Below are 144,179 nucleotides of genomic sequence, written 5' to 3' on the forward strand. Positions count from 1 at the left end.
TGGGCCTTCGGGGACCGTGTGCTCTGAAGAAAGGCAGAAGCTGCGTCTTTCTCCTTGCCCAGGGTACAGCGTTAGTCTCAGTGAATCATCTCCCCCTCGGGTTTCTGCAAAGCTGCTCTGTTCATGTTTGTGAACTCTCCAAGTTCTCCTCTGGGATTTGGTTTTGAATTGCCAAATTAAGACAGGCTTTCAAGCTCCTTCTTGGTCTGCGTTCCCTGAAGCCGTGAACCGCAGAGACTGCTGCCTTCTTTACATGAAAGGAAGAGGAAGGGGGCAATACGCAGAAAAATGCTTGATTTTGTGACTGGCTAAAAAGCAATAGAAAATATTGGAGAATGTCCTTTTCTTACTGGATGCTCATTATAAAAAATCATAAATGTGTTTTTACTGCCTAATTGTAGTGTGTAGAATTTTGTCAGGTTTCTGGAGACAAGTTCGAGGGTTGAAGAAGCAGGAAGAAATTTCTGTTTTAATGATTTAGTTTATTTATTTGAAAGACAGAGATACAGAGAGAGGTAGCAACAGAGAGAGAGGTCTTCCACCAGCTGGTTCACTCCCCAGATGGCCGCAGCGGCCGGAGCTGCACCAATCCAAAGCCGGGAGCCAGGAATTTCTTCCAGGTCTCCTATGTGGGTGCAGGGGCTCAAGGACTTGGGCCATTTTCTGCTGTTTTCCCAGGCCATAGCAGAGATCCGGATCGGAAGTGGAGTCTCCAGGTCTCGAACCAGCGCCCATATGGGATGCTGGTGCTTCATGCCAGGGCTTTAACCCGCTGTGCCACAGCGCCAGCCTCAGGAAGAATTTTCTGAAATCTCGAGGACATCATTTTTCTCTGCTTTACAAATTAACAGGAAATCAGGAGAATCCTTTCCAGAGAGAGACTCTATGAGAGAACCAGAAGGGGATGGGTGGCTTATGGGATAGAAAAGGTATGAAATCTGCCTCCTTTGTTGTCACATAAACTACAGGGGAGATATAAGGAACTGACAGAGAATCATGTCAGGGACAAGAGCTTGGGAGGTAGTGCTTCCCAGCGGAGACAAGGTCATTAGACTGAACATGAACTTCAAGGGTTACATGTACCTGCAATAGTCTTTGTGTTTTATTTCCCTTAGCATCTGGTGGGTGAATATGTTTGAAATTTGGAAGAGGTTGATAGACAATCTCCCAGAGACATGATGACTAGCCAAAGGATACAAGAGTTTTTCTTAAGGCACGGAAAGCTGGGACTTGTTTTTTTTTTTCTTTTTCTTTTTTTTTTTATATTTCTCTATTTGAAAGGCAAAGTGACAGAGAAGAGAGAGAGAGAGAGAGAGAGAGAGAGAGAGAGAGAGAGAGAGAGATCTTTTCATATACCTGGAACAGCCTGGGCTCGTCCAGGCCAAACCAGGAGCTCAGAACTCCATCCTGGTCTCTTACATGGGTGGCAGAAACTCAAGAACCTGACCCATCATATTCTGCTTCCCAAATCATTAACAGGAAGCTGGATGGGAAATGTGGAGTAGCTAGGTCTCAAACTAGGCATTCTGATATAGGATGCAGGCATCCCAAGTGGTGGCACAATGTCCATTCTCAGAATTTGGGCTTTTCTGTTGAGGTAGATGTCAAGATAAAAGACAGGGAAGTGTGAAAATCAGAGGAAGCTTTGAGGTGACTTAGTAGCTAGAGAGATAACCAGCACTAAAGATCAACTGTGAACATTCTCCAGTTTAGGTGCACAGTATCTGGGATAGACAGGTTTGGTAAGACCAAGAATCAAGCACCTGTGTGTCTAGAAATTAAACCAGCCCATCTAGTTGTGTGGTTAGATCAAATTTTTTGTTATGGTTAAAAAAATGTGCATTGTAAATAGGGCTGTTTCTATGATTTTGTTACTATTTTTTAAAAAAATTTTTTCCTCTTAGCAGAGAACCTTTTGAAGATTCTAATTTTTTTTAGGAGAGATTGCTTTAAAAATCTCAGGTAATCTCAACTAAACTATGGGAAAAAACTTTTCTCTTTCTTACTTTCTCCTTCTCCAAATTCCCAGACCCCACACTTCAACTTGGAAAACAAAAGTGATCTGAGTGTTCTCAGGGATAGTGTGAGGGCTTCAGCTGCCCCACAGACCAATGGTAGGAAGAAGTGGTAGAGCTAAGGGCACTGAATTAATGACAAGTTATGCTCAATGCTGGTTGTGCTGTTCTTAAACTGAGCACTCTAGAATGTCCTGGAAGGGAGAAACAGTGGTGGTTGGGTTTCATGAAAAAAATTTTTATCATAGTCTTGATTTGAACTAGACCTTGAAATATGGAAAAGCACTCAGAAATACACGTAGTTATGAGCATGCTGTGTCTATACATACTGGTTTTAGCACTTAATTCACTAAACACAGCACATTCCAGGAGCAGCTTTGGGAAGGCGTGTTTTAACATTCTGGGCTGTCAGGGTTGGCTGTGTGTGAATGAGGAAGGAGGAAAAGTTACTTTCAAAGTTATCACTGTAAAGTGGGTTGATAGTGGATTAAATCAAGATATATGGAATGTTCTACAGAAACTAATTTTTAGGAAATCTGAAAACCTGGATGAATCATGGTTTTAATATCTCCTTATGTGAGTTATGAGATGGAAGATAAATATGAACAGGCAGCAAATTACTGTGCTTTAGCCTATGGTTAGTAGCACTCTGACCTTGTCTTTTACAGCTTTATGAACAGTGGGGCAAAGTGCGAAGATCATTTGATTAGTTTCTTATGCATATGTAAATTTCTGCAGGATTTTAACTAGAGGATTGATCGTTAAACCATAGCTCTAATAACTTTTAGATGCTTGCTATGGGTTGAGAGAGGCTTTCACTCAGAGACTGGCTTCTAGATCTTGTTATATTACCAAGTAGCCATGTGACCTTGGGCTAGGAATTTAAACTATCTAGTATTTCTTCAGTTTGAATCAGAATAAGTCAGGTGTTCTTGATCCTTCTCTGAGTAGGAGCTATTTCCTGGGTCCCCTCTTCCCTAAAAGATTATAAAGGTCTGATAAAAAAATTCCAAATGCTATTTGGTTTCTGAAGAAGGCTAACAACGAGTTGTTGATTTGGTTTCAGAACTTTATGTAACTTGTAAAATTCCATTCCTTCCACCTGTTTCAGGCTTTAGAGTTAGAACAACTTGTGAATAATGAAACCGAGAGTGTAGAAATTATTGTTGTACATAAAATTCCTGAGCAGGATTGAGGAAGGGCATCACTGACTCCTTTTTGAGGGATCTTAGAAAATTACGGAAATGGGCATTTGTTGTCTAAAAAATCTCATCTCATGGACCTTCAACCATTCACATCCCAATGTGCTTCTTTTACAAACTTGGGGCCTATTTATTTTGGACCAGGGACTTCAGCTAATTGCTTTTCTTTCTCAGATTCTGTGATTGTTTCATAGACGGAGATGAAAGTTGGCTCTTAAGAAAGAACTGTAGTCCCCAATATCTCTATTTCCTGCTATTTTGAAACTGAAACCCTTTTCCTTTTAGGTTTTTTCAGCAATCTCATGGTGAGTAAAATCAAGCTAAAAACTTATTCTTTTACCACGGACATGGCTTGTGTTGCCTGTGGCCCTATTCTTATGGCTCCATGTTCTGCATCTCCTCCAGACAGTTCTGGGTATAAACCTGGAACACTCAGGCCTGGAAATTTTCTGCTCTCCCATTCCCTAATGTAGGTTCCAATCATAGGTTTCTGCGGGCCTATGTTAGTCAATGTCCAATATATTAAGATTCTGTATGAAAGTTTAGAAAGATGAATACCTTTAAAAACAACTGCCATCTAAATTTTTAAGCTGGAATGGGAATACAAAGCAGTTAAAATGAGGAACTGCATAAAATGCTCTCATAAGGAGAAATGAAGCCCTCTTTCTGTCTCTTTATCTATTTGAGAGGTGGAGAGACACAAAGTGAGACACAGAGAGATAGACAGAGACCTCCCATCCACTTGACTAGGAATTCAATCTAGGTCTCCCGTATGAGTGGCAGGAACCTAACTGCTTGAGCCATCACCATTGTCTTTCAGGATACACGCTAGCAGGAAGCTGGAATAAGGAGCAGAGCTGGGACTCAAACTGACACTCCATAATGGAATGTCGGCATCCCAGACAACATCCTAACTGCTGCTCCAGTGCCGGCTCCTGAAGCTCTATTTGATTGATGTGAAACATCAATGGCTCATATTTCATTGCATGAATCTTTTCTCAGCACAGAACTTTGTATGAGTCTCAGCACTGGTGAATGGAAGCAGAACTTCTCATTCTGTCTCAGTCCCAACTTTCTCCTTGAGGGATTTTACATGTGCACATATGTAAAATACTGATTCTTTTCTGAGCATAGAACCTGCTAACACAGTGAATCAGTGCTTGCATAAACTGGAAGGAATTTGGTGGGCAAGTTTGGTATTTAGTAACAAGAAGTTCTGGAGTTTTATGTGAAGTAAGGTCTTAGAATTTTTGCCATAGCTTATACTTGAGAAACATTTCTTTGTCCACTAATAAAAACTTTTTTTTTAGTAGATAGAAACATAGTCTGAACTTTTTAAATGAATGTGGTGTTCTATTACATTTTTAATTTTTTTTACCTCACTTTAAAAAGTGTGAGATAAGAGTGCATGGAAATCACTACCTTTGTCCTATTTGATCTTAGCCCTTGAAAATTTTAATCCCTCAGTATAATGATAAATCATAACCTTGATATATTTGTAACAATTGAAGTCACATGATCATTCCAGAATTATTACATATTTATGTTGTACAGATTACATGATATTCATAGTCTCAATTTAATAGCAAACACACAATTTCCATGCTACAAATGGCTATTAAAATCATGGGAACTATGGAAATTAGATTTATTTGTGCTTCTGTGGCTGCCTGAATTCCACAAGATAAATGCCAGATTATTTTTTATTGCCAGACCCCATATTTAAAGAAACCATGAAAAACTTGGAATTTCCTAAATAGCTGTCACAAAGATACAATTCAATTTAGACTCTAAAAATGCATTATTATGCAGTTTCCTCCTCCTGCCTCCAACATGGCTATGTCTTCCTTTGTCTTCAACCTCTAGTACTTCTGTTATGCTACTCATATTTTATTTGCTTCATGATTTTAATAAAATTCTGAAAATATGAAAATTCTGATCATAGCTAGTTTTATGGTTAAATAAAAAGTTTTGGCTAAATTTCATCATTTTAGTAGTTTCATTGTTAGGCCAAAATTCTTAAGGAGGAATTTCAAGCTCACTCTGTCAATTATTATTACCTGTTGTGCGTTCAAAATTGTCCTTACATGTACTCCATAGAATACTATACAGCAATAAGAAACAACAAAACCCGGTCATTTGCAACAAGAAGGAGCAATCTGGAAAACATCATGCTGAGTGAATTAAGCCAGTCCCAAAGAGACAAATATCATTTGTTTTCCCTGATCGGTGACAACAGAGCACCAAAGGGGAAACCTGTTAAGTGAAATGGACACTATAAGAAACAATGACCTGATCAGCTCTTGTCCTGACTCTAGATGTACAATGTAATACTTTATCCTTTTTAGTATTTGTTGTTGTTGTTGTTGTTCTAGTACTAGTGGTTAAATTCTGTAATTAACACACAATTATTCTTAGGTGTTTAAATTTTAACTGAAAAGTGATCCCTGTTAAATTTAAGAGTGGAAAAAGAGAGGGAGGAGATGTACAATTTGGGACATGCTCAATCAGACTTGCCCCAAATGGTGGAGTTAGAAATGTGCCAGGGGATTCCAACACAATCCCATCAAGGTGGCATGTACTAATGCCATCTCACTAGTCCAAGTGATCAATTTCAGCTCACAATTGATGGCTCTGATAGGTCTAAGAGTCAAAGGGATCACACAAACAAGACAAGGGTCTGCTAATACTAACTGATAGAATCAAAAAGGGAGAGAAGGATCCAACATGGGAAGCGGGATACACAGCAGACTCATAGAATGGCAGATGTCCTAAACAACACTCTGGCCTCAGAATCAGCCCTTAAGGCATTCGGATCTGGCTGAAGAGCCCATGAGAGTATTTTAGGCATGGAAAGCCAAGACACTCTGGCAAAAAAAAAAAAGACCTAAATGAAAGATCTCTGTGAGTGAGATCCCAGTGGAAGGAACGGGGCCATCGAAGAAGGAGGTACCTTTCTCTGAAGGGAGGAGAGAACTTCCACTTTGACTATGACCCTATCAGAATAAGATCAAAGTCAGCGAACTCAAAAGGCTTCCATAGCCCTGACAACTCATGACTAGAGCCTAGGGAGATTACTGACGCCATGAACAGGAGTGTCAAATTGTTAAGTCAGCAACAGAAGTCACTGTGTACTTACACCCCATGTGGGATCTGTCCTTAATGTGTTGTCTAATGTGCAGTGATGCTATAACTAGTACTGAAACAGTATTTTTATACTTTGTGTTTCTGTGTGGGTTCAAACTGATGAGGTCTTTACTAATTATATACTGAATTGATCTTCTGTATATAAAGATAATTGGAAATGAAAAAAAAACAACCTGGTGTTAAATTGGAAATGGCATAGAAAATTAATTAATTAAAAAATATATTATGTAGGATCTCTGTCTTTAATGTGCTGTACACTGTTATTTAATGCTATAACTAGTACTCCAATGGTAGTTTTTTCACTTTGTGTTGCCATATGGGGCAAACTGTTGAAATCTTTACCTAATATATACTAAACTGATCTTCTGTATATAAAGAGAATTGAAAATGAATCTTGATGTGAATGGAAGGGGAGAGGGAGTGGGAAAGGGGAGGGTTGTGGGCGGGAGGGAAGTTAGGGGAGGGGGGAAGCAATTGTAACCCCTAAGCTGTACTTTGGAAATTTATATTCATTAAATAAAAGTTTAATAAATGAAAAAAAATGTCCTTAGATTAGTGAGCATATAAACATTTTTATGCATTGCTCTTCCCTTAAAGGCTTTCAGTGACAATTATGAGATGAAGAATGAAGTTAAAAAACAACTTTAGGAGCTTATGGTTGATATATAAATTGTGGGTAACAATGCCTTCTGTTAGTTTAGTATATTTGTGAGAGCAATATTGACCAAGGAATCAGATTTAAACAGATGACTACTAGTGAGTTGTGGGACTTGTTACGGTCAACAGAGATGGAAATGACTCTGGGGTTAAGAGTTCATAGTAAAGTCATAAACTGATTTGTGACTTCATGAATAGAATTCACTATCTCATTGAACCCTGTGGAGGATATATGAATTATAAAAATTATTTGTATAGTGTAAGATGTATGTATGTGTGTCTGTATGCATAGAAACTATACTCATATTCATGTTTATCAGTCCTAAATTAATCCTCTATTTATCTACACATATAATCTGTCCACATTATGCACACATCCCATTAAGTCATTATACAGACTTAATTTAAAGCTTACAATTATCTGGGGGATATTTCTGAAGAAATATTCATATATCCATTAACTTTCTTTCAGTTTTCAGATTAGTGCCCATCTGGCTATGAGTGAATGCTATTCCCTGCAGATTCTCATTTTTTATCCATGTTTATTTCTCTAGAATATGCATGTAGGACTAAGAGATATCAAGGTCTCATTAGTAGGAAATCATAGTTCATATTCATTTCCTTTTTAAATAAAATCCAACCTTCTGATTTATTTTTGGAATTTTTTTTTTACAGTATTAGAGAATTTCAGATTTTAATCCATAAATACTGTGGTAGAATCAAGTCTCTGCTTTTCCTATTATTGATTTATCATGTCCAAACAATAGAGTTTTAGGCTGTATAAGCATTAATTTCTGGTTGACCACTTTCCCAAGGTCATATTATTTTGCTTCAATTAATATTACATTTGAATATTTGCATATCCCATGTGTCTTTGGATTAAATAGAAAACATATGATTAATTCCATTGGTAGCCACATTACTGTTCTTGATACCTTATTAACATATAAATGATTCAGTTGAAAATGGAATGTATTCCCACTGCATTTAGTCAGAATGTGGTAAAAGCCACCTCGTTAGTAATAGTTCCCACATATCTCTCCTCTTTTTCCATCAAACATCCTAACTCTTCTTTTGTTTCTGTTACCTACTATTTTATTTTATTTTATTTTATTTTTTTGACAGGCAGAATTAGACAGTGAGAGAGAGAGAGAGACAGAGAAAGGTCTTCCTTTTCTGTTGGTTCACCTTCCAAATGGCCGCCACAGCCGGTGCGCTGCGCTGATCCGAAGTGAAGCCAGGAGCCAGGTGCTTCTTCCTGGTCTCCCATGTGGGTTCAGGGCCCAAGCACTTGGGCCATCCTCCACTGCCCTCCCGGGCCACAGCAGAGAGCTGGACTGGAAGAGGAGCAACCGGGACAGAATCCAGCGCCCCGACCGGGACTAGAACCCAGGGTACAGACGCCACAGGCGGCGGATTAGCCAAGTGAGCTGTGGCGTCCGCCCATTACCTACTTTTGCAAGAGCTTTCCCATTGTATACTCAAAATTATAGCTTTTACTTTTGTTCATAAGTTTTAAAATAAAACTGGCAATAACTTTATATAAATGTTAGCTTGACTTTTCCTTTGAAGAAACCAAGTCTAGTTGTTAGTTGATTGCCATTAATGTGTATTTCTGAAAAGTTCTCAATTTTGAGTGGTTGTGCTGCTCTGGGGTGAAGGAACTGCAGCAAGTCGAGGTAGTGGAGCAGTCCTATGTCTGCCACATGTGCTCTGGTCCAGAGGGGGGTGTGTGTGTGGGGGGTTTTGGGGGATAGAGAAGATTTCTTAAAGAAATAACTTCTAAAATGGAATCTGAAGAACAAAGTTAGCAAGCGGAAGTGGGAAGTAAGAGAATGACAATAAATGAAAGGAATAGATTTTAAGATCAATCAAAACACCATAAGTCTGACAGTGTTTGAAGGGACTCTACAAGGCTGGAATGAGGGACAAAGGAAGTCTGGCCAGAGAACCAAAGACCAGTTTACAAGTCCTTTACAATTAATTAATTGGGCTGAATTTTATAACAAAAGTTACTGAAGTGAAATCCATGGTCAAGATATCTCTGTGTCTAAATAAAAATTTTATTTTGGTCCTAATCATATGACTGTAATGCTATATTTTCTTTCTATAGCAAACTGATTTTTGTCTTTAACAGCAAACAACTTATAAATTAAAAAAACAATATCATAGATGAAATATAATCTTTTCTAAAAAGATTTTTATTTATTTATTTGAAAGGCACAGTTACAGAGAGACAGAGAAAGATATAGAGATGGAGAGAGAGAGACAGAGAGAGACAGAGAGAGACAGAGAGAGACAGAGAGAGGTCTTCCATCATTTGGTTCACTCCTCAGCTGGCCTCAATGATTGGAGCTGAGCTGATCCAAAGCCAGGATCCTGGAAATTCTTTTGGGTCTCCTACGTGGGTACAGGGGCCTGAGGACTTGGGCCATCTTCTGCTGCTTTCCCAGACACATTAGCAGGGAGCTGGATTGAAAGTGGAGCAGCCAGGACTCAAACTGGCGCCCATATGAGACGCTGACCCTGCGGGCAGTGGCTTTACCTGCTATGCCACAGCCCAGCTTGAATGTTTTAAAAGAGAAACTGCCTCCTAAAAATGACTTTATTTTGACTTTTCTTAACATTATGAATGCAGCACTGGGTCATCTTTCTGCTTTTAAAAAATGTCTAATTTAGTTCTGAGGATGTGACTTGTGTGTTTTAATTCTTGTTAATTGTAATAATTTTTCTGACTATTTAAGGACTCCAAAATGTCTTTTAAGAATACCCCACCCCTTTTTCTGGTACAAGTAGAGAAATCTAAGAAAAAAGAATTTTCATTAAGTATTTTTTATATTTGATATGAAATACCAGTATCCAGGACACTGTCATGCAAACATATCCTCCTCCAAAAATAAGAGGAAACTTAATTATCTAGGGAGTTAGGAAATCTGTTAAAACCCTGGGAGGAAAGTACACATTTACATTTTTATAAAACGTAAGGAATTAGTCACTGCAGAGAGAATCCCTCAGGTGTTTGGCATTCTCAACTGTCTTAAATGATCAGAAACCAGAAATAATTTGAAAAGAAGGCTACTGAACAGGAACATGAAGAAAAAATGACCCCAAAAGTTACCAATGCAAAAATTAGGAGAAGAATAACCTGCATTCACATTAAGTGGTGTGATCTTTCGAAGTCAGGTTTTGTCCATTAAAATGAACTTATAGGAAATACAGGAGAGTATGAGAAAGAAAGGAATAACACGAGCAGAGGAAGGGAGGAAACTGACAGATAAAAGAAATGGCAGCTGAAATTAGAAGCAATGATATCTCTGGCAAAAAAATCAAAGGATGAAGAAGCTGCCTGTATGTGAAATAGGGAAGAAACACTGGCCGGCGCCGTGGCTCAACAGGTTAATCCTCCGCCTAGCGGCGCCAGCACACTGGGTTCTAGTCCTGGTTGGGGCGCCGGATTCTGTCCCGGTTGCCCCTCTTCCAGGCCAGCTCTCTGCTGTGGCCCGGGAGGGCAGTGGAGGATGGCCCAAGTGCTTGGGCCCTGCACCCCATGGGAGACCAGGAGAAGCACCTGGCTCCTGCCTTGGGATCAGCGCCGTGCACCGGCTGCAGCGCGGCGGCCATTGGAGGGTGAACCAATGGCAAAGGAAGACCTTTCTCTCTGTCTCTCTCTCTCACTATCTACTCTGCCTGTTAAAAAAAAAAAGAAAGAAAAAAAAAGAAAGAAACACTGACCTGAAAAATACTGAGCTTGGGAACATCTATAAAAGAGAAAAATCATATGTGCTTCAATAGTTCTGTGCGTGTTATCTTTGCCACAGTTGAATGCTACTGCAGTATGGCATTTGATCAGTGTAGGGATGAATTAAAAAATTCTCTTAATACACAAAAATGTCTAACATTTATAAAATAATTCTAACTCATTGAAAAAACCAGTATGCTCAATTTCTTTAAAAAATAATAGTGAAAGTTATATTTCAGAGGCTTTTTAGTTACAAAATGAAAATGAAAGTTTCAGAAGTTGTATCAAATTCCACATGTCTGAAGCTTTATTTGTCTAAATAAGTCTTTTCTAAGCTCTAACCACTCCACCACTACATTTGCCTCATTGGAGTGTATCAAAACCTATTTGTTTGAATAACCCACCTAACTTTGTTATTTCATTTCATCCATCTCATTTCGTGTGAATAGAATCAGCCTGATTTTGGTTCTCATAACTAAATTACTTCTTTTCTCTATAACTGATTTAATAAAAGACCATTTAAAAAATTGTTCGGAGCAGGATATAATCTCTTGCTTTCTCAACCATAAAAAATTAGAAACCAAGGTTTCAATAATACATTATGTGTTCAACTGGAATCTAGAGCATTCGATGTTAATGAAAATTATAATAGTAATCCCCTGTGCGTTAATATACTGCCTGAAGAACGAAATGAAATAAAATGCAAATGTTGAGACTTTTCTACAGTCAAAGGGTTTGGCCATTTTCCATTTTTATCTGCTCTAACCACACTGCCAAGGGCTGCCTGAATTTCCTTATCTTTAGTTTCATACCTGAGTTGGATGCAGTTAGTTGTTTTTTCCATTTTAAATGTGTGATTCAATTTTGAGAACTTCTTAAAAATAGTCTAGGGATTGTAAAAATCCTTGGAGTGGGGCCAGATTTTCCTGAATTAATATGCACTCTTCTCTGCTCTCAGTTACACATGACTGCCATTGACATTTCTTGTGTACCTTTCCATACCCATTACTAATGTGCCACATGATGCCATTGTACTTTTACAAACACTTCTCAAAATTAGCTCTAAGCAAGTAGAATTCTTATTCATTTAATATGTGATTATCTTAATAGGAATGTGTGCTATAATCCAGCACAATAAACAGAAAATTTGCAAAATCAAATTTTAAAGGTCAGCAGCTTCTTAGTGCTACACGCGCCTTTGCGTTGCTATTGATTGAAATTTGCATGTGTGTTAGCAGAAATTTTCAGTCTTGTTTTTTAATTCTTCTGTTTATTTGTAATCCAGGAGGAATATTCACTTTGGCAGCTTAGTTTTATCTCCAGTGTTTTCTGACACTCATCCTATCCATTTTAGAAAATATTTGAAATCGTTGCTCATTATAATGCACTAATAATCAAAAGATTAAAATATGAATGAAAGAAAATTTCTACTTGTTTTGTCTATTTTTATCTGTGCAAATGTGTATAAATGTTGCAAGAATATTAATAAATGTTCAATAATGATATCTTATGGTCTGCAAATGTGAATCTTTAAAACGCTCTTTTCCTAACATAAAGGCTTAGAATATAATGAAATACCATTTATCTAGTTCTGAGTGTCCAGGAAATATTACGAAGCCTCATTAAGACTTCACAGCTCGGCCGGTGCCATGGCTCAATAGGCTAATAATCCGCCTGCGGCGCCGGCACACCTGGATCTGGTCCCGGTCCCGGTCAGGGTGCCGGATTCTGTCCCGGTTGCCCCTCTTCCAGGCCCAAGAGTGCAGTGGAGGATGGCCAAAGTCCTTGGGCCCTGCACCCGCATGGGAGACCAGGAGAAGCACCTGGCTCCTGGCTTTGGATCAGAAGTGGTGCTCTGGCTGCGGTGCGCTGGCTGCAGCGCGCTGGCCACAGTGGCCATTGCAGGGGGTGGTGAACCAACGGCAAAAGAAGACCTTTCTCTCTGTCTCTCTCTCTCACTGTCCACTCTGCCTGTCAAAAGATTAAAAATTAAAAAAAAAAAAAAGACTTCACAGCTCTATAAGGCCTTCAGCAATCTGATGATCCACCATTTATTTAATGAACAATGGGACACTCATGAGGACCAAATCCTGAATGTAGTACATACGATTTCCCTACCTCAATATAAAAAAATAATTTATGGTAAGCTTAAAAAGTAAATATTTTAAAACAAGCATCTTTTAATCCCATTTCTATGAACTTTAAAGTGTTCTTATTTATTCGTTCATTTTATTTGAAAGTCAGACAGAAACGGAAGACAAGGATCTCCCATCTGCTAGTTCACTACCCAGATACCAGCAACAGCTGGGCCTGAGTCAAACTGATGTCAGGAGCCCACTACTTAATCCTGTTCTCCCACGTGCATGGCAAGGAATCCAAATACTTGAAGCAGATGCAGGACTTAAAACCAGACACTCTGATATGGATGTGTTGTCCCAGGTGGCATCAAATACCCATCCCCCAAAGTAAATATTTCTAACAAATATCCTTATTAATTGCTGGAGATTTGGTGTCTTATCCAATCATATTAATATGTAATTAGCATTAGATATGGAAATATTAATTTCCACAAGACTGTGCTGCTGTTTGAGTTGCTTAAAATTTTCCATTGGAAGACCAGTTTAACTGCACTGCAATATTTTAAATCCTTGATGTGGCTTTGCAAAATTAATGGTTAAGTGCATATACTTTAGGTAGGTAATAATCAATGCCTGAACATGCTGGATTAAGAAGTGAATTTCTCAGTGTGGATTCATATATAGATTTACAATCACGTATGAAATAGAAAATTATCCCTAGATAACCTATTTTTGAAAAGAAGATATTTAGGCCGGTGCCGCGGCTCACTTAGCTAATCCTTCGCCTGTGGCGCCGGCACCCCGGATTCTAGTCCTGGCTGGGGTACCGGATTCTGTCCCGGTTGCCCCTCTTCCAGTCCAGCTCTCTGCTGTGGCCCAGGAGTGCAGTGGAGGATGGCCCAAGTGCTTGGGCCCTGCACCCGCATGGGAGACCAGGAGGAAGCACCTGGCTCCTGGCTTTGGATCGACACAGCGCCGGCTGTAGTGGCCATTTGGGGGGTGAACCAACAGAAGGAAGACCTTTGTCTCTCTGTCTCTCTCTCTCACTGTCTGACTCTGCCTGTTTAAAAAAAAAAAAAAAAGATGTTTGTAGTAGAAGCTGATGCTGTTCCACTCAGAGTCCTCCAAGGTGCAATGTGGGCTTAAAAGCCCAGTTGCTTCCTTTTACAGAAAGTTTCTCTCTCAGCTGTCCTTAGTTGCTGGCCAGGAAATGAATAAAGAGGTACTGTTTTGTACCATCACTCCCTTCCGATCCTTAGCTAAGTGCAAACTGTAACTAACACAGAGGGCTGAAATCTGACCTTGACTTAGACACATGGCTCTTGTGAGCCATTGGTGCCCTAGAGCTCATGTTGAGTTAGGCTGGGCTAGACGTCTACTAAAGCTGCACCTTTTGTTAGCTTCTGTGTCTTGTTTTCTTGCTGCCTTTTACGTTTCTCCTTGGGCAACCCCTCAATAAGTCCCTTGCATGGAAATCCAGTCCTCAAGGCTGTGGTTTAAGGCAACTGGATCTGACAACATCACTTTCACCCTTTTTACCTTAGAAAGCTTATTTAAAAGGTATCTATTGCAGACATTGCACATTCACATAAAAATTTGAGTAAAAATAACTACTGCTTTTTCAGGTACTCCTGGCCTTGTGAGTGAGACACATTACAGTACAATGTGTTATGTGCTATGCTAGAAGAAGGGACAAGAGTCTGACAAGGGGTGGGATCTGGAGACATCAAAAAAAGAGATGACAGTTGAGCTGAATATTGAATGGTAGGGACTTGTTGGGCAATAAAATGGGTGAGAGAGAAGAAATTGTTTTTTCAGAGACACAGAGCATGATGTCTTTGGGAGCCAGAGTAAGCTCAATGTGTTTAGAAAATGCTTCTGAAGGAACAGTGGAAGATGAGACTGACTTCTGTAACAGGACAGACATCATCCACATAGGGCAGTAAGGCTTAATCCTGTAGATAGAAATTGACTTTATCCTCTAGGGTATTGATTTCCGAGGAATGTTAGACATCTGAATGCCATGATCTTATTGAAATTATAAAGGATTAACCATATAACAGTATATAGAGAGAAGGAGGAGCAGCCAGAAGAATGAGGATCATTGAGAGATATTGACAGTAGAGGGAATGGCAGATAGAATTCCTTGAGGATGTGGTAAATGAGAGACAGATTCAAGAGATTTAGAATTTGATGAGAGACAGCAAAAATCTGAGATGAATTCTGGAGATCTGGAGATTATCTCACAGTTTCAGAAAGAATACAGTGGAAGGTGTGTCAATTCTACTATGAGACTTTTATTTTTTTATTTATTTTTTACCCAAAATGTCTTCCAAATATCTAAGGCTTCCTCAATGTACAAATTCACAGGTAGCTTGTAGGCCCCTTTCGAGTTGCTAATGTTACCCTAGTTGGCAAGTGTAACTTTTCTCTCCTCCATCCAACTCTACCTGTTTCTGTCGGTTATAATTTTAAAAATTTAATTCTTTCCATTATTTAAGAGGCAGCAAAATGGAGAGAGAGAGAGAGAGCATCCTCTGGTTCACTCTCCAAATGTCATATTGTTGGGCTGGACTAGGCTGATGCTGGGAGCTGGGAACTCAATTCAGGTCTCCCTGAGTGAGTGGCAGAGATTCAAGCACTCGAGTCATTCCCTGCTACATCCTAGAATCTGCAGCAGCAGGAAGCTGGAATTGGGAGTGGAGGTGGTACTAGAACTCAGGCATTCTGAGAGGGGTTGGGGTCACCTTAGTTGCTAGGCAAACATTCACCCCCATCAGTTGTAAAATTTCACAAACCCCACCATCTGGAAAACTTTGTTTCCTTATCTATTTTTGAAAGTACTAGGTAGTTCTTAAACACAACAAATATTGCTTTTGTTTCCTTTGCCAATATTTCTCTGTTTGAAAGTCTTTTTGCAAGAAAAAAATTTTTTTCACACTTTCAGCATATTCTTAGTTCAAATGGCTTTGACTGAAGATGCTAAAGTAGTAGTTTCTACTAGAATTTTCCCAGAGTTTCTTTAAGTGAGCAGCTGAAATTGAAGTTCCATAAAAATTTTGAGGGACTGGTCATGGAAGAAGCCTGAGTCAAGACATCATAGATACAGAATGCAATCAGAGCCTCCCACACAAGAGCTACAGGACAGTTGCCTTGAACTGTAGGTATGGATTTTCAAGTGAACTGTTGGCTAAGTGGGCAACTCCATGTAACTGAGATGATTCAACATTTGTACCCAGCTAATGATTCTCACAAGGAGCACTAGCGAGTTTTGATAATTCTGAAATGACATATGTAGCTAAATTGAACAAGAAATAAGAATTTATCACTATTATAAAAATATCATAAGAAGTCAACTTTAAGATATATTGTTTAATAATCTTTGATTGTTAACTATAAATTTCCAACAGGGATAGAAAAATTCCCAAAATGCTCAAATTATGATAGGCCAATTTTTTTTTTGCTTATTTGTAACATTTTTATTTGTAATATGTCTTTAACTTAAAATTTATTAATTTAACTGAAGCAATGAAATTTATTATTTATATTCCTTAAATAGATATAAATATCTCTGAAAATAAGTAATATTGATTTAATTTCCCTCTTTTTTTTTTCTTTTAGCACATTATTAAACAATATACCTATGAACAGGTAGTGATTGAATATGTGCATGGTTTAAGACCTTGTGTGACAATAATTATATCCTGGGGGGCCGGTGCCTTGGCTCACTTGGTTAATCCTTCGCTTTCAGCACCGGCATCCCATATGGGTACTGGTTCTAGTCCCGGCTGCTCCTCTTCCAGTCCAGCTCTCTGCTGTGGCCCAGGAGGGCAGTGGAGGATGGCCTAGATGCTTGGGCCCCTGCAACCGCATGGGAGACCAGGAGGAGGCACCTGGCTCCTGGCTTCAGACCAACATAGCTCTGGCCATAGCGGTCATTTGGGGGGTGAACCAATGGAAGGAAGACCTTTCCTCTCTGTCTCGCTCTCTCACTGTCTAACTCTATCTGTCAAATAAGAAAAAACAATAATTTTATCCTGGGAATTAAGATATAATGTAAAAATTTCTAATGATGCCATTTTGGTGATTTAATTTCTAAGTTTTCTTCACATGCAAGCTAATGTGGATTCTTAGGCAACTCTAATTAGATTTGAAAATTCTATCAATTAGTACAACAAAAATATTCTTTCTAGTAATAATTCCATCTCAATATTGGTTCATGAATATGCTTAGCATACAAGGGATACTGGGGCCTGTGCTGTGGCTCACTTGGTTAATCCTCTGCCTTGCGGCGCTGGCATCCCACATGGGCACCGGGTTCTAGTCCTGGTTGCTCCTCTTCCAGTCCAGCTCTCTGCTGTGGCCCGGGAGGGCAGTGGAGGATGGCCCAAGTGCTTGGTGACCGCATGGGTGACCAGGAAGAAGCAGCTGGCTCCTGGCTTCGGATTGGTGCAGTGCTGGCCGTAGCAGCCATTTGGGGAGTGAACCAATGGCAAAGGAAGGCCTTTCTCTCTCTCTCTCTCTCTCTCTCTCTCTCACTATCTATAACTCTACCTGTCAAATAAAAAAAATGTTTAAAAAAAGAATACAAGGGATATTTCAAAAAGTTTGGGGAAAAATAGAATTAAAAGATGTTTATTTTGGTGTAAAAATTTTTGAAATCCAATATTTTTTCATAATACACATTTTTTCCATGAGCCTTTTGAAGTACCTTTGTATGTCATATTTAAATTTGGAAACTATACAACAGGTCAAAGAAGGCTTGGTAAAGAAATACGAAGCAGAAAACAAAGGATTCCACTACTGTTTGATTTGGTGAATTTAGTTACTATGTGATATTGGTATTTAGTAAGGAACTGGTTTACCAAAGGAAATTATTTTTAAACCAAAATACAAAGGAAATGAACATTTTTGCTTTTATGGTATGTTACAAAGGGCATTTCTACTTCACCACAATCAATTTTGCCAACTTGCTAATTCCTTTGACCCTGGTCTTAGGACCTTTTACTTGAACTTGGCCTCCCAAATAAGATAAACATGGTTGTGGTTGTGGTTCTTGGAGGGCAGAGGGACAGGCAGCCTGGGCTTAGCCAGCTGATGCTAAGTGCTATATTATTGAGTAGAAGAAAACATGCCAACTCAAAGATGAAAGAATTTCCTATGTTTCTCTCCTCAAAGCAATCAAAATTATTGAGTTGGCCTCTGAGTACAGAAAAATATTCTAAACTGGAAAGTAATTTGTTTGAAAGGATTTTCCCCCATGGTGAAAGCCCATGAAAATAACTCCTATGTATTATAATATATACCATGAAAGTTGATATCCTATATCTCTAAGTAATATTTTCCTTACATGAGGAAAGTCTCCAGAGTCTTAATAATTAAAACTACCCCATAATACTGGCAAAGTGGATGTAGGTTGAGATTTTCCACCACAGAAGTATTGGCTTAGTTTTATTGCCTGAAAAAAAATGTACTTTTTCATTAGTGAGTTTTCCTACATTTAATATGTGCCAGCTCTAACGTTTATTTTTGTTTTATACAAGTTTCGATTTTTCCTTATATAACTAAATTCAGATTTTTATTGGTTGAAGTTGGTTTCTTGGAAATTTTTATCTTCAGAATGATTCCTGCAAATAACATCTTACTGGTCTTCTTTTGCTTTGAAGGGAAGGTAAAATTTAGAAGAAGAGGAAAAATGAGAAATGAACACTGCTGACAAACAAAATCCCTTTTATCTTGCTGTTCCCTGGAGCCAGAACCTGCTGTGTCTTCAAGCTCATCTCATTCATTGCCCCAGAATTTCTTTCATCAACAAATGCTACAATTTGATTCTCTCTTTCTGTCAGTGATTTATCTCCCTGCTCAACGTTATCCACATTTATCTTTTTTTTTCCTCTGAAACTTTTCACATGCTTTCCTCCTTCTGTCCTTTCTCATCTTTTCTGCTTTCTGTCTGTTCAACTCTCATATGCTCTTCCAGGCTTTGCTGAAATAGACCTCCTAGTTGAGGCTTGCACAGACGAATCCTGGCAAAGAGGGCTCATTATATATTTTATTTCTTTAACTGACTTTAATGATCTATTTTCTTCCCTCCCTTCTCTCCCTCTCTCCCTTGTCCTTCCTCCTCCTCCTCCTCTTCCTCTCTCTCTCTCTCTCAACAACTCATATACATTTATCTATCTGGTCTCTGGATAAATTCCTAGACTTTGGAGTATTATTGCCTAGACTAGACCTTCAGAACCTTTTTTTTCTTGAGATATATAAGCCTAGGCTGCAATATTAATTAGTAGTATGGGTAAATTTATGCATCAAATCATATTGGGGAGATGATTTATTTGTTTTTAGATTGATTCCAAACTTTTTTTTAATTTTTTTATTTTATTTTTGACAGGCAGAGTGGACAGTGAGAGAGAGACAGAGAGAAAGGTCTTCCTTTTGCCGTTGGTTCACCCTCCAAATGGCCGATAAGGCCAGCGCGCTGCACCAATCCGAAGCCAGGAGCCAGGTGCTTCTCCTGGTCTCCCATGGGGTGCAGTGCCCAAGGACTTGGGCCATCCTCCATTGCACTCCCTGGCCACAGCAGAGAGCTGGCCTGGAAGAGGGTCAACCTGGACAGGATCGGTGCCCCGACCGGGACTAGAACCCGGTGTGCCGGTGCCGCAAGGTGGAGGATTAGCCTAGTGAGCCGCGGCGCTGGCCGATTCCAAACTTTTAAGTCAGTATTTTCTTGGGAAAGTCGTCTTTCTTTCTTTCTTTCTTTCTTTCTGTCTTTCTGTCTTTCTTGTCTTGTCTTGTCTTGTCTTGTCTTGTCTTTTCTTTTCTTTTGTTTTCTTTTGTTTTGTTTTGTTTTGTTTTCTTTTCTTTTCTCTTTTCTTTTGACAGGCACTCTCTGTGAGAGAGAGACAGAGACAAAGGTCTTCCTTTTTCCGTTGGTTCACCCTCCAAATGGCCGATAAGGCCAGCGCGCTGCACCAATCCGAAGCCAGGAGCCAGGTGCTTCCTCCTGGTCTCCATGTGGGTGCAGGCCCCAAGCACTTGGTCCATCCTCCATTGCCTTCCTGGGCCACAGCAGAGAGCTGGACTGGAAGAGGAGCAACCGGGACAGAATCTGGTGCCCCAACTAGGACTAGAACCTGGGTTGCCAGTGCCACAAGCAGAGGATTAGCATAGTAAGCCGCGGCGCAGGCTGGAAAGTCTTCTTAGAAATAATATTTGGGGCTGGCAATGTTTCACAGTGTGTTAAGCTGCCATCTGTAGCACCGAAATCCCATATGGGCACCAGTTCAAATCCTAGCTGCTCTGCTTCTTATCTCTCTCCTTGCTAATGTGCCTGGGAAACCAATAGAATATGGCCCAAATGCTTGGGTCCCTGCACCTATGTGTGTGACTTGGATGAAACTCCTGGCTTCTGCTTTCATCCTGGCCCAGCCTTGGCTACTAGGAGAGTGAACCAGTGGGTGGAAGATCTCTCTATCTTGTTGTCTCTTCCTCCCCCTCTCTCTTTCTCTGTAACTTTGGCTTTCAAATAAAAAAACATAAAGAAGAAATAATATTTGAACTAGCTGAGACCTGAAGTTCAATTGGATTTCTGAAAAAAGGACAGTTCTCAACAAGGGAATAGCATAAGGAAAGTTGAGTAACAAGAAAATACAAGATGTGTTTGCACAAACAGTAGTAGATTAGTAAAATACAATTTCTAAAATAGAAATCCATTTAGGCTGCTGGTATCTTACAGTCCTGTTAGTCTACATATACATCTTTTCTTATGTGCTTTAGTTATATGAAATAATGAAAACATAGTTGAGATAATGTGCAGAGCACAAAGCACTTCACAAAACTATTTTCAGAAATGTGAGCAAGCAGATCACTTTGATTCAAAGAATTTTCTGGTTCAGTATATTACATTCCTTCTCTATGTAGTAGTTTGCATATTTCCTTAAAATTTGTGCTTAATAGATTGTGTGAGTGTGTGTGTATGTGTCTTAAGTACACTCAAAAATTATTATGTATTCAACAGAAGCCAAAATAATCTTAGACTTTCTAACATTTATTATAGATGCTTGATATCATATATTTTACAGTTTATCATCAATATTCTAAAAATTTTCACTCTATGCAGATTATGAAGTATCTACCAAAACAACAGATTGACAGGAGGAATTTTAATCCATATACCTTAACCACTCTTGTTTCAGGTTAATATCTTACTTCCAACTTCTTGAACGTTTAACTGATTTGAGAGTATCGACTTTTTAATTTTTTTAAAATTTATTTATTTATTTGAAAGAGTAATACAGAGAGCGAAGGAGAGGCAGAGAGAGAGAGTACGAAAGAGAGAGAGAAAGAGAGAGAGAATGAGAGGTCTTCCATCTACTGGTTCACTCCCCAGTTGGCTGCAACGGCCATAGCTGTGCTGATCTAAGGCCGGAGTCAGGAGCTTTCTCTGACTCTCATGCAGGTGCAGAGGCCCAAGTGCTTAGACCATCGTCTACTGCTTTCCCAGGCTATAGCAGAGAGCTGGATCAGAAGTGGAGCAACCGGGACTTGAATCTGCACCCATATGGGATGCTGGCATGCAGGCTGTGGCTTTTCCTGCTACACCACAGTGTTGGCCTCGAGAGTATTGACTTTTATAGTGTTGAAACAAGATGATGATCATTATCATTCCTTCATTGAGTGAGTGTCTGCTGTGTGTGATAGGCATCCATCTAAATTCTTGTGATACCCCAGTGTGCCCTACAAATCAGTAAACTTGCATTGGTGAAACACATTCGTTTGGTTATGGAAGATGAACAAGAACCTATTTATGATTATAAGCTTGAGCTCAAAAATTGGATGGAATTAGGAGTCAAAAATTTCAGGTATATATTTAAATTCCATAGACAAGTTACTTTTTTCTCAATTTCGGTTTCCTTATCTGAAAGTTAGAGATAATGATAATATCTTTTTTTTAATTTTTTTTTTCTATTTTTTGACAGGCAGAGTGGACAGTGAGAGAGAGACAGAGAGAAAGGTCTTCCTTTTGCCGTTGGTTCACCCTCCAATGGCTGCCGCGGCTGGCGCGCTGCGGCCGGCTCACTGCGCTGATCCGATGGCAGGAGCCAGGTGCTTCTCCTGGTCTCCCATGCGGGTGCAGGGCCCAAGCACTTGGGCCATCCTCCACTGCACTCCCTGGCCACAGCAGAGAGCTGGCCTGGAAGAGGGGCAACCAGGACAGAATCCAGCGCCCCAATCGGGACTAGAACCTGGTGTGCCGGCGCTGCAGGCGGAGGATTAGCCTATTGAGTTGCAGCGCCGGCCGGATAATATCTTCATCATAGGTTTATTGTGGGAATTAAATGAGCTAATGTTCTTGAACAGGATAAAACTAATAATAATCTAGAATTCATTAAGTATAATTTATGTTAAGGTATTAGGATATTATTTATGGCATCTCCTTAAAATAGCATTTTATTACAATGAAAAGTTTAGGAAGCTTCATGGAATGTACTAATCACATTAATTCATTTGGCATTATTAATATTTTATAAACTATATTCTTGTTTTTTTACAAATCTGCAAAATTGTAAAAGTAGTTTATTACTGATTATTGCTATAGTTCTAAAACACAGTTTTGACACTCCACAGCCTTAACTGCTCTCTGATTACAGAAGTATAAGTGTTACATGATGTTTTTACTTATATAGGGTATTATTTAGTAACTATTTCATTATAACAAATGATATCTGACTGGTCTGGAAGAATTGTCAAAAGTTTCAAATGTATACCAGAAGAGAATTATCTAGGACTGAAAAAACTGAACTGTAACATTCACTCTTTTTTATATTTTATTTCTATTTTTAAAAAAAATGATTTATTTATTCATTTAAAAGGAAGAGTTACAGAGAGAGATCTTCCATCTGCTGGTTCACTCTCCAAATATCCACAACATCCAGGGCTGGGCCAGGTGGAAGCCAGGAGCCAGGAGTTTCATCCAGGTTTTCCACGTGAGTGCAGGGACCCAAGCACTTGGGCCATCCTCTGTTGCTCTCCCAGGTGCTTTAGCAGGGAACTAGATTGGAAGAGGAGCAGCCAGGATTCGAACAGGCACCCATATTGGGCACTGGTGCCGCAGGCAGCAGCTTTACCCACTACACTGCAGTGCTGGCCCCTTTATTTCTGCTTTCAATTACGTTGCACCTAAATCAAAAGGTGACATTTATCCGAACAGCTGTTCATTGAATTTATTGCAGGTAATGGGCTTGCTCATTTATTTACTCATTCATTCTTCAATCATTTATTTGCTCATTCACTCATTAGAATTTTTTATATTAAAGCCTGTAAGAGAAGTAAAACATTGACTGAGGAGTTGTCTTAGGAAGAGATGCAATGAACAGACCAGGAAAATAAGGCTGGGAGTGGGAGTTTGAACTCCACTTGGGATGTCTGACTCCTGTATTGGAATGCCTGGGTTCAAGTCAGCTCTCTGCTCCTGATTCCAACTTCCTGTTAATGTTCACCCTGTGAGGCAATAGACGATGGCCCAGGGACTTGGTTTCCTTCCACCCATGTGGGAGGCCTAGATTGAGTTCCTGGCTACTACTGATTAGTGTATGGCCCAGCCCTGAGTGTTGCATACTTTTGTTGGGTAATCCAGTGGATGGCAGATCTGTCTCTCCCTGCCTTTCCAATACATAAAATAAACAAATTTGCAAAAAATAAAAGAAAAGAAAGCCGTAACATTAGTGCAATGCCATAGGAGTAAATATTTTGTGGAGGTCAGAGAATCAGGAAAGGATTCTTGGAGTCAAGAGAGAAAGAAATGAACAACATGGTTGGCTATGAAGCAGTCAGCTATTAAAAGAGTGCATAATTAATGTTTTGTGTTGGGATATTTTATAGTAAGGCTATTTTATGTCCTTGTTGAACAATATCCCCTTCCTTCACATACTAGGGATTAAAGTGCAAATAGCTGAAAGAAACCTTGCCTTTTAGGTATTTTCTCTTAAGTTTTGAAGCTGGTGGCAACTTTTCTTTCTACACTTAAGTTTGCAGTAGGTGAACTTTTCTTTTCCTTGACTTTTTTTTTTTTTAACCTAACCAGTTGGAAAATATGTCAGAACTGAAACACTTTCACATACACACTGCCAACCATGTTAGCAGGGATGGACAATTTTTCCCCAACCCGTGTGGCCTTGAAAATGAGCGTGTGAAGGCAGAAACTGGTCCATGGAGAAGTGTCTCTGACTCTTGGGTGGCTCGTGGTTAGTGTTATTGTTTTGAAGAGCTGATTTTGGCTTCTGTGGTTCATTGACCTGCGTATGGAATCAAAGTAAATGTTTTCCACTCTGTGGGACATTGGGTCAAAGACAAGAGGTTTTGCTCCCTTTCCAGTAACAATCCTTTTTTTATGTATTCTCAGGATGATTCAAAGTCCTCTGTATTGAAGACAGAAGTTCTTTCTTCAAATAAGTATTCCACATTGGGAAGCTAACTTGCAAAGCTCACTGCAAATCAGGGTAAAGCAACCTTTTATTTGATATAATTTTACAGATGTAGGAGGCTGGCTTTCCATATCCAAGAAGCTGCTATTCTCAGCCTTAGCCCTGAAAATTCTGGTTAAGCTGTGTTTCTCCAGAATTCTGCTACTTACTTTCTCCCTGATTTCAACTTTTATAAGCTTGGACACAGATTAGTGTACTAGAGTACCTAGAAAGATGGTGAGGGAATGAACAGCACACACAGTACATTTTATGGGGGAGAGGCAGTGGGTACATTGGGATCATAGTGAGTTGTCCAGTTGTATGGTGGAAAAAAGTAAAGCATTATTTATTGGAGGCATCCTTACAAAGAAGAAAACCGAAAATGAGAAGAGGAAGATAAAAGATGAGGACTTCCTAGTCAAACTCAGACATAACAAATGTGTCTGAGGTTTTTGTTGATTAGGGGAGACTGGAGTTTCCATGCTTACAGGTCAGCTATGTCTAGCTCACTGAAACATTTAGCCTATGAAGGAGCTACTCCAGAAATTGTAAAGGTTAAGACATTGGTGTTAGGGCTGTACTGTACAAAGCTGGAGTAACACAAGTGATTCAACACCTTAATATTCTCATACACAAAAACCTGAAGTTTCCCCTAGAGTTTCAGAAAGGCTGTCTCTTCTTCAGGGTGTGAGCCTTTCAGATGTAGTCTGAGCCTATGGTGCGCTAAGATATGTGTCAAGCCTCTGCCATTGTTTTCCCTGATGGTGGATGCTAGACCAGTGGGATAGTCCTGAGTCTTTGATTTCATCTGCCCATTGCTCTGTGTACCCAGCTTTTGGCCTTTGCAGACACTTCTCAGATATGCCTTCACCCATGTCCCATCTCACATCAGCTCTCGCTCCCATTTCTCTGCCTCACTGCAATTTCTGAGTAAGGTGAATTGTATTAGCTTCAGCTTCAAGCCTATGAGAACTAGAATGAAGTCTCATTCTTGTGTGATCAGGACTTCCTTTCTTTCTTTTTAAGATTTATTTATTAATTTGAAATCTAGAGTTAAGAGAGAGAGAAGGAGACACAAAGAGAGAGAGAGGGATTTTCCATTCATTGGTTCACTCCCCAAATGGCCGCAATGACTAGGGCAGGGCCAGGCTGAAGCCAGGAGCCAGTAGCTTCTTCCAGGTTTCCCACATGAGTGCCGGGAACCAAACACTTGGGTTATCTTCTGCTGTTTTCTCAGGTTCATTAGCAGGGAGCTGGATTGGAAGTGGAGTAGCTGGGACAAGAAATGGCATCCATATGGGATGCTGGCATCACAGGTGGTGGCTTTACCCGCTACACAACAGCACCAACCCCAGGACTGTCTTCACATCTGACTTGGGAGACTGGTGTCACTGACTTCACCTAGGTTTTTCCTTACCAGGTGACCTTGGGATTCAGCCAGTGGTTCATGCTGGGTCTGGATGACATTTTCTTTAAATTTGTGCCTGTATCAACTGGGTTTAGACCTCTCAGAAACTTGGCTTTATAGCTATTTCCCTCTAAGTCAACTGCTAAATAAGATGTTTGTACTGAATTTAAACAATTATTTTTAGCAACAGCTCAGTTTTGAAATATACTAAGGGACTTCAAAAGATTGGTAGAAAAAATGGAATTAGAAGATAAGTTTAGGTGTAAATAAAATTTAAATTTTATGCGTACTTTTTTCATAATGAACATGTCCATCAATTTTTGAGAGACTCCTTGTATCAGTGAGCTACTACAATGCCATGAATACTGATTTTATAGTTTCTCCAAACAAGTCATGCCGGCCATAAACCTTTTGAGAATGTACTCAAAAGAATGCTTTCCCTGCCATGTAGATCTTTCTGTTTTCCTATCTCTTCACATCTTTTAGCTATCTAAGAAGGCTACTTGTAAAAAGTTCACAGGTGTAATGTCATTGAAATGCCAGGATATGCTATTATTTTGCAGGAAAACAGAAAATCTGACTGCAGTTATTAGCTCCAAAGTATATCTGACCTGATGGCATTCACTATCACATATCGCACCACTATATTGTAGGAGAGGCTTGACTCCAATTCAGGAGTTTCAACTTTGCTCATTGTACATTCACTTTTCAGTAATGTTAATTAGCTAATTTGTGAGACACAAATAAGCTATAATTAGCATGGTGCTTTGATATTTTATTTCTAACAACAGGAAGATGATTACCTTCAAAAATAATAAAAGATTTAAATCTGAGTAAGGATCTAAATTACAGTCGTTGGGTTGTGAAGAAAAGTGAATTCAGTTAATCCCTATTTGCATGTGCCAATTAGTTAAGTATTAATCAATTTCCTATATAAATGGAAATGAGGTTACCAGGATTCCGTGGTAAGATAATGTTTCTCATTAACACAAACACAACCTCCTGACATTTCATGAAAAAAATGATACCTTCCACTTTCCATTTTTCTTTTCCAAGTTGCTGTTGATATATTTTTCCATCATTATTGAATCTGTGCAGTTTACATATTCGTGGAGATCTTTTCAGAATTCCTCTTAGAATTTAATGATAAAAAGTGGCTACTGAGAACTTTATTTAAGAAAGTTTCCAATGTCAAAATTTGTTTCTATATTTTAAAGTAGAGATAAAAGTAAGAATGAGTTTAAAAATTTCTGATGCACTATCCCAATGAAATGATCATTTATTTCTCTTTTTAATCTAGATGTGTAGTATGCATTTATATCAGGTTTAAACTATTTATATTGCAAACTGGTATCAGTATTGATGAATCAATTAATTTGGCCATGTATTTTGATAACTGGAAAGGATTCAGTATTTGAAAAGTGAAAGTCACAAATTTCAATGTGTCTATGAAATAATAGAACCACTTGATAAAAAATACTTTTATAGAACTTTTGGCCTTGGAGCCCAATTTTGCAAAATTTACGGCTGACACAGACATGAAAGTCATAGAATCATGGCCATGTCAATTTTCTCTCTTTAGAGTTAGTCCTCTGGGCTGTGTTTGCTGCATGGCAACCTGGCTATGCATCACCATATTGGCATACCCCAAGAATTCAATTAAAAAGTTATTAAGGTGGGAAGTGAAAAACAAAAACAAAAACAATCCAATATATTCCATTGAAATATGGTTAATGGGGGAAATATTATTCAGAAGATGAATAAAGTAGTGATCTGTTCTACTTTAGTTTTAAGTGCCTCTAAGCATCAGATAGCCAGTAGAATCCTAAATTATGTTTTCTTGATTTTTCTACTAGGTTTTTCATCTACCCCTCACAAAAAGTAGTATCAATCAATCAATGTGGTTAGTTAGAAATTTTTTGAGCAATTCACAAACATATAAAGATAATGATGTAGATTACAGAAATATCTGATAGTCTTGAATGTTTTCCTTTCCTTTATTTATTTAATAAACAAACAAAAACTGCCTCTAACTCTAAACCTTAAAAATAAGGAAATAGGTGAATAGTTTTCTATGCCCAGTCCTATTAAAGTCTCAACCCCTAGTGGTAAGTGCAATTAATATTTTAGTGCCTATCTTTGAGATATTTTCTTATTTTTATTAAAAATATCCACACACATGAATATACAAATGTACAGATACTTTCCAAAAATAGAGTCTTATGGATACATAACAGAGTTGATATCTCATAATTTGTTCAACCATTTCTTTATTGGTATATACTTAAGGAATTTTTATTTTTGTATTTTGTTTTCCCCATTACAAATGGTGCTTCAGTGAGAATTCTGGTACAAACATTTATTTCCTTCTGGGTGTCTTGATTTTGTTTGCTTATTTGATTATATCAATGTCCCCAAAGTCTGGAATTCTTTCTGCACTAGCCTGTGAGAGGGCTTGCTTCATTCCGCCCTTATCATCCTTGATTGTCATGATTCTTATTTTTTGTCAGTCTTATGATAGTGATATCAATCAGGCAGAACATCTTTCAAATGCTTGCATATTGTGCATTTGTGTGGCATCTTCCTTGAATTCCCTGTATTTGGTGACATTTTGAACATACACAGAACTGTCATATAAATAAATTTGTGGACAAAATTCAGAACAAAGTTTGAATCCAGATGTATCTCTAGTCATGATAGGTTTAAAAAATTCTCAGGGCCAGTGCTGTGGCGCATCAGATTAAAGTCCCAGCCAGCATCACTGGCATCCCATATGGGCACTGGTTCGAGTCCTGGCTGCTCTGCTTCCAATCTAGCTCTCTGCTATGACCTGGAAAGGCAGTAGAATATGACCCAAGTCCTTGGGTCCCTGCATCCATATGGAAGACTCAGAAGAAGCTCTTGGCTCCTGATTTCAGATCAGTTCAGCTCTGGCCATTGTGGTCATTTGAGGAATAAACCTATGGAATGAAATGCTTTTCTCTTTCTCTGGCTCTACTACTCTCTATAACTCTGTCTTTTAATAAAATGAAATAAATCTTTTAAAAAATTCTCTTTTTAAAAGATTCTCTTTTGGAACCTGCACTGTGGTGTGGTTGGTTAATCCTCCGCCTGCACTTCTGGCATCCCATATGAGCGCTGGTTCAAGTCCCGGCTGCTCCACTTCCAATCCAGCTCTCTTCTGTGGCCTGGGAAAGCAGTAGAAGATGGTCCAAGTCCTTGGGCCCCTGCACCCACATGGGAGACCTGGAAGAAGCTCCTAGCTCCTGGTTTCGGATCTGTGCAGCTCTGGCAGTTGCAGCCATTGGGGTAGTGAACCAACAGATGGAAAACTCTCTCTCCTCTCTCTCTCTCAGCCTCTGCCTCTCTGTGACGCAGCCTTTTAAATAAATAAATAAATCTTTAACATTCTCTTTAAAAATTAAAAAAAAAACTTCCTTAATATTCCTTTTCATTTTAACATCTAAGCTTTTTCTTCATTTGGCAAGAATAAGGACCCAACTGACCCATGTACCTATAAAAGAAATATTTGAAAATATTTTGATTCTGAACTGATGAGAAGGTATATTTTGTAATGATGCAAAGGGCTAAATGCCCTTAGGTCTTGTTCAGTCAATCTTAGAATTAGTGGTTCACTCAATTTCAGAAGTTAGGCCTATGTAATGTTTCACCAGAAAGCTGTCACTTAAGTTGTGATTTATTACCAAAAAATTCTAATTGTAGCTGTCTAGATGAGGATCCGTACATACACACACACACACACACATTGTGCATCCCTGTTCCAGAAATTTGAAATTCAAAATGCTCCATGATCTGAGCACTGACATGATGTCATAAATGGAAAATTTTACATCATAAAACTATGTTTCCTGTACAAAGTTATTTCAAATATTGTTTAAAATTATCTTCAGGCTATGTGTATAAGATGTATATGAAACATAAATAAATTTCATATTTAAACTTAGGTCCCAACCTCAAGATATCTCATTATATATACACAAACATTCTAAAATCTGGAAATATCCAAAATCTAACATATTTTCTGTCACAGCATTTTGGATAAAATGTGTTAAATCTGTATATAATTAATTCTTCACCTTGTAATTAAATACAAAAGATAAACCAAAAAAGTTTCTAGGAGATAAAGCCGTAAAATAATATATTGACTTTCTGGAGAGTTTGTGAAGCAAGAGAAGTGTCACATACCATTGGTGGGGGTATGACTTGGTAAAAGAATTTGGGAAAATTATTTGGCATTCCCTATGATCCAAAAAATTTACTCCTCTATTTAAATAGAAACTTAAACCTGTGTGCACCCAAGCCTATAGCCAGATATGTTTATTGTGGCAGTATAAATAATAACTCTATTACTGTGTACATAATAACTATATTATAACTATATATATATTTATATCTCAATTACAAGTCAAATGTCCATCAACAGTGGAAGCACAATAAACTGTGTTTTGTATATAGACACACAGAAACACACACACAAAGCTACATTTATGTAATGAAATAAAGCAATGAAAAAGAACATTTTAAAACATATTATAACAACGAACAACATTGATAATTTTTGCAGCAAGTTTTGAAAGAAAGTAGAAAAATAAAGCTGCAAAATTAAATCTACATAATTACATTTATGTAAACTTCAAAGATAGGCAAAGTAACTAAAGGTGATAGGAGTCCCAGCAATCGTTACCCTTGAAAGCAGTGACGAGGAGCTGGGCCATGAGGAGCATCTGGCATCTCCTTGATCTATCTTGTGGTTTCTCTGTAAAAATTTAATAAATTGCATGAACTGTTTTCCTCTAGGAATCTGTGCTCTACTTCAACCAGATATTAACATAATTTTGGAATCTTTATGATATGGATTTTTGTTAATGTCAGATCTTTAGTACATATAATGTGACAAAAATCCTCATTAAAATTGAAATATTGACATTCTCTGAATGACATTCCTTTAAGAATTTGTAAAAATTTTATTGCCAATATTTCAAAAATCAACATCTAAAAAATAACCATTCCGTCTTTGGAATAAATGAGAATTTTTGGTTAATATTGTTTTTAAAATGATTTTTTTTTTTTTTACAAGCAGAGTGGATAGTGAGAGAGAGACAGAGAGAAAGGTCTTCCTTTTTGCCGTTGGTTCACCCTCCAATGGCCGCTGCGGCCGGCGCATCACGCTGATCCGAAGCCAGGAGCCAGGTGCTTCTCCTGGTCTCCCATGGGGTGCAGGGCCCAAGGACTTGGGCCATCCTCCACTGCCTTCCCGGGCCATAGCAGAGAGCTGGCCTGGAAGAGGGGCAACTGGGATAGAATCCAGCGCCCCAACTGGGACTAGAACCCGGTGTGCCGGCGCCGCAAGCAGAGGATTAGCCTGTTAAGCCACGGTGCCGGCCTAAAATGATTTTTAAAAATAAAAAATTCTAGGCAGTCTTTTTTTTAAAATCATAAAATTTTTAAAAAAATTCTTTATACATGCATCCATATCCAGAGATACATAGATGAGACAGAAAGGAAGAGAGAGAGAGAGAGAGAGAGAGAGAGAGAGAGAGAGAGAGGCAGCTGCTATCCGATGGTTCATTCCCTGAGTACCTGCAATATCTGGGGCTGGGCCCAGGCTGAAGCTGGGAGCCATGAACTCAATCCAGATGTCCCATGTAAGTGACAGGAACCCAGTTACTTGAGCTATTACCTGTTGCCTCCCTGGGTCTGCATTAGCAAGGGGCTGGAGTCAGGATCCACGGCTGTCAATAGATTAACACAGGTACTCTGATGTGGGATGCAAATGTTCCAACTACTAGGACAAATGCCATCTCCATAAAGAATTTTTAGTTATGACAACGGTATGTTTTTAAAGTATAAAATCTAAAATAGAATTAACTATAGCTCTTTGAGAATACTGAAAGTAAGGAAGTTTGAATGGTTGGAAAGATGGCTTTGATTGTATTGTAATATGGTACTAACATATGCTTTCTTTGTATCATATATACACAGTCAACTCAGTGGCTTAGCTGTTTAGTTGGAACTTTCCTGAGGTATTGATATTTAGACTTTTAAAAGTCTTTCACTGTCATAAACCACTTTATTTAATTCTTTCATCTCAGAAATGAGGATTCTACCACTTTCCTGACATCACAATGACAAAATGATTAATTAGTTAATGTTTGTAAAGTGCTTTGAGGATGTAAAGTGCTAAATAAGTATTAAGGATGGTTAAGTATCACAATCAATCATCATAATGTTACATTGGGCAGAGTCTCCTGCTACTTCAAATTTAGATGATTAATTTAGTTAATGTGAGAGTCCTCATGAAATAAGAACTATAGACAAAATTATTCAAATTTTATGTTTGAAAGATATAACAGTGTTCAGAGGTTTATACTGATTTATTTGTTCAGTTTTAGTTTGTATCCATTATTAATTTCTTCTTTAGTAAAAAATAGAAAAATTTCTTATTTTAACTTGCCATTTTAATCTTATATATTATAAATGCTCCTATAGTAATTTACGCTACAGTCTATTTAGTTGTCTTTAATTCTGAAACAGAATTGTTTCCAAAAACGTCAAAGAATATTTGGAGGCTGGAACCACTATTAATTTGTCCTTGTATCTTCATAAAATCAGATAAATGGCTTTGCATTAGCAAAAACTTTGGCAAGAATATTTTTCAATGTGGATTTTAAGTAACATAAGAAAATTTTATATCTAGTAGACATAGATTAAGAATGACTGAAAAAGACTTGCTATAGTCCAGATATATTGACTTTAAATCCAAATGTACAGAATAATGAAAAGCTAGGAAACATAAATTCCTTTTTCATTTCTTTAAACCCCAGAGGACACTCATATTCTTTGTACAGAAATGAAGCATTAAATCAAGTTTATTTAGCCATATATAATACAGAAATGAGCAAGTGATAACTAGGAAATAACTCATCATTATCAAAAATAGTTAATAAAATATTCTTTAAAAATTCCTGAAACAGATCATTTAAGTTCATGAACATATATCACACTCTTTGTTGTGACATACAATTTCAGCTTTTGGGGCTAGGATTTAAGGCACGTAGTGAACAGAACAGAATGAGTGAGCAAACACAGGTTATCTACAGATTTCCAGTGCCTTTGTAGCCCTAAGGAAATTCCCTTTCTGTTCACGACAGTGCTTGTGTGAGACTATCTGAGAACAGCAAAGGATTTAATTAACTTTGCAAAACCAAACCACACTTTAAAAAATATACAGATCCCAGAATCCTCACTCATTCTGGGAAGTTATTTTCCTGGGTTCCTAGAGATCATCATCTAGTGTAATCTCATAGATGAGAGCACCGGGTTTCCACAAATTCCAGTAACTTGCCTGGGAAGCAGGACTGAGGGAATGGGGGCAGAGGCTGCGACTGCTCAGTCATGTGTTCTTACCCTGGTCATCCTTCCACCGTCTTTGTGGGTGAGTGATTGAGTACAGATTTTGCAATTAGGCAGCCTAAGCCTGGGGCCAACTTCTGGCTTTCCCATTTTCTATTTATGTGACTTTGAACACATCACTTTTCTGAGTCTCATTTTCGTTTCTTACAAAATTGAGAAAGACTGTCTGCTTTTCAGGGTTACTGTAAAGATTACAGATAATGTGCCGTAACTACTCAGTGACATAATGATTGCAAGTTAACTAATAGAATTAACCTATAATCCTTTTATACATATTTATCTCAATTAGAAAAAAATACTAATACTATGTTGGTATGCTCATATACTTGCTTATACTAACCAACTCTATATTTATTCATTTAATTTCACAACAACTGTTAGGTGGGTGTTTTATTTCTATTTTACAAGTTAGAAAACTGATACTCAGGGGCATTAATGGACATATGGAACACAACTGAGACTCATGGAAATTAACCAACCAATCCAAATCCACAAAATTTGTGTCCAGGGACCTGGACTTCTGTCAACTTGGACAGTTTTTCCTTTTGCCTTATACCAATAGTGCCTGCCCTAATGACTTAGCAATGCTCCTAATTATAAGCAGGAGACATCCCCTTAAAAGAGAAGGGTATGAAAAAATGAGAGCAGAAAAAGAAAAAAATAGATAAGAGTAGAAAAATTTTAAATGGGCTAAACAATGCCATTGATGTATATTCTCTTACATTAATTTCATTTTTTTTTAAAAAAAGCACTATTGTTTCTCTTGTGTAAAATTAATTCCAAAAGAATTTGAATATTTTTTCTTGGTCTTAGTATGCTATCAGTTACACAAGGCCCATTTATGCGATATCCTTTCTTTGCCACCAATTTTACAGACTAAAATAAACTAAGTGTAGTATCTGTTACTGACATAGCACTCATTTGTCACTGGTGAATGCACATTATGTCCTCTACTGTGGCAGTGACTTTATCCACGGTTCCTTGGGGAACTAGAGTATATCACTTACAGTGCTTGGTGAGCTCATAAAGCTATTTATAATGTGTAATGCAACCATTAATAGCTTAAATATTTATAACCATATTTAATAGCTATATATCACTGATAGAACAACAAATAATATATATGTAAGGAAAGTGATTTTTTTTTCTCATAGGCAAAACTGATTTCTTTACCTTTAAATGCGTTTGGGGGAAAAACTAGATTAGTATTTGTACAAAAACCAAGCTAAATTTGTCCTGGGAATTCTGTAGCATATCTTTATAGCATTATTATATACATATTTTTGGAGTTTTACTTTTCTTACCATCCTGTATCTCCTTGTCTTGTTAGTTTGTATTGGCTTTGTTTATCCAATGAATAAGTCAAAGTTAAACTATGTAAAACTGACCACCTGATCTGCACACTTCCAAACCTGTGCCCTTGGAATCATCCTTTCCCAGTTGATGACATGTTCCATTCCATTGCTCAGGCCACTGATCTTGAAATCATCATTTACTCTTTTCTCTCCTCTCTCCCTCTGTGTTTTCTCATTAGAAACATGTTCATCAACCTAAGGTATCTTACAGTTTCTGGATGTTCTCATATGACCTAAAGCCTCAAAATTTCTTGGATTTTAAATTAAGAAAGCCCTTTCAAATTTTATAATTAGAACATAAAGAGTTTATGGTAAAATAATACAAAAATAAAGTGATAAAGCATTTCAAAACAATAAATAATAGCCTAATAGAAGGCTCTTTTAATCAAAAGAATATAGCACCATAATTTGTAATTCTTCTTTTCTCTTTCAGTATTGGTAATAAGAAAGCTTTTTTGTGGAAAATCATTCATGAAGGAGCTTAAAGAGTCAGCCCTAGAGACCTCAGTCTGCCTTACGTGATTAAAGAAGGCATATAAATTCAGAATGTGAACAAAGTCAGGGTTTCTGTAACTCATTAGGCACTAAACACAAGAAATTTAGAGCTGCAAGTGTCACCTAACATGTTATGCCAATAACAGACATAAGGTATTAGTTTTACTTTTTGAAAATTCACTAAGAATTCTATTTGCTAAGCTGATCAACTGCAGATCAACTGCATTTGCTTTATACAATTAGAAATTGCACTGTAATCACATAAACTTTGTTGAGTCTGAAAAATCCTTTCCTAAAATTCTAGGAAGTTATTTTTACAGTGATTGTATTTACTAGGGCATACAGAGATGCATCTCAATACTTGTATACAAAGTGTAGTGATCATTTTTTGGTAATTGGTATATCTATCACTTCACAGATTTATTATTTCTTTGGGTTAGGGCATTTATGAGTATTTTGAAATAATCAATTGTTGTGAACCACAGTTATTTTACTGTACTATAGAACATTAGAAGTTACTCCTACCCTACTGCACTCCTTTATCTACTATCTTCTTTCCATCTCTCCTCTTGATCTTCCCAGGCTGTGGTAATCATTAATATATTCTCTGTTTCTTTGGGGTCAGCTTTTTAACTTTCACATGTGGGAGATATTTTTAAAATGTTCATGCAAGGTGCATAGTAAGAAAAAACTCTGAATAAATTTCATATTTTTTGCATCAAAATAAATTTTTATTAACTTGTTTTAACTTGTTTCAAGAGGATTTTGAGGTATTCAGAAAGATAAGTCTAGAATATCAAAAGATGCTCATTATAGCAATTGAATATTTTTTAACTATTTTTTAATTTTTTATTTCATAAATGTGAATTTACAAAGTGCAACTTTTGTATTGTTGTGACTTCCCCCCAACCTCCCTCCCTCCCGTGGCCCTCCCCTCTCCCTCTCCCATCCTGCCCTTTGTCGAGTAGCAATTGAATATTTTTTATAGCTAAATAACATTTATAGCTAAAATTGAAGCTATAACATCAAAATTATGGTGAAACTTGGGTGGAAGAATAATTAAATCATTTATATTTTAGAAGAAGTTTATGAGGACAGTGTTGCAAAGAAATTGGCATTTTGCTATTGGACAACTTTTCACAAAGGGGTAAGATGATATTTAAAAATAAAACTTGCAGCAGCAGACAATTCACACTAATTTGTGAGGAAAAAGATTAATAGTTTTCATGCTCTAATTGAAGAAGACTAATAAATAGAAGGAGAAATAATAGCCAACACCACAGGCATCTAAACTGGTTCAGCTTACACAATTCTTATTGAAAAATTCACATGGAACCCAACAATGGGTCTCCAAACTGTTATACCAAGATCAGCTGCACACAAGAGTAGAGCCTTCAATGGGAATTTTAAACAAATAGGATCAGATCCTGGAGTATTTCTTTGAATAACTGTAGCTAGAGATGAAACATAACTTTACCAGTACAATCTTGCCAACAAAACACAATCAAAGCAATGGCTACCTTGATGGGATTGTATTGGAATTCCCTGGTACTTTTCTAACTCCATCATTTGGTGAAGTAATGATATAGCTAGTACTGAAACAGTATTTTTACACTTTGTGGTTATGTGTGGGTGCAAACTGATGAAATCTTTACTTAGTATATACTGAAGCGATCTTCTGTATATAAAGATAATTGAAAATGAAAAAAACAAAAACAAAAACAAACCTTGGTGTTAAATTGGAAATTACATAGAAAAATAATCAATTTTTTTTATTTTTTTAATTTTATTTTTTTTACATTTAAGTATTTTTTTTTTTCATTTATTAGACTTTTATTTAATGAATACAAATTTCCAAAGTACAGCTTATGGGTTACAATGGCTTCCCCCCTCCCATAACTTCCCTCCCACCCGCAACCCTCCCCTTTCCCGCTCCCTCTCCCCTTCCATTCACATCAAGATTCATTTTCAATTCTCTTTATATACAGAAGATCAGTTTAGTATATATTAGGTAAAGATTTCAACAGTTTTCCCCCATATAGCAACACGAAATGAAAAAAAATACTGTTGGAGTACTAGTTATAGCATTAAATAAGAGTGTACAGCACATTAAAGACAGAGATCCTACATAATATTTTTTTTAAAAAATTAATTAATTTTCTATGCCATTTGCAATTTAACACCAGGTTTTTTTTTTTTTTCATTTCCAATTCTCTTTATATACAGAAGATCGATTCAGTATATATTAAGTAAAGATCTCATCAGTTTGTACCCACACAGAGACACAAAGTGTAAAAATACTGTTTCAGTACTAGTTATAGCATCACTGCACATTAGACAACACATTAAGGACAGATCCCACATGGGGTGTAAGTACACAGTGACTCCTGTTGCTGATTTAACAATTTGACACTCCTCTTCATGGCGTCAGTAATCTCCCTAGGCTCTAGTCATGAGCTGCCAAGGCTATGGAAGCCTTTACAGTTCGCTGACTTTGGTCTTATTCCTATAGGGTCATAGTCAAAGTGGAAGTTCTCTCCTCCCTTCAGAGAAAGGTACCTCCTTCTTTGATGGTCCCGTTCTTTCCACTGGGATCTCACTCACAGAGATCTTTCATTTAGGTCTTCTTCTTTTTTTTCTTTTCCATGGTATCTTGGCTTTCCATGCCTACAATACTCTCATGGGCTCTTCAGCCAGATCCGAATGCCTTAAGGGTTGATTCTGAGGCCAGAGTGTTGTTTAAGGACATCTGCCAATCTATGAGTCTGCTGTGTATCCCGCTTCCCATGTTGGATCCTTCTCTCCCTTTTTGATTCTATCAGTTAGTATTAGCAGACCCTTGTCTTGTTTGTGTGATCCCTTTGACTCTTAGACCTACCAGAGCCATCAGTTGTGAACTGAAATTGATCACTTGGACTAGTGAGATGGCATTGGTACATGCCACCTTGATGGGATTGTATTGGAATCCCCGGCACATTTCTAACTCCACCATTTGGGGCAAGTCTGATTGAGCATGTCCCAAGTTGTACATCTCCTCCCTCTCTTTTTCCACTCTTAAATTTAACAGGGATCACTTTTCAGTTAAAATTTAAACACCTAAGAATAATTGTGTGTTAATTACAGAGTTCAACCACTAGTACTAGAACAACAACTACAACAACAACAACAAATACTAAAAAGGATAAAGTATTACATTGTACATCTAGAGTCAGGACAAGAGCTGATCAGTTCATTGTTTCTTATAGTGTCCATTTCACTTAACCTTGGTGTTAAATTGGAAATTACATAGAAGAATAATCAATCTTTTTAAAAAAATATCATGCAGGATCTCTGTCATTAATGTGATGTACACTGTTATTTAATGCTATAACTAGTACTCCAACAGTATTTTTTCACTTTGTGTTGCTATGTGAGGGCAAACTGTTGAAATCTTTATATATACTAAACTAATTTTCTGTATATAAAGAGAACTGAAAATGAATCTTGATGTGAATGGAAGGGGAGAGCGAGTGGGAAAGGGGAGGGTTGCGGGTGGGAGGGAAGTTATGGGCGGGGGGAGCCTTTGTAATCCATAAGCTGTACTTTGGAAATTTATATTCATTAAATAAAAAGTTAAAAAAAAAGCAATGGCTATCAAAATGTGTCTTGTCAAAGCACATGCAGACTGTTCAAGAGCAAAGGTCTTGGCAGTAGTTTTTTTATGTTTGGATGCTCCAGACCTTTCTTCCTTTTTGCTTTTTGATTGGCTAAGAAATGATAATAACTGCTGATCATGAGAATTTTTAATAAAGTTGATCAAAACTTCAGCAAAAAAATATCTAGGAAAATATTATCAGAGAGTCCTTCTCCATTAAAAGAAAACGCTCCTGCTTATTCATTTCATCAAACAAGAGTGATCGTGTGAGAGTTTTGGTGGCAAATCATGATGCATTCATATTACTATTTTGATTTGACTCCTTCTGACTTCCTTTAGTTTCTTATTAAAAACGTCTTTAGGGGCCGATTCTGTGGCACAAAGGATTAAGCCACTGCCTTCAGTGACAGCATCCCATATGAGTGCAGATTTTAGTCTTGGCTACTCAACTTCCAAACCAGTTCCCTGCTGATGTCCTGGGAAATCAGTGGAGAAGGCCCATGTTCTTGGTCCTTTGCCACATATGTAGGAGACTTGGATGAAACTCTTGGCTTCGGCCTGGCTCAACTCTGGCCATTGCAGCCATTTAGGGAGTGAACTGGTGGATGGAAAAACTCTCTTTATCTGATTCTCCCTCTCTATAACTCTACCTTTCAAATATATAAGTAAATCTTCTTTATTTTTTAGAGACTTATTTATATGAAAGGCAGAGTTTTTGGGTATAGAAGGACTATTCCTCAACACAATCAAGGCAATATATAGCAAACCACAACCAATATCATATTGAATGGAAACAGTTGGAAGCATTTCCATTAAGATTCAGAACCAGATCAGAATGTCCACTTTCGGGGCTGGTGCTGTAGTGCAGCAGATTAACGCCCTGGCCTGAAGTGCCAGCATCCCATATGAGCACAGATTATAGTCCTGGCTGCTCCATTTCTGATCCAGCACTCTGCTGCAGCCTGGGAAAGCAGTAGAAGATGGCTCAAGTCTTTGGGCCCCTGCACCCATGAGGGAGACCCGGAAGAAGCTCCTGGCTCCTGGCTTTGGATTGGAGCAGGTCTGGCTGTTACAGCCAACTGGAGAGTGAAACATTGGATGGATGACCTCTCTCTCTGTCTCTCTCTCTGCCTGTCCTCTGTCTGTGTAACTCTGACTTTTGAATAAATAAATAAATGTTTTTTTAAAAAAAGAACGTCCACTTTCACTATTATTATTATTCCATATAGTTCTAGAAGTTTTAGCCAGAGCCATTAGGCAAGAAAAGTAAATAAAAAAGATAAATATTGGAAAGGAGGAAGTAAATGATATTTGTTTGCAGGTGACATGATTCTATATTTAGGGGAATCAATTCTACTAAGAACTAATGAAACTTATAAGAGAGTTCAGTACAGTTGCAGGATATAAAATCAACACCCAAAATCAATAGACTTTGAATAGACAATGATATGGCTGAGAAAAAGCTTGTAAGATCAGTACCATTTGCAATAATGACAAAATAATTTAAATATGTTTAAATAAATTTAACCAAGGATGTGAAAGATCTGTATTAAAATCACAAAACATTGAAGAAATAAAAGAATAAATGAAAAATGGAAGAATCTTCCATGTTTGTGGATTGAAAGATTTAATATCATCAAAATGTACATATTTTCCAAAGAAATTTACAGATTCAATGCAATAAAAATAAAAAAAAACCAAAGACATTCTTCTGAAATCTAGAAAAAAATGCTAAAATTCATTTGGAAACACAAGAGACACCAACTAGTTAAAGTAATCTCAGACAACAAAAACAATGCTGGAAGCATCAGAATACCATATATAATACAGGGCACTTATAACCAAACAGTCTGCTACTGGTATAAAAACTTACATGTAGACAAATGGAACAGAATAGAAATCCCAGAAATTAATTCATGGAGCTACAACCAACTTATTTTTAACAAAAGAGCTGAAATCAATCCCTGGAGAAATGCAGTCTTTTCATGAAATGGTATTGGAAAATTACAGCTATGTATACAGAAGTGTGAAACAAGACATATACATACAAAAATCACCTCACAACGGATCAAGGATCTGAATCTATAACCCGATATCAAATTGCTAGAGGAAAACATTAGGGAATATTCTGCAAGACATGGACATAGGCAAAGACTTCTTAGAAAAGACCCCAGAAGTACAGGAAATCAAACCAAAAGTAGACAAATGGGATTATATCAAGCTAAGAAATTTCTGCACTACAAAAGAGATAGTCAACAAAGTGACAGAATGGAAGAAAATGATTGCATACTGTGCAACTGATAAAGGATTAATATCCAATATCTACAAAGAGCTCAAGAAAGTCAACAACAGGAATTCAAACAATCCATTTAAGAAATGGGCAAAGGACATAAACAGGCATTTTTCAAAGAATGATATAGAAATCGTTAACATGAAAAAATGCTCAGGATCACTAGAAATCAAGGAAATGCAAATGAAAACCACAATGAGGTTTCATCTCACCTCAGTTAGGATGGCTATCATTGAAATATAAAGACATAATAAATGCTGGTGAAGATGTGGGGAGAAAGATACCTTAATACACTGTGGGGCACTCTGGCCTCAGAATCAGCCCTTAAGGCATTCAAATCTGGCTAAACAGCTCATGAGAATTTCACAGGCATGGAAAGCAAAGACACTGTGGCAAAAAAAAAAAATGACCTAAATGAAAGATCTCTGTGAGTGAGTTCCCAGCAGAAAGAATGGGCCATCAAAGAAGGAGGAACCTTTCTCTGAAGGGAGGAGAGAACTTCCACGTTGACTATGTCTTTGTTTAAATAAGATCAGAGTTGGTGAACTCAAGAGGCTTCCATAGCCTTGGCAGCTCATGACAAGAGCCTTGGGTGATTTATGACTGACGCCATAAACAAGAGTGTCAATTTGTTAAATCAACAACAGGAGTCACTGTGCACTTACTCCCCATGTAGGATCTCTGTCCTTAATGTGTTGTACTATGTGAATTAACAGTAAAACTACTACTAAAACATTACTCTATACTTTGTATGTCTGTGTGGGTGCAGCCTGTTGAAATCTTTACTTTGTAATTACTAAGTTGATCTTCTGTATAGAAAGATAATTGAAAAAGAATGTTGATGAAGAATGGGATGGGAGGGGGAGCGGGAGATGGGATGGCTGCAGGTAGGAGGGAGGTTATGGGGGAAAAAGCTTCTATAATCCAAAAGTTGTACTTTGGAAATTTGTATTTATTAAATAAAAGTAAAAAAAATACACAGTGGGTAGGAAAATAAACTAGTACAACCAATATGAAAAACAACATGGAGATACTTCAGAAAATTAAAAGTAGATTCACCATATGACTCAGCCATCCCACTCCTAGGAACTTACCCAAATGAAATGAAATCAATATATAATAGAGTTATTTGTACCCCAAAGTTTATTGCAGCTTGAATCAGAATAGCAGAGATATTGAGTCAACCCAGATTCCCATCAATTGATGATTGGATTAAGAAAATGTGGTATACATACACCATGGGATACTATCTAGTGATGAAAAAGGATGAAATTCCAAAATGTGGCACTATGGAGTAGCAGGTTAAGACAGCCTGTGGTACAAGTATCCCACATGGATACCGTCACCAGTTTCTTTCCTGGCTGCTCCTTTTGTGATCCAGCTTTCTTCTAATGGCCTGGGAAAGCAGTGAAGGATGGCCCAAGTGTTTGTGCCCCTGCACCCACATGGGAGACCTAGAAGAAGCTCCTGTCACTTGGCTTTGGATCAGCCCAGCTTTTGCTGTTATGGCCATTTGAGGAGTGAAACAGCAAATGGGAGACCTCTCTCCTGGTCTCTTCCTCTGTCTGTAATTCTGCCTTTCAAATAAATAACTAATTCTTTAAAAACATGAAATCATGTCTTCTGCAACAATATGGCTGCAACTGGAAATCATTATGCTCAGTGAAATAAGTCAGTCCCCAAGGCAAATATCTTAAGTTTTACTGAGATGTAGTAGTTAATATAGAACACAAAAAGGTACAGGAATGAGGCAAATATCTTTCCATTTGATTGTTGATTTTAGTCCTTGTTTATACTCCTGTGGAATTATAGTCTCTCATTTTTGTTTGTTGAATATTATGGTTAGTAGTGTATTAAACCTGTGATTATAGAGTGGAATTATGTATTTGGCAAAATTAAAGAAAAGAATGAAAAGAAGGAATGGGGGGAATTAAGGGAGGGAGAGAAGAAAAGAGGGTATTATGGTTATATTCTTAGATTTGTACCTATGAAATACATGAAGTATGTTCTTTTTATATTACTAGAAGTAAAAAAAAAAAAAAAGAAATCAAACTGAAGTCAGAAGCCTGGTGTACCATCCAGATCTCCCATTGGTCGGCAGAAATCCAAGCAGTTGGGCCATTATCTAATGCCTTCCAGCTGCATTAGTAGGAAGCTAGATAACAAGCAGAGGTTGGACTTAATTCAGGCATTCTAATATGGGTTGTGGGCAATGACTGCCCCAGCAATCATAATTTTTTAAAAAGTTTGTAATTTAAGAGATCATTGGATTGTTTAAAGGTTTATTAATTTATTTTGAAAAAGTTGCACAAGAGAGGGAGAGACAGAGAGCAAGAGATCGATCTTCCATCCACTGGTTCACTCTCCAGATAGCTGCGATACCCATCAGTGAGCCAGACTGACAACTGGAGCCAGGAGCTTCTTTTGGGTCTCCTACATGGGTGGCAGGGGCCCAAAACTTGAGCCATCTTATACCGCTCTTCTCAGGTCATTAGCTTTGAACTAGATCAGAAGTGGAGCAGCTGGGGACATGAATTGGTAATCTTGGTGTCTTGGTCAAAAATCAGTTGACTGCATGTTCATGGATTAATTTCTGGTTATCTACTCTGTTCCATGCTGGTAACATGGTTTTTTGGTTATTGTAACTATATAGTATGTTTTGAATTCAGGTTTTATGATACTTCTTGCTTTGTTCTTTTTGCTTAGAATTATTTCAGCTATTTGGGATCTTTTGCGTATTTCCATATGAATTTTATTACTGATTTTTTTTATTTCTATGAAGACTAACATTGGTATTTTGATGAGGGTTTCTCTGGATCTATATAACACTTTTGGTAGTATGAACATCTTAATAATATTTATTCCTCCAATCAATGAATATTAGATGTTTTTTCATTTTTGTGTACATCCCTAATTTTTTTCTATATTATATATTTTTCATTATGGGGTTTTCATTTCTTTTGGTTAATTTTATTCCTCAATTTTTTTTGTAGGTGTTGCATATGGGATTGTTGTGCAATTTATTTTTCAGGAAGTTTGTTATTGGTATATATATATATATATGTATATATATGCTATTGTTTTTGTATTTTTTAAATAGATTTATATTTTTTTAAAGATTTATTTATTTCTTTGAAAGAGTTGCACAGAGAAATAAGGAGAGGCAGAGAGAGAGAGAAAGAGAGAGAGGACTTTCATCTGCAGGTTCACTCTCCAATTGGCCACAACACCCGGAGCTGCACTGAAGCCAGGAGCCAGGAGCTTCTTCTGGGTCTCCCATGTGAGTGCAGGATTTGGGCCATCTTCCACTGCTTTCCCGGGCCACAACAGATAGCTGGATCAGAAGTGGAGCATCTGGGACTCAAGCTGGCACCGATATGGGTTGCCAGCACTGCATCTCTGATGTATGATCATAGCCATGATGCATAATCTTTTTGATATGCTTTTGGATTGTATTTATTTTGCTAGCATTTGGTTAAAGATTTTTGTCTATCAATCAGGGATACTTGTTTATAGTTTTCTTTTTTGTTGCATCTTTGTCTGGTTTTGGTATCAGAGTAATTCTATTCTTATAGAATAAATTTGGCAGGATTCACTCCTTTTCACTTTATTTACAAGAGTTTGTGAAGAATTAGAAGCAGTTATCCTTTAAATGCTTTGTAGAATTTAACAGTGAAGCCATCAGGTCCTCAACTTTTCTTTGATGAGTTAGACATTTTTAAGGTGCTAAAAAATGTTTGTAAAATACTTTGAATCATAAACATCAAAGCCAGATTTGAGAATTTAAAAATAAATATAGTATTTCTACTTAATATTGTAAGTTTATAATCTTTTAAAGAGTTCATTTCATTATATATTAGACACAATGAAGACCTGCTGAGGAGTATTCAACATTGGGCCAGAAAACAACAACAACAAACATTTCTCACTATTTACTGTGCTAGATAATATAATTTATAAGAGAAACACAGGACATCATGTTATTATCATCATTATGATACAGCAAACCATAGGATGAATAAATATTTTACTACTAGTATCTTCTCCTTCATCCTTGACAGTCATTACTTAGTGAAAACTATATACACTTACCAAAACCTGGGAATGACCTCATACTTTGCAATACATAGTCACTTCCAATTGGTCTGAGTTGGCTAATAGGTGAAATTTATTTGCTATTTTCTCTCCGCAGTACAACCAACCTTCTAACAGTTTGTAATCTTGTCTGGCTAAAATTAAGTCTTTTTTTGTTGGAAGGAATTAAACAAAATTTTGTACAACTTTTTTCTCTGGAATTGCCCAGTATACTACTGCTGAATATTACAGGTTTCCCTTAAAAGTGGCCTAGGTTTCCTGGCTACATCTTTCATACTTACAGGGAGTATATCATATAGCATGTCTAACAATTTTCAGGAAGCCTAATTAATTATCACCAGTTCTAAAATTATGAGTACAGAAACTTAGTTTAGGGAATAATTCCAGATGGCATTACTTAAATACGTGAAAGGGCTAAGGGCACATTTAGAAATACCTTTGGTATCCAATATATCAGTGTGTAAATATTTAATGGAGATATATTTTTCTCTTCATTATTTCTGATGTAAATTAAAAGTTTTCTCTAAAGATCAATATGATGAAAAAAGAATCCAAGAGCAAACAGCATGCATATATTTAGTGTAATATTCTTTGCTTTCCTTAACTTGAACCATAAAAGCCTTTCAGGAACTGATGTTAAATTCCTAAAATAGACCGCATTATCTTCAACCATATTATCTATTCCTATATGTCATAAAATGACAAAGTTGCAACCAGAATGCCTGGAAATATACAAAAGGAGACAGTAAGTGGTATTGTTTTTCTAATGTCTTCTTGTAGAGATGCTATATTTGATTATAAATTTTGAATGCAGCCTAACAAAATAGATGAAAAATGTATTTCAGATGCTAAAAGCATCTAAATTAGGGTACACTAAATTAAATATTCTTAGATTTCAAACACTTTAAAGAGGAGAAACAACAGATATGTTTTTCTCACAGAAATTCATTTATTCATTAAATGGGTATTTCAAGTGCCTTCTAGATGCTAGCTGTTCTAGATTGTAACAATGAAAACAAATAAAATAGACATGCTGTTGGTGGCACGTGGGCTTGAAAATGGTTCCCAATGATCTCTGCCTCTTAGTATTCACATCCTGTGTAGTACCTTCCCCTGTTTGTTGTACCTAATAATTCACTTCTTTTTTTTTTTTTAAGATTTATTTATTTATTTGAAAGGCAGCATAACAGAGAGGCAGAGAGAGAGAAAGAGGTCTTCTGTCCACTGGTTCACTCCCCAAATGGCTGCAACAGCTGGAGCTGGGTCGATCCAATCTAATGCCAGGATCCAGGAGCTTCTTTTGGATCTCTCACACAGGTGCAGGGGCCCAAAGGCTTGGTCCATCTTCTACTGCTTTCCCAGGCAGTAGCAAAGAGCTGGATTAGAAGTGGAGCAACCAGTACTTGAACCAGCGCCCATATGGGATGCTGGCACTGCAGAATGTGGCTTTACCCCCTAAACCGCAGTGCCAGCCCCAATAATTCATTTCCAATGAATAAAATATGGTAAAAGTATTCCTGAGATTAGGTTACAAAAAGACCCCTATATCTGTCTTCCTCAAGCCTCCTGCTCTCTTGCTCCCTCTCTCCGGGAGCCATCACTCTGGTTGAACACAGGCTATCTGCTGTGTTGTGAATAGTCCTGGGTGGAGGCCCACATGGCAAGGAATTGATATCTCTTCCTAGAGCCACTGAGGACCTGGGGCATGCCAACAGCCATTGGTGGCCTTTTTTTTTTTGACAGGCAGAGTTGGACAGTGAGAGAGAGAGAGAGAGAGAGAGAGAGAGAGAGAGACTTATAGACAGTGAGAGAGAGAGACAGAGAGAAAGATCTTCCTTCTGTTGGTTCATCCCCAAATGGCCGCTACAGCCGGTGCTGCGCCAATCCGAAGCCAGGAGCCAGGCGCTTCCTCCTGGTCTCCCATGGCCCAATGACTTGGGCCATCCTCCACTGCCTTCCCGGTCCACAGCAGAGAGCTGGACTGGAAGAGGAGCAACCGGGACAGAATCCGGCGCCCCAAATGGGACTAGAACATGGGGTGCCTGCACCACAGGTGGAAGATTAGCCTAGTGAGCCACGGCGCCGGCCCATTGGTGGCCTTTCAAGACTGTCTTCTGAGACTTCCCACCTAGACATAAAAGGGGCTTTAGAAACAGATCCTTCCCTGCTTGAGACTGAGTATAGCACCTACCAATACCTATATCAATACTGACTGCCAATCAGTGTCAGAGACACCCAGCTAAGCTGTGCCCAGTTTCCTGACACACAGAAACTGTGAGTTAATATATTTTTATTGTTTTAAGCTGCAAAGCTTTGTGGATCATTAGATACATAGCCATAGATAACAAACACACTTACCTTCATTATTTCATCATCCAACCTAGGGAGAAAATATTTTGGAGTGTGGTAGATATAAGACCTAACACGAACAGTAGGAATTCCTCAAAATATTAGACAGAATTACTGGATGATCCAATAATTCCACTTGTGGGTGTATATTTTTCAGCTTTTCATTAATTTACCTAAAAAACCCAAGAGGAGTTTCTTGGGAAGGGAAAGGTTTATTTTGGCTTACAGTTTGGAAGTTCAAGTTTCAAGATCAGGCAGCCTTATTTAGTCTGGCATGTGGTGGAGGCCAGTAATGGCAGAGTGAGTGAGGAGGAACAATCGCACAGAGAGCCAGGATGTAGCAAGTGAGTTACCTTCTGAGAGCAAACCCTCAATGACTTCAAGACCTCCCACCAGGTCTACCTCTTAGCTGCCATAAGTAGATTAAGTCTCCAACCATAATCCATCAAGTATTAACATATGACTTTGAGTTTTGAATGTCTGCATCAGCTTGAGGAACCAAGATCTAGTCAATCCACAATAGGATTATATTTAACATAATTAAAACAAGTATTCAAACAGGTATTTGCCCACTTATCTTCCTAGTAGATTATACACAACAACTAAAAGGTAGAAACAACCTAAGTATCCGTAAATGAATAAATGGATAAACAAAATGTATATACATACAATGGAACATTATTCAACCTTAAAAATGAAGGAAAATCAGAGATAAACTGCAACATGAAAGAATCTTGACAATCTTTTGCTAAGTGAAGCAATCATATAATACTGGGTGACTTCACTTATAGGAGATACTCAGAGGAGTCAAATTAACAGATACAGGGCCAGCGCTGTGGTGTAGTGGGTTAGGTCACCGCCTGTAGAGCCGGCATCCCATATGGGTACTGATTTGAGTTCCTATTGCTCCACTTTGCATCCAACTCCCTGCTAATACTCCTGGGAAAGCAGCAGAAGATGGCCCAAATGCTTGTGCCCCTGCACCCATGTGGGAGACCTGGATGAAGCTCCTGGTTCCTGGCTTTGGTCTGGTCTAGCCCTGGCCATTGTGGCAATTTGAGGAGTGAACCAGTTGATGGAAGACTTTTGTCTTTCTGCTTTTCCCTCTCTGTAAATCTGCCTTTCAAATAAATAAATAAATCTTTAAAATATATGTGTATATAAATTAACAGAGACAGACAGTAGAACAGAGTTTGCCATGGGCTGAGCAAGGGGCAAATATGATATTTTTGTTTAATTGTTATGTAGTTTTAGTTTGGAATGATGATAAGAGCTCTGAAACTCTATGATAATGATGGTTATACAATAATATTAACATACTTAATGTTATTGAACTGTACACTTAAAGCAATAACGCTTACGTATATTTTACCACAGTTTAAAAAAACACGCTGAAAAAATAGTGTAAAGGAAAACCATCACCTCACTCATGCAGTTTCCCAAGCTCAGATAATGGAGGCTATCCAAGTCCTTTTCAGAGTTTCAGTTCAGAACAACAGTGGTCAAGGTGCAGTGTCAGTGCTCCTGGTGGAGATGGCAAGTGTTGGCCATGTTTCTCCATCCCACAGAAAATCAAGAAGTGTTGGGATTACTTGAACGTACAACATAATGATAAAATCACAGTAACAGAAAGACACATAGAAAGCAAAAATGAAAGTTTCCAAGTCAGTGTGAGCAGTGTGGAAATCAGATGAGACAAAGTAATACACAGATAGAGAGTGTGTTGTCTGGGAAACATGGCTTAGTTTTTATTTTTCACTGATGTGATGGAGTGTGGAAGTCCAGAGATTATAAAAACACTTCCCTGGACCATAGTATCGGGGAGCTTATGTGGGTGGGTTTTTTGGGGGTTGCATCTATCTAGAAAAAGGTGAATCTATTCTATATTATAAGTAGTAGAGACAGAGCGAATGGGAGGCAAAGCTGTAGGGCCAGATTTGGAAATATATTTAGTCAGAGACCACATGGATACATATTCTGAGTAAATGTATAAGACTTTTGTTTCTATAAACACAGCTAACGTTTAGAGGACAAAGATGACCAAAATGGTATCAGGCTATCAGAAAGGGATTTACAGCCAGGTCCTCCTCCTGCACGGAGAGCAAGAATCTGAAACTGCCTTATCCGATCACAGGGCACACCCAGGGATATTCTCTAACTGTGTAAGTCTAGGGCTAAAAGTCTCTGAGTCTCAGTGCCAATATTGCCCATATTCCAAACTAGAACTTTCAGTTTCTTTAGCATCCAAAAAAAAAAAAAAGTCTGAAAAGGACTTAGTACCACTGAAAGGTTGTATCATGTCTTATTTCTAACTCTGATGCCAAAAGTTGTCTTACTCTGTACTGAGGGCCAAGCAAGACAACGACAGAGCATTTAACAAGAGTCTTCTGACAGAGTGCTCATTGGTAGCTCAGAGGAGGATTGGAGATACTTGGAAACAGGGTATTATAGTTTCCAGAGGGGTAACAAATTAATAAAAAGCTGAGTGGGAGATCCCAGTGGATAGGGCGCAGCAGGCTAGGAAAGTATTGTGTACTTTCTGCCAGTGACCTGCCTCCTTTTATCATTTATGCTTCACATTTGACTGTTATTTATATCATTGAATATTGACATTCCTATTATTAATAAATGTTTGGTTTAGACCAGCATAATTGTGAGGTGAAGTGGATAATAAATTTGCTATCTTCATTTTTTAAATAATATTGGGTTACAGAGAATACTGTCCTTGACTGCAGGGATGGTTCAGGGGAAACTTTTTTTCCTTCAATAGCCTGAAATAAAGGGGAAAGAAATAAACATTTCCCCTGCAACAAAATCTGTAGGATAATTGCGATCTGTGAACAGTGCAGAGAAGAGCAAGTGCATATGGGGGCCAGAGAAGCCGTTCTAGGAAAGGTGAATGTTTCACAGTCTTGAATATCTCTAGCGTGCGAATGTTGTAAGAGAAAATGAGGCAACCATGTATACCTTAATATTGGTATCCTCCTAAATAAGGGCAAGAAAATATCTGGAGACATCAAGAAAAGGATGGGCCCTGCTGGGCCTGTGTGCCTGACTGTGATTCCTGGTAGATGATGCAGCACTAGTGGTAGTAGTGAGATGATCAGGGGCTGGTGTTTTGGTGTAGGGGGTAAAGCCTCTGCCTGCAGTGCCAGCATTCCATATTCGTGCCGGTTCTAGTCCCGACTGCTCCACTGCCGATATGGCTGTCTGCTATGGCCTGGGAAAGCAGTAGAAGAGGGACCAATTCCTTGGACTCCTGCACCCGTGTGAGAGACCTGGAAGAAACTCCTGGCTCCTAGCTTCGGATATGTGCAGCTCCGGCCATTGTGGCCAATTGGGGAGTGAACCAGTGGATGGAAGACCTCTCTCTCTTCTCTCTTTCTCTCTGTGACTCTCCTTCTCTCTGTGTAACTCTTTCAAAATAAATAAATCTTTTAAAAAAAGAAGTGAGATGATCAAATTTATATATTTTTGCAGACAAAAATCATAAAATAAACTTGCTCAAGTATATTTGTAAACAGCATTGATTCCATGGATTATGGACTGTCTGCTTCCACTTTGTCTCTCCTTCCACATTTTGAAAAGGTCCACTGTAATTATTCAGATAGCAATAATCCCCAACTCACCTCATTCCTTTCCCACCCCAGCCCCAACCAGAGGATCATGGCTGAATTTTTGATAGAAAGTTTACACAAATGGTTAATTTACTTGTACATATTCATGTAGTGTCACTATGAGATTAAAAAAATCATTGATTTTCTGAAATCTTTTTTTGAGTGACAAAATTATCATCTGGGTTCCGGGTTTCTATTTTTTCAAATCATTAAAAAGTTAAAAAATGATTTAATTATTTCTTAATTCAGTTTTTAAAAAATATTTATTTGTTTCAAAGGAGGAGTTACAGCCAGAGAGAAAGAGAGAGGGAGGGAGAATGAACGAGATGCGCACGCACACACACACCCACATTAAAAATATTTAGTTGTTTCAAAGGAGGAGTTACAGCCAGAGAGAAAGAGAGAGGGAGGGAGAATGAACGAGATGCGCATGCACGCACACACCCACACACACACACGTTCCATCTTTTGGTTCACTCTGCAAATGGCCACAACAACTAGAACTGGGCCAGGCCAAAGCACTCACATGGATACTGGTGTTGCATGTAATGGCTTAACCTGCTGTGCCACAACACCAGACACTTTGGTCGGCATTTTAAATTCTTTCCCTTTTGCTTTATAATTATATACATTATATTTTTTGTGTTCAACTATTTTTGAAATGGCATCAAGTTAAGGGTGATGTGGTAAAAGTTTTATTTATGAAAAGGTTAGCAGGAGAGATATAGAAGAATGATTTTTTTAAAAGACTTATGTATTTATTTGAAAGTCAGAGTTATGTAGAGAGGAGAGGCAGAGAGAGAGAGAGAGAGAGAGAGAGAGAGAGAGAGGACTTCCATCCGATGGTTCACTACCCAATTGGCCGCAACGGGTCGGAACTGCACCGATCCGAAACCAGGTGCCAGGAGCTTCTTCTGGGTCTCCCACATGGGTGCAGGGGCCCAAGGACTCAGGCCATCCTCCACTGCTTTCCCAGGCCATAGCAGAGAGCTGGATGGCAAGTAGAGCAGCCGGAATTCAAACCGGCACCCATATTGGATGGTGGCGCTTCAGGCCAGGACATTAACCCGCTGTGCCACAGTGCTAGCCCCAAGAATGATATTTTGTAGATAATAGAAAAACAGGTTTTATTTTAAGTATATATTAGATAAATTAGTTTGGCCTTATTAATTGTATAGTATGTATTGAATTAGTGAAAATATATTATAAAATAAAATATTTGCCTGATAAAATGTAGCATAAAGTACAATTGCTATAACACCAAAATTCTGTGCTATAAGTGCAAAAATAATATAATCACCAGGATAAGAACAGGTTGAAATCTTATAAAGATTTTTGTCATGAATAGCCTAAATAATATTAGTTGCAGCTAAATGTTTTTATCAATTTGTTAGACTTTTCTGTCCTTACTTTGGAATAGAGCCCAATAATAATGAGGGTTCAAAAATCACAAGGAAAAGACTGTTCCAAGTGTCTTTCCTAAGTCCAATGAAGAAAGATTTTGCATTATCAATGAATAGCAATAGCAAAACAACAAAGAGCAAGAGATAGAAATAAAATTCTAGTCCTATCTGAGTTGATTTCAGATTGAAGCCTAAGTTTATTTTTTAAGAGAATATGTTTTTCATGTAGGAAATTATGAGTTAGAAAGGATTACTGTCTTCCGTACATTGCTATTGGGTTTTGGATGCTTCTCAGAATAAGTAGGGGCTCTTACAGAGCTTAGAGTTGAATGGAGGACGCCGACCAGAAGACAGTAAATTAGGAAGGAGACAACAATTGGGAAGTTCCATTAGATGTAGTAATGAGGAGTTCATCCAGAAGAGCACATTCTGTAGAGCATTATTGTGATAGTTTGAGAAAAGATGGATAGAGAGATTTCAGACACAGACTAAAGATTTTCAAGTCTGGCTCTGAAAGTTGACAATGGACGGAGTGGCAGCTCGCTAAGGAATTAAGGGTAGAAGGAAGACTTGTATTTTAATATTGAAGAGAGAGAAGCTTGTTCAAGTGCTAAATGAGTGAATCAGAGGAAAGAAAGATGTGGCTGGCATTGTGGCATGGCCAGTAAAACTGTTGCCTGCAACAACGGTATCTTTTACGTGTGCCAGCTTGTTTCCTGGCTGCTCCACATTTGATCCAGCTCCCTTCTGGGTAAAGCAGTGGAAGATGTCCCGAGTAATTGGGCCCTGCAATCAACGTGAGAGATGAGGAAGAAGCTCTTGACTCCTGGCTTCGACCTGGCCCAGCCTTGGCTGTTGCAGCCATCTGGGGTGAAAACCAGCAGATGGAAGATCTTTCTCTGTGCTCTCTCTCTGTAACCCTGCCTTTCAAATAAACAAATAAATATTAAAATAAAAGAAGGGAGATATTGAATATGCTAAAGAGCTAGTCACAATATTTCACAACATGCTTAATTATGAAAATTAACAAAGGAAACCTATGGTGAGGGTAAGGATTAAATATCACTTGGACCTAATGTAAAGAACAGGTTGAGCATCCTTTGGGATTGTATTTGCAGTGAAGACAAACTGAAGTAGAGAGTAGGCCTTCCTCAACACTCTGTTCCTCTTCAGATTGGAAAGATTTCTCCATGCTTCAGATGTGGGAAAAGGAGTTGACGAGGAATCTCTGGGTCTTGAGATTAGCATCACCTACTGTGTGCATTCATTAGCATTGCTGGGGAGCTGCAGGATCTGAGAGTAGGATGATTTGTTTGGTGCTTCGCAGGAGGTGACAAGGACAACTTCAACAGTTTCCTATGACCCTCAAGCGTAGCTTTGAAGCACAGGTAGGTCTGGCTGGGCTGTTTTACAGCTATGATGACCAAAACTGAAGGTCTGATGCCTGGAACTCCTCCAATGTCTTGGTACTGATTGGTTGAGTCACGAAAAGAATTCTGCTCAGTGTGAACTTATAGCTCCAGCTGTGTTATTTATTCTCACTTAGGAGCTTTGAAGAATGAAAAGTAAAGCTCCATGGATACAAGCAGGTAACAAGAAGTGGAGAATCAAAACTGTGTGGATGTTTCTGTCCCCCAAGATTTGTATATCTTTTTTTTTTTTTTTGACAGGTAGAGTTATAGACAGTGAGAGAGACAGAGAGAAAGGTCTTCCTTCTGTTGGTTCACCCCCACCCCCCCAAATGGCCACTGCAGCCGGCGTAGCGTCAATCTGAAGCCAGGAGGCAGGTGCCTCTTCCTGGTCTCCCATGCGGGTTCAGGGCCCAAGCACTTGGGCCATCCTCCACTGCCTTCTGGGGCCACAGTAGAGAGCTGGACTGGAAGAGGAGCCACCAGGACTAGAACCCAGTGCCCATATGGGATGTCGGCACGACAGGCGGAGGATTAACCAAGTGAGGCACAGCACCTGCCCCAATTTGTATATCTTTAACCAAAATATTTATATCAGTGATTTTCACTCTGGACTCTAGTATAGACTTATGATTTTCTAGTACAAAAATTAATTTATACTCCATGTACATGACCAAATTTTTGCATTCTTGCTGCTAAATAAATGAGTCATATGACTTCTTTATAAATAATTTAAAAATTTAGAATATATGTAACATTCATATGCTGCGTCTTGATATGTCTTAGTTGGCTTTTGAGTTTGAGTTTCTCTTTCCCTCTTTGCTTTCTGCTGTCTGTTCTTCTCCCTTTCCCTTGTCTCCATTGCTGATTCTGCCTTCTTTATAAAACAGTAATTTTTTTCTGACAAAAATCCATAATTCTAAGACAACATTTTGAAACAGATTTAGTAATTTATGTGATGACTCAGGGGGTGAGGGGAGGGAGAGGAAAAGAGAGCGAGAAGGAGAGAAAGAGAGAGAGATAAAAGATCTTCCATTTGCTGACTCACTGCCCAAATGGCCACAAGGCCCGATCTGGGCCAAGCCAAAGCCAGGAGCCTGGAACTCCATCCTGGTCAACTGGGTAGTAGCAGCCCCAGCAGTTGGACTACCTTCTGCTGATTTTCTAGTTGCATTAGCAGGGACCTGGATCAGAGGCAGAACATCTAGGACTCAAATAGCTTCTCCAGTACTGGATGCTGGTGTAGCAAGTAGTGGCTTAATCTGCTGTGCCACAATGCAGTTCCCAGCCAGCACTTTTTGTCTCTAGAGTAGTAATATTTCAACAGTATTACTTTTTACAAATGAATTTAGAGTTGTTTTTGGCAATAGCCTTCAGAACCAGTTTATAGACAACATGAGAAGATGAGTATTATTTCATGTCTTGTCACTGCCTGTCTAAAACTGACAGTGAATAAGTCACTGACAATTATCATGAAGTTTGGTACTAGAAAATTCATGTATAAGTTAAAAAACTTTCTTAACAGATGAAAAGTCTGACATTTCAATTGATTTAGGTAATTAAAAAATACTTAAAATGTGAGATCATAGCACTTCAGAACTGAAACAGATCTTTTCAGAGCTAAAACTTATTCAGAGTGAAGGTATTTTTAAGCGGTTTAAGGACAACAAACAGATTATCACACTGGGAACACAAAGCTATTCAAGAAAATGTTCACCCAAAATTTTAGTTTTCTGTCTTTATACTTTCATGAGATATTTAATTCCAAGGCAGAGACTTAATATCTACTACTAAAGTTAATGGAACAGTGAAGACAGATCTCTACTGTATCCCCCGAACCAAAGAAAGGCAATTTTTCTGGCTTAATATAACAATGAAGATTAAGAATTTAATGAAATCCAGATGGGTAAATAATATCTACATTATATCCTTAATAATGTATGTATACTTAAATATGTTTTAATTTAATTTAAAATTTAGGATTTTAGTCATTATTCTTTATTGTTATTTTTATGATGCATAAATATTGCATGTATTATATTGCCCTGTGGTTCAGTTAAGTATTTGTGTTGTTCAACTGTTTTCTAACAGATAATCACTTTAAAAAGCTGTTCATAATGGAAATCTAATTTTGAAAATAAGAACTTGCTACTGAATTTACATTAGGAAAAAAGTTTCAATACTGTAGAGTTGTCCTATTTTACTAATAGGAAAACAAGCAGCATATACACTTGAGTAACAGCTTTTCAATGTTTAGTGCAATATTTTTTTGAAATGTCCTGACATTTTATTTCTCATTTATAGAAGACATTCATTAGGGATATTCTCAAATTTGATAGCAATTTAAATATTTATCATCATTTATGATGAGTTGTGAAATGAGTCTCACTACAGTATACAACACCCTTGAATGAAGGCAAGGATATCAGGTGAGACTAGTGCTATAATTTAATGAGAGCTATATGTTGGAAATGTGAGTAGAGAGAGATGAAATAGAAGATCTTTAACAGAGAGTATTGATTAGACTGGATACAGGCTAAGGAGAAGTTGAAATCAAAATTTCAAGCTGATATGACAAAATGGGGGCAATATCTTGATCAATCAAGGTGTGAGGGGAGAGGGACTGGAAAATTAGATGCCTTGTTTTAGTGTCACTAAATTTGAAATGCAAGTAGAGAATCAAAATGTCTTATTGAAATATAAAAAAGGCCATTTATAAATGTAAATGATAATGCAGAGCTAAATATATATTTTAAAGCATAATCAGTAACATAGGAGTAGTTGGTTATGCTAAGGGAGTAGACTGTGGGAATACACTGAGATTGAGAAACAGAGTTACAATGAACCCTACAAATACAAATGAAGATAGGAAAGGAAACTGGGAATAAACAAGGGAAAGTCAAAGAAGAAAGAAGAGTACCATATGAAAGCAGGAGAGGCAGAGGGGTAGGGAGAATTTTAAGAAGGAGGTATGGAGAGTAGAAGTCTACTCCTAGCAGCTCAGGATTGTTAAGTTTTCAGAAACATTATAGACCAGTTTTAAAACACAGAAACTTAAAATTATAATAAACTTACAATATATAAATGTCCAAATAAATAAAATGTTAAAACAAATGTAATAAATACTCAAAAGCTCACCACTTTCGAACTGCTACCATTTTTACTCTTGTCCGTAGTTTTAAGTTTATGTTGCTATGTACTGTGTATTATGTGGAAATATTAGTTAATGATGTTTTATTGCACATCTCTTCCCAACTCAGCATGCAGTAAAGTCATATTGGCAGCCTAGAAACAGCAGTGGTGGGAATGTTTCCATGATAAAAATGGCAAGTGCGAAAAATTAGAACCAATTTGTAGTTCTGTTAATTATCTAGGCAAAAGGTTGGCAAACTACTTCCTTTGGGCCAAATCCAGCCTATGACTTGTTTATGTATATAAAATTTTATTGGATCATAGACACACCCAATTGTTTACATCTTGTTTATGGCTTTTTTTTACATTACAATAACAGAATGGGGTAATTATAGCAGAGCACATTTGGCCTAGAAAGCCTAGAATATTTACTCTTTTCCACTTTATGAAAAAAATTTTCCTGCTTCTGGTCGAAACATAAGAAAGTGATGAAGAACATATTAGCAATGGATTTTAAACTTAAAATGTTTTGTGTGTACATATGTTCCATTATGAAGACCACAAAAATTTAGAAAACATCATTCCATTATTTGAAAATTACATCTGAATCATCAAAAAAGTTGCTCTTGTCATTGATAGATGTAGAATATTTGGGTGCATGTTTCTATTTTGCCAGTTTTAAACATTTTTTTTTCTTTGAAGAGAGAGAAAGGAAGGAAGGAAGAGAGAGAAAGAAAGACAAAGAAGGAAGAAATGGGAACTGAGAAAGAGACTGACAAAGTGAGCTCCCATCCATTGCTTCACTCTTCAAATGCCCAAGACAGCCAGGGCTGAACGGGTTGAAGCTGAAAATGCAATCCAGTTCTCCCATGTGGGTGGCAGGAACTCTATTACTTGAGCCATCACTGCTTCCTCGCAGAATCTGCATTAGCAAGAAGCCAGAGTCGGAAACTGGAGCCAGGAGTCAAATGCAAGCACTCTGTTGTGGAACATAGGCCTCCTAACTGCTAGGCTAGACCTGCTGTCTGTCATTTTATTGCAATGAATAACATAAAAATTTCAAACTATATCTACAATGGAATTGTATTCACTTGTCAATTTAAAATATAGATTGACTATGCATAAGAGTTCAGGAAAAATCAGCAAAAATATTCAGTGAGAATTAATTGGCTATATGGATTTTTCAATAAAGGTAATCATATAATTTATAATTTATAAATTGTGTGCTGTGTATCCTTTATATCAGTAATTTTTCAGTAAGGATATATTAACACACATGCACACAAACACACATGCACACACAGATGAGAATATTTCAAAATGTTCTTGGAAAAAGGAATTCAAAGATAAATTTATTTTGATGCAAAATATTTTGAAGTCCATGTTTAAAAGGATCTTCACAAATTTCATGGAAAATGCATATTATGAAAGAACTGCGTAAGGTGATAGGTATGGGTCTTGCTTCAAGCTTCTGCACGTGGAAATCCAATTTTCCCAGCACCATTTATTGAATAGACTGTCCTTATTCCAGGGATTAGATTTGGATCTTTGGTCAAATATAAGTTGGCTGTAGATGTTTGGATTGATTTCTGGTGTTTCTATTCTGTTCCATTGGTCTATCCATCTGTTTCTGTACCAGTACCATGCTGTTTTGATAACAACTGCCCTGTAGTATGTCCTAAAATCAGGTATTGTGATGCCTCCGGCTTTGTTTTTGTTGTACAGGATTGCTTTGGCTATTCGAGGTCTTCTGTGTCTCCATATGAATTTCAGCATCGTTTTTTCTAGATCTGAGAAGAAGGTCTTCGGGATCTTAATGGGTATTGCATTGAATGTATAAATTGCTTTTGGGAGAATAGACATTTTGATGATATTGATTCTTCCAATCCATGAGCATGGAAGATTTCTCCATTTTTTGGTATCCTCTTCTATTTCTTTCTTTAAGGTTTTGTAGTTTTCATCGTAGAGATCCTTAACGTCTTTGGTTAAGTTTATTCCAAGGTATTTGATTAGAAACGTGCCAGGGGATTCCAACACAATTCCATCAAGATGGCATGTACCAATGCCATCGCACTAGTCCAAGTGACCAATTTCAGCTCACAATTGATAGCTCTGATAGGTCTAAGACTCAAAGAGATCACACAAACAAGACAAGTATCTGCTAATACTAACTGATAGAATCAAAAAGGGAGAGAAAGATCCAACATGGGAAGTGGGATACACAGCAGACTCATAGGATGGCAGATGTCCTAAACAACACTCTGGCCTCAGAATCAGCCCTCAGGGCATTCGGATCTGGCTGAAGAGCCCATGGGAGTATAGCAGGCATGGAAAGCCAAGATATCATGGGAAAAAAAAAAAAAAAGACCTAAATGAATGATCTCTGTGAGTGAGATCCCAGTGGAAAGAACGGGGCCATCAAAGAAGGAGGTACCCTTCTCCGAAGGGAGGAGAGAACCTCCACTTTGACTATGACCCTATCGGAATAAGATCAAAGTCAGCGAACTCTAAAGGCTTCCATAGCCCTGGCAACTCATGACTAGAGCCTAGGGAGATTACTGACGCCATGAAGAGGAGTGTCAAATTGTTAAATCAGCAACAGGAGTCACTGTGTACTTACACCCCATGTGGGATCTGTCCCTAATGTGTCGTCTAAAGCCAAGTGATGCTACGACTGGTACTGAAACGGTATTTTTATACTTTGCGTTTCTGTGTGGGCGCAGACTGATGAGGTCTTTGCTAATTATATACTGAAGTGATCTTCTGTATATAAAGAGAATTGGAAATGAAAAAAAAAAAATAACCTGGTGTTAAAATGGAAATGGCATAGAAAATTAATTAATTTGAAAAAAAAAAATTCTGTAGGATCTCTGTCTTTAATGTGCTGTACATTGCTATTTAATGCTATAATTAGTAATCCAATGGTAGTTTTTTCACTTGATGTTGCTATATGGGCAAAAAGTTGAAATCTTTACCTAATATATACTAAACTGATCTTCTGTATACAAAGAGAAGTGAAAATGAATCTTTACATGAATGGAAGGGGAAAGGGAGCGGGAAAGGGGAGGGTAGCGGGCGGGAGGGAAGTTATGGGAGGGGGGAAGCCATTGTAACCCATAAGCTATACTTTGGAAATCTATATTCATTAAATAAAAGTTTAATAAAAAAAAAAAAAAAAAAAAAAAAAAAGAAAGAACTGCATGTATTTATAAAAATTTTTGTACCAAAATAAATTTATCCCGTTTGTTGTTTGAATTTCTGTTTATTTGAAAGGCAAAGAGAGACAGAGAGCAATCTTAGTTCTTCTGGTTCACTTCTCAAATGCTTGCAAATGATGGGGCTGCACAGGTTGAAGTCAGTAGTCCAGAACTCAGCCCTGGTCTCCCACCTGGGTAACAGGGACCCAAGTACTTGAACCATTATTTGTTGGCTACTTTGATGTGCAGTTGCAAGAAGCTACGTTGGAAATGAAATCAGAACTTTGAACCAAGGTATTCTGATATGAGAAGTGGGCATTCCAAGCAGTGTCTTAACTGCTATGCAAATGTTCCCTCCAAACTAATCATATTAGAATATCATTTTCCACGAACACTTTACAGTCAGAGAGCAGATTGCTAAACATTTACCAGAACATGGTCATTTATTTAATAAACAATTTCAGAAATGATGAAGTTTTTATAAAAGAAATGCAGAAAAGATTGTTTATTACATACATACATTTATCATTCAGAAAACTATCAATCAGCTAAAAAAGCTTTCAGAACAATTAATTTCATATATTCTTTTTTTTGTTGGACAGATGATTGATTACTCGCTCTGTACTAGGCATTGTACATAGATATACTTTCAAGAATTAAGTATAGGCATAGACTGACTGCTCTGTGGAATTTGTAATCTGATGTAAAATGCAGATGAAAAAGTAGTAAATACATACTAATATATTTACAAAATTATATAGCTGACTACAGAGTTAGAGGTGCAGTGAACTTGACCTCCTTGGTCAGTGTGCCCATGATTGCCTTTCTGAGGAAACACTATTTGAGCTGAGGCAGAGTTTCCAGCTAGGAAGATTGTGCCTGGCAAAGAGAAAAGCTTGTACAAATATCCTGAGGGTTCAACTTTTTTCCTTTTTTTAATTTATTCTCTTGCAATAAAAAGGTAATCACTTTCAACTGCTTCATTAATTATAAAAGAAACTAAATTTTAAATAATATTGCTTGGGATATAGGCAGTTACTTTCCTTTAAAGACCTCAAAGTTAATCATGTGTGGAAGTTAATTTCCCAAGTTTCCTTTTAAAACTATTGTGGAATTCTCTCTGTGTTTACATATGACCTTCATTAAAGCTAAGAATTTCTTCATTTAGGTTTTGGCTTTACCAATGCTAATATTGGTTGTTTCCCAATAGTTTATGTCAGAGGAGGATAATTCTTTTCCTTTCTTCATTTATGTGTTCCTGATTTTCTAAGTCACACTTGCACTCAGAGAGGAAGGCATTCACGCTTGTATTCAGTTTGAAGTTTTTTCTTAATTCATCAGGTTTTCAGAGCCAGCAATTGGCTGCTTTAGTTTCTTGACAATACTGGGTAAGTTCAGTGTTACTGTGGAAATCTACCTTGTGAGAAAAGATTAATTGTGTTTTCTCATTGTCTTCTCTTCTGTTTGTTAGCATGACTAATTTTTTAACAGAAAGATAACTCAGATATAATAACTTGCTCAAGTGATAAAGATCAGAGCTAAGATTTGTGAGTATTTTGAGTCAGCTGAAACCTGCTTACCATTGCTCCCTCTTGCTCCTCTAAACCTCACATCTAACTCTCTTTTCTTGGATCTTGAAATCCTTCTCTTCAGTGCATGCATCAAAAATTGTCATTGGATCATGGTATATACAGAAAACTGAAAACAAAGGAAAATTTAAAAAGGCAACAAATATTTGACTTTTACACTCAGAAATCTCACTTCTTACACAAGCAGGGTGTGTTTATAAGAATATTTTTTATCCAGTTCTGAACTCTCTCCACCCTGGCCAAGAGCTGCTCTGCATACACAGAGTAGCAGAGGAGAGGAAGCAAGACAGACTTGCCTGGGGTTGGCTTCACCTTTTGCTTCTACCTCTTACCCAGGATTTTTTCAGTGCAGGTGGAGGGAGGATTGATCAAAACCCAAGGTAAGTTTGGGTGCCTGAAAATAAAGGCACCCAATTCTGAGATTTTATCAGGCCCTGATCCAGTAGATATCTCCCAGGATCACAAAGGTTAGAGTCCTGATGGCCTTTTGTGGTATTTAACACAAGAAAGTCTTGATAAAAATTTATTGCTTTTATGACTCCAAGGAAGCATGAGAAAACAGCTATAATTTTCTACTGCCTTCAAAGTGGGTGTACAATTGATGGAAAGACAGAACCAACAGGCTAAATTGGTTTCTAAGTTTTGATTGATACTATTATAGACCATGGGATAATGATAGACATGTCTGAGACTGCTAGTGGGAACAGACGCAGGAACACGGGTCAGGAGAGACAGAGGCCATTTCAATAGCTGCAAATGTGGCACTGAGGGCTGTCACAGAACGGATATCCTCTTCAACCTCCCTCACTTCCAGAAATGCTCCTGCAAATTAGTGCCAGGTTGAGGAGAAAGGAAAAGGGAAATTTTTGATGAAATAACTTTAAGCTAAAAATGATAAAGGATAGCAGGAAATGAATGAGATTCTATTTTCTGCCTTTAGGCAAGATGGGACTTACAATCATTTATTCAACATTTCTTTATGGAAAAATTGCTATATATCAAGTGCTATTCTAGATACTTGAGGTATACTAGAAACAGAGGTCTTTGCTGACATTATAGCAAGGTGACAGAAAAAATATGACCGCGAAAACTGTAATATTAGTCAGGTGCTTAAAGAGAATCTCATTTTGACAATAGGGTTAAGCAGAATCTTGACAGAGTTACAAAAGTAAGCCACCTTGGTGTTAGAAGGATGACTATTCTTGGGGAAGGAACAGCCAGAGCGAAAGTCTTAGGGTAGCCGCATTCCAGGATATTTGAGGAAAGGGGATAGGAGTGGTAGAGGGAAAGATCAGAGATAATCAGGACAAATCAATGGGGCTTGGTGCTCATTTTATAAAATTTGGCTTTTACTTTGAGTTCAACATGATTCTATTAGAATACTGAGAAAAGGAGTAAACAGGTCTGATTTGTCTTTTAAAGGGACCTGCTTGCCATGATCAATACGGACCAAAGGGACAAGGGTAATTGCAATGAGTGGAGTTGGGGAATTATTGCTAGAATCAGGCAAGGGATAATAACAGCCATAATGAGACTGAATGCAGTGGTCTGATTCTGAATACATTCCAAAAGTGGAGCCAACAGAATTTCTTTTTTTTTTTTTTTGACAGGCAGAGTGGGTAGTGAGAGAGAGAGAGACAGAGAGAAAGGTCTTCCTTTTTGCCGTTGGTTAACCCTCCAATGGCTGCTGCGGCCGGCGCATCTCGCTGATCCGAAGCCAGGAGCCAGGTGCTTCTCCTGGTCTCCCATGCGGGTGCAGGGCCCAAGGACTTGGGCCATCCTCCACTGCCTTCCCGGGCCATAGCAGAGAGCAGGCCTGGAAGAGGGGCAACCGGGATAGAATCCAGCACCCCAACCGGGACTAGAACCCGGTGTGCTGGCGCCACAAGGCGGAGGATTAGCCTGTTAAGCCACGGCGCTGGCCTCAGAATTTCTTAATGGATTGGCTGAGGGTAAGAGAAGAAGGAAGAGTTAAGAGAACCCTGAAGTTTTGTATTTTCAGTTACTGGAAGGATGTAATTGCGATCTCCCGAGATGGTGAAGCTGCCTGATGAAGAGGCTTGGGATCAGAGGACTGATCTTGGGCATGTAAGCTTGAGATTTCTAGCTGACAGTTCAGATGATGAGGATGCAGGTAGATATATGAGTCTGGATGGAGGTGTTAATTAAGGAGTTTTTGGTATTGATAATACTTAAATTATAGGGCTGAACTGAAGGTTCATTCCTTATTAAAGTGTTTATATACCCTTTTAATATAATAATGTGTAATAAGTAACAGCTATAAATTCTAGATAGATATAATATAAAAAAACAGCTACTGTAAAGTTCTGAGGAGTTAATAAACTAAGCAGATGATAGGGGAAAATTGAAATGTAAAAAGTAAGTGACGTAGTTTCTCATTTTTAACTCTCATTTTTAAACTGAACAATCTTTAGTAGTTTCTGTAAGGAGAGTCTAACATCCACTAGAAAATCTTTAGTTTTTCTGGCCTGAAGAATCAGAACAGTGTGGGGCACCCAAATTTAGTAGAAGATAAATAAGAAAGTGGAAAGTGAGAGAAGCTGACCTCTACTTCCTGTTTATCAACTCAATCAAGTCTCTGGCTGAAAATAATATTCATGTGTGGGAAACACTTTAATCAAAACCATAGAAGGTAAACTGACACCTAAACTACCTCTAGAAAGAAAGAGTTTGCTTTTTTTTTTTTAAGATTTATTTATTTATTTGAAAGAGTGACACAGAGAGAGGAGAGGCAGAGATAGAGAGGTCTTCCATCCTCTGGTTCACTCCTCAATTGGCCACAATGGCAAGAGCTGCGCCAATCCGAAGCCAGGAGCCAGGAGCTTCTTCTGGGTCTTCCTCACGGGTGCAGGGGCCCAAGGACTTGGGCCATTTCTACTGCTTTCCCAGGCCACAGCAGAGAGCTGGATTGGAGTGGAGCAGCTGGATCTTGAAACGACACCCATATGGAATGCTGGTGCTTCAGGCCAGGGCTTCACCCCGCTGTGCCACAGTGCTGGCCCCTAGAGAGAGTTTGCATTTTGAATCCAATTATGTTAACCATCTGATAAAATCAAAATTCCATTTTTTGAAGAAATAAAATAGAATACAGAATTTCTACAACATAACATTTGTAATGTTCAAAATATAAACTGAATTCCTTAACATATGAAGAATCAGGAAAATGTGAATAATTCTTGAGAAATGACAGTTTGTGTAGACTAACCCTGAAATAACTCAGATGTTAGAATTAGCTGAAAAGGATGCTAAAGATACAATTTTAGCTGTAATTAATAAGGAAAAGTAAAGATGTTTATAATGGATTAAAATATTGAAGATCCCAACAGAAAATCAGAGAATATAAAAAAAAAGGACTGCTGACAGTTCAGTCCCTGTCAGTGGTGCAATATCTGAACAAGGGCAAGGTCTGGGGATAAAAGAAAGAGAATTTAATCTGCCAGTGGATGAGGATGGCAGAATTTGAAACCATACAGAATACATCTTTCTTTCCTTTTCATATTCTAAAGAGCCAAAGCTAACTACTGAACTTGTAACTAGAGTGTTAAACAGATAATGCTTGCTTGTGAATTCCAGAAACTGACCTTGAACAAGTCAGCTAAAGTATCAAAGTGAGAAACCTGTCCCTCCCTAAGCAGCATGACCAGAGGACTGAATTTATTCTAACAGAATGTAAAGGGATGCATTCTAAGTGCACAACGAAGGGAGGCTCTATGCTGAGCGAACTTCTTCATGGTTAACGAAACACTGAAATCTCTGAACACAATACTTCATCTCTTTCAGATCCCAGCCAAATAATGTTTTCTAGTGGCTTAGATCTGCAGAACATGCTGCTGTGCTATGCTTTGATAAAGTCAAGCCTTCAGCAAGTGTCTCAGGAAGCTACATTTTTTTTTTAAAGATTTGTTTTATTTATTTGAAAGACAGAGAGTTACAGAGAGAGGTAGAGACAGAGAGAGAGGTCTTCCATCTGCTGGTTCACTCCCCAGATGGCTGCAACAGCTGGAGCTGCGCCGATCCGAAGCCAGGAGCCAGGAGCTTCCTCTGGGTCTCCCATTGTAGGTGCAGGGGCCCAAGGACTTGGGCCATCATCTACTGCTTTCCCAGGCCACAGCAGAGAGCTGGATTGGGAGAGGAGCAGCCAGGACTATAATCAGCGCCCATATGGGATGCTGGCGCTTCAGGCCAGGGCTTTAACCTGCTTCGCCACAGCGCTGGCCCCAAGAAACTACATTAACATCTGAGATTGATAAAATACTCTGTCATAAGACCCAACACTGGCTTCAGCTCTGTACCATCTACTCCTGACTTGCCAACTTGCTACTCCCTCGCAGCCCACCCTCCTTTTTGCACTTCTTTTTTTTTTTTTAAAGTTATATTTATTTATTTGAAAGTCAGAGTTACACACACACACAGAGTCAGAGAAGTCTTCCATCCGATGGTTCACTCCCCAGTTGGCCACAATGGCCGGAGTTGTGCCGATCCAAAGCCAGGATCCAGGTCTCCCACATGGGTGCAGGGGCCCAAGGACTTGGACCATCCTATACTTTTTTCCCAGGCCATAGCAGAGAGTTGGAACAGAAGTGGAGCAGTTGGTTCTTGAACTGCATTTCAGGCCAGGGCATTAACCCACTATGCCACAGCGCCAGGACCCCCTTTTGCACTTCTTAAAAGCCCCAGGCAGCCCTCCCTGAGCAGGCCAGTAGTTCTTGAGACTAACATCCTCATCCACCAACTGTAAACTTTACCTTTTGTTTACCCTCAAACCTTGTCTTCATTATCCTGACTAAGCACTGTTTAGAAGGACTGAACTTTTGGTAACAAAAGAGCCAAATGAAAATTCTAGAACTAAAAGAAACAGTATCTGAAACAAATAATTTCTTAGATGGCCTTAACATTAGAATGGAGATGACAAAAGAAAAGTTTTTGAACTTGAAGAAAAATCAGTAGCAACTAATCTGAAAAAGCAAGAAAATAAAGATTCAGAAATTTGAACAGGGATTTAAAAATTTGTGGACAATATAAAAAGTTCTAATGCAGTTGAACTGGAGTTCAGAAAACAAGTAAGAATGAGTCAGAAAAGCAATTGGAGAAAAAGGATGAAAATTTCTCCAATTCGATGAGACTCTATAGTACAGATTCAAGAAGCTAAGAAAACCCAGATCAAGGTAAATGTAAAACAAATTGTTCCTGATCACATCATGGTTAACCTTCTAAAAACCAAAGGTGAAGAGAACATCTTGAAAACTGCAAGAGAAACATGATGTATTACCTACAGCGTTAGAGTGATTCACAAAGCCATTGACTTCTAATCAAACCAAGACAACAAAAGATGACGGAACAACATTTTAAAACTGTTAACCTAAGTCATGGAACTAGTAGATAAACCACTAAGTACATAGAGAAGAGGGACTGAGGAACTAAGTAAAAGTGATGAGAAATAAAAGGAACTTCAAGAGTGGGAGGAGTCCTTGAAAATGTATCAGAAAGGAGGGGATGACCAACTGTGTCAAATGCTGCTGGCAAGTCAAGGGCAGAGAACTGGCTTTTGGACCTAATAGCCTGCAAGGTAAGTAATAATCTTGACAAGAACAATTTTGGTATTATGGTGAACTTAAAGCTTGGTTGGAGTGCATTTAAGAGAGAAGAGAAGACAGGAATTGGAAACGACATGTAAAGGCAATTTTTTTAAAAAAAAGATTTTATTTATTTATTTGAAAGGCAAATTTATGGTGGGGGGGGGGAGAGAAAGAGACTGATTTTCCATCTGCCCATTAACGCCCCAAATGTCTCCAACTTCTGGGTGTAGGCCATATGGAAGCCAGCAGCAAGGAGCTCCTTCTGGGTCTCCCACATGGGTGCAGGGGAACAGGGATCTGGGCCATCCTCCACTGCTTTTCCAGAGACATTAACAGGGAGCTGGGTCAGAAGTGGAGCAGCAAGGACTTGAACTAGTGCCCATATGGGATGTTGGCACTGCAGGCGGCAGCTTATTCCTCTGTGCCACAGAGCTGAACCCCAAAGGCAACTCTTTCAAAGAGCTTTGCCTAACACAAGGAGAAAAGAAATAGTAGTTTATGCAGAAGATGGGTTCAAGAGGTTTTGCTTTGTTTTGTAGCAGGTTGCTAGCATGCTAATTAGCATTACCCAGAAAACAGCTAAACAGAAGAGAAAATACAGACTACAAATGGAGAGAATTGTCCAATGTTATCAGGTCTCCAGAGTTAAAAATAAGAAAAATAGCCAGTTGAACTAGAGTTTAAAAATTGTATAAACAAATATGTGACTTGAATTCTCACATCCCTTTTATAACATGCAAAGCTGTTTGATCTTCAGACTTAACTATTTATAACTTAGCAATTTCTTCAATGTAATATTTGAAAAATATGTACTCAAAAATTACATAAAATTTTATGATTTTATAGAGCAGTAATTTGGATTTGTTCTTTTTGTATTTTTAATTTTGTGATATTCTCCAAATAATGAAGAGGGTGTGTTTCAAAAATTGATTTTTAGCTTATTTTAAAACTAAGAATAAAATTTTCTACTAAGATTTATGTTATGCTAAGTAGTTTATCCTGACCAGTGCACAAAATTCTATAAAATACCTGAATTGTGTTGCTAATTAGAGAGTCTCAACCATTCATACTTTCACTTCTGTGTTAAAATGTATTCTAATTTTCAACCCAAGATTCTGGAACACATCTCCCATTATGAAGTGGGCGAAGGTGGGGGTGGAAACGCAACCTTCCATTCACACTCTGCACCCTCGTATTACACCAGTGAGGGTGGAATATTAAGACTCTCATGGTTTAAAAGATTGAAGCAATGGGGTAATGGAGATCCTAGACAACTATTTCTCACCAGTGAAAATTAAATGAAGATCCAGGAGTCACTGCAGCCCCCATAGGGATGAGAAGGAAGTTTCAGCAGTTAGAGTGTGGTGGTGAGTTCCTAGTTACATGACTGCTTCTATTTAAGAGTGCGTTAAAGTCTTCCTTGTGTTGTGCATGGTTATGTGTTTGTATGTGTATTTTCACATGTACTGTTTCTTCTGTAATTATTGAAATCTTGTTGGCCTACAAACTCAATATCTAAAAAATGTCAATGAATAAACTTTTATTCAGATCTCTGCTTTTATGATGAGATGAGTGGTGATTAAATGAACTACAAGTAAACATATTTCCGTGTATACAGTTGTTTGTCATATCCACAGTTTCTGCATCTGAGGGTTCAGCCAACTACAGACAAAATATTTGAAACACAATTGTCTGTATTAAACATGTACACAGTTTTTTTATTATAAGTAATCTAGAACTGTTTCAAAGTACAAGACAGGATGCCATAGCTCATATCCAAGCCACATCATTTTAAAGTATTGAGCATTCATGGATTCGAATATCTGTGAAGGTCCTGAAGACAATCTCCCATGGATTCTGAAAGATGACTATCTTTTAAAGTGTATACTGTAGAAGTCTGTTTCCTATTGATTCTGTACCTGCAAGATTGTACAATGAGAAGAGATATATGAGTAATGATGGTACGCAGGCAGGGAATTCTGAATCATCCGTAATTAAGTGATTTTTCAGCATAGGATTACTATTCTTTGTAAATCTTTTGGCATTGACAAATGGTATAATTCTTGGATAAAAGTAACCTTAACCAGAATAGCACCCAATTTTGGGGGTGAAAACTTAGCAATTGCTTCCTTAAGTAGAGAGACATTTATTGAAATAAAATTCTATTTTCTTATAGCTCTTCTGAGTCATTATTATGTTGGTCTCTTTTCACCATGTCCTGCTTATCTTGAAATACAAAGCTGATATTTGTAGATACACATAGTCCTTTCAGAATTAAAGGTACATTTGCCTATTTTGAGATGACATTGAAGGACTTTAAACTTGCTTGAATTTTTTTGTTTTGTTTTGTTTTTATAAATCTCAAATGCACCAGGGAAGCACTTGGGTTCAAAAGGCTTAGAGTCATTGTAATTACAACCCATTAAGAGTGTGAAATGCAGCTAAGTAATTGTCTTGTTTCAAAAGAAATGGGTACACAGATGTATATTTTGAATACTTGTAGAAGTTTAATTGCCTGCCATGAGGTAGTATTTAGGAGCATGAGTAAATGGTTAAGACACATCTATAGAAAGAAACCCTCTAAGAGGGAATAAGAACTTAAGAACACTGCTTCTGAGATTGAATGTAAGATTTAGAGCACTGCACAGATTTTTTTTGAAAGTTACATGTTGCTTATATACACATTGTTAGAAATGACTGAATTGTTCATAGTAGAATTTATGCCGAATCATTGGTATTGTTTCTTAAATAATAAATGCTATTTTAAATCTTCTCACTTTTCAAAAACTGCCCATTTTAAGTATCAATATCTCTTCTCTATAATTGTGTGCTTCTAAGATAAGTTTTAATGCTGTGTGACAAGGAGCTATTTGTTCAATCGGGCCTGTGGGGCTTTCTTAACCTCTTCAAACTTGAGTGCCAATCATTAGGCTGGATAAAATCATAGCTTGGTGTTTTCTTTAAGCTTTAAAGACCAATGAGTGATCTCAAGTATTTAAATAACTGCTTGAATTTCCTTAATTGGTACAGACTCTCTGCAGTAATTCTACATTGTCCAGTATGTCATCTGAATAGCTTTACCTTGGGTTTGTGTACTTAGTTGATAGTGTTCAATGGTACGAGGCATTTTTATGAGCCTTTGTCTTACTGAACTGCATATGAGATAATCATTCTAAGTCATGTAAAGGTAATTCAAAAAGCAGTGGAAAAATGAAATTGAAAGATAACTTTATTTTGGTGCAAAAATTTTGACATCCATGCCATTTTTCATAATATACATTTTCCATGAACATTGTGAAGATCTCTTGTATTTTAAAGTTGTGTACCGACTTCATAAAATAATATGTTGGAATCAGTGTTTGTAGGCTAGGTCAGCAAATTTAGTTTTTTTATCACACTTTGTTAATCGTTTTAAATATACTGAAATTTTACATTAAGTGATTCTTCCTATTTTTTCATATTACAAGATTTTATGTATTCATATTTAGTTTTCAATTAAAATTAAAGTATATGTGAACTATATGAAAATGGTATTGAATTGTTTAATGTTTATTATAAAAAGCATTAAAGACTTATTTTCAGTGTAAAGTTTTATTGGTTTTCCACAGTACAAATATTCAAGACATAGCTGGAACAATAATTGGATTCACAGATGATTTTCCTTAAAAAAATAAGAACATGAGATATATTAAATATTGACCTGAATCACAGGTATATGAATTGTTACAACAGAACTTGTGTAAGTAAAAAGATTTAGAAGCAAAATGAACTTGGAATTTCTCATTGAGAGAATTAACCTTAGTATCCCAGATTCATACTGGATATTTCTGAGTCTGAAGTCTTTTTCTGCGATGTGCCTGCCATGTGCAATTAGGCAAGATTTGAAACTTCTGTGATCACATGTTTCCCCATCTGAAATGTGGGGAAATAATTGCAAAGACTAGACTAATTGTGTCAAATATTCAACGCCTCTTTACAGTTCAATGACACTCATAAGTGCCACCTCATTATCATTCCCACAGATGAAATGTCTTATTGCTTTTTAGTTTCACTTTGACTATAACCAGAATTATGATCCAGATTTGGGTTTAGATGACCTCGAACTCTTTTCCAACACAAAATTATGTCTCCAAAGTATTAAGATCTGACGCTACTAATGCTATTGGTAAGAATATTTGAGAGACTCTGAAGGCAATTCGTTTTTCTGAAAAATAACTACTTGAAAATGTCACATTTGTTTCAATGCATACATTTTGGTATGTTTGGAAATAATGATGATGCTCTATTAGCACTCACATGTTGACATAATTTTTAATCATTTTCTCTTTCTTGGTAAATAGAGAATTATCATTATAATATAATTATATGTAAGGCATTAGATGTCATGAAACTGATCGTTCCCAGATTGATGAGCTATATACTATGATGAATATATTATTTTTTGGTGTTTTTGTTTTATAGCTTTTATTTGGTAAGAAGTTTTTTTGTGCATGTGTGTGTATGTATTTTTAATGGTATTTTTATTAGTATTAGAAATGGAATGCCATAATTATCTTCAAAGCAAATATTTGTTACAATTGTATATGGACATATCACTTTAGGGTTTTGTATGACCAAAAAAGATTTTTTTAAATTGGGGAATTTAATGTATTATATATATATATATATATTTCATACTTTTCAATTAAAAACAAAGCAGAGGCATTTACACATCTCTTCTTCCATTTCTTGTTGGAAGAAATATAAAAGAGCATGAGCCATGGTTAATGAAAACAAAAACTATACACACATTATTATATCACCTCCATTAGGTTGTGAAATTGTTTGATAATTTTGTTATAATTTTGGTGTGTGTCATCCCTGGCTCAAGAAATGAATGTATAAATCATAATTATTGATGCAGATGATTCCCTATTGGACAGCACGATTCTAGAGTCATGAAAAATTTTCACATATGGCTACATATATGACTTGGGTTGCTGATTCACTCCACAAATGGCCGCAAAATTCAAGGCTGGGTCAGACTGAATCCAGGAGCCAGGAACTCTATCCAAGTCTCACATGTAGGTGGACAGGAATCCAATTACTTCAGCCATTATTGCTTCCTCCCAGGGTCTGCATTAGCAGGAACTGGAGTCAGTAGCCAGAGCCAAGAACTGAACCCGGGCACTCTGGTATAGGACGTGAGTGTCTTAACTGCTAGGCTAAATGGCCATTCCTATTAATCATCCCATTTGATAAAGAATGATACTGATATATAAATCAAATAGGGTTTCTTTTTAGAAGAATTATTTTCTAGTGAAAGAAACCATTTAAATAATGCTAAACTCATAACAAAGTACACAGGGTTGGAGATTCAGGAATCAAGGGTCATTGCACACAAGTAAATGCTGGGTGGAGACTGAGCAAGAAGCTTTATGTCTCCTTTCCATGAATTTTCTTCTATAAACCCAGATTTTCTCAGATCAGTATATCAAACAGCTAGTATGTAAAAAGAAAATTGGAGCAATGTGCTTTTCAAAAGTTACCTTTCTTATCTTAGAACGCAGAAGAAATTGCCACAGTTTCTTTCATTTTCCCAATCAAAATTTCACAATGTATCTCTTAGAGACCAAAGACTTTTCTGCATTATTAATTTTATTTATAAGATAGCACACAATGAGAAATTCTAACACTTGTAATTTCATAAATACAATTTCCACAATGTTTTTGCAGGAGTAAGCTTTCAAGACTTCATGACTTTCAATTTCAAGTACTAGAGACTTTGTGGTAGAATTTTAGTAGATGATGATTTTATTTCCGCTATTTTAAAGGTATTTTTTGAAGTTGGCAGAATATCAAGTTGCCAACTATCTGTAGTTGTTCACCTCACTTTGAAAAAATTCATAGTATTCTGATGAAATATATGAAATAATTTCCACTGCTAACAAGATTTTCTCTGTGGAAAGGATGAATTCTTGGATCTCTAAATGTTTATATTTTGAGCTTGCTATGTAGGAATATGCCTTTTACTTCCCTGATACAGCTTTAAAAATATTACTTAATTTTTTTCTCCTCCGAGCTTTAGTAATAATTGTAGGTTCATATTGAGTGTCTCATTAAATATTGGGCAGAAAACATCTGAAATACTAGCAAGAGAGATCCTGAGTTTAGAACTGAGCCTGAAAACGGAACTTAAAGCTAATAATTTTATTTTGACTCTACATAATACAAATTGTACATCTACATGGATTTAATGTGCTAATTTTTTCTTAATATGCAATTTATTAAAAAATCTTTATAAATGACATACTAATATGTAATTCACACTCATTTAAACTTGCTATCTCTCATTCTGTTGTAAATAGATGTTTAGAACTACAGGAAATAAGGGCAAGCATGCACATCCCTTATAATAAATTAATAATGAAGGGAGAGAGATCATTACCATATTGTAAATTATACAGTAAGTTTTAGGTGATTGATTTAGTGCTTTAAACACCCAGGAAATTTCATTAGTTGGCAGCAATTGGTAATGCATATTAATTGTATACTCCATCTCACATCTGAAAAACAAGGACAATGGCAGGAATAATTCTGGTTTCCTTTTGAATATCATATTTTAGTGTCTTTTATGTTTCTTTAATCTTTTCAGCAGCGCTTAAGGACTTGGAAAATGTTGATTAAAGCATTTCCTCTGATTAATTATATTTTGGCTTTCAACTGTTTTATTTTAAAATCAAGTGCACACACATTGTCTGGATTATATGAGCATCTGCTCTTCCCAGTCTCTGCAAATATTTATATAAATCTAACTGCCACCCTGTTCTCTCCAAGTTCTCACTGCTTAGCTAATCCTGATTGCATCTCCTCATTAAGCCATCTTCAGGATACGGAAACATAAATAAAACAGACTAACAGCCTACATTTTGGGGATATTTGTGTGTGCATGGCTTGCAATTCAACTCAAGTTACTAAATTCTTAGAATTCATTCTAAAATCACAAGGTTTCCTTTACCTCTGCTTTCTTTAATTGCACATCTGATTATTATTAACCAATAAACTATTTTGAATGTAATAGCTAGGCCCTTATCAAGAGGATGTGCTATTTTGTATATCTTCTATAAAGTTAGCATGATTAAAATCTAGAATTTATTAGAAGTTTAAAGATAATACATCAGTGTTGAGTATCTTCTGGTATTTGTTCATTCCTTTTACATTTATCTATGGGTGAAAAGAATACACAGACAGTACCCCTGCCCAGGGATGGAATGCTCATACTGTCTATGAAGACTCTTCACCTGGGTTTCCTGAGCTAATTACAGCTTTCACATGGGGACAGTACTTGATCTGGGGTCTCAGCTTTATTTTATTCTTTGATATACAGTAAGAGGCAGCTATTTGACTTTTACAAACTGTCCTTTGCCATGTAGTTTCTATAGCCAGAATGATTTTTTTTTGATAGTAAATTTCTAAGACTGAGAATTTTTGTTCTTGCAGCTTTATGTAATTATGTTCAAAGGGGTTTGAATTAAAATGGAACAGATGTGTCCATCTTTAATTATGGTGTAACAAATTGTGTTACTCTAAGGCTTTATTAAGTGAAATGTTCATCTTTATGTAATAATGGGTCAGACAGTTTCAAAATGATATCAGGGAACACAGCCTATCGCTTCTTCCACTTGGACTTCAAAAGGACTGTTAAAACTCAGAGGAAGAAAATATATATATTTGTTTTTTTATTCCATGTTAAGGGAAAATAATCATTAAAATATATGATGAATCTTAATATTCTTTCATAAGATTTTAAAATGTAACATTTGACTTCACAGACATAGCTAAGAGGCTGTGGGAATATTCAATGCTATGTATTAGCCAAATGTGTTTAGGGTTTCATGAAAACTCTTCTATTTTTTTTTTTTTGTGTAAACATTATAAATGAGTGTTAGAGAGAGCTTCCTCCCCACACCTCACCACCCACTGCTTCTGTCAGTATTTCAGCTAATTAGAGGACCAAAAACTAGCAAGAAGAATTTGTACAGGTACAAAACACTGGGACATAAACCCCTTCTCAGGGTTTCTACTTTTGTCAGTTGTGCTAGTATCATTTTATGATTTTGGACATTCTCAACTTCTTTTTTCATTCTGTAATCCAATTTGATACTAGTTATTACTGTTGTTTCTGAGTTTATCTTGACATATTCATTTTTCATTTGAGAGTGAGGGGATTCTGGTTTACTCCCCAAATGCCTGTAACAGCCAGAACTTGACCAGACTGAAGTCCAAAACCTGGATCTCCATCTAGGTATCCACATGGGTGTTAGAATCATTATCTGCTGCCTCTCACGTTATACGTTAGCAGGAAGCTGGATGGAACTCAATCCAGTTACTCCAATGTAGGATGCAGAACCCCAAGCGATGACTTAATCACTGCTCTGAATACCTACCCCAGCTTGGCATACTTTTTCTGCTCCTGTGTTACCAACAGTCTCATTCATGGTCCATTACTTTATACTGAGATTATTGCATCAATTTTCTGACAAGATTTTTGGGCTGGTTTCTTTTCTTTTTCCATTCCTGTCTTTAATTCATTGCCAATCTAATGTAAAAATAATAGTTTCAGTTTGATGTATCTCATCTAAAAATGTATCTCATCTAATGTGATTGATTCAAGTTGTTTATTACACAAGGACATAGTGTGGTCTTCAGGATCATTCATGAAGCACCTCGCTCTTTCTACTCAATGCAGTGGATGATACAATCTTCCTTTCGTAATGTGCTTTCACCTTTACTGACGTAACAAGGCTTCATCCAGGCAGGATTGTCCACCACATACCAGCATACATCCCTTTATCCTCTCTTCCATACTCTTTCCCCAGTGTGATGCCTTGTCCGTTTCTCCTGAAATATTTCCCTTTTTAAAAGACCAGATTCTCCCATGATACTTTCTCCATATTTAACTATTCCTTTTTTCTGTTATCAATTCAGTTTGGCTCACACACTAATTACTCCTAAATTGGTTTGAGTTTTCTTAAGGATTGTAATTTTGCTATGAAATAAAGACTTATTCATCAAGTTGTTCAACTATAAGTATAAATTTGTTGGTTAATTGACATCCTTTCTTTGAACTTTGATAAGACTGTCATTTATTCTGCATGGGAAGGGGACTGAAAGATAAGTTGGGAAAAGAAAAATTTGGAAAATGAATATTTTATTTCATTGCAACATCTGTAAAGTTGTTGGTCTTAAGGGAAAAAATACACTAAATTCAAAGATGAAAAAAAAAAAAACAGACTTCACAGAGCTGTAGTAAACAACAGATGTTGAAAGAGAAGCTTACCAGACTCTCCTTCAGCTTTCATCTTTAAGAGCTGAGTTACAACAAAGAAGCCACATAAACATAAAGAAACCATAGAGGACATGAAGTGAGAATGTACAACTATAGATTTCAAAACAGAAGATGCATTCCTGAGAGGCACTGTCAATGTTTCTTTGCTACCTGTGGATGCTGTTGTGGGTCCGTAGGCTTCTACTGTTCACTGTCTTTTGCCCAGTCCTCTTTGCCAAACTCCTTCTCCCCCACCCCTGCCCATGTACACTCCCTGATTTTCCTGTTCAGATAGGGAAGCAGGATAGGCAATATAGTTGTATTTTTTCTCCTCGGCTGATATCAATGCAGGACTATGCATTCTTTTTGGGAATTGAGGACCTCTTTAATTCTATTGAGTTAGAGATAAGACAAGGACAAATACTGAGCTATTTGTCAAATACTAGAAGATGAAGAAAAACTGATCACTGCATTGGGGAAATATATTTTGTGATTGAACAGATAAAACAAATACATGCAGTTTTTTGTCCTTTAGTAACTAATTCTAAGGAACAGTGCCTAATTCATATTAAACATATAGACTACCCCCCTTCCTTTTTATTTACTTTTTGTAGAACCAATTTTAATTTACATTATTTATTTTTGTTTTAAAAGGTTTTGTTTATTTATTTGAGAGGTAGTTATTACAGACAGAAAGAGGGAGAGACAGAAAGATCTTCCATGCACTGGTTCTCTCCCGAAATGTCCACAACAGGTAGAGTTGAGCTGACCAGAAGCCAGGAGCTAGGAGCTTCTTCTGGGTCTCCCATGTGCATGCAGGGGCCCAAGGAGTTGAGCCATCTTCCACTGCTTTCCCAGGCCACAGCAGAGAGCTGGACTGGAAAAGGAGCAGCCAGGACATATGGGATGCCGGTGCTGCAGGCAGAGGCTTAGCCTACTATACCACAGCACTGGTCCTCAGTTTACTTTATAATCACGGACTTAATGCACCTCTAGCTGTAATATTCAGCTTATCTCTTTATAGGAATAAAAATTTTCAAAAAGATAAAATATCATCAATAATGATATTATAAAAATGTATAGACTAAAGGTGGAAATTCAAAGTAGTATACCAAAGTGGGATACTACAAGTGAGTGGCAGCTTATTAGATAAATACATTTGTTATTGTAGACCAAAGAATAAGGAACATAGTGGAGATGTTGATTTCTACCTCCATTTTATTTTAATTTTGTAATCATAATTTTTTTTTATCAAAATTCAGATGCAGACAAAAACGCAAAACAGTTACTTTTAGTTCTGCCCTGCCACCTAGATATAACCATAGTCAATGTGTCTTATCAACATGTTACTATATAGGTAAACATTCAAAATTTTTATTTATTTTCATTTTATTTGAAAGGTAGACACACATATATACACACATGGATACAGAGAAAAAGATAGAAGTTGACTGAGAGGTTTCATCTGCTAGTTCATTTTCCAAATGCTGGCAAACACCAGGGATTAAGCCAGGCTAAAGCCAGGAGACTGGAACTCAATTTGGGCCTCCCATGTTGATGGCAGGGGCAAACTAATTGAGCCAACCCCTGTTGCCTCTCAAGATGTGCATTAACAGGAAGCTGAATTGGAAGTGGAGTCAGAACTCTTAACTCAATTACTACACTATGGGATGTGGTTGTCCCAAGGGGTATCTTAATTGATGTGCCAAAGACTCACCTTAACGTAATTAACAATTTTCACAAAAATTATATCACACTTTTAAAAATGCTGTTTAATAAAAATTTTCCCTTTGATATAATATTTTCCCACATAAATATTATGCTAAGCCTTTTATGTTTAATACATTACAACATTAAAAGACAACCCCAATGTTCTTTACCAAAATGCTAATCTAATTTAAACACAAAGATATGCTTAATAATACCTATTTTAACATCTACTATATTTATTTTTAAATGTTGATTATTTTAAAAATCCCATATTTCATGAAGCATCATTAGTTTTTCATCAAAGGAGACTTCCTTTTGAGTCACCAGGTTTTCAGAATCCATCATCTATACTTTCGTTGCTGTTTATGATGCTGTTACTGGGAAATTTGTCTTAAGCTATAAATATCCAATTACATAACATTAAGATGCTTAGTACATTTTAGAATTTCCACAGTATAAGCACTTGTCAGGGGCCAGTGCTGTGGCTCAGTGGGTTAATGCCCTGGCTTGAAGCGCCGACATCCCATATGGGCATCGATTCAAGACCCGGCTGCTCCTCTTCCAATCCAGCTCTCTGCTATGGCCTGGGATAGCAGTAGAAGATGGCCGAAATTATTGGGCTCCTGCACCCACGTGGGAGACCCAGAAGAAGCTCCTGGCTCCTGGCTTTGGATTGGCACAGCTCTGGCTGTTGTGGCCAATTGGGAAGTGAACCAGCGTATGGAAGACCTCTCTCTCTCTCTCTGCCTCTCCTCTCTCTGTGTAACTCTGACTTTCAAATAAATAAATAAATCTTTGAAAAAAAAGCACTTGTCAGGTTGCTTTAAAAATGATCTTATTTGTCATAATATCTCCAACAATTCATATTTTGTGGTCAGTCTCCAGGAATAACAATTAAATATATGCTAATTTTCTATACTTTCCCTTTCTCTTTTCAAAAAAAAGCTGTTTCAATAATTTTAAATGTCTCTCTTTTCTAAAAAATTATTTAATTTACACATTTAATTTATATTTATATTAATTTATATTTATATATATTTCATATATACAGATTTAGGAACATAGTGATACTTCCCTCCCACCCATGATTCAATCCTTCTTCCTCCTTCTCCCATTCCCACTTTTAATTTTTACAAAGATCTACTTTCAGTTTACTTAATAATTGTTAGGTTAACACTACTTTGAATAAAAGAGTTCAACAAATACTATGAAAAAAACAACACTGTTCCTCAAGAGAAGGGACAGGGGCTGTAAGAATCATTGATTCTCAAAATATCCATCTCATTCTGATACATGATATTTTAGCTACTCTGATCAGGGAAAACATGATATCCATCTTTCTGGGACTGGCATATTTCACTAATTTTAATGGTTTCAAGTTGCATTCATTTTGTTGCAAAAGACAGGATTTCATTTTTTTAAAAGCTGGCTAGTACTCTCCAGTGTTTATATATCAAAACTTCTTTATCTAGTGATCAGTTGGTGGACCTCTGGGTGGATTCCATATATTAGCTATTGTGAATTGTGCTGCAATGAACATGGGGGTACAGATCACTTTTTAACAAGCTGGCTTCTTTGGGTTTGGGTAAATCCCTAGGAGTGGGATGGCTGGATCATATGGTATGTCTATACTCAGATTTCTGAGGTATCTCCATTTTGTCTTCTGCAGTAGCTGGACCAGTTGACATTCCAACCAATAGTGGATTAAGGTACATTTTCCCCTACATTTTTGTCAACATGTGTTGTTTGTTGATTTCTATATGAAAGCCATTTTAACTGGAGTGAGGTGAAACCTCATTGTGGATTTGATTTGCATTTCCCAGATGGCTAGTGATCCTAAGCATTTTCTCAAGTGTCTGTTGGTGATTTGAATTTTCTTGAAAAATGCTTGTTAAAGTCTTTTGCACATTTCTTAACTGAATTGTTTGTTTTGTTCCTTTGGAATTTATTGATCTTTTTATATATCCTGGATATTAATCCTTTATCAGTTGCATAGTTTGCATATATTTTGTCTTATTCTCTTGGTTGCCTCTTCATGTTGCTGAGTGTTTTCTTCTGAGGTGCAGAAGCTTCTCAATGTGATGTAATCCCATTTGTCAATTTTTGCTTTGATTGCATGTGCTTCTTGGGTCTTTTCCAAGAAACCTTTGCCTATGCAAATGTCTTGCAGAGTTCCCCCAATGTTCTCTAGTAATTTGAATGGTAGCAGGTCATAAATTTAGGTATTTGATCCACAACGAGTGATTTTTGTGTAAGGTGTAAGGTAGGGATCTAGTTTCATACTTCTGCATGTGGAGATCCAGTTTCCCCAGCACCATTTGTTGAAGAAACTGCCTTTGCTCCAGGGATTGATTTTACCTCCATTCTCAAAAATAAGTTGGCTATAGATGTGTGGATTTATTTCTGGAGTTTCTATTATGTCCCAATGTTCTATCCATCTATTTTTGTGCCAATATCAGGCTATGTTAATGATTATTGCCTTGTAGTATATCTTGAAATGTGGTATTGTGATGCCCCTGACTTTGTTTTTGTTAAATAAGATTGCATTAGCTATTCGAGGCCTCTTGTGTTTCCATATGAATTTTACCATTATTTTTTCTAGATCTGAGAAGAATGTCCTTGGTATTTGATTGGAATTGTATTGAATATGTAAATTAATTTTGATAGTGTGGACATTTTGATGATATTGATTCTTCCAATCTATGAACATGGAAGATTTTTCTATTTTTATGTCTTCTATTTTTTCTTTAATGTTTTGTAATTTACATCATAGAGATCTTTGACAACCTTGGTTAAATTTATTTCATGGTATTTAATTTTTTTTGTCACTATTGTGAATAGGATTTATCTTTTTTTTCTGTTTAATTCCTTTTTTATTTAGTAAATATAAATTTCAAAAGTACAGTTTATGGATTACAATGGCTCCCCCCACAATAATTTCCCTCCCAATCGCACCCCTCCAATCTCCCACTCCCTCTCCCATTCCATTCACATCAAGATTCATTTCCAATTATCTTTATATACAGAAGATCGATTTAGTATGTATTAAGTAAAGATTTCATCATATGTACCCACAAAGAAACACAAAGTGTAAAATACTATTTCAGTACTAGTTATAGCATTACTTCACATTGGACAACACATTAAGGACAGATCCCATATGAGAAGTAAGTACACAGTGACTCCAGTTGTTGACTTAACAATTTGACACTCTTGTTTATGGCGTCAGTAATCTCCCTAGGCTCTAGTCATGAGTTGCCAAGCCTATGGAAACCTTTTGAGTTCGCTGACTTTGATCTTAATCAGACAGGGTCATAGTCAAAGTGGAAGTCCTCTTCTCCATTCAGAGAAAGGTACCTCCTTCTTTGATGGCCCCATTATTTCCACTGGGATCTCACTCACAGAGATCTTTCATTTAGGTCTTCTTTTTTTTTTCCCCAGAGTGTCTTGGCTTTCCATGCTTCAAATACTCTCATGGGCTCTTGAGCCAGATCCAAGTGCCTTAAGGGCTGATTCTGAGGCCAGAGTGCTATCTAGGACATCTGCCATTCTATGAGTCTGCTGTGTATCCCACTTCCCATGTTGGATCCTTCTGTCCCTTTTTGATTCTATCAGTTAGTATTAGCAGACACTAGTCTTGTTTGTGTGATCCCTTTGACTCTTAGACCTATCAGTGTGATCAATTGTGAACTGAAGTTGATCACTTGGACTAGTGAGATGGCATTGGTACATGCCACCTTGATGGGATTGTATTGGAATCCCCTGGCACGTTTCTAACTCCACCATTTGGGGCAAGTCTGATTGAGCATGTCCCAAATTGTACATCTCCTCCCTCTATTTTTCCCACTCTTATATTTAACAGGGATCACTTTTCAGTTAAAATTTAAACACCTAAGAATAATTGTGTGTTAATTACAGAGTTCAACCTCTAGTATTAGAACAAAACAAAACAAAATACTAAAATGGATAAAGTATTACATTGTACATCAACAGTCAGGACCAGAGCTGATCAAGTCACTGTTTCTCATAGTGTCCATTTCACTTCAACAGGTTTCCCCTTTGGAGCAAAGTTAGTTGTCATCGATCAGGGAGAACATATGATATTTGTCCCTTTGGGACTGGCTTAATTCACTCAGCATGATGTTTTCCAGATTCCTCCATCTTGTTGTAAATGACCGGGTTTCATTGTTTTTGACTGCTGTACAGTATTCTATGGAGTACACGTCCTATAATTTCTCTATCCAGTCGACTGTTGATGGGCATTTGGGTTGGTTCCAGGTCTTAGCTATTGTGAAATGAGCTGCAATAAACATTAATGTGAAGACAGCTTTTTTGTTTGCCAATTTAATTTCCTCTGGGTAAATTCCAAGGAGTGGGATGGCTGGGTTGTATGGTAGGGTTATATTCAAGTTTCTGAGGAATCTCCAGACTGACTTCCATCGTGGCTTAACCAGTTTGCATTCCCACCAACAGTGGGTTAGTGTCCCTTTTCCCCCATATCCTCTCCAGCATCTATTGTTGCTTGATTTCTGAATGTGAGCCATTCTCACCGGGGTAGGTGAAACCTCATTGTGGTTTTGATTTGCATTTCTCTGATTGCTAGTGATCTTGAATATTTTTTCATGTGTCTGTTGGCCATTTGGATTTCCTCTTTCGAAAAATGTCTATTGAGGTCTTTGGCCCATCTCTTAAGTGGATTGTTTGTTTTGATGTTGTGGAGTTTCTGGATCTCATTGTAGATTCTGGTTATCAACCCTTTATCTGTTGCGTAGTTTGCAAATATTCTTTCCCATTCTGTCAGCTGCCTCTTCACTCTTCTGTTTCTTTTGCAGTACAGAAACTTCTCAATTTGATGCAATCCCAATAGTTAATTTTGGCTTTGACTGCCAGCACCTCCCTGGTCTTTTCTAGGAAGTCTTTACCTGTACCTATATCTTGCAGGGTTTCTCCAATGCTCTCTAATAATTTGATGGTTTCGGGTCATAGATTTAAGTCTTTAATCCATGTTGAGTGAATTTTTGTGTAAGGTGAAAGGTAGGGGTCTTGCTTCAAGCTTCTGCACATGGAAATCCAATTTTCCCAGCACCATTTATTGAATAGACTCTCCTTACTCCATGGATTGGTTTTGGATCCTTGATCAAATACAAGTTGGCTGTAGATGTTTGCATTGATTTCTGGTGTTTCTAATCTGTTCCATTGGTCTATCCATCTGTTTCTGTACCAGTACCATGCTGTTTTGATAACAACTGCCCTGTAGTATGTCCTGAAATCTGGTATTGTGATGCCTCCGGCTTTGTTTTTTGTTGTACAAGATTGCTTTAGCTATTTGAGGTCTCCTGTGTCTCCATATGAATTTCATCATTTTTTCCAGATCTGAGAAGAATGTCCTCAGTTTTTTGATTGGTATTGCATTGAATCTGTAAATTGCTTTTGGGAGTATGGACATTTTGATGATGTTGAATCTTCCAATTCATGAGCATGGAAGATTTTTCCATTTTTTGGTATCCTCTTCTATTTCTTTCTTTAAGGTTTTGTAATTTTCATCATAGAGATCTTTAATGTCCTTGGTTAAGCTTATTCCAAGGTATTTGACTGTTTTTGTGAATGGGATTGATCTTAGAAGTTCTTCCTCAGCCATGGCATTGCCGGTGTGTACAAAGGCTGTTGATTTTTGTGCATTGATTTTATATATGGGTGTGGCCTGAGAGCTCTGTTTGGTTCTTCAGGGTTGAGGGTGTGCCAAAGGTGACACTCCCAGGTTAGGCATGGTAAATCTCTCTTCCTTCCCTCCTTCCTTCCTTCCTTCCTTCCTTCCTTCCTTCCTTCCTTCCTTCCTTCCTTTCTTCCTCCCTTTCTTTCTTTCTTTCTTTCTTTCTTTCTTTCTTCCTTTCTTCCTTTCTTCCTTTCTTCCTTTCTTCCTTTCTTCCTTTCTTTTTGATTCAAAAGGGAAGTAATTCCACACAGCTGAACGGAATTGGAGGTGGTTAGCAGGCGAATGATATACCCACAGGGGCCAGAGATCAGAAGCTCTTTCCCAAGGACCACATAGGGAATCTGTGCTGCCCTCAGTGTGGGTTCCAATTCTCCTGCAGTCTCCCACTGGGTTGCCAAGTTAGATCCTAATCTCCTGTTATTTCACCCCTCCCCCCAAAGTCAGGTTTTTCTGCTAGGATCAGGGCCAGTACAGACCTGAGGTCGCCCTGCTTATGATATATGTCCAAAATGGCGCCTGCTCTTTGTCTTGCTAGCCTTTGAGGGGTGAGTGGAGAGAGAGAAACTCGTGTCCGTATCGGTCACTTTTTTTTTTTCCCCTCTCTCTCTTCTAGTTAGCCTGGTGAACTTTTCCCCATGGAGTTTCAAGCCTTGTTCCCTCTAGTCTCCTCTTTCCGCTTGCCCACTGGTGTCTTGGGCTATTGAGGTTCGGCTCACCTTGCTTTCAAGTGCTGGTGTGTTGAGTCTGCCGCTGGTGTCCTGAACTTGGGCTCCCACGCTTGAAGAATTGGAGTTTGTTCTTCTTTAAATGTCTGGTAGAATGCAGCAGTGAATCCATCTGGTCCTGGGCTTTTCTTTGTTAGGAGGGACTTTATTACTGTTTCAATTTCTGTCTCAGTTATTGGTCTGTTTAGGTTTTCTATGGCTTCCTGGTTCAATTTAGGTAGGTTGCATGTGTCCAGGAATCTATCCATTTCTGATAGATTTCCCTGTTTGCTGGCATACAAGTCCTTGTAGTAATTTCTGATGATTCTTTTTATTTCTGTGGTGTCTGTTGTTACATTTCCATTTTCATCTCTGATTTTATTGATTTGGGTCTTTTCTCTTCTTTTTTTAGTTAGTTGGGCCAATGGGGTGTCAATTTTGTTTGTTTTTTCAAAAAACCAGCTCCTCATTTGGCTGATTTTTTATATTGTTTTTTTTTTATTCAATCCTGTTGATTTATTCTCTGATTTTAATTATTTGTCTTTTTCTACTAGCTTTGGGTCTGGTTTGCTGCTGATTTTCTAGTTCCTTGAGATGACTTGAAAGTTAATCTATTTGGTGCCTTTCCAATTTCTTGATGTAGGCACCTATTGATATAAACTTTCCTCTTAACACTGCTTTTGCTGTATCCCATAGGTTTTGGTATGATGTGCTGTTATCCTCATTTACTTCCAGAAAGTTTTTGATTTCTCTTTTAATTTCTTCTATGACCCATTGTTCATTCAGGAGCATGTTATTCAGTCTCCATGTGTGTGCACGTGCTCTAGGGATTCCTGAGTTGCTAATTTCCAACTTCATTCCTTTATGGTCTGAGAAGCTGCATGGTATGATTCTAATTCTTTTGAATTTGCTGAGACTTGCTTTATGGCCTAGTATGTGGTCAATCCTAGAGAAGGTTCCATGTACTGCTGAGAAGAATGTAAAATCTTTCTGTGTAGGATGAAAAGTTCTGTAGATATCTGTTAGATCCATTTGAGCTATAGTGTTGTTTAAATCTACTGTCTCCTTGTTGGTCTTCTGTCCTGATGATCTGTCTATCTCTGAGAGTGGAGTATGAAGTCCCCCAGTACTATTGTATTGGGGTCTAAGTCTCCCTTTAATTCCCTTAACAAGTCTTTTAAACAAACTGGTGCCTTGTAGTTAGGTGCATACACATTGATAATTGTTATATCTTCCTGTTGAATGGATCCCTAAATCATTATATAGTGCCCTTCTTTGTCTCTCCTAGTAGTTTTTGTGGTAAAATTTATGTTATCTGATATTAAGATGGCTATGCCCACTCTTTTTTCATTTCTGTTGGCATGGTATATCTTTTTCCAGCCTTTCACTTTTAGTCTGTGTGCATCTTTGGTGGAAAGATGTGTTTCTTGTAAGCAGCAAATAGATGGGTTTTGTTCCTTAACTCAAGCAGCCAATCGGTGTCTTTTAACTGGGCAGTTCAGGCCATTAACATTCAATGTGACTATTGATAAGTAGTAACTTTGCCCTGCCATTTGCCAAAGATATTTTCTAATATATGCTTTGAGTTTCCTGTGATCTTTTGCTGTGAGGTTTCCTTCCTTTACATTCTTTCATGTTGATGTTCGTGTTTCTGTGTTTCTGCATGTAACACATCTTTAAGCATCTTTTGCAGGGCTGGACGAGTGGCGACGTATTCTTTCAATTTCTGTTTGCTGTGAAAGGTCTTTATTTCATCTTTATTCACAAATGAGAGCTTTGCAGGATATAATATTCTGGGCTGGCAGTTTTTCTCTTAGTACCTGGACTGTGTCTTCATTCCCTCTTTGCTTGTAGGGTTTCTGATGAGAAGTCAGCTGTGAATCTAATTGCGGATCCTCTGAGTGTGGTCTGACGTTTCTCTTTGCGCATTTTAAGATCTTTTCTTTATGTTTTACTGTGGTGAGTTTAATTACAACATGTCGTGGTGAGGATCTCTTTTGGTCATGTTTACAAGGGGTTCAATGAGCTTCCTGTACTAAGATATCTCTGTCCTTCTCCAAACCTGGGAAATTTTCTGCTAGTATCTCACTAAAAAGGCCTTCTAATCATTTCTCCCCCTCCATGCCTTCAGGAACTCCTGAAACCCGAATGTTGGTTTTTTTTAACAGTATCCTGTAGATTCTGGACAGTATTTTTTAGATTTCTGATTTCCTCTTCTTTTCTTTGTTTTGCTGGTTTTCTTTCCTGTTCTCTGTCTTCTAAGTCCGATATTCTCTCTTCTGCTTTACCCATTCTGTTTTTAAGGCTCTCTACTGTGTTTGTCATTTGATCTATTGAATTCTTCATTTCATTATGGTTTCTCGTCACTATCACAGTTTCTTGTTCTACTAGTTGTTTCATTTCATTTTGATTCCTCCTTAATATTTCATTTTCGCATGTGAGATTTTCTATCTTGTCCATTAAGGATTTCTGTAGTTCAAGAATTTGTTTTTGAGAACTTCTTGATGTTCTTATCAATTTTTTGAGATTCACTTCTTGCATTTCTTCTATCTCATCATCTTCAAAATCTTGAATTGGGGTGTCTTTTTCATTTGGGGCATCATAGTTTCTTCCTTGTTCTTGTTACCTTGGTTTCTACGTTTGTTTGGCATCTTGGTGGTGTTATTTGTTTCCTTCGCTGTGGTGTTTTTTCTCGTTTTACTATGACTCTAGACTAAGTGGACTGTCTGCTTTTGATGGATCCTTAGAGGCTATGATGGGTGTGGCCAGAGAGCTCTGTTTATTTCTTCAGGGTTAAGGGTATGCCCAAGGTGACTCACCCAGATTGTTCTCTGGCTCGCTGGCTCACTCTCTTTTTTTTTAGACTCAGTTGGGAAGTAATTCCACACAGCTCACCGGGTTGCCTTGGTTACTGAGTTTGTTTTACATATGTAAAATGGCGCCTGCTCTTTGTCTTGCTCTGCTTTGTAAGGTGAGTGGAGAGAGAGGCTAGTGACCCTGTCGGTTCCCCCTATTTATTTGCTTTTTTTTCTCTGCTCCAGTCAGCCTGGTGCACTTTCCCCAGTGGGACCTCAGGCCTCGTTCTGTCTTTCCCTGCCAATGTCTCGGGTTACCGAGAGGTCCCTGCCTCACCTCTCCTTCCAGCGCTGGCACTTAAATTCTGCTGCTGGGCTTCTGTGGCTGGACTCCCTCAGTTCCCTGCTCTCGCTGCTCCGCTCCTGTGGCGCAGCTCGGCTCTGCGATGGGCGATCTTGCTCTCCCTGTAGGTCTTCTGTGTCACATCCACTAGATCTGGAAGAGTTTCCTCTGCAGTTTTTTTTCTGAGTTTCTTCCTGAGACTACAGTAACTCCACTTTTGTTAAACTATCTTTTCTGGGACTGTTGGTTTACGCCCTCACTCTTCCGCCATCTTGGCTCCGTCCCAGGTCTTTTCTTTTTTTTTTTTAAGATTTATTTATTCACATGAAGGTCAGAGTTACATAGACAGAGAAGGAGAGGCAGAGAAAGAGAGAGAAAGAGAGAGAGGGAGGTCTTCTAACTTGTGATTTTCTCCCTAATTGGCCATAATTGTATGAGCTGCACTGATCTGAAGCCAGGAACAGGTCTCCCACGTGGGTGCATGGGCCAAAGGACTTGGATCATCTTCTACTGCTTTCCCAGGCCATAGCCAGGAGCTGGATGGGAAGAGGAGCAGCCAGGACTCAAATTGGCGCTCATATGGTATGCTGGCCCTGCAGGTGGTGACTTCACCTGCAACACTATAGTGCCGGCCTGGAAGGTCTTTTTTTTTTTAAGATTAATTTATTTGAAAGGCAGAGTTACAGAGAGAGAAAGAGAGAGAGAGAGGATCTTCCATCTGATGGTTCACTTCCCAAATGGCTGCAAATGTTGGAGCTGGGCTGATCTGAAGCCAGGATCCAGAAATTTCTTCCAGGTCTTCCATGTGGGTGCAGGAACCCAAGCACTTGGGCCTTTTTTTACTGCTTTCCCAAGTGCATTAGCATTGAGCTGGGTCTGAATTGGAGCAGCCAGAAATTGAACTGGTACCCATTTGCTGTAGGTGACAGCTTAACCCACTATACCATGGTGCCATTCACAGAAGACCTTTGTTTCACCTTCATTCATAAATGAGAGATCTGCAGGGTGCAGTATTCTGGTTGACATTCTTTTTCTCTTAAAACTTGGACTATGTCTCTCCATTCTCTTCTAGCCTGAAGAGTTTCTGATGAGACGTCAGCTGTGACTCTAATTGGCAATCCCTGAAGGTAATCTGGTGTTTCTTTCATGCACACGTTACAACCTTTTCTTTATGTTTTACTGTGGCAAGTTTGGCTACAATGTGTTGTGGTGAAGATCTTTTCTTTCATGTTTATTAGGAGTTCTATGTGCTTCCTGTACTTGCATGTCCCTTTCTTTCACCAAATTGGGGAAGTTTTCTGTAATTATTTCAGTGAATAGCTTCTAGTCCATTCTCTCTTTCCATACCTTCAGGAACTCCTAAAAACCATTATTATTGGGTCAGTTGTTACTATCCCATGAACCTCCAACACTGTTTTTAATTTTTCTAATTTCTTTTTTTTTTTTTTGGTTTAACTGAAAAATGTCTTCAGTTTGTTTTCTAGCTCAGATACTCTTTGTTCTGCCTCACCATGTCTGCTGTTAAGGCTTTCTGCCTGATTTTTTATTTGATATATTGAATTCTTCATTTCTAATATTTCATTTTGATTTTTCTTTAAAATCTCAATGTCATGGGAAAATTTTTCATTCATGTCTTGTATGGATTTCTTTAGTTCATGGATTTGCTTCTGATTTATTTTGATTAATCCTATGATTACTCTTGATTTCCATTTTAGACATTTCATCAATCTCTTATTCTTCATATTCTAACATTGAAATATTGCTGTGTTCCTTTTGGGGGGCCACAATATCTTACTCTTTATTTATTTATTAATTTTTTTGACAGGCAGAGTGGACAGTGAGAGAGAGAGAGACAGAGAGAAAGGTCTTCCTTTACCGTTGGTTCACCCTCCATTGGCCGCTGTGGCTGGTGTGCTGCAGCCGGTACACCGCGCTGATTCGAAGCCAGGAGCCAGGTGCTTCTCCTGGTCTCCCATGTGGGTGCAGGGCCCAAGGACTTGGGCCATCCTCCACTGCACTCCTGGGCCATAGCAGAGAGCTGGACTGGAAGAGGGGCAACCAGGACAGAATCTGGCGCCCCGACCAGAACTAGAAACCGGGGTGCCAGTGCCGCAATTTGGAGGATTAGCCTATTGAGCTGCGGGTGCCGGCCAATATCTTATTCTTGTTGCTTGAACTTCTGCACTTATTTTTAGGCATTTGTAGAGATAGTTGTTGATTTTTTTCCTCTGATGGCTTTTATCTTTGAGCTATGCCTCTGTGTGTCAATGGAATATCTTTACTTTCAGTGAATACCAAAAGGTGTGTACTGGTTGTGGCCAGGAAGGTCTGGTCAGTGCTCCAGGGTGGGGCGAGTATCCAGGTCCCACCCAAGTTGGGCATGGTAGGTCTCTTCTTGTTAACAGAAGGGGGATATGGTTACCTCTGTTGGTGGGATCAGCCCATCACCTCCTTTTCAGCAAGGTGATCAATGCCGAGGTTTTAGTCCTCAGTGGGTACAATACCCATATACTCCACAAATGATCTGTGCAGTTCTCACTCCAAACATAGATTTCACTCCAGTGACCTACCTCAGGCAACCAGGGAGCTCCAAGCATATGGGACCACACTCAGTGACTGCCCAGAGACCCTTCTACCCCCTGCACCCTCTCATGCAGCCACTGAATCCCAAGGGTCTCAGAACACAACACTCCCATAGTTGCAGGGTACAGGGATTCCATTATGCCCTGCCATTCTGTCCAGTCCACAAAGAGGCAGATGTTTTCTGAGCAGCTGTCCACTGAACAGCTCTCAGCTGCTTAGTGCGTGGTGTCATGTTCATGCTGTGTGTCTGCATCTTCCACACAGGTCCCTGACATTCTCTTTCCTTCTGTAGAATTTCCACTGCAGTTTTCTAATTCTCCCCTTAAAGCATACTTCTTAAACTTGTTTCTTTTTACTCTCCCTAGCCTTGCAAAGTACGTGATTCCCTATTCCACCATCTTGGAATCATCCTAAATCTCCCTTTCTCTTTTTGTTTATAAGTATATGCACATAGAACTAGCATTGACAGAGGCAATTTTAGTTTAATGTCTTCTGCAAACTCTGAAACCTATCCAAGAAAAGGAATTCAGAAAGCACACTTTGAAATGATTGGTTTTGAACTAACTCATTTTGTGGAGGATTCATTGTTGTGAAGGAATGTCTCATATATTTGAACCTATAGTTATAGAAAAGAGGATGGCAAAACCAGAAAATATTTATGGGATATTTTGTTTGATCTTTAAAAAAATATTTTATACTATGCTAATAGACAGAACATTTTTAAAAAGAATATTGAATCTGAGTTATTTTATAGATTATCTAACAGTTGCATTTTTTTAAAAAAGATTATGTATTGGAAAGGTAGAGTTACAGACACACACACACATACATACAGAGAGAGAGAGAGAGAGAGAGAGAGAGAGAGAGAGAGACAGATAGAGAGACAGAGAGACACAGAGATGCAGAGGCAGAGACAGAGAGAGAAATTTTCCATCTGCTAGTTTACTCCCCAAATGGCCACAATAGATGGAGCTGGGCCTACCTGAAGCCAGGATTCAGGAGGTTCATCCCAGTCTCCCATTTGGGTGTGGGGCCCAAGCACTTGGCCATCTTATTCTGCTTTCTCTGACACATTAAGCTGGATCAGAAGTGGAGTAGCCGTGACTCCAACTAGCATCCATATGGGATGATGGTGCTGCAGGTTGTGGCTTTACCAGCTACGTCACAGTGCTGGCCCCTAACACTTTCATTTTATAAATTAAGAAATAACACACATTTTCAGAGGGAATTCAGTTCTCCTGGTGGTGCCCTTTACTCAAAATTATACTAAAATATATACTTTTATATAAAATTAATTGATCTTAATGTTGCTCCAAAATTTGAGGTATGCAATTCTCATAAACCCTATCTCAAAAACTGTACTTAAAGATCATTTCCCCTATAGTTTCTCTTAAAAAATCCTGTACTACTTGTTGTCTAAGACAGTTGGGAGACACTTTTCTATTCATCTCTTCAGAAATACTGTCTTTTATTATCTGAATGGGCACTGCTTCCTCTGTTATATTTTTTCATTTAGGGAAAATTATTAGTATGATATAAGCTTAGTTACCCCTCTCCCCCATCTCACTTTGTATTCAACAAACTTACACTTATTGAATCAGATGCTACTTGAATTGAAACTATGCCAAGACACAGAGGAAAGAAATAACAAACAGGTAAAGTTTGTGACTACCATTAAGGCTATTCACAATATTTTATTTCTTCTCGTTATAATTCTATAATGTCAGTGGATATGAATTTGTTAGTTTCTTGTTTTAATGTGGATGCCTGTGCCCGCGTCTGCATGAGTTTCATGTCCATGCCATGGAAGTATATGTCAAGAATGAACTTCCATCAGCCCAGATAACAGAATGATCACAATTAACAGAGCTGTTCTCCTGGCCAATGTTAGGCAAGCAATATACAAGTATTAAACTATCAATATTTTAGGGGCTGTTGTGAAACTAATCCAACTTTCAAAATTCCTTTAACAAAATAGAGATAATAAAGCATTCCAACTACACTCTGATCTATTATAAAAATGGGTAATGGAAAGAATAAGGAAAGAATTTTCATGAAGTTGATAAGAGATAATGCTTAGGAGTCAGTTAGCCTTGAGTTGAAATCTTGACTCCATATCTTTTAGTTACAATTAGCTATAACTGTTATTGAATTTTTAAAGAATAACTTTTCATGTTATAGAATTTGGTAATAGTACTACCTGTCTCAACAGGTCTTTGTAATAACTAGGTGAGCTTCAGGCAGAGGTAAGGGTGAACAAGATGAAGAGATGTTATACATGAAGCATAGATGAGTGGTGCGAAGTGAAGAAAAATGCATCTCCTACCATAGCTAGGAAGTGTCATTACGCTAAAACAGTAGAGTAGCACTGAATTTTTTAAAGGCTTATATATTTATTTGAAAGTCAGAGTTACAGAGAGAGAGAAGGAGAGGCAGAAAGAGAAAGAGGTCTTTCATCGCTGGTTCACTCCCCAGATGGCTGCAGTAGTTGGAGCTGCACCAATCTGAAGCCAGGAGCCAGGAGAAGCTTCTAGGTCTCCCACATGGGTGCAGGGACCCAAGGACTTGGGCCATCTTCTACTGCTTTCCCAGGCCACAGCAGAGAGCTGGATTGGAAGTGGAGCAACTGGGACTCAAACCTGCACCTGTGTGGGATGCTGGTACTTCAGGTGCTGGCTTCACCTACTTCGCCACAGGTATGGCTCCAGCACTGAATGTTTTAAGATCAAATTAACATTTTAGAAAGATAATTAGAGCAGAAGCATGGAAGAGAGATTAGAAGAAAACATGAGACTAGAACCAGAAGTATCTGTAAGATACGGATGACGTCTTTCACGTAAGAAATACAGGCATATAATATCCTGGTCATAATTACAACTAAGGATGTGTGACTTCACAAAGAAGGCATCTCTTGATGTCAGAGCTATGAGTGCAAGTCCAGGTGTTGCTAACATTCAAAGAACTACAGGAAACAAGATGTTCTCATGGAGAATAAGAACAGGGAGGAGAAGAAAAATAAGAACAAGGAACTTTGGCTAACATGGATGCCACAGTAGGACACAATGTGATCAGGGGATGAATAACACCATGGAACATGACACAGATTCAAAGTAAGACACCGCAGAGTCTCTGTGTCATTAGAGAATCAGAAGGCCATTCATTGTTGATTTGTATTCAAGAATTCTAGTACATTAACAGAGGTGACAGGCATATTTGCATGAAGTAAAAGAGAGATGATGATAGTGGCACAGAGGTAGAATAAAGCGAGTATGGACTATAATTTCAACTAGTTTGACTATAAGTAATGTGGAAGAAGTGGGTACACAGAATAAATTTTTTTTGTTTTAAAATGGGAGAGGCTTGACTATATGTTAAGTATGAGTCTTTTTTAAATTTTTTATTTCATAAATGTGAATTTACAAAGTGCAACTTTTGTATTGTTGTGGCTCCCCCCACCACCTCCCTCCCTCCCGTGGCCCTCCCCTCTCCCTCTCCCATCCTGCCCTTTATCGAGTTTCATTTTCAATTACCTTCATATACAGAAGATCAACTTAGTATATACTAAGCAAGGATTTCAATAGGCTGCACTCACACAACCGCACAAGGTATAGGGTATTGTTCGACTAGTAGTGTTTTTAAGTTTCACAGTAAAACACATTAAGGACAGAGATCCTACATGGGGAGCATGTACCCAGTGACTCCCGTTGTTGATTCGACAATTGACACTCTTATTTATGACGTCAGCAATCACCTGAGACTCTTGCTATGAGCTGTCTAGGCTATGGAAGTCCCTTGAGTTCACCGACTCTGAACTTGTTTAGTCAAGGCCGTGTCACAGTGGAGGTTCCTTCCTCCCTTCAGAGAAAGGCGCCTCTCTCCTTGATGGCCTGTTCCTTCTGCTGGGGTCTTGTTCACCAGGGTCTTTCATTTAGATTGTTTTTTGCCACCGTGTCATGGCTTTCCATGCCTGTGAGACTCTCATGGACCTTTTAGCCAGATTCGAATGTCCCAAGGGTTGATTCTGAGGCAGGAGAGCTGTTTTGGGCATTTGCCATTCTATGAGTCTGCTGTGTGTCCTGCTTCCCCCGCAGGATCATTCTCTCCCTTTTAATTCTATCCTTCATTATTTGCTTACACTGGTCTTATTTGTGAAATCTCTTCGACACATACCCTATCTTTTTGATCGGTTGTATATTTATACTTATCACTTTACCAAGTGCGCTGGCATTGGTACCTGCCTCCTTGGTAAGATTGATTTGAAATCCCCTGGCACATTTCTAATTCCACCATTGGAGGTAAGTCCGAGTGAGCATGTGCCAACCTATAAAGTATGAGTCTTTTTAAACCCAGTTGAGTGGAGCTCCTGCCCATGGTCTTCTCTTTAAAAGGACTCCCTCTGAACTGTAGGCCACGCCTGTCTGTACTCCCAGCAAGGAAGGGATATACTCTATTAATAACTTGAGAATTATAGGTCCAAATGTCTTTGATCACATTAATAGATACCATACAGATATCTATAAATTTTCCCATTAGTATTGTTTTCTTATTTGCTGGTGATGTTTTGAAAATTATTTAATTAAAATATATTCTAATTTTCCTTCTAATTTCTTCTTTGACCCACGGATTAATTGCAAGGTTTTTTTTTTTTTAATATTAGAGGGTTTTCAAGAGATCTTGATTTTATTGCTTACTTAATTTATACTGTGATCAGAGAGCATACTTTTATGATTTGAATGTTTTTGAAGTTTTGGAGACTAGTTTAATGGCTAGGCTAATATTCTTTTTTAAAAAATTATTTATTTGACAGGGAGAGAGAGAGAGAGAGAGAGAGAGAGAGAGAGAATCATCTATCCCCTGCTTTACTTCCCAAATATTCACAGTAACAGATGTTGGTCCAGGCTAAAAGCCAAGAACCTAGAACTCCATCTAGGTCTGTCATACATGTTACACAAGTCCAAGTACTTGTGTCATCTCCCACTGTTTTTCCAGGCATATTAGCGGGTATTGGATCAGAAGCAGAACAGGCCGGCACCGTGGCTCAACAGGCTAATCCTCCGCCTTGCGGCGCCAGCACACCGGGTTCTAGTCCCGGTCGGGGCGCCGGATTCTGTCCCGGTTGCCCTTCTTCCAGTCCAGCTCTCTGCTATGGCCCGGGAGTGCAGTGGAGGATGGCCCAAGTCCTTGGGCCCTGCACTCCATGGGAGATCAGGATAAGCACCTGGCTCCTGCCTTGGGATCAGCGCAGTGCGCTGGCTGAGGCGCGCTGGCCGTGGCCGCCATTGGAGGGTGAACCAACGGCAAAAGGAAGACCTTTCTCTCTGTCTCTCTCTCTCTCACTGTCCACTCTGCCTGTCAATAATAATAATAATAATAATAAAAAAGCAGAACAGCTAGGACTTGAACTTGTGCTCCAAAATGGGATGCTGGCATCGTGGGCTTCAGATTAACTCACTATACCGCAACACTGACTCCAAAATATTCTTTCTCACACATGTAATTAGTTTATTTGAAGTTGTCTCATAGTTGATTCATATTCTTTTTATATTTTTCATCTGTCTTATTTTTAATATTTTCTATAATTGTGTTCTCAAGTTTACTAATCTTTCCTTCTGCAATATCAGTTCTATCAAACAATACCATTTAGCGTATATTTCATTTTAGCCATTGTACATATTATCTCTACAAGTTAGATCTGGGCCTTAAAAATGTCTTTCTTATCTTTCCTTATTTTTGTGATGTATGTAACACAGTTATTTTAAGCATTTTATTGTCCTCGGCTAATTCTACTCCACTTTGACAGTTGCAGGTCAATTTCATTGTATTGACTATTTTCATCCTTAATATCATTGCACATTTGGTTTTTATTTTTTTTTTCAAATTTGTAGGAGAAAGAGAGAGAGAGAGAGAGAGAGACAGACAGACAGAGAGTGTTCTCATTTGCTGGTTCATTCCCTAAATGCCCTCTATGGATGGAGTTGGGCTACTTGTAAACTTGGAGCCAGAAACACAATCCAAATTAGCCCCTGTGGGTGACAGGGACCTGACTGCTTAAGTAATCACTGTTGCCTCCCAGAATCTGCCTTAGCAGGATTCTGGAGTCAGGAGTCAGAGCCAGAGGGTGAATCCAGACACTAACATGGTATGAGAGCATCCTAACCAGTGTCTTAATTGCTAAGTCAGACCTCTGAGCCTTGGTTATTTTATATTTACACATTTTATAATCTTTGGTTGAATGCCATACATTTTGAAGTTTACTTTTTGAGTGATGGATAAGTTTTGTGTCCTATGAATCTTGATATCATTCGAGGGTTCACTTGAATTATCTGGGGACAGTTTGATCCTTTCTGAGTTCCTTGTTTATGACTTGTTCACCGGAGCCAGTCTGTTTCTTAGTGTAGGGTTATTTTTCCTCACCAGTGAAGCAAGTCCTTTCTGAGCATTTCACACAATTCCCTGTGAATGATAAATGATCTGTCTGGCCAGTGGGAAAGGCATTCTTCCTGACCCTAGTGTTAGGGATGGGCTTTGTTCCTGATGCTTTTTTTTTTTTGTCTGAATTTGGGTGGCTTCCTTATTAAGTGCACTGATAGCATCTTTGTACAATACTTGAGGGGATCCTTTGTAGGTACCTGTGGCTCTGTTTCTCTGCAATTCTTTCCTCTCTGAGAGCCTGTCCCATGAACCCTTGCTTTGTATTTTCTCTTGCACTCTGCTTTCAGCCTTCTTTGGCTCCCAGTGTCTAGTAGTCTCCTCCTGGATTTTCACTCCCTGTGCCATGGTCCAAATCTGAGAGCTCTCTCAATGTAGTAAATTAAAGGAATTCCCCGGCTCACCTCACTTGCTTCTCATCTCTCATTGCTTCTCATACTCTCATTTGTTGAGTAGGTTTTGAAATACATTGTTCTATAAATTTTGCCTGTTTGGTTAGAGGGAGTGTTGCTTTAGGTGTGATAGCTAATCTGGTTTCTGTTACATCTTGAGGAGAATCAGAAAGTTCTACAAGCTTGATTTATGATTTAAATATTTAAAAATATTGTATATGGGCTTCCATTAGTACGGTTATCCTGACTTCAGCAAACGTCAGTGAAGATCTACGAAAATGCAAGAAAAGACTGAAAATATAAGGGAAAAGTAGATATAACTTATGTGATAATAACATCTCAAAGGGGTGGGAGGAGGGATTATTATCTTTTAAAATTTTAATAGGAGATAAATTGCATATTTAAGAAAAATGATAACAGTTTGTAATACAGGCTGTCAATATTTAGATGTATTATTGATTTTTGGCATAAAAAAGACTTACTGAATCATAGCCATAGTACAATTGCTTTTTCAGGCCTTAAATTTGTGGTGGGATTAATTCCTACAGTTACATATTTTTACCAATTTTTAGCATCTTGGTGTTTAGCAGAGCAGTTAGTGGGCAAAATTTATCTATGATTTACATTGCAGAAAGAAAATAATGAAGCACAGGTTTTATCTGGATATGGAAGAAACTAGAAGAAAATTAACAAATTCAGGAATAAATGAAGGGCAAACAGTTGGTATAGCAGTTAAACTCCTGGATGGGACTTCCTTGTACCAGACAGGAGTTCGTGAATTTGATATCCATCTTGAACTCCTACTTCCAGCTTCCTGTGACCCTGGAAAGCAGTGATGATGACTCAAGTTGTTGGGTTCTGAGACTTGAATTTAGTTCCCAGCTCCTGCTTTAGCTCCCCCAGCCATGGGTGGGTATTTGGGAAGTGAACCAAGCAGATGGAAATTCTCTTTCTTCTTCTCCTTCTCCTTGTCTTCTTCCTTCTTCTCTTTATGTGTCCCTCGAATTAAAAAAAAATATTAGCTGTCATTATTTTGTATCACCTACCAGGGGTGCTATCCATTGTTTCAGCTTATCTTACTTTATAACATATCCATCAGGCAGTTATAAGTATCTGCTAGGTTAAAAATAATTCCACCTTCTTCAGATGAGGAAATTGAGGCCTTTGTAAGTTTACATACTAGGACGTGAGTGAGCAGGATGTGGATGTAGGCAGCCTGATTTAAGAGCCCACACACTTAACCACTGACTGTATTGCCAACAAGGTTAAAAAAGAAATGGATTAAAATACACAAGAGAGCTGGAAGGATTGGCGGCTGTGGTCAGAAAGCAGGATATTAATGTTAAAGATGTCAGAGACGGAGCAGCTTTGGGTGATGTTGGATCTAAGGTGAGTGGTTGAAGTAGAGCTGAAGTGAATGTAATTAGAGTTGAGGTAATTTAAGAACCTCTGGGAGGGTTTTTGGTAATTCAAGTTCATGGACATTAAGATCACCCACAGTACTGGTTGATTTGGAGATGGAGGGTACTTAATGAAGTTTCATTTTTGTACTTTATCTGTCACACTGGCTGGCTTTCTTAGGCCTTGAGGCATATTTAAGAAGCTGAATAACAGAGGAACCTCATTTTGTTGGTAAGGAAATGTTCTCAGGCTCTCAACCTGCCAGCAGACATCTAGCAAAAGGTTAGAGTTACTTTTCTGGTGTGGATTATGTGTCCTGATTCTCGAAGTGGACTGGGTCCCAGTCACTACCCCCTCTGGGGAAAAGCCTTGACATCATTGCCTGGTACTAAATCTCTCTGCGGTGACCCTTCTGGCTTCGTGGCTCAGGTACCTCACAAGTGTCCAAGAGGAACTTCTGTACGTCCTAGGAGCAGGGCTGCCTGAAGCTTCTTCCTTTAAAGGGGAATTCACAGAGTGAGCAACTGTCAGGTGTCAAAGCCTGCAGCATCCCTATGTTTCTTGATTTAATATTTGTGTGATGACTGCCTGGAGCATCTGCTCTCTATGGTCATCTTAGCCCAGGGAAATCCATCATTATTATTTTAACAGCATACTCTTTTAAGAGACTATTTATATTACTTCTCTGATGGGGATTGAAGGAAAAGTTGCTACCAATTTCAGCGTCAGAAGGGAGATCATTGTTGATCCTGTAGTATACCCAGTGGGATTATAATGTGAAGATCAGTCCAAAGTTTCTGAATTTCAAAAGTGTTTTCTTTCTACTGATTTTGTCTAATGGGTGTTTTCTGCTCTGCAGCATTTGTTCCTCAGTGAAGAGTCTCCTAAACACTCAGTGGAAGAGTTTAATCTTCATTTAATCTTCTGTGCCTGGACACAGATTTCTACTGCATGTGGCCAGTATCCTGGTTAAAATGCTTCTGTTTATAGCAGGGACCAGACAACTAGTGTTACAGGTCTGTCAGTTTGTGTAATGAAGAAGCAACTGTTGTGTGTGGCTATCATGTTGTCATTGTGTTGTGGAGTGTGTTGATTGAAAATCAAAGTGGTATGGCACAAAATTAACCTAAAAGGCAAATGAGGGAGAGAAATTTGTTTTTCTATTAGACATTTGATGTATTCATGTCAGCAAGTACTAAAGTTTGGTTTGTAAATGAATCTTGAAGTCCACACTGCTACGTCTATATTTTAAGACAGGATGGATATGCACAGGGTAATTTTAATTAGTGTGTGGAAGTATCACCAATTTGGTAAACTAAGGAGAAATATGTTATGATATTGGAGCAGAGCAAAGATGGGAAAATAAAGATGAGATGTATCAGTAGAGTCAAAGCAAAGGGCAAGAACATCTTTCTTAAACAGGGGCGCCTTTAATGTTGGCAAATGTACTGATCTTTCCAGAAACTCAGTTTCTGCCTCAGTCTGATGTCTTTTATCACAAAGCAGAGCTTCTTAATTCACAGGAACAGAATAGGAAATGAGGGTGAAAAAGATGACTAATGGTTGCTGGTGATGTTCAGGTTTCATTTGTGAAAGTCAATCTTAGAGAGAAACTTTAATGTAGCTGGAAGCCTAGCTATGCAAGGTTGATGTACAGAAGGTATTCATAGGGACAGAGGCAGAGAGTAGACATAGAATGTACCAAGCAAAGTGGCTTAGCAATACTGTTTTGTTTCTTTTATGCATCATTGTCCTAAATATTTGTAGTTAAGACAGAAAAGGAGTTCCAAAGCCTTTGGACATAGGAAAAAATTTCTAAAATAGCATGCTTACATTTTCTTAATAGTCAGAAATCTGTTTTCATAAATGACTTTTAACTTTGTTGTAGTCAAAACTTTGGGAAACAGATTGCTAAATCTGAAGAGCGCAATGCAATCCCTTCACACTAGCAAAATGCACACTGTATCTTTCATAACCCAGGAATAATCCATCTGATGCTGCTGAATATTGAAGACATGAAATATTTCTTTGTTATCTAAATCATTTGTTTGTTCTTTGGGCATATGAGCTAGTGCTAATTTACCAAAGCTGGGGGAAAAATTCATTTGGATACCAAATTTTAAAAGAGCGAATCTTGATGAATAGTAAGATGATATTTGGTTCTTTTCCCAAATAAACAATTTTTTTTCCCAATAATTTGACTGATAATAAAATGAATGAGCTTTAAACTTAGTTTTCAAGTGGTAGAGATTGTTCATTGTGAAAATGCAAATGCAAATATTTTTCATAGTATAAATCTCCAAGGAAGCATAAAAAGAAAAAAATAGAGCTATGTAATATAGACTTTAGATGACATTTTCTTTTGTAAGTACAAATATTTTCACAAGGCCAGCTTGGAGGAATTCTATTCTAATGTAGAATGAATTTCATTGTTAAAAGACTATTTCCAGAGGCCAGAATTTCAGCATAGAGGGTAAACCTACTGCCTGTAACGCTGCATCCCATGTGGATGCTGACTCATATCTGGCTGCTACACTTCCCATCCAGCCTCCTGCTAATGGCATGAGAAAAACAGTGGGAAATGGCCTAAGCATCTGGACCCCTGAAACCCAAGTGGGAGTCCTGGATGAAGCTACAGGTTCCTAATTTTGGTCTGGCCTACCCCTGGCCATGTCAGCCATCCAAGGATTGAACCAGCAGATGGAAAATCTCTCTCTCTGTGTAATTCTATCAAATATATAAATAAATCTAACAAAACAGGGGACAGCGCTGTGGCACAGTGGGTTAATGCCCTGGCCTGAAGTGCCGACATCCCATATGGGCGTCGGTTGGAGTCCCAGCTGCTCCTCTTCTGGTCTAGTTCTCTGCTATGGCCTGGGAAAGCAGTAGAAGATGGCCCAAGTCCTTGGGCCCCTGTCCCGGTGTGGAAGACCTGGAAGAAGCTCCTGGCTCCTGACTTTGGATCAGTGCAGCTCCGGCTGTTGCAGCCAAATGGGGAGTGAACCATCGAATGGAAGACTTTCTCTCTCTCTCTCTCTCTCTCTCTCTCTCTCTCTCTCTCTTTCTTTCTCTCTCTCCTTCTCCTCTCTCTGTGTAACTCTGACTTTCAAATAAATAAATAAATCTTTAAAAAAAACTAACAAAATAAAAGCAAAAAGCTGTTTGCAGCCAACCAGGATGTTTCTGCTGTTTTTTCATTAATAACCATTCTTGAGAGTCTACTAGATGTCAGATTTTCTTCTTCTCAGCATTGAAGATATAGCAGTAACAAGACAGTGTCTTCCTTCAAGGAGCTGACATTCTTGTTGGTAAAGATATATAATAAAAAGAAAAATGTGAATCTTATAATATTAAATAGCATAGGGGCCGACGCCATGGCTCACTTGGTTAATCCTCTGCCTGTGGCACTGCAATCCCAAATGGGCGCCGGGTTCTAGTCTCGGTTGCTCCTCTTCCAGTCCAGCTCTCTGCTGTGGCCCAGGAGGGCAGTGGAGGATAGCTCAAGTGCTTGGGCCCCTGCACCTGTATGGGAGACCAGGAAGAAGCACCTGGCTTCTGGCTTTGAATCAGTGCAGCACCCGCCATAGCGGCCATTTGGGGAGTGAACCAAAGGAAGGAAGACCTTTCTCTCTGTCTCTCTCACTATCTATAACTCTACCTGTCAAATAAAAATAATAATAAATAGGATGAGTTCAAAGGGAAAAATAAAATAAGGAGGTTGGCTAGAAAGTGATTGCAGAGCTACTTGAGTTAGGTTGTTTGGGGAAAGCCCATGTGTTGAGACCGTATTAGAATTGAGATAGACAAATTAAGATTTGGGCGAAAACTCCCTAGAAAGAAGTATTTCTTGGCTCCTGACTTCTTCCTGGCTCAGCTCCACTTCATATAGGCATTCAGGGAATGAAGCAGCAGATGGGGATCTCTCTATGTCTGTCTTTCTGCCTTTCAAATAAAATGCAAATAAATAAGTAAAAATTAAATAAGGACCTGGCATTTTTTTTGAAGACTCAGTTGGGATAGAAAGAAGGCCATTACAAGAAACAGAAAATAAATTCCTATAGTTTAAACAGCTAGAACCTTTTAAGAAATTATTTAGTTTTTTATCTAAAAGGCATTCTGTGAGCAAGACAGAGAGGAAGAAGAAGAAAGAGGAGGGGTGAAAGAGGAGGAGGAGGAGAAAACTCCCCTTCTTCCGTTCACTCCCCAGTGTCCACAACAGGTAGGTCTAGGCTAGGTTGAAACCAGCAGCCAACGAGTCAATCTGGATCTATCACATGTGTGGCACAGACCCAGATACTTGAGCCACTATCTACTGCCTACCAGTTACATATTCGCAAGAAGCTGGAACTGGGAAAACTTGGATTTAAACCTGGGCACTCTGAACTGGGATGTGGGTGTCCCAAGTAGCATCCTAACTGCTGGGCCAAACACTAAAAGTTCAAACATCAAGTTGCTTTCAGGATTTTTGATCCTGTCCTCAAGAATCCGACATTTATTTCTTCATTTTCTTTTCATTCCCAATGCACTACCCTTTGATCTCTATCCTTTGGAGATCAGTTAACTCTGTAGCTCTAGAATGAAAACTAGCTCATTCAGTTTTTTCTCATTCAGGTTCAGTGAGTCCAAGTTAATTCTGAAGATCTTTCAGAAAAAGTGGAGAACATTCTCAGAAGCTCTGTAAACCTCTTTCACATGCCATCAGTATCTTTACATGATATCCCTGGTAAGAAGAATACAATTACCTTTAGGCAAATCAGACCCACTCTGGGCAGAGGTTATGTTATTCAGAATCCTGTAGGACACTGAGTTTGCCTTCTACCCTAGATACAGGGAAAACAAATTTTTGGAATTTTAAGAGTGTATGTGTGTGTGCGTGTGTGTGTGTGTGGTGGGGTGACAAGTTAGGAAAATCTATCACTTCATAGCCTTTTCGCTAAGATCAAGTGTAAGTTGGGAAAATATTCCTGTAAAAACAATTGCAGATAATGGAAAATAATTAAAAGCAGTGATCTGACAGTCCTAGAAACTGGTCAAGGCAGGCAAAGACTTCAGGAGTATATTACTGAAATACTATTACAGCATCAGGTAGAGAGAACAACTTTGTGGGTTTTTGGGTACAAAACCTCAGCCTAAATGACTCACTTTCAGGGCAGAAGGATCACTGGATATTCAAGGGGAAATTGTAGAAGCAGAAATACCACAAAAAGACTGAAATCCAAAAATTTTAGTATAAAGTTAGGCCACATGTTTGGATGACCTGTCCATGTTCATGAATGTACATGACCCAGGGAGTTTAGTGAAAAAGCAGAGACAAGCAGAGGTGGGCCTGGGCTTGAAAGGCAGACCTGCTCTTGGTGAGATCTTGGAGTTTGTTCTGTCAATGACTGAATGCATTCCCTTGTTCACACACAGCTTGGGTGGCAGAAAACAGAAGCCTATTAGATTGATTTGTCAGAAGGCAGAATTCTGGGACAGAAGAGAAACTGCATATTTACTAGGCAGGCCTAGAGGCAAGAAACCACCTAAAGAGCAAGCCTCAAATGCTGAGTGCAAACTCAGCTACATTCCTTGGCAGACTCCTAAACAAAATAGGCATGGAGGGACCACCAGGGGGCCAGGCTAAAACATAGCAACTGGAAGCCAAGAAAACTTGGCAGTAATATCAACTTCTCCACATCATGGGGGAGACAAATTTTAGTTGGAGTCCAGGCAAGTTAGTGGCTTACTAGAACCAAAACCCAATAATCTTAAGAAGAGAGGAGATTTCAGTCATTGTAATATATTATCTGTTGTGAACTACTTGTTTGTGTAACACAACTCACTTTCAAGTTGATATGTTGATACCTTAACTGCCAGTGTGGCTGTATTTGTAGATGGAACTAATTAGTTCTAAAAAGGTAATCAATCTTAAATTAAATGATAAAGGTGGGGCTTTGATCTAATAGAGTTACTATCCTTATAAGAAAAGATGCCAAAGAACTTACTCTTGTTCTCTTTGTTCACGAACAGAGAAAATGTCATGAGGACATAATGAGAGGGCTACTATTAAGAAAGCCAGGAAGAGAGCCCTTACCAGATGCTGACTCAGCTAGTATCTTCATCTTTGATTTTTAGTCTTCAGAGCTCAGAAAATAATTTTTAAATTGATTAAGCCACCCACTCTATGGAAAGTATAACTCATATGCAAGAAGAAATACAATGCAAGTGGGACAAAGTTCAATAACTTTGAAGGAAAATGGTTCACAGGTAGAATATAAAAGCATTGCTGAGTGAACAGAGAGGGAATTTTACCTGAGAAAAGGAAACCAAAAAACAACTAAATGAAAAATTTTAAAAAAAGTTATTGGTAGAAGGATTAAGAAGAGAGTGGGAGGGAGAGAGGTCTCACACCTACTGGTTAACGCCCCCAAAGCCCACAATAGCTGTGTCCAGGCCAGGCTGACACCCAGATCCAGGAACTCAGTCCAAGTCTCCCACATAGGTGTCAGGGACCCAAGTACTCAAGCTATCACCCTCTGCCTAGCTATCACCTAATGTAAGGTTCTGCACTGGAAGGAACTGGAAAGGTTCAGGAGCTGAAAGTGGGAATTGATCCCAGGGGCTCCAATAGGGGGCATGGGCATCTTCATTGCTAAACTAAATACAAGTCTCTAAATGGAAACCATAAAATTGAAAATTACAATAATTAAAAATGAAAATTCTCAAGATGGGCTCAAGGTAGACTGGGGATGGCAGAATAATGAATCAGTCAACTTGAAGTAGTCCAGTAGAAATTATCCCATTCAAAGGGCAGATACGAAAATAAAAAGTAAAAGAAAGGAAAAATTGAGGGCAAATATTAACTTATAGATACATAAGACATAGTGAACCTAAACTACAAAATAAGGAAAAGCCATATGTACACACATCAGAGTTAAAATGGTGACAAACAAAGAGAAAATAATGGAAGTGTAAAGAGAAAAATAAGTCACTTAGGTAAGAGGATTATGCTATAATTATAAGTTGATTTCTTTTCAGAAATGTTGAAGGCCAGAACATATTAGAATGGCACATCCAAGGTGCTGATAGAACACAAACAAAAAGGCACACAAGATTTCTATGTACAGTCAACCTATTTCAAAAATGAAAGATTTTTCAATAACAAAAATTGAATTTATTTTATCACTAAAGGAAGGCCTTTAAGCTGAAATTTAATCAACCAAGAAAGAAAGAATTAAGGAAACCAGATACTATAAATATTTTTAAGTATATAAGTAGGTATTTATAGCTGTCCTTTACTTCCGAATTTATTTTATTTTTTAAAAAAGATTTATTTATTTATTTGAAAGGCTGAGTTACAGAAAGTTAGAGGCAGAAAGAGAAAGGTCTTTCATTCACTGGTTCACTCCCCAAATGGCTGCCATGACTGGAGCTGCACCAATCTGAAGCCAGGAACCAGGAGCTTCTTCCAGTTCTCCCACATGGGTGCAGGGGCCCAAGGACCTGGGCCACCTTACACTGCTTTCCCAGGAGCATTAGCAGAGAGCTTGATTGGAAGTGGGGCATCCGGGACTCAAATCAATGCCCATATGGGATGTCGGTGCTGCAGGCAGTGGCTTCACCCATTATGCCACAGTGCCAGCCCTCCTAACTTATTTAAAAGTCCTATAACTGTGTAAAGAAAACTTATAACACAACATTGTTAAGCTTATAACATATATTGGTGTATTACATGTGACAATGACACTACAAATGAGGCAGGGATGTTAAATGCAACTGCACTGCTATGAATTCCCACACATCATTTAAAAAGTCAATATTTAAATAGACTGAAATTATTTAGGTAATGATTTTTATTTATCTGAGAAGCAGAACAACAGAAAGAGAGAGATAGGCAGACAGACAGGGAGAGTGAACCATCCACTGGTTCAATCCCTACCATGGGTACAACAGCCAGGGCTACACCAGGCCAAAGCTAGGAGTCAAGAGCTCAATCCAGGTCTCCCAATTAGTTGAGTTATTATTGCTGCCTCCCAGGGTCTGCATTAACAGGAAAGCAAGATCAGAATATGGAGGCAAGTATTGAACCTAGGTACTCTAAAACAGAATTGGGATTTTAATTTGCATCTTAACCACTAAGCCAATTGCCTGCCTCATAGGTTGAAACAATTAAAAAAAATTAATGTTTTTATCTAGAGAAACCTCTTAAAATGCAAAGAAATATGCTAGTAAGACAAAGAAAAACCAGGTTGAATGGAATGAAATATTTGTTTAATACAAAAGATGGTAGGAAGAAGGATTAAGGGAACAAAATACAAGTGAAGCAAATAAACAATGAATAGTAAAATGACAAATATAAATTCAGCTGTTAGTAATTACATTAAATCAATACTTCAATCAATAAAGGTAGTTACACTAGATAAAAATAAGGAGACCCACATATACCAGTATCATGCCTACAAGTAACGGATTTTAAATGCAGGTATATCCAAAGTCAAAAATGGAAAAAGTATAACATGTAGACAGTAAGCATATGAAAGTTGGAGCAACTGTATTAGCATAAGATTAAATAGATTTAACACATGAATTAATATAGAGAAAGGTAGAGATTTCATAGTGATGAAAGATCAATAAAGAAGATATATGAGTAATAAATATGGATTCATTTAATAATAAACTTTCAAAATACCTGAAAGAAATTGAATAGAGGAGCAAGGAATAATGAGCAAATCAGCAATTACAATTAGAAATTATGGCATGTTTTAGTTATTGATAGAAAAACTTTACAGAAATTCAATAAAGGCACAGGAAAACTAAACAACACTCCAAGATAAAGTGACCTAATTGGTATTTATAAACATAAACCACTGTAGCCAAATACCAAAGACTACATGTCTTTTCAGAAGTACATAGAACATTTTGTAGATTAGACCATATTCTTCCCTAATCCTCTTTTGGTGGAAATGTAAACTGATCCAGCCACGGTGGAAGACAGTATGGAGATACCTCAGAAATCTGAATATAGAGCTATTACATGATCTAACCATCCCACTCCTGGGAATTTACCGAAACCAAAAGAAATCAGCATATGAAAGAGTTATCTGTAACCCCATGTTTATTACAGCTCAATACACAATAGCTAAGACATGGAATCAACCCAGATGTCCATCAACTGATCACTAAAGAAGTTATGGTATATATACACCTTGGAGTACTACTCAGCTGTAAAAAAAAAAATGAAATCCTGTCTTTTGCAACTAAGTGAATTCAACTGGAAGCCATTAAACTTACTGAAATATGACAGTCCCCAAAAGACAGATATCATATGATTTTCCTGATCATGTGTAACTAATAGCATACCTAAAATGTATTGTATTGGAGTGAAATAGACATTTTGAGATGTGATGATTTATTTTTTTATTTTATTTTTTACAGGCAGAGTGGACAGTGAGAGAGAGAGAGAGAGACAGAGAGAAAGGTCTTTCCTTTACCATTGGTTCACCCTCCAATGGCTGCTGCGGCTGGCGTACTGCGGCCTGCTTTACAGCCCTTGTCTCTTCTGTTGAGGAACAGTGTTTTTCTTCATAATATTTGTTGAATTCTTTACTTAGTATAGGTTTAACTTTATGATCATTAAGTAAACTGAAAGTAGATCTTTGTAAAAATTAAGAGTTGAGAATGTGAGAGGGAGGAGGAAGAAGCGTTGGAGTATGGGTGGGAGGGAAGAGCGGCTGGGAAGTATCACTATGTTCCTAAATCTGTATATATGAAATACATGTAACTTCTATAACTTATATAAAATTTTTAAAAATTAGACCATATTCTAGGTAATAAATCACTCTATCAATAACATTTAAAAGGACTGAAGTCACAAAAAATATGTTCTCCTACCAAAACTGAACTAAATTAAAATTCAACCCTATAAAATCTCCATATACTTGAAAATTGACTAATTTTTTTTTGACAGGCAGAGTTAGACAATGAGAGAGAGAGAGAGAGAGAGAGAGAGAGAGAGAAAGGTTTCCCTTCCATTGGTTCACCCCCTAAATGGCCGCTATGGCCGGCGCTGTGCTGATCCGAAGTCAGGAGCCAGGTGCTTCCTCCTGGTCTCCCATGCAGGTGCAAGGCCCAAGCACTTGGGCCATCATCCACTGCCTTCCCGGGCCACAGCAGAGAGCTGGACTGGGAGAGGAGCAACTGGGACAGAATGCGGCGTCCCAACCGGGACTAGAACCCTAAAAAATGAATAAATGGGTTAAAGGAGAAATAAAAGGAAATTTGAAAATATTTTAAATTGAACACAATTTAAAATGCAGCATAATGAAAGCTGTGAGATGGGAATACAGTTCTGTTTAAAGTTGTTCCAGTAAATATTTCTTTTACCAAAAAAATATTGAAAGTCAATTAGTTAAGTTTCCATTATATTTGGAAAATAATAGCAAATTAAATCTAATGTAAATCAAAAGTAGGAAATAATGAGTGTTAGGGTAAAAATTTTTGAAATAAAAATAAAATAATGAGTCTGGTGCCGCAGCTTACTTGGCTAATCCTTAGCCTGCAGTGCCGGCACTCCAGGTTCTAGTCCTGGTTGGGGCGCTGGATTCTGTCCCAGTTGCTTCTCTTCCAGTCCAGCTCTCTGCTGTGGCCCAGGAAGGAAGTGGAGGATGGCCCAAGTGCTTGGGCACTGCACCCACATGGGAGACCAGGAGGAAGCACCTGGCTCCTGGCTTTGGATCGGCGCAGTGCGCCAGCCGTAGTGGCCATCTGGGGGGTGAACCAACGGAAGGAAGACCTTTCTCTCTTTCTCTCTCACTGTCTAACTCTGCTTGCCAAAATAATAATAATAATAATAATAATAATAATAATAATGAAACAAAATGAACCAAAATTTGATTCTTTTAAATGATAAAACATTGTTAAATGTTTAACTTGACTCATCTAGTAAAAACTAGAAAATACAAATTACCAATATTGAGAATAAAAGGTGGGATATCAGTACAAATATTCCATTTAAAAGATAAAAGATTATGAACAACTTCATGCCAGTAACTTTTAACAATTTAATGAAATGGTCAAAATTTTTGAAATCCAAAAATTGCAAAAATAATTAAAGATGAAAAAGAAAAATATAAATATCCCTATATCAGTTAGGATTACTGAAATTTAGAACTTTTCCACCAAGGAATTCTAGATATATATGGCTTACTTGGTGAATTCTACCAAATGCTTGAGAAATAAAGTCATTTCTAAACAGATTGTTTTAGAAAATGATCACGTAGTTGCTGGAAGGAGAGTGGATTTCAGAAGAGCAATGGTTGAAACAAGGAGATTGATTAGGATCCTGGTAAAACATTACACTTTAAGTTATTGGTGAATTACATCTGTTGGTAGCAGTAGGATTGGTGAAAGTGATTTAATTGGTGTTATAATTGTGACAGATGTAGGATGTGAAAGTGTAATCAAAATACCTTCTTAGTCTTTGGTTTAGGTAGTCAGATGAAAAAACTATTAAGTATATTGAGAGAAACTTGAAAGAAATATATTTGGCAATGATGGGATAAATAAGTCAGTTTGTATTTGTTGATGAGATGATTCTGAGATAATAATGTAGAATTGCTAAGAGGACAATGATGGAATCATTTGTATTTTGTTCCATTGTTCTTTCTTCATACCTTCTTTTATATTACACAAATTTTTTATGATACAATTTTAGTGTGGAGGTATAAACTGCAGGTAAGATAGTGATAATTTGGGAGTCATCAGAATGTAGACAAATTTAGCAAGAAACTAAGCAACATCATCTAGGCAATAATAGATTGAGTAAAGATTGTTATGGACAGATTCCTGAAAGCTACTATTGCTTTAGAATCATATATGAACATGAGAAGAAGGCAAATGATGTGACTTTATATTAAATATTATTCTTTTTTCTTTAAATCTTCAAAATCTTCTATTTTATTTTATTTTATTTTATTTTTAATTAAACTTTTATTATGAATATAAATTTCCAAAGTACAACTTATGGATTACAACGGCTTCCCCCCTCCCGTAACTTCCCTCCCACCCGCAACCCTCCCCTTTCCCACTCGCTCTCCCCTTCCATTCCCATCAAGATTCATTCTCAATTCTCTTTATATATAGAAAATCAGTTTAGTATATATATAGATTTCAACAGTTTGCCCTCCCATAGCAACACAAAGTGAAAAAAATACTGTTGGAGTACTAGTAGTACTAGTTATAGCATTAAATAACAGTGTACATCACATTAATGACTGAGATTCTGCAAAATAATTTTTTTTTAAAAAAAAGATTGATTATTTTTCTATGTAATTTCCAATTTAAAAAAAAAACAAGGTTTTTTTTTTCATTTTCAATTATCTTTATATATAGGAGATCACTTCAGTATATACTAAGTAAAGATTTCATCAGTTTGCACCCACACATAATCACAAAGTGTAAGAATATTGTTTCAGTACTAGCTATATCATTACTTCACCTTCAACAACCTATTAAGGACAGATCCCACATGGGACGTAAGTACACAGTGACTCCTGATGTTGTTTTAACAATTTAACACTCTTGTTTATGGCGTCAGTAATCTCCCTAGGCTCTAGCCATGAGTTGCCGAGGCTATGGAAGCCTTTAGGGTTCGCCGTCTTCAATCCCATTCTGACAAGGCCATAGTCAAAGTGGAAGTTCTCTCCTCCCTTCAGAGAAAGGCACCTCCTACTTTGATGGCCCCGTTCTTTCCACTGGGATCACACTCACTGAGATCCTTCATTTAGGTCTTCTTCTTCTCCTTCATATTTTTTTTCCCCCACAGTGTCTTGGCTTTCCATGCCTAAAATACTCTCATAGGTTCTTCAGCCAGATCCAATTGCCTTAAGGGCTGATTCTGAGGCCAGAGTGCTATTTAGGACATCTGTCATTCTATGAGTCTGCTGTGTCTCCCCCTTCCCATGTTGGATCCTTCTCTCCCTTTTTTTTTTTTTTTAATCAGTTAGTATTAGCAGACATTAATCTTGCTTGTCTGATCCCTTTGACTCTTAGGCCTATCAGTGTGATCAGTTGTGAACTGAAATTGATCACCTGGGCTGGTGAGATGGCATTGGTACATGCCACCTTGATGGGATTGTATTGGAATCCCCTGGCACTTTTCTAACTCCATCATTTGGGGCAAATCCAATTGAGCATGTCCCCTATTATACATCTCCTCCCTCTCCTTTTCTCATTCTTATATTTAACTGGGATCGCTTTTCAGTTAAGATTTAGATACCTCAGAATAATTGTGTGTTAATTACAGAGTTTACAAAAAAATACTAAAATGGATAAAGTGTTACATTGTACATCGACAGTCAGCACCATAGCTGATCAAGTCAATATTTCTCATAGTGTCCATTACACTTCCACAGGTTACCCTTTGGTGCTCAGTTAGTTGTCGCAGATCAGGGGAAACAAATATTTGTTTCTTTGGGACTGGCTTAATTCACTTAGCTTGATGCTTTCCAGATTGCTCCATCTTGTTGCAAATGACTGGATTTCATTGTTTTTGACTGCTGTATAGTATTCCATAGAGTACATGTCCCATAGTTTCTTTATCCAGTCTACTGTTGATGGGCATTTGGGTTGGTTCCAGGTCTTAGCTATTGTGAAATGAGCTGCAATAAACATTAATGTGAAGACAGCTTTTTTGTTTGCCAATTTAATTTCTTTTGGGTAAATTTCAAGGAGTGGGATGGCTGGGTTGTATGGTAGGGTTATGTTCAGGTTTCTGAGGAATTTCCAGACTGACTTCCATAGTGGCTTAACCAGTTTGCATTCCCACCAACAGTGGGTTAGTGTCCCTTTTTCCCCACATCCTCTCCAGCATCTATTGTTGGTTGATTTCTGAATGTGGGCCATTCTCACCGGGGTGAGGTGAAACCTCCTTGTGGTTTTGATTTGCATTTCCCTGATTGCTAGTGATCTTGAACATTTTTTCATGTGTCTTTTGGCCATTTGGATTTCCTCTTTGGAAAGATGTCTGTTGAGGTCTTTGGCCCATCTCTTAAGTGGATTGTTTGTTTTGATGTTGTGGAGTTTCTGGATCTCATTGTAGATTCTGGTTATCAACCCTTTATCTGTTGCATAGTTTGCAAATATTTTTTCCCATTCTGTCGGTTTCCTATTCACTTTCCTGACTGTTTCTTTTGCAGTACAGAAACTTCTCAGTTTGATGCAATCCCAATAGTTAATTTATGCTTTGACTCTGTGATCCTGGGGTTTTTTCCAAGAAGTCTTTAACTGTGCCTATATCTTGCAGGGTTTCCCCAATGCTCTCTAATAATTTGATGGTGTCTGGTCGTAGATTTAAGTTTTTGATCCATGTTGAGTGGATTTTTGTGTAAGGTGAAAGGTAGGGATCTTGCTTCATGATTCTGCACGTGGAAATCCAGTTTTCCCAGCACCATTTATTGAATAGACTCTCCTTAATCCAGTGATTGGTTTTGGATCCTTTATCAAATATGAGTTGGCTGTAGATGTTTGGGTTGATTTCTGGTATTTCTATTCTGTTCCATTGGTCTATCCATCTGTTTCTGTACCACTACCATGCTGTTTTGATAACAACTGCCCTGTAGTATGTCCTGAAATCTGGTATTGTGATGCCTCCGGCTTTGTTTTTGTTGTACAAGATTGCTTTAGCTATTTAAGGTCTCCTGTGTCTCCATATGAATTTCAGCATCATTTTTTTCCAGATCTAAGAAGAATGTCTTTGGTATTTTGATTGGTATTGCATTGAATGTATAAATTGCTTTTGGGAGAATGGACATTTTGATGATGTTGATTCTTCCAATCCATGAGCATGGAAGATTCCTCCATTTTTTTTTGTATCTTCTTCTATTTCTTTCTTTAAGGTTTTTGTTAATTTTCATCGTAGAGCTCTTTAACGTCCTTGGTTAAGTTTATTCCAAGGTATTTGATTGTTTTTGTAGCTATTCAGAATGGGATTGAACTTAAAAGTTCTTTCTCAGCCGTGGCATTGTCTGTGTATACAAAGGCTGTTGATTTTTGTGCATTGATTTTATATCCTGCTACTTTGCCAAACTCTTCTATGAGTTCCAATAGTCTCTTAGTAGAGTTCTTTGGGTCCCCTAAATAAAGAATCATATCGTCTGCAAAGAGGGATAGTTTGAGTTCTTCCTTCCCAATTTGTATCCCTTTAATTTCTTTTTCTTGCCTAATCGCTCTGGCTAAGACTTCCAGAACTATATTGAAGAGCAGTGGTGAAAGTCGGCATTCCTGTCTGGTACCAGATCTCAGTGGATATGCTTCCAACTTTTCCCCGTTCAATAGGATACTGGCCGTGGGTTTTTCATAAATTGCTTTGATTGTATTGAGGAATGTTCCTTTTATACCCAGTTTGCTTAGGGTTTTCATCATGAAAGGGTGTTGTATTTTATCAAATGCTTTCTCTGCGTCTATTGAGAGAATCATATGGTTTTTCTTCTGCATTCTGTTAATGTGGTGTATCACGTTGATTGTTTTGTGAACATTGAACCATCCCTGCATAGCAGGGATAAATCCCACTTGGTCTGGGTGGATGATCTTTCTAATGTGATGTTGCATTCTATTGGCCAGAATTTTACTGAGGATTTTTGCATCTATGTTCATCAGGGATATTGGTCTGTAATTCTCTTTCAATGCTGCATCTTTTTCTGGCTTAGGAATTAAGGTGATGGTGGCTTCATAGAAAGAGTTTGGGAGGATTCCCTCTTTTTCGATTGCCCTGAATAGTTTGAGGAGAATTGGGGTTAATTCTTCTTAAAATGTCTGGTAGAACTCAGCAGTGAATCCATCTGGTCCTGGGCTTTTCTTTGTTGGGAGGGCCTTTATCACTGTTTCAATTTCTGTCTCAGTTATTGGTCTGTTTAGGTTTTCTATGTCTTCCTGGTTCAATTTAGGTAGGTTGTATGTGTCCAAGAATCTGTCCATTTCTGATAGATTTCCCTGTTTGCTGGCATACAAGTCCTTGTAGTAATTTCTGATGATTCTTTTTATTTCTGTGGCGTCTGTTGTTACGTTTCCCTTTTCATCTCTGATCCTATTGATTTGGGTCTTTTCTCTTCTTTTTTTAGTTAGTTGGGCCAATGGGGTGTCAATTTTGTTTGTTTTTTCAAAAAACCAGCTCCTCATTTGGCTGATTTTTTGTAACGTTTTTTTTGATTCAATCCTGTTGATTTCTTCTCTGATTTTAATTATTTCTCTTCTCCTACTAGCTTTGGGTCTGGTTTGCTGCAGATTTTCTAGATCCTTGAGATGACTTGAAAGTTCATCTATTTGGTGCCTTTCCAATTTCTTGATGTAGGTACCTATTGATATAAATTTTCCTCTTAACACTGCTTTTGCTGTATCCCATAGGTTTTGGTATGATGTGCTGTTATCCTCATTTACTTCCAGAAAGTTTTTGATTTCTCTTTTATTTTCTTCTATGACCCATTGTTCATTCAGGAGCATGTTGTTTAGTCTCCATGTGTTTGTACGTGCTCTAGGGATTCCCGAGTTGCTAATTTCCAACTTCATTCCTTTATGGTCTGAGAAGCTGCATGGTATGATTCTAATTCTTTTGAATTTGCTGAAACTTGCTTTATGGCCTAGCATGTGGTCAATCCTAGAGAGGGTTCCATGTACTGCTGAGAAGAATGTAAAGTCCTTAGATGTAGGATGAAATGTTCTGTAGATATCTGTTAGGTCCATTTGAGCTATAGTGTCATTTAAATCTACTGTCTCCTTGTTGGTCTTCTGTCCTGATGATCTGTCTATCTCTGAGAGTGGGGTATTGAAGTCCCCCAGTACTATTGTATTGGGGTCTAAGTCTCCCTTTAATTCCCTTAACAAGTCTTTTAAATAAACCGGTGCCCTGTAATTAGGTGCATATACATTGATAATCGTTATATCTTCCTGTTGAATGGATCCCTAAATCATTATATAGTGCCCCTCTTTGTCTCTCCTAATAGTTTTTGTTGTAAAATTTATGTTATCTGATATTAAGATGGCTACTCCCGCTCTTTTTTCATTTCTGTTGGCATGGTATATCTTTTTCCAGCCTTTCACTTTCAGTCTGTGTGCATCTTTGTTAGAAAGATGTGTTTCTTGTAAGCAGCAAATAGATGGGTTTTGTTCCTTAACCCAATCAGCCAATCGGTGTCTTTTAACTGGATTGTTCAAGCCTTTAACGTTTAATGTGACTATCGATAAGTAGTAACTTTGGCCTATCATTTTTGGGTTTCCTGTGATCTTTTGCTGTGAGGTTTCCTTCCCTTACCTTCTTTCATATTGGTGACCGCGTTTCTGTGTTTCTGCGTGTATCACATCTTTAAGCATCTTTTGCATGCCTGGACAAGTGGCGACGAATTCTTTCAGTTTCTGTTTGCTGTGAAAGGTCTTTCTTTCACCTTCATTCACAAATGAGAGCTTTGCAGGATATAATATTCTGGTCTGGCAGTTTTTCTCTCTTAGTACCTGGGCTATATCTTGCCATTCCCTCCTCGCTAGTAATGTTTCTGATGAGAAGTCAGCTGTGAGTCTAATTGAGGATCCTCTGAGAGTGGTCTGATGTTTCTCTCTTGCGGATTTTAAGATCTTTTCTTTATGTTTCACTGTGGTGAGTTTAATTACAATGTGTTGTGGTGAGGATCTCTTTTGGTCATGTTTATTAGGGGTTCTATAAGCTTCCTATACTAAGATGCCTCTGTCCTTCTCCAAACCTGGGAAATTTTCTGCTAGTATCTCACTGAAAATGCCTTCTAATCCTTTCTCCCTCTCCATGCTTTCAGGAACTCCTAGGACCCGAATGTTCAGTTTTTTAATAGTATCCTGTAGATTCCCGACAATATATTTTAGGTTTCTAATTTCCTCTTCTTTTCTTTGGTTTGCCTGTTTCCTTTCCTGTTCTCTGTCTTCTAATTCCGATATTCTCTCTTCTGCTTCACCCATTCTGTTTTTAAGGCTTTCTAATGTGTTTGTCATTTGATCTATTGAATTCTTCATTTCATTATGGTTTCTCGTCACTATCACTGTTTCTTGTTCTACTAGTTGTTTCATTTCATTTTGATTTCTCCTTAATATTTCATTTTCGTGAGAGAGATTTTCTATCTTGTCCATTAAGGATTTCTGTAGTTCAAGAATTTGTTTTTGAGAACTTCTTGATGTTCTTATCAATTTTTTGAGATTCACTTCTTGCATTTCTTCTATCTCATCATCTTCAAAATCTTGAATTGGGGTGTCTTTTTCATTTGGGGGCATTATAGTGTCTTCCCTGCTCTTGTTACCTTGGTTTCTACGTTTGTTTGGCATCTTGGAGAGTGCAGAGAGAGGCTAGTGTCCCAGATGGTTCCCCTCCTTTTTTTTTTCTTCCAGTCAGCCTGGTGTAGTTCCCCCTCCCCCCCGCGTGAGCTCAGACCAGGATCTAACCTTTGTGGCCAATTCTCTGGTTACCTGTGCTTCCAGCGCCAGGGCTCATGTTCTGTGGGTGGGCTTCTGTAGCTGGGCTCATTGTTTTCCCAACTCTAGTGGCCCCCGTGTCCGTGGGGCGGCTCAGTGCCGGTCGGGTCAGGTCAGCGCAGCGCGGCTGGACGCTGCTAGGTGCGGCTCAGCGCGGCTCCGTGCGGCTCGGCAGGGTTGGGTGCGGCGCGGCAGTGGGTCACCTTACTCTCCCCGTAGGTCCTCCGTGTCACATCCACTTGATCCGGAAGAGTTTCCTCTGCAGTTTTTTCCTCTGAGTCTCTTCTTAAGGGTGCAGTAACTCCACCCTTGTTAAAATTTCTTTTCCCAAACTGTTGTGTGCGCCCTCACTCTTCCGCCATCTGAAACATCCCAATCTGCAGAAAGAAGCTATTTCCGGTCGCGGGCCCTGGGGAACCCTAAAAAGGCCTTCTAATCCTTTCTCCCTCTCCATGCCTTCAGGAACTCCTGAAACCCAAATGTTGGTTTTTTTAATAGTATCCTGTAGATTCCTTACAGTATTTTTTAGATTTCTGATTTCCTCTTTTTTTTCTTTGATTTGACTGTTTCCTTTCCTGTTCTCTGTCTTCTAAGTCCAATATTTTCTCTTCTGCTTCACCCATTCTGTTTTTAAGGCTCTCTACTGTGTTTGTCATTTGATCTATTGAATTCTTCATTTCATTATGGTTTCTTGTCACTATCACAGTTTCATGTTCTACTAGTTGTTTCATTTCATTTTGATTCCTCCTTAATATTTCATTTTCACGAGAGAGATTTTCTATCTTGTCCATTAAGGATTTCTGTAGTTCAAGAATTTGTTTTTGAGAACTTCTTAATGTTCTTATCAATTTTTTGAGATTCACTTCTTGCATTTCCTCTATCTCTTCATCTTCATAATCTTGAATTGGGGTGTCTTGTTCATTTGGGGGCATCATAATATCTTCCTTGCTCCTGTTACCTTGGTTTCTGCGTTTGTTGTTAGGCATGTTTTTTTTTCTCATTATACTAAGCCTCTAGATTAAGTGGGCTGTCTGCTTTGATGGATCCTTAGGCTGTGATGGGTGTGGCCAGAGAGCTCTGTTTGATTCTTCAGGCTTAAGGGTGTGCCAATTGTGACCCAGATTGTTCTCTCCCTTGCTCCTTGCTCGATCTCTCTTTTTTTTGACTCAGTTGGGAAGTAATTCCGCACAACTGAGTGGAATTGAGGGTAGTTGAAAGCTGGCCTCTGTGAGTATTCGTTTGATCTACCCCTGGGACCACACAAAGAGTTTATGCAGGCCTCAATGTGTTCTCAAGTTTCTCCACAGTCCCAAGGTTACCGAGTTTGCGTACTCGGTGAGTTCGCTCGCCCCCCCCCTCGGATTTTCACAGTCTCAGATCGTTAGCTCCATCTGCTTTCACTAGATTCTAATCTCCTCTTATTTTTCCCGACCAGAGTCATGTTTTTCTGCTTGGCTACTCGTGGTTGCTGCTTTACATGTGTAAAATGGTGCCTGTTCTTTGTCTTGCTCGGCTTTGTAAGGTGAGTGGAGAGAGAGGCTAGTGTCCATGGGTTCCCTGGATTTATTCATTTTTTTTTCTCTCCTCCAGTCAGCCTGGTGGACTTTGCCCAGTGGGGCCTCAGGCCTCGTTTTGCCTTTCCCCTGCCAATGTCTTGGGTTTCTGAGGTTTTTGTCTTGCCTCCCATTCCTGCGCTGGGGAGATTCTGCGGCTTGGCTCCTGCGGCTGGGCTTCCAAGCGGTGGGCTCCCTGTAGGTCCTCTGTGTCACATCCACTAGATCCAGAAGCGTTTCCTCTGCAGTTTTTTTCTTGAGTCTTTTCCTGAGGCTACAGTAACTCCACTTTTATTAAACTAACTTTTCCCGGACTATCGGTGCGCGCCCTTACTATCCGCCATCTAGGCTCCGCCCCAAAATCTATTTTACAAACACTCAAACTACTCCTCACATCCCTGATTCCTTCAAAGCACTTTGCCTTCTTGTTCAATTTGACTGAACAATGTCCACTCTTATCCATTTTATATCTCTCAAGGCTAAATTAATTAACATTTTTTATCTTTATACTTGCTATTATACTTCTTCCCACTGGTCTTCCTACTGTAGACTCTGTATTATTTAGGTTTCATTATTATTATTATTATTAAATTTAAGAGATGTCCCCTTGTCTCCCCTGGGTTTCTGTTTCTCTCTGAACAGAACAGGTACTCACTTACACTCTATTCCATAGCATGCTTTAAGTACCCCAAACCATTTTTTCATTTAATATTATTTAGGTGAATATTTGCCATTTCATTTCCTTCTTTTTTGTACTTGTCTCAACTTCTAGGTATTGGTTTCCTCCTTGACTTGATCTCATCTTTTATTTGTTTATTTTATTACTCTCCACTGGAAAAATATAATATTTTAATGAATTGAGTGCTCCTGCCTTTCTTGTTAATTTCTGTATTATCAGCTTTTAAACAATGTATGCCTGGCACATTGTACATGCTCAGAAACTATTGTTTGAATGATATCAGTTCAAATTATATGAGCCCTTTTGATCCTAATTACCTTCAGTGGCTAATTTAGTCTCTAACTTTTCTTTTCAGTTTTCAACTTTCTATAGGCCTTCCTTCTCGTCTTCATTGTTTTCTTCCATAAGATAAATTTCTCCTTCTTTTAGACTAAGCTCTACTAACATTTCTTTGATGCACTTTTATTTCAATAACTTCAGGATCAAGGTCTTTGAATTATATTCTTTGTTTTAGCTTTCAGTCACTATTTATATTCATTGTTTATTTTTTTTAAGCTAACATAAATTGTTCAAAGCAAAACAACCAAGTACTTTTCCTTGTCCTGACACTTTCTAGAGTCAGTGCACTCATGGTTCTCATTCCTTTGAGGTTAAGAGCCTCAACGTTGACCTTTATGTCAAGTATGATCACTGATTCTGATGTAATACTGAACTTATTCTATGATTGCCAGTAATTCCTATATATTAGACTCAATAACTTTTCTCAAGTCTCATCATTTAACACTGTATCACTTAATGCTACTTTTTGTTTTTCCTTTCTGTAATCTTTTTTCTTTTTTAAAGGATTGATTTATTTGTTCATTTATAAGTCAGAATTCCAGAGAGAGAGGGAGGGAGAGAAAGAGAGGGAGAGAGGGAAGGAGGGAGAGAGAGAGAGGGAGAGAGGGAGAGAGGAAGAGAGGGAGAGAGGGAGGGAGGGAGGGAGGGAGGGAGGAGGGAGGGAGGAAGGGAGGGAGGGAGGGAGGGGGAGAGATCGGGAGAGAGATCTTTCATCTGCTGGTTCCCTCCCTAAATGACTGCAATGGCTGGAATTGGGCCAGTCTGAAGCCATGATCCTGGAGCATCATTGGGGTTTCCCATGTGGGTGCAGTGGGAGCAGGGGCACAAGCACTTGGGCCATCTTCTGCTGCTTTCCTAAGCACATTAGCCAGGAACCAGATCAGAAGTGGAGAAGCTGGGACTTAAACTGGTGCCCATATGTGATGTCAGCACTGCAGATGGTAGCTTAACCCACTGTGCCACAGTGCTAGCCCCAACCTTTTCATGCTTTGGTTTCTTTGAAACAGTATTCTTACTTTTCATCTCTGAATTTTGTATTTCTCTCTCAATCATTGCTTATCTACAAAGAGAAAGTGTTCATTAGGATACCTTTTAACTACTCTCTCTCCAATGGCACTCTCATTTGGCATTATGGTTTTAATCATTAACAAAGTGCTTATGATTTATAAACCTAGAGTTAGACTTTCTTGCAGAGCCCCAGATCCTTATTTCTACTGTTTCCTGGGTACCTCAACCTGAAATTCTTGCCATAACCTCAAAGTCAACATTTCTGAAATGAACTCGTCATCATTCTTCCTAAACATCTGTTTCTCACTAAGTATTGGTGCCCCTCTACATAGAGTTGGGATTTTTGGTATTTCCTTTGATCTCTATTCTTCTTCATCTCTATATTAAATTATTTGTTAAGTTATATTTGACTGTGTGGTGTTTACAACACTTGTCCACTTCTCTACATTCCTACTGTACTACTTTGTTCAGGCACAGAGGTACCTTGCACTTTTGAATGAGTCAATTTGTATTTCATCTGCTTTTTCAGATTGCAAGGTCTCTCCCTCCCATACATCTTGCATTCTGTTTCTGGATTAGCTTTCCCAAAATACAGTTTTGATAATGTTGCAAATGTCACTAGTAATACTAATAATAGCAAAATTTTGTTAAGCACTTACTACATGTTAGGTATTCTTTTAAATGCTTTACACTTAGCCCTCATATGAATACTACAGCATAGATATGTACAAATTTGCATTTTTGTGGAAGAGGAAATTGAAACAAGAAAAGGTAACATGCTCAAAATCACACACTTGGCAAATGTAACAGTTGGTATTTGATGATGTAGCCAACACACTATATACTGCTTTAGCCATAAAACCTAGAAAGACTCTTCATTATCTACACAATGACCATCTGTGAATTTATTGAATTCATTCTTTTTTAATTGAAAAGAATTCAGTCTTGTCCTGAGCAGTAATAGCAGTGATATAACAGATTTTATAGGATAATGATATATTCTTTTCAATTTTTCACATGCCCATAAAATGCATATACAGCTGTTACAATGAAAAATGTCATCAGTGCACCACTTAAATCATATTGTATATCATATTTCAGGACACACGTGTCTCTAACACAAAATTAAAATTGTTATACTATCATGAAAATTTCTTCATCTTTTAAATTTATTAATGATGTAATCCCAACTTAAATATCTAACTTTTTTTTTTTCTATTTCCCCCTTTATTTTCCCATCAGGACAAATAAGTAATAATGATAAAGCAATCATTACAGTTCCTCTTCTTCCTAAATAATTCACTCCTTCTGGCTTCTTGGCCTTTTTCCTCGTATTTCCTTACCTATTATATGCTTTATAATAATAATTATTAATTCTATCCATTCTTTCCACTCAGGACCCTCAACTCTGTTGTTTTAATATATTCCTGCAATGTGATATGTTTCTACATGCTAACCTAGTGCATTCTAGTTAGAATCTTCACAATGAAGGAAATGAAATGACCAAAACAGTCACTGTTAGCCATATGTGGTTATTAAGCACTTGAAATATGGCTATTGAAACTGAAAACTTAAATATTTTGTTTAATTTAGATATTAATTTGAATTTGAATAGCACAGATAGTCAATGGCTTCTGTACTGAATAATGTAGCTTTAAACTGTCAGTTCAACCCATTTGTATTACTGTATAATTTAGGAATTATATCACAGTAGTATATTTCTATCATGTCTTATTTTCCATTTATAGTGTCCTGGATTGAAGGAGCTGTGTTTTATAATTTTTATGTGTGTCCTTATGCATCTAGTACATTTATTTGTATCTAGAAAGACAAGGTGAATATTGGTCCTATAACAGGATGAATGAATAACCATTTGTTAACTGTTTTATTATTAATGGTATCAAAAACTGCTTTGTAATTTAATTTTTCAAGATAGCAAAGGTAAAATAAATGCATGTAATAAATAATTCACCATCGCCTTTGCAATTGACTGTACTCTTCCTTGAGAAAAAATGCTTTAATGTCATCAATTCATTCAAATTTTTCCTGGCATTGTTCAAAATGAAAAATATCCTTTTGTTAGCCATCTGAACTCTACAGTAAACATGACCACAAAGCCCCAGTTTTACCCTAGCTCAGTCAACAAACCCTGAATGTGTTAGCCTAGATTCACCATGCTTCTAATCAGCATTGTGCACATGGAAGGCTCCCCATGTGGCTCAGACCCCGGTGACACTTGTCTCTTTTTAATGCAACTGCCTGCTCGTCCCTCTGCTGGTTTCAGAATCAACGCCCTGTCAAAAAAGAATTAGATTTTGACAGCTTTTTCCTATGGCTAATTGAGGTGATAGATATACTTGACATTTATCTAAGTGCAGAATAGAAGATTAAGACATATTTTCCACACACATTCTCTGTTTTAGAGGAGGTCACTTTCTGGGGTCTTTTTAATATGCCTGTGCAATTAATAGTAGTGATAATTCTGCTTCATATCATAATGTCTTTAAAGTTCTTTCCAATTGATAGATAAACTTTTCATTTTGTAGGACTTAAATTATTTGAATCTTCTTTAACTCTACCTTTAAGACATGAACCCTTTACAGGACCCTTTTGGTCCTATAAATTAATACCAGTGGAAAATACAAAAGATAGTGTGCAGTTCAAAGAAACAGGGGAAAATAGTCATATTTGAGATTACTTTAATTTTTGTACCTGAATTTTTGAAAACATTCCCTAGCACTGTTTGACCACAAGTAATGACATTTAAATATGTGTTTGTGTGTGTGTGTGTGTGTGTATGTATTAAAAATTCCTTAGCATTTATTTATTGGTAGCTTTGTAAGAATACCATAATTTTGTATTTTCCAGAGAGATTTTTATTTTTAGCAAACATTACTACGAATTTCACAGATAAACTTTTACAATTTAAGGGCCAAAGAATGATGCAAAAATGATATTCAAATATTATGTCAACAAATATTAGTGGCTTACAAACAGCACCTGGTTGCAGGAGCTCATAATATATATTATCATATTCCTAAATACTACATTTGATTTTTACACTATTTATTAAGACCCCTAAGGATAATTCTATCTTAGCAATGTTATAGTAGGCCGGCGCCGTGGCTCACTTGGTTAATCCTCTGCCTGTGGCACCAGCATCCCATATGGGCACCAAATTCTAGTCCCAGTTGCTCCTCTTCCAGTCCAGCTCTCTACTGTGGCTTGGGAGGGCAGTGGAGGATGACCCAAGTGCTTGGGCCCCTGCACTTGCATGGGAGACCAGGAGGAAGCACCTGGCTCCTGGCTTCAGATAGGCGCAGCGCCGGCTGTGGCGGCCATTTGGGGAGTGAACCAACGGAAGGAAGACCTTTCTCTCTGTCTCTCTCTCTCACTGTCTATAACTCTACCTGTCAAATAAAAAACATCTTATAGAAAAAGCAACTGTTTTTGAATGGCACTATTTAGAAATTAAGGCTGTAGAGTTGTATGTTCATTGATTGGCAATGCCTCATGTAAAAGGGAATAAGGTAGGTTAATACATTTAAAACATAAATCCAAGTTAAGACAAGCAGGGAATATAATAAGTAAAGGAGTAGAAGAATATAAGCAAAGAAATTGTGCCAGGAAGTGAAAGTGAATGGTGTGGATCCACTGCTGAATGAGAAATTCTTTAGAAAGCAATGGATCCACGCATTTATTTTTATCCCATTCACATGTGGAACTGTTAAGATTTAGTGTCTTTCTGCTAGTGTTTAATTTATTGCTGCCAAGAAGCTTAGAAAGTTTGAGCGTAAAATGTATCCTTTGTATACGTATAAGTAGCATACCAGTGAAACTAGAGGTAAAACAGGTTATTAATAAAGAGGTTACTTTAAATGCCATATTTTTGCTTATCTCAGGTGGAGAAAAAAAGGTCCGGAAACAGACCAAAGATGCTTCAGTGGCCCACACTCTTGCCAAACTAGGGCTGGGATTAGGTTACTGCTCACATTAGGGTGTTGCAGAGGCTTTGATGATCAGGGCTACCTCTCCTAACTAACCAAGTCAGGAAGAGAAAGATGTGTCTGCTTGTGAATGAAGACGTGAAACCATCTTAAAGGGAAGAGATCGTTAAATTTTTTTTAAAAAGATTTATTTATTTATTTGAAAGTCAGAGTTACACAGAGAGGAGAGGCAGAGACAGAGAGAGACAGAGACAGAGAGAGAGACAGAGACAGAGAGATAGACGAGAGAGAGAGAGAGAGAGAGAGAGGTCTTCCATCCACTGGTTCACTCTCCAGTTGGCTGCAATGGCTTGAGCTGTGCCAATCTGAAGCCAGGAGCTAGGAGCTTCCTCCTAGTCTTCCCATGCACGTGCAGGGGCCATCTTCCACTGCTTTCCCAGGCCATAGCAGAGAGCTGGATTAGAAGTGGAGCAGCCAGGACTCAAACTGGTGCCCACATGGGATTTTGGCACTGAAGGCGGCAGCTTTACCCCCAAGCCACAGCACCAGCCCCTAAATTTTTTAAAAAGATTTTATTTATTCACCTGAGAGGCAGAATTACAGACAGAGAGTGACATAGAGAAAGGTCTTCCATCACTGGTTCACTCCTCAAATGGCCGCAATGGCCGGAGCTGGGCCAATCCAAAGCCAGGAGCCAGGAGCTTCTTCCAGGTCTTCTACGTGGGTGCAGGAGCTGAGGGACTTGGGCCATCTACTGCTTCCCCAGGCCATAGAAGAGGGCTGGATTGGAAAGGAACAGCCAGAATATGAACTGCCTAGTGCCTCAGGCAGAGACTTAGCTCATTATGTCATAGTGCCGGCCCCAAGATATCGATAAATGTTTAATATATTTGCTTCAAACTCTTATATGGGAGACCAAGCAAAATGATTCTGAATAGTCCTTACCAAAGCTCAGTGGCAGTGAGGAACCAATCTTCAGAATCTAAGCATGTAGACTCACTGTGGCTACCATGGTAGAGATACTAAACATCTTCAAGAGTGAGAAAAAAAAGTTAGATAATAACACAATTTTAAAGGTCAGAGACAATGGGAGTAAACAAATATCAGATGTCAGATTCCTGTAAGCTTGATTTCAGAAGAGGGTAGGAAGAATATTTTGAGGGTGATGGGTAAGCTTATTACATGGAATGTAGTGATGGTTTAATGGGTTGATATTATCTCAAAATATGAAGCTGTATTTATATAAAATCTGCAGATTTTTGTATGTTAATCATACCTCAATAAGATCTTTCATAAACAAATCCCCAAGACTAAAATGATGACCTGTACTAGTCAAGATATTAACCATGAGTGACTACTTCACCCATTCTGAGAAACGTGGCAATGGACAATTCTCTTTAAAGTATTCCTCCTGTTTCTGTATTCAGCTCTTTTTTTTTACCCAATTACCCTTCAGAAAAAAAAAAAAGACTTCCTCTGTGTTCCCTCATTAAAATACCTCATGAGATAGGATATAACTTGCTCAGTTGATCACTATCCACCACAATAGAACACTATTATTAGATTCTTAGAATAAATTAATAAGAATTATCTTCTTACATGAAGATAGATGCCTTTGAGATAGGAATTGATCTTTAGTATAACCCTACATTCAGGGCATCAATATTGAGGGACTGAAGAGAAACTGGTCCTCATGAATTTGTAGCACAGATTTGTGATCAGCTCATAGTGTGTAATAAGAATTTATTAATCTGAAAAATATATATGCAAATGTCCAGACAGTCCTGATTTTTCCTGTCAAGTTTCTATCTCTCTTTCTCTTTTGTGTCTTCTCTCTTGTTCTTGGCCATTTCTTTGTTTGTCCATTGACAAAATATTTCTAGACAAACCTGAACTTGTAATTGTTTAGTTGGGGCCATTTCCTTTCTTTCTTCCCTCTGTCTTTCTTTCCTTTGTTCATTCCTTCCTTCCTTCCTCTGTTTCTTCTTTTAACTTGGTGTTAAAATAAAATTCAACACAATACACTATCCTTGTGAAGAGCCAGAGGAATGGGAATGGCAAGAGAAAGGCTCTGAGGCTAGAAAGGATTTTCTAAGAATGAAGAGAGTCATGGAAGTCAGTCTGGCTGGAGCATGGAGATATGTGATAGAATTTGGAGAGAGTGGTGTATTATGTGATGAAAATAATCCAACAGGAATCCTTCTCATTCACTCACACAAAAAACAATAGAGACTCCTGGATCCATTTCACACTAGGTAATAGATTCAATTTACACTTTAAAAGTGTATCATTTTTATGGCTATGCCAGATGATCTGTAGTGAGATATGTATGGAAGCAGGGAGATTTGATAGAAACATGCAGTTGTGCAGGGTGGAGATGCTGATAGCTAAACTGGGATGCAGACCATAGAAATAGAAGTGGACAGATTGAGCAATATTTAGAAGACAGATTTGAAATTGTATGGTGATAGATTGGATGAGAGGATTGAGGGAAATGGAGGAATGAAGCCTAGTGGATATGAAAATGAGAAGACAGTGTGTTCGTTCAGTTTCTGAATTTAAACAGACTGGAGGTAATAGGAAATAGAGATCGAAAATTTCTTTCTGAGTTGAGATATGTTGGAGGAACCTAACCTAACTCTTTCAGCAAGAGGTAGAAAATGGGCAGTTAGATGTAGGAGACTAGAAAAGGGGAAGATATTAGATGGAGTTGCAGATTTGGAAATAGCATAAAGCTCTTCCAAATCATAAAATCACTTTGTGAGAGAGTGTAAGGTGAAAAGGAAAGGTGATTCAAGGAAATATTGCTATGCAATTCAACAATGGCATGTTGCTTTCAAAAGGAATACTTGGCAAAAGGAAATTGAAGAAGAGGAACTAATGAGGCAGAGGGAAAACCAGGAGTGCATAATGGATATGGAATCCAAGAGAGTGGAGGGTTCAAGTATGGAGGCAGTGGAACCATGCCACACAGAAGAGAGATGGAGGCAGTGTAATCAATGCCTCATGGAAATGTATGTCTGGTGTTTATGAGAGAGGAACACAAGTCAGTATTCCTGAGCAACTGGAATCAGATTGTAAGTTGAGTAACTGGAATAAAATGAAATGGAGATGGCCATGGTATATTTTTTTAAAATAAATTTCTCTTTTATTCTAAACTATGTGAAAACAAAATCGTATCTAGAAAAGAATGTGGGTCAAAAGTGTTTTTTTTTTTTTTAGATGGACACTACTGGAATATATTTGTTGGCTATTTGGGAAAATTTTTTTAAAAAGAGAGAAATGGGTAAAACAGGCAAGGAGAATGCAGCTGGTGGAGTAATATCCTTATATACTTGATAAGAGCAGTTGGAATCTGTAGCTAAAATCAACTTGACTTTGCATGGAATTTTCCATTTTAACGAGGAAAATATGAGATACAGCAGATGCATTGATAGGTCTTTTTTGTGGATTTGGAGGTGATGGAATGAGGGTTATATCATTCATGACTTCTACATTCTCAAGAAAGTATAAGAAAAGATTATAAGTATAATTAAAAATGGAATAAGGGGAGGATACATGGATTTGTTTGAGGGTTGGAAAATGTGGGAAAGCCTGAGTATGAACATGAATTTACTTGGGAAATATAAAACTGAGTGTAATATGTAAAACTCAATTTGGATTGAAATTTATGAATATAAAATGAATTACAGACATCCATGTGTTAACTTTTTGCAATAATATTTAATTTTGTACATAGAAATTGCAGAGAAAGCAGATAATTTGATTAAATCAGTTTTGAGTGTTGACCAGGCCAAGTGTGACAGAAAGATGACCAAAGAATTGAGGCCATTTTCAAGGAGCAATAGTTATTATTACTAGCTGGAGTACAAGAATGAGAATATGGAAAGTGAGAAAAAATGGAATAATAGAACCAAGACAATTTGGTGGGGTTAATCATGTAGAGGATGGATGTTGCAGAGGGGTACAATTATAGGTAAAATGCCAAAAAAAGTTTGGTTGTCAGTGCATGGAATGCTAGAATAGACATTTTAATATAACCTTGTTATTAATGATAATAAAATACACGGTTTGACTTATTTCAATAGTTGACTGTGATGGAGAGGAACTAAATGATGGTCAAGGGTGAAGAAGAAAAGGAACTGAGAGATCAAAGTTCAGGTAGACCATCCAGCAGATGGTGAGGGAACCAACAGTAATACTAGGCACTGAGATGGATGGGACATCTGGGGTATTAATGCAGAGTAACAGAAGCTAAAACCTTCAACCAATAAACAATGGGTAATTCCAGAAAGCTGGAATTGAAGTGGAGCCTGAACTCAAACTCAAGTATCCCAATATAGGATGCTATATCAAATGCCTATCTCAGTTATGAGCTCATTCTTGCCACATTAAATCTATATGATGGTATTGGTACAAGAATTTTATTAATTTTTTCTAACCAGATTTACCTTGAGATAATCTGTAAATATTATGGCAATCTTCCCTTTCACATAGCGTTTCCACAAATTTTTTTAATTTTGTATACAGTATTCACTATTTTATTTTTTTTTCTGTTAGCAGTTCTGTTATTAGGCATCCTATTTTACCATTCCTATATTAGATTCCCATCATTTACATTACTTCTTTACTGGTTCTATTTTTCATATAAATTTCTGACTAAATCAACACACATGAACACATGTGCTATGAGTTTCTTACATGGAAGAGTGGTGTATTTAATATCTATATTTTTAAATGTGACTCTTCTAGTCAGTTTTGGTGCTAGGCCAATTATGTTAATTAGGGTATATTGAGCAAAGTACATATTTCCAGTCTCTGCACATATATTATTCAATTTGGTCAAGCTTCAATATATAAAAGCTTTTTGCAAAATGTGATGTCAAACTGTTACAGTCTTTGGTCAGAATCTTGGCATATTAAGTCAATTAAAAAGGTCAAAATGATGGTCTTTTATTTTACAGGAAGTGCAAATGTACAGAATCTATTATCTAATTAGATGCAAGTCTGTAATTCAGTGTTATGATAGAGAATATAAATGCATCCAAGTCAGGAAGTGGAGAAAGTTGGTTTATTAACAGTAATCAGATACAAGATTGGCTGTCCAGTTCATTGCCATCTTATTTATTCTCCTTTGCAGTTCTGAAAACCCTTCATGCCCCAATATAAGACACAAACATTCTCTAGTTAGTCAGGCTGATTGCATGATTACTTTCTGGTTAGTTGAACATCATCTCAATTAGGCAGTCAGTTTAGCCACAATGAAGTCTTTCAAGCAGAGTGTGTAGGTTCACTATATAAGATTATTTCTTCTCTCGGCACAGTTTAATATCAAAAAATAGTATTGATTCATTTAAAAAATATTCATGAGTTACCTATAGTCTGCGTTATACTATTCTAGGGTATAGCAGTGAATCAAATGGGCCAAAACAAACAAGCAAAAAGCCTAACAGCCAATAAATCCTGCCCTCATTTGCTCACATTGTAGTGGGAGGAGATAGATAATAAAATGAATATGTATGTGGATATTTTATTTTTTTTAATTAATTAATTTATTTATTTATTTTTACAAGGCATTTTTTTTACTTTTATTTAATGAATGTAAATTTTCAAATTATAGCTTTTGGATTACAATGGCTTCCCCCTGCCACCCCATAACTACCCTCCCACCCACAACCCTCCCCTCTCCTGCTCCCTCTCCCCTTCCAATCACATCAAGATTCATTTTCAATTCTCTTTATATATAGAAGATCAATTTAGTATATATTAAGTAAAGATTCCAACAGTTTGCACCCACACAGAAACACAAAGTGAAAAATACTGTTTGAGTACTAGTCATAGCATCAAATCACAATGTACAGCACATTAAGGTCAGAGATCCCACATGGGAAGCAAGTGCACAGTGACTCCTGTTGTCGACTTAACAATTTGACACTCTTGTTTATGGGGTCAGCAATCACCATAGGCTCCTGTCATGAGCTGCCAAGGCCATGGAAGCCCCTTGAGTTTGCCAACTCTGCTCATATTTAGACAAGGTCATAGTCAAAGCAGAAGTTCTCTCCTCCCTTCAGAGAAAGGCACCTCCCTCCCTGATGACCTGCTCTCTCCACTTGGATCTCACTCGCAGAGATCTTTCATCTAGGCTATTTTTTTTTTTTTTTGCCAGAGTGTTTTGGCCTTCCATGCCTGAAATACTCTCATGGGCTTTTCAGCCAGATCTGAATGTCCTAAGGGCCGACCCCGAGGCCAGAGTGCTGTCCAGGACATCCGTCACTCTCTGAGTCTGCTGTGTATGCCGACAAGGCATTTATAATCAAAACATTCTGGTATTGGCACAAAAACAGACATGTAGACCAATGGAACAGAATAGAAACTCCAGAAATTTATCCACACAGCTATAATCAACTAATCTTGGACAAAAGAGTTAAAATCAATCCCTAGAGAAAGGACAGTCTCTTCAACAAATGGTGCTAGGGAAATTGGATCCATCCATGCAGAGGTATGAAACAAGACCCCTTACCCCATGCCTTATACAGAAATGAACACTCAATGGATCAAGGCTCTAAATCAAATTACTAGAGGAGGACATTGGGCAAAACTTGCAAGACATTGGCATAAGCAAATATAGACAAAATGGGAGTACATCAAGCTAAGAAACATCTGCACCATTTTAATTTATTTTTTAACTTTTATTTAATGAATATAAATTTCCAAAGTACAGCTTATGGATTACAATGGCTTCCCCCTCCCATAACTTCCCTCCCACCCGCAACCCTGCCCTCTCTCACTCCCTCTCCCCTTCCATTGACATCAAGATTCATTTTCAATTCTCTTTATATACAGAAGATCAATTTAGTATATATTAAGTAAAGATTTCAATAGTTTGCACCCACATAGAAACACAAAGTGAAACATACTGTTGGAGTACTAGTTATAGCATTAAATCACAATGTACAGCACATTAAGGACAGAGATCCCACATGAGGAGCAAGTGCACAGTGACTCCTGTTGTTGACCCAACAAATTGACACTCTAGTTTATGGTGGCAGTAACCACCCTAGGCTGTCGTCATGAGTTGCCAAGGCTATGGAAGCCTTCCAAGTTTGCTGACTCTGATCATATTTAGACAAGGTCATAAAAGACAGGGTGAGGATAGTAACCAATGATCCTAAGAGTGGCATTTACCAGTTCTGAACAATTATACAGCATAAGTGGGGAAGAGGACCATCAGTACACACAGATTGAGAGTAGAGACATTGGAGGTAGAGTAGAGGTTATGATTACGAAGTAATGAGGCCCAAGTACGCTAGACAGGGTCTAGAACAAAGGACAGAGTCATTATTAGAGGAGCTAAGAAAGGTGCTGTCTAAGCTACAATTAAGTTTTCTGATTGAGAGACAAATAGAACCTGACAGAAGGGGCTTGATAATAATCTGTTGGGCTTTAGGCCTTGTAAGTTAAGAGGCCCAGACCTATCTATCTCTTCACATGGGGTATATCCTAAGGGAGGTGTGAACCTCCTAGGGGAAGGCACTCTGTTGACTTTCATTACTTGGCTGGCCTGGGAGGAGAGCTGGCCAGGTAAAGGCAGGTGGCATCTCTAACAAGAAATTTACAGTTCTGCCTGCAATGTTGCTGACCCTACTTGGCCGTCCCCTCAGCTGCAGTGGTCACTTTGGAAATTGGGCTGAGTGAAGGGCTTTTCAGCTTAGAGCCAAAAGATCTGTGGCTCTGACCTGGGCATCCTTCGACTCCAGGGCAGGTGCATTTCCAGTGATCCCACTCTTGGCATAGCTGTCAGGGCTCTTCACAAGTTGACTTCTGCTGAAGCCCAAGCTTACCACATTGAAAGCCACTGGAGTGGACTGGCCTGTTGGGTCTCCTTGAGGGCAGATCACTGTACAGATCAGCCATTAATAGGCCTGCCACCCATTGCTTCTGATGCCTAGCTTTCTTTTCCTCCTGGTTTGTGTTAAAGCAGACCAGAGGATGCAAGTCAAGGGAGTGCCCAAGTTGTACATGGGTATTTTATTTATTTATTTATTTATTTATTTATTTATTTATTTATTTTTGACAGGCAGAGTGGACAGTGAGAGAGAGACAGAGAGAAAGGTCTTCCTTTTGCTGTTGGTTCACCCTCCAATGGCCGCCGCGGTAGCGCGCTGCGGCCGGCGCACCGCGCTGATCCGATGGCAGGAGCCAGGTGCTTCTCCTGGTCTCCCATGGGGTGCAGGGCCCAAGCACTTAGGCCATCCTCCACTGCACTCCCTGGCCACAGCAGAGAGCTGGCCTGGAAGAGGGGCAACCGGGACAGGATCGGTGCCCCGACCGGGACTAGAACCCGGTGTGCCGGTGCCGCAAGGCGGAGGATTAGCCTAGTGAGCCGCGGCGCCGGCTTGTACATGGATATTTTAGATGATAATTCATATTCCATATAACAGAAGGAAGGCATCACTTGGTGCTTTGAAAATTGGGGGTATTTGGGTAAAGTTACAATTTAAAGCAAGAGAGTTAGCAAGAGTCTCACTGAAAGGCAAAGTCTGATCAAAAATTACATTCATGTGAGAAAATGAGGACAGTGTTTATCAGGAAGAGGGTTGTTCCAGGCAGAGGGAACAGCAAGTGTTGGGCCCTAAGGTTGGAGCTTGTCTCGAGGAAGAACTAGAAAGTCTGTGTGGCTGGAACATTAGTGAGGTGGGCTGAAGAGAAAGGAAGGGGGTTAGAGACTTCAGAGGTGCCAGATCATGCAGGGATTTACAAGCCATCACAAGTACTTAGACGTTTTTCTGGTTAGTATTAGAGACTAGCGGGCAAAGGAATAAGAGGGTCTGACATGAGCTTTAAAAATTAGGCTGCAGAAAGGGTGAATAAAGTTGGAAGCAGGGAGAGGAATTAGTAGACTGAGGTAATCCAAGGGAGAGATCGTAGTGGTTTGTACCTAGGTACAGGGGGTAAAGACAATGAGGAAAGGTTGGTTTCTGGATATATTTTAAAGACAGAGCTGGCAGTAGCAATTTATATAAAGTATAAGCTTGAGTGCATCGCAATAGAAGGAGAGAGAAAATTCCATATTTGTTTCTTTAAAAGCTGGGGAGGCATTTTTTTTTCTCCCAAACAGCATACATTTTCTATAAACTTGCTAGCTACTTTCTATCAGAGGGAAACTATGCTAGGGTATCTCTTTTTTTCTGAGAAGAATACCAGACTAGCTCATGTCAAGCAAGTGCTCTCGCTCTATTCTGGAAAAAGAATGTAAAAATTTGAATTGAATCCAATAACTGGCTCAGTTCTGAAGGCAGTTAGGACTTTAAAGGCCTTCCATAAATGACATGGATATAAGAAACTTAAATGTGTGTGTTTCTGGGGGAAAATCTGTGTATGTGAAGTGCAGGGTGATACATTTGGACAAGTGAAAAATTACTACTGTAGGCTTAATACACTTGATTGTAGGAGCCTGGAAAAGAGGAATGAAGAAAAAAGTGCTCCTTATGGAAAACATTCTTCACAAATAGTTTTTTTTTTTTAAATTATTATTAATGCCAATGGTAAAAACACCAGGACATGAGATTCTGAACAAAACAACTTTATCCTGTCCCAGTTTTGGAATATTCCCTGACTCAGTGATGCTGATCTGAAACTGTGGAGAAAATGATGATGTACATAGAAAACAAGAGTTTTCGTGAAGCTTTATGATATCTAATCAAGCTGTTGACCCATTGTCACATCCAACTCTTCTTAGAAGGACATATCAGGTATAAATATTTGAAGTGGTATAAAATATATTAAAAGCAATAACAGGGGCCAGCGCCCTGGCTCACTTGGTTAATCCTCTACCTATGGCACCAGCATCCCATATGGGCGCAGGGTTCTAGTCCCGGTTGCTCCTCTTCCAGTCCAGCTCTCTGCTGTGGCCCGGGAGGGCAGTGGAGGATGGCCCAAGTGCTTGGGCCCCTGCACTTGCATGGGAGACCAGGAGGAAGCTCCTGGCTCCTGGCTTCAGATCGGCGTAGCACCGGCCGTAGCGGCCATTTGAGAAGTGAACCAATGGAAGGAAGACCTTTCTCTCTGTCTCTCTCTCACACTGTCTATAACTCTACCTGTCAACAAACAAAAAACAAAAAACAGTAACAATCAAATGAAGCAGACATACCTTAATGCCACTTTAATTATCTGATTGAAAGTTGTATGCTTTGTAGCTTTGTTAATCTATCAGGATATGGAAGTTCTACTTATTTCATGAGTTATTAACTAAGGAGTTTTTGAGCAATTCTGAATAATTAGTACAATGATATAAGTAATTTTTATAGATTATTTTAAGGTCTAGGAATATCTAGATTATGTATTTTGATGGATTTGGGTAGTATAGTAGACTGAGAAAATCTGATTATGAATACATTGATATAACATTAATAATATTACTTCCTCAATTATAATGATTTCAAAAACCTGCTTATTTAAGAGGGTGACCTGTACAATTATTAAGAATTTGGACCTCAGAATCAAAGTTTCCTGGGGTCAGACCCAGCTATCATTTTCCAGCTTTGTGATTGGATCAACTTACCTTATCTTATATGTTTACTTTCTATATAGGCAAAATGAGGACAATAGTACTTCATAGGCTTCTTGAAGGATCCAGTGAGCATATCTCTACCCCATGCATAACCATATATGTAGAAATAGATATGTAGATGTCCTGATATAAATGCTTGATGCATAAGAACCAAAAAGTATTAGCTATTATCATTTTGGGGAAGAATTTTTTTTTAACTTTTATTTAATAAATATAAATTTCCAAAGTACAGCTTTTGGATTATATCAGCTTTTCTCCCCACAACCTCTCTCCCACCCGCAACCATCCCATCTCCCGCTCCCTCTCCCATCCCATTCTTCATCAATATTCATTTTCAATTATCTTTATATACAGAAGATCTACTTAGTATTTACTAAGTAAAGATTTCAACAGTTTGCACCCACTAAGACACACAAAGTATTGAGTAATGTTTAAATAGTAGTTATACCGTTAATTCACATAGTACAACATATTAAGGACAGAGATCCTATATGGGGAGTAAGTGCACAGTGACTTCTGTTGTTGATTTAACAATTGGTACTCTTATTTATGATGTCAGTAATCACACAAGGCTCTTGTCATGAGCTGCCAAGGCTATGGAAGCCTCTTGAGTTCACCAACTCTGATCTCATTTAGACAAAGCCATAGTCAAAGTGGAAGTTCTCTCCTCCCTTCAGAGAAAGGTTCCTCCTTCTTTGATGGCCCATTCTTACCACTGGGATCTCACTCGCAGAGATCTTTCATTTAGGTTTTTTTTTTTTTTTTTTTCTTAGAGTGTCTTGGCTTTCCATGCCTTAAACACTCTTATGGGCTTTTTTGTTTTTGTTTTTGTTTTTTTTTTGTTTTTTTTGTTTTTTTCCTTTTTACAGACAGAGTGGACAGTAAGAGAGAGACAGACAGAAAGGTCTTCCTTTTGCCGTTGGTTCACCCTCCAATGGCCGCCGCGGTAGCGCGCTGCGGCCGGCGCACTGCGCTGATCCGATGGCAGGAGCCAGGTGCTAATCCTGGTCTCCCATGGGGTGCAGGACCCAAGGACTTGGGCCATCCTCCACTGCACTCCCTGGCCACAGCAGAGAGCTGGCCTGGAAGAGGGGCAACTGGGACAGGATCGGTGCCCCGACCAGGACTAGAACCCAGTGTGCCGGCGCCGCAAGGCGGAGGATTAGCCTAGTGAGCCGTGGCGCCGGCTCTTATGGGCTTTTTAGCCAGATCCAAATGCCTTAAGGGCTGATTCTGAGGCCAGAGTGCTGTTTAGGAATCTGCCACTCTATGAGTCTGCTTTGTATCCTGCTTCCCATGTTGGACTGTTCTCTCCTTTTTAATTCTATCAGTTAGCATTAGCAGACACTAGTCTTGTTTATGTGATCCCTTTGACTCTTAATCCTATCATTATAATCAATTATGGTTAAGAGTTAGGAAAGCCTTGTCTATGGAATATAGCTACACTATTGTCACATATTCCAAAATTTCCAGTTAAAGTCCAATGGAAGGAACTATATATCCCTAGAGTATGATGAGTAGACTGAGAATAAATCTTAAGGAAGTCATTAACAGAAAAGAAGACAAGCAAAAGACACTAAGAAGAAATATCTAGAAAAAAAGTAAAAATCCTGGAGAATACTTGACATGAAATTTAGGAAAGTGAGAATTCCAAAAAGGATGGAACATCCAACAATTGAAATTCTTTCAAAAAGTTATGTAGGGTTAGTACAAAAAGATTTTGATTGAATTTTGGAGCAAAGAGGACAATCACACTGATGAAAACAATTTCAATTGAAAACAATTTCAATGGATTTGTGGAAGTTGAAACCAGATTGGAAGGGACTGGAAATAAAAATGTGATGAAGAATTTAAAAAATGAGCAATCATTGCATTACATAAGTTTAGAAGGAGCAGAGATAACTAGTAGGACTGTTAGGTGAAGAAGAGAAGCATTTTTAAAAAAATTTTTAGGGTGGAACAATATGAACATTCTGTTTAAAATTTATTTTTATTTCTTGGAGAAAGAATCAGGGAGGGATGAAGGGAGGAAGAATGAATCCTATTTTCTGGTTCACCCAGAGGTACTTATTTACAGCACAATACTTGTATAAGTGAGTAAATTAGAATCTGGAGAATAAATGAGAAGATTGGCCTTGCAAAGGATGAAGGGCACTTTTCCCTTTGTATGAGAGGGAACAGTGAATATGGCTCTATGTGGAATTATGCCTTTGGTGGTGAAAATAGGAGGACATCCCTCATATTAGCTTCAAAAGGTATGAGGAGAGTTGGAGAGTTTTAGGTTCAAAAGTTATATAAGGTTTGATATTTTAGTCATTGTGGAGAATGGTGTAGTAAGTAGTTTGCATATTAAGAATTTTGGAAGACTTCAGAAGTTCAAATGAAGACTTTCATTTTTGGATGTCCACCCTTCAGATAGATATTCCCCACATAGGTTATCTACCTAATGGATAGTGAATTCACTGAGAGTTGGGCACTTTGCATATGTATATGAATTAAGAAAGTTTAGGAATAGAGAGCAGTGGATAAGAGGATACAATGAATCATATATAGATGAGAAGATTATATGGGAAGGTTATAAATATATATGAATGTGTTATAAATAAATTTATACAAGATGGATAGGTAGGTAGCTAGATGTGTACACATGCATAAAAATATGTAATATATAGGCAAGTAAAAGGGGTGATGGTTTGATGGACTTAACGGTATTTTTTGAAAAAAAAAAACAGTATAATTGTAGTAGCAGAATGACATATCTAGAATTTCAGGAGATTGTGGTGAGACAGAAAAATTTGTGAAGCATTTTAATGTGATTGCCTGGCTTATTTTGTGGTTATAGATGTGTGTGGTTAAAATGAAGTGGAGGAAAATACCATTGGAGATGGAGAATTTGAGATGTAAAATTTGAAATGTAGAGTTGAAAGATAATAACACAGCTTGGCCAGAGGGGAAAGTGTGATCTGGGTGCCAAGTTTATTAGTGAATCAAGAAAAATGACCAAGAGACGGGTAGATAGTATGGAGGTTTTGGAGAGCTGAAGAACTGAAATGATACAAACCACAAATGAAAAGGGTTAATGGTCTGAGAGCAGAATTAGGGACGAAGGAGGACACAGATCCAATTCTATATCATTATATGCAGCACATGGGGCAATGTGTGGCCTTTACTTGAAAGAAATGCCAGGAATATGTTGTCCTCAAAAGAGAGAAAGTTTACATTTCAGTAAGAAATGTAGTGAGCATTCAGTAAAAAATAACAAGTTAGAGGAGATTGTTAATTAAGGAATATATGCACTGAACCACACTTAAAATTTTGAATAAGTGGTGGTCAAAATATTTTTCAGTGGGGAAGAAATATACAGTATCATCAAGAAAATAGTTTGTGAGAGTATAGAACATGGTGAGAGCTTATTTTTGGTTTTGGCCAAAGAAAATATGGACATAAAATGATTACTATAAGTCTTCCCAATTCCCTGGGAAAGAAAGAACTTCTTGGCTCCTCAGTTGTGAAATGACACGTGATATTCATCATGTGTGGTAGTCTCTCTTAATTTTTAAAATTTTTATTTATTGTTTATTTATTTGAAAGAGTTACACAGAGAGAAGGAGAGGCAGAGAGAGAGAGAGAGAGAGAGAGAGAGAGAGGTGTTCCATCCACTGGATCACTCCCCAATTTGCCACAATGACCAGAGCTGTGCTGATCCGAAGCCAGGAGCCAGGAGCTTCCTCGAGGTCTTCCATGTGGGTGCAGGGCTCCAAGGACTTGGGCCATCTTCTACTGCTTTCCCAGGCCATAGCAGAGAGCTGGATTGGAAGTGGAGCAGCTGGGACTTGAACCGGCCACCCATTTGGGATGCCGGCACTGCAGGTGATGGCTTTACCCACTACGCCACAGCACCAGCCCTGTGGTAGTCTTTCTTTTGCCTTACTTAATTTTTGGATCCACAGTGTTTTAAAAATTGAATTACATTCTGTTTATACATATAAAACTCATTCCCTTTAAGCACAGTTTGATGAACTTTAAAAAGTGTTACTTTTTTTTTTTTTTTTTGAAAGGCAGAGTAACATTTTGGGCAGTTGGAGAGAGAGAGAGAGAGAGAGAGAGAGAGAGAGAGAGAGAGAGATTCTTTCATTTGCTGGTTCACTCCACACAAGGCCACAACAACCATGGCTGGGCCAGGCTGATGCTACGAGCCAGGAACTCCAACAGGACTCCCATGTTGGTGACAGGAATTCAAGCACTCTAGCCATCATCTGCCACCTTCCCAAGTGCACTGGCAGGAAGCTGGATCACAAATGGACCAGGTGGGACTTGAACTAACATTCTATGGGCATTCCAAGTGGAGGCTTAACCCAGCACACCATAGTGCCTGCCCAAGTAAATTTTTTATTTATTTTTATTTTTTTTAATTTTTATTATTATTTTTTTTGACAGGCAGAGTGGACAGTGAGAGAGAGAGACAGAGAGAAAGGTCTTCCTTTTGCCATTGGTTCACCCTCCAATGGCCTCTGCTGCTGGTGCACTGCAGCCAGCGCACTGCGCTGATCCGAAGCCAGGAGCCAGGTGCTTTTCCTGGTCTCCCATGGGGTGCAGGGCTCAAGCACTTGGGCCATCCTCCACTGCACTCCCTGGCCACAGCAGACAGCTGGACTGGAAGAGGGGCAACCGGGACAGAATCCGGCGCCCCGACCGGGACTGGAGGATTAACCTATTGAATCGCGGCACTGGCCCCAAGTAAATTTTGACAATAAATTTTGGCAAATCTAACTATCATGACAATCAAGTTTTTGAACATGACCATCACTTAGAAAAATTACCTTGTGTCCTTTTGTACCACTCTAGTTCTAGTCAACTTTTGACCTAATTTTCTTACAACAAGCTACTTTTGCCTTTCCTAGAATTTCATATAAATGAGACTGTAGATATGTACTCCATTTATGTCTTGATCTTTTGGCTTAGAGTAGCATCTTTGGGATTCTTCCATGGTCTTGCACACTCAATACTTCTAATGGATGAGTAGCATTCCATTGTATGGGTATATCAAAATTTATTTAATTCACTGTTGGATGTAAATTTGGATTGTGTTCAGTGTGGGGTAATTATAAATAATGGTGTTACAAAATTTGTGTATAATTTCTCATGTAGACATATGTTTTATTTTTCTTGGGTATTTCTAGTACATGTGACAGTTTACATACATTTACTTTTATAATAAAATACCAAGCTATTTTCCAAAATGGATGTGCTATTTTGATCTATTCCAGAACTCTATGAAAGTTCAATTGCACTCAGATAATCATCAACATTTTGTGATTTTAAATTTAACTATATTAGTGGAAAGTTTTTTCTCATGACTTTAATTTACATTTGTAAGTTAATGTTATTGAGAATCTTTTCACATTCATTGGCTTTTTATTTACCTTTTATGAGATCTTTGCTAAATTCTTTTGCCTAGTTTTGATTTTTTTATTAAGTTATTTTTGTTTTTTATATATTCTGTATGTAAGTCTTTTGTCTATCTACATTTGTATATTTATATGTGCATATATATGCTTAAGTACATACACACAAATACACACACATAACATTTTCTTCTAGTTGTTTTTTACTTTGTTTATGGTGTATTTTGAAGAGTATTATTTTTCTATTTTCATTAATTCTAATTTTTTAGGTTTTATGATGTGTCATCTATCTTTCCTGAGATATCTTTGCTTAGCAAACATGATGATTTTCTCATTTTTTTCTTCTAAAACTTTGTAATAGTATTATACTTAATTCTATCCATTGCAAGTTAGGTTTTGAAGTTTACATGAAGTAAGGGTTACAATTCAATATTTTCCATAGTGATTTCCAGTTGTTCAAAGTCATTTTTGAAAAGACTACCTTTCCCTCATTTAATTACCTTAACACCTTTAAAAAAAATCAATAATCTGATACTCATGGTTAGCTTAAAACTCTTTCTTCTCTGCCATTATTCTAGACACACTTTCAGATAATCTAATTCTTCTAACATTTTCTTTTTCAAAATTGATTTAGCTATTTTAAATCCTTAGCATTTTCATGTTAATAAAATCAACTTGTCAACTTTCACAAAGAAAAGTATACTGCAATTTTAATTAGGATTGAGTTGAATCTGCAATAAATTTGGGGAGAACTGACATCTTAAAATATTGAATCTACCAATTCACAATTCTATTTATTTTTGTTTAGTTTTGTCTCAGAAATTATTTCTAGTTTTTAAAATATGCTCTAAAGGTATTTTGCCAAGTACATTCTTAAGTGTTTCACATTTTTGTTATACAAAATGGTAGTATCTTAAAATTTTATTTTATTATTGTTTCTTAGCTAACTAATTTTAGTTGATGGTTTTATAGGTGTATTTTTTTTTAACACCTCCTGTATGCAGTCACCTGCTTTATCTTGGAGTAAGCATAGTGAGTAAAATCACAGGCCTTTCTGTCCTTCATGAATTTATGCTCTAGTGGAGGAGAATGAAACTGATAAAAAAGTCACACAGTAAGTGCAATGAAAGAGGGATAGCTTGTTGTTTAAGATTTACCATTAACTAATTTCATCTTGTGAGGATGGAAGTGAAGGCTTTTTTGTGAGTTGATAAAGGACTTGAAGGTTGACATATGGACAGGAATTGACTAGATGAAAAAGGGAGGAAAGTGCATCCCCAAGAAAAGAAAGAACATGAGCAAAGATCTTGTGCTGAGTAAACCCAGTGAGGATGTGTTCTAGTAAGAAATGATTATAATAGATAAGAGAGAGCAAAGAGAAGCATGATGTTAGATTTGATCTCAGAGACACCTTGGTGGCTAGATCATGATCTTGGCACCACATCTGCCTTTATTATGAATTGTTTTAAGCAAGAGCATAGCACTTTTACGATTACATTTTAAATATTGATATGGCTTTCTTGTGAAAAGTAGATTGGGTGGAGCCATAGTAGAATTAGGAACAATAGTTAAATGAATATTGCAATAGTCTGATATGATGGCTTGGAATAGAATGGTGAAAAGTGGATGTACTCTGGACAAAATTCAGAGAAAAATAATGAGGAGTTAGTGGTACATTAGATATGGCAGGGAAGGAAAAGGAAAGAATTGAGAATAGTAGCAATGCATCAAATATACAGCACTGCCACTTTTAAGAGAAGATGTAAGATGTTCATTGGTGATAAATATTTTGGAAGTCAGAAAGCGATCTATGTGATAAAGTTTTATGGCCTAAATGAGTCCCACTGTGAAATGAAATATTAGGTGACAATAAGATGATCTTAGTAGTTGAAGGAGGACAGGACTATGCTCAATTTTTTGTTTTTCTTTTCCTGACTCATATGCCTTTTATCTGTGTCAAGACTGTTCTGTTCATCTTTTCCCCCCAGTTTCAAATTTTGCCAATTTTTCTACATTGACTTTTATATCTTGTTATATTTGTGATGGTATATTTATGATGCTATGCTTGCAACATTATTCATCTTGTATTTTATTGAGTTCTATAAAACTAATAGAATAATAATAAGAGGAATGGCAGAAATTAATTTGTGAACATGTTAATAATTCCTCACACGATACTGCAAAATTGACAAATCAGAGGGGTATGTTGAACAAGCCTCTGGTGGACATATTGACTTTGTAGATCACTACAAAGATAAAATATGAAACACTTTATCTTAATTTAATAGGTTAGAAAATGAAAATTGAAAACAAAGTAGAAGAGGTAGTATCTATATTCATAAAATATTAAAAATTTCTATATATATGATTAATATAGAAAACTAACTGATTTATTATTATTATTATTATTATTATTATTAGGGCTTCTAGTTAATTATTTCCTATCTATTTTGCAAAATGATACTATTTTTGTGGCATCTCAATTACAAATAGTAAGAATGTCATTACTAAAAGAGAAAAGCAAGAAATGGCCTGAAAATATACAAATTAGCCATTCCCCTTTCAGATGCCATGTGTTATTTTATTTATTCATAAAGCAATCCTTAATCTGGGAGCTGAGCCAGTAAATTGATTTCATTTTCATTACTTATAACAGCTTTTTGGATAAAACCCATTGTTATAACTTAGTAAAATTGGGTAGCTGTTTCCTGACAACCTACAGGAAAAAATATGATTTCCTATAATAAAACACTGAACTACATCCAACTCAGAGAAATATGCTGAATTCATAAACAGAAAATTAAATGCTCTAATGTAGAATGAATATGGATATTATGGCCGGCTGGAATTGTTCTTAAATTTGAGCTGCTATTAGTTATGCAAAATGTCCAAGGAAGATGAATAGCCTATTGTTGAACCATTGAACAAAAAGCCTTGATTTCTAACAGTGATTTTAATCAGGAACCATTCTATGACTTGTAACAAGATACTTAAAAGTTCCAGGCTTCTGTTTCATCATCTGTGAACTAGGAAGAAAAATATACTTTCTCTCTATCTTTCAACTTCTAAAGTTGTAAAGAATAATAATGCTACAGTATTCAACTAACATATGTGAAAAACTTAGTTATTAAAAATTTTAAATCCCATGCTAGTTTGACAAATTAATAATGACATAAATTAGACGTAAATAGATGTAAGGCGTGTATACTAAAATGCATACCTGGTAGTTCCAATGCCACTCTTTCCAAGCTGCTAGTGTTATTGTTAAGGATAGATACTGTGAAGCAGTATCTTTGTAAGTGATGAGAACCATAGGTATTGTTACTGGTCATGGAGGGGAGCACAGTTGCAGGAGCAAGTTCTGTGGGTTCATTTTCTCAGCTTAGTATAGATATAAAAAGCCGGGAAACAATTTGCAAAATTCTTGCTATGTGTAGACAATGTGGACACCAGTCAGGTGGTGTTGAATAAAACTGATACTTCCAGAAAGTGCTGGAGACTAAAGTGAGTCTCCCTGCTTCTTCCTTAAAGACAGGAA

Source organism: Lepus europaeus, chromosome 2 (genome assembly GCF_033115175.1).
Source record: "Lepus europaeus isolate LE1 chromosome 2, mLepTim1.pri, whole genome shotgun sequence".
Lineage (NCBI taxonomy): Eukaryota > Metazoa > Chordata > Mammalia > Lagomorpha > Leporidae > Lepus > Lepus europaeus.